Source organism: Balaenoptera borealis (genome assembly GCF_965194805.1).
Source record: "Balaenoptera borealis genome assembly, chromosome: 16".
NCBI lineage: Eukaryota > Metazoa > Chordata > Mammalia > Artiodactyla > Balaenopteridae > Balaenoptera > Balaenoptera borealis.
Window position 1 is genome coordinate 50,644,727 of NC_138872.1, and position 140,685 is coordinate 50,785,411.

Genomic DNA, 140,685 nt, shown 5'->3' on the forward strand with positions numbered 1-140,685 from the left:
CTTTCAGCCCCAGAGCAAGGTGTCCTTGAAGGTAGACGTGGGCCAACCGGGCGCCGCCAGCTCTTATCTCGGGAGGCTTTGTGAACTTGCTCTGGTCCCTCAGGGTTCAAGCGTTGACTTTAGAAAAGAACGAAACCGCCCTGGGCGGGAGGGAGGACTGTCTGGGGCTTTTGAGTCTCACCCAGCAGGTTTACAAACTCAGGGAACAGAAAGCCCTTCCACGATGGGCAGCCAGCAAAGGGAAAGTGTGTCAGTCACAGCGCAAGACAAGATGCGCAGGAACTCCACCCGGAGTCAAGTGGGCACAGCATCTTCTTACGCGTGTCTATGAAAAGACAAACACCCAGCTCTGGGCTCATATAATAAATACAGTGTAAAGGGTCTGACACTCAACGATGAAAACAGATTTTTCTGTCAAAAACGTTTTAATTGTGGATTGGAACACATACAGAAGTCCACAAAATGTGAGCTCAGAAAATGTTCAGAGATGGAATGTCGGTGTCCCCCAATGTGACCACAACCCTCCACTTAGCACCACTTGCCTGTGAGCGTCGTATTGTAAGTGAAGTCACGAGGCATGTATCCAAGTGCAGTAAAGTGTCCCGTCGTGTGAGTGCACGACCCCCGTCCACCTCTTCACTCCTGGTGGGTGTTTGGTCTTTAATGAACAGTGCTGCTGTGACCTGTAGTGCACGCTTCTGTTGTGGACGCCCCAGGCATGGCGCAGCTGGGTCCTGGGTGTGTACAGAGTCAAATTTAATACATATCGCCAATCTATGCTTTTACCAGCATTTCCACTGCTCTGTGCCTTCATCAACACTTGGCATTGAAAGTCTTATTTTAGCCTGCCGTAATGATATTTCAGGGTTTCTTTGTTTTCTTTTCAAGACCAACTTGACTGAGGGACAAGTGGTATTGTGCCGGAGCTGGCTTGTACCGCCGCACGAGACTGACCACGCACACCCCTTCCCAGCTCTGTGCTGAGTGATGTGGTGGGAGTGTTTAGATCATGGAAATTAAAAAATACTACAAATCAGGGCTTTATGCAGAGAGTCAGTCATAATTTATATGAAACAAAATGCACCTATTTTAAGTGTACAGCTTGATGGTTTTTGACAAATGTGTACACTGAGGTACCTACCACACAATTAAGATATAGAACATTTCCAGCCCCCGCAGATATTCCCTTGTTCCACTTCCCAGGCACAGAGAACAGGTCAATGGTTAGCCGGGGCAGAGTTGGGGAGGGATTGACTGGGACTTTTTTCCTCCCTAGAGTCCTATATAAATGGAATCATATGGTGTATATTCTTTTGTTTCTGGATTCGTTAGAGTCCTATAGAAATGGAATCATATGGTGTATATTCTTTTGTTTCTGGATTCGTTAGCTCAGCATGTTTTTGAGGTTCAAATGTGTAGCAATAATTTGATCTGTTTATTGCTAAGAATTATTTGCATGTTTACATGCAAATATTTGCATGTTTACATGCATGTTTACAACACAATGGGTTCATCCACTCGCCTACTGATGGACCCCTGGGCTGCTCCCAGCTCTTTGGTTATTATGAATAAGTCTGCTAAGAACAGTGCTTAAAGGTCTCTGTGTTTTCATACCTAGGAGAGGAATGGCTGGGTCATATGGTAGTACATGTTTAATGTTTTCAAAATGCCAAACTGTTTTTCATGTGATTGTACCTTTTTATAGTCTTTCTTTCTTTGGTTGCGCTAGCTCCTTAGTTGCGGGACGTGGGCTCCTTAATTGCAGCTCGCTGGCTCCTTAGTTGCGGCATGCGAACTCTTAGTTGCGGCATGCATGTGGGATCTAGCTCCCTGACCAGGGATTGAACCCGGCCCCCCTGCATTGGGAGCACGGAGTCTTATCCACTGAGCCACCAGGGAAGTCCCATACCTTTTTATATTCTGATCAGTAGTGTGCATTTCCTCCTCCTCTATTTTCTGAAAGTTTGTATAGAATGACATCATTTCTTCATTAAATGTTGATAGAACTTACCAATCAGGCCATCTCGGTCTGAAGTTTTCTTTGTGAGATTTTAAATTATGAATTCAATTTCTTTAATTGTGATAGGGCTGTTTGGGTTTTCTCTTTCTTTGTGAGTCACTTTTAGTAATGTGTCTATTTCATGGTATTCTTTTCACTTCAACTAGGATGTCAAGTCTATTAGAATAATGTTCACAATATTCTCTTATTGTCCGTTCAGTGTCTATAGGATCTGTAGTGATGTCCCCTTTTTCCTTCTTGATATTGTAATTTGTGTTCTGTCTTCTTTTTGCTTGATCATTGTAGCTAGAAGTTTATCCCTTTTACTGATATTTTCAAAGAACCAAATTGGGTTTCATTGATTTTGTTGTCTAATGTTTTGGCCCTGAAAGGGTTCTAGTTTAATGGAAAGGCCTTTGTTGGGAGTCCCCATGTCATCAGGACAAGGTGCCTCTTCCCTGCAGCCTGCGGTGTACTGTTCTGGCTTTCAGCTTCTCTTCTTGCACTACATTATATATTTTTTATGAGTTCAGAAACAAAATTTGATTATTTTTTTCCCCAGCATTTTTACATGGTTTCAGCCAAAGGGTTTTTGCAGTAGACTAGCTCACTGTGGTGAGATTTTTTAAAGGGACAACTTCTAGGTTAGAAAGAAGACAAGAGGTCATAAGAGAGATGGTGGGCCTCAACCTGGAAGCTAGCACAAGACAAGAAAGAGGGAATTCCTTGGTAGTCCAGTGGTTAGGACTCCGTGCTGTCACTGCTGAGGGCCCAGGTTCGATCCCTGGTCAGGGAACTAAAATCCTGCAAGCCATGTGGTGTGGCCGAATAAAAAACCCCCCCAACCCCCCCAAAAAACCAAAAAGGCAAAGAGCCTCGGGTGGGAAGAAGAGAAACAATACCATCCACTATTTGCACATAAACTACAGGCACAACTCGGAGATGCCATGGGTTTTGGTTCCAGAACATCGCAATAAAGCAAATCACATGATTTTTTGGTTTCCCAGAGCATATAAAAGTTACCTTTACACTATACTGTTGTCTATTAAGTGTGCAATAGCATTATGTCTAAAAGAGTAATGTACATACATACCTTAATTTAAAAATGCTAATCATCATCTGAGCCTTAGTGAGTTGTAGTCTTTTTCTTGGTGGAGAGTTTTGCCTTGATGTTGATATCTGCTAACTGATCAGGGTGGTGGTTACTGATGGTTGAGGTGGCTGTGACAATTTCTTAAAATAAGATAATGAAGTTCGCCACATTGATTGACTCTTCCTTTCATGAATGATTTCTCTGTAGCATGCAATGCTGTTTGATAGCATTGTATCCATAGTAGAACTTCTTTCAAAATTGGAGTCAATCCTCTCAAACCCTGCTGCTGCTTTATCAACTAAGTTCATGTAATATTTAAAATTCTTTGTTGCCATTTCAACAGTCTTCACAGCATCTTCACTGGAGTTGATTCCATCTCAAGAAACCACTTTATTGCTCATCCGTGAGAGGCAACTCCTCATTCATTAAAAGTTTTGTCATAAGATTGAAGCAACTCAGTTACATCTTTAGGCTCCACTTCTAATTCTAGTTCTCTTGCTATTTCTACCACATCTGCAATTACTTCCTCCACTGAAGTCTTGAACCCCTCAAAGTCATCCATGAGGGTTTGAGTCAACTTCTTCCAAACTCCTGTTAATGTTGATAATTTGACCTCTTCCCATGAATCATAAAAGTTCATAATGGCATCCAGGATGGTGAATCCTTTTCAGAAGATTTTCAGTTGACATTGCCCAGATCCATCAGAGAAATCACTATATATGGCAGCTATAGCCTTATGATATGCATTTCTTAAATAATAAGACTTCAAAATCAAAAATTACTCTTTGATCCATGGGCTACAGAATGGATGCTGTGCTAGCAGACAGGGAAATAACATTAATCTCATTGTACACCTCCACCAGAGCTCTTGGGTGACCACGTGCATTGTCAATGAGTAGTGATATTTTGAATCTTTTTTTTTCTGAGCAGTAGGTGTCAACAGTGGGCTTATAATATTCAGTAAGCCATGTTGTAAACAGATGTGTCATCCAGGTTTTGTGGTTCCATTTATTGAGCATAGGAGAGTAGATTTAACATAATTCTTAAGGACTCTAGGATTTTCAGAATGGTAAATAAGCATTGGCTTCAACTTAAAGTCACCAGCTGCATTAGCCCCTAACAAGAGTCAGCTTGTCCTTTGATGCTTTGAAGCCAGGCACTGACTTCTCTCTAGCTGTGAAAGTCCTAGATGGCTTCTTGTTCCAATAGAAGGCTGTCTCGTCTACATTGAATATCTATTGTTTGGTGCAGCCACCTTCATTGATGATCTCAGCTAGATCTTTTGGATAACTTGCTGCAGCTTCTACATGAGCATTTGCTGCTTCACCTTGCACTTTTATTTTATGGAGACGGGTTCTTTCCTTCAGCCTCACGAACCAACCTCTGCCAGCTTCAGGCTTTTCTTCTGCAGCTTCCTTGTCTCTCTCAGCCTTCATAGAATTGAAGAGAGTTAGCCTTGTTCTGAATTAGATTTTGGTTTAAGGGAATGTTGTGGCTAGTTAGATCTTCAATCTAGACTAAAACTTTCTCCATATCAGCAATAAGGCTGTTTCACTTTATCATTCATGTGTTCACTGGAGTGGCACTTTTAATTTTCTTCAAGAACTTTTCCTTTGCATTCACAACTTGGCTGTTTGGTGCAAGAGGGCTAGCTTTTGGATTACCTTGACTTTTGACATGCCTTTCTCACTAAATTTAATCATCTTCAGCTTTTGATTTAAAGTGAGAGACATGCAACTCTTCCTTTCACTTGAACACTTAGAGGCCACTGTAGGGTTATTAATTGGCTTAATTTCAATCTTACTGTGTCTCAGGGAACAGGGAGGCCTGAGGAGAGGGAGACAGATGGGGGGAACAGCTGGTTGGTAGAGCAGTCAGAACACACACATTTATCCATTCAGTTCATGATCTTACATGGGTACAGTTCATGGTGCCCAAAACAATTACAATAGTGACATCAAAGATCACTGATCACATAGCACCATCACAAATGCAATATTTCAAACATTTTCATTATTTTTAAGAGAATTACTAAAATGTGACACAGAGACCTGAAGTTAGAAAATGCTGTTGAAAAATGGCGCCCACAGACTCGATGCGGGGTTGCTTCAATTTGTAAAAAACACTGATTTCTGTGAAGTGCAATAAAATGAGGTCTGCCTGTATTAGAACTAACAAGAAACTTCAGCTTGTTGTGAGCAATGGGCCAGAGACAGTCAAGGCAGTTTTGAGAAGTTGGGGCTGAGACCGTGAGGTACCGGGATCGATGATAAAGCTGTAACAGGTGGACCATGCAGAACACCTAGACAGGTATGACCCCTAGAACAGTGAACCACACTGCCCAGAGGCAGGGTCAGCTGCTCTCCACCCGGTCAGGTCAGTCCTGGTGGATGAGGTGGTCGCACACCTGTGGGGAGAGGGGTCAGGACCCCCAGCTATGTCCCAAGGCCTTGCTAAGAAGCTGATCTGGGTGAGGGTGGGGCAGGCGGCCTCAGCAGAAAGCCCTCCAGACGTAGGTTTAAGAATCACCAACATCACATAGCCACGGCTGCCCTTTCAATTGCTCAGGTTTTCCTCGTCTAATTGGTAGTTCCATGTGTGACTGTCTTTCCAAGACCATCAGTTAAAAGAGTGCCCATGTGTCACATGCTGGCTGTGGAAGCCCACCTTCCATCCCACTGGCTAATCACAGCCTCATGTTTTGGCCTTAAGTGAATCCAGCCCTATGCGCTTAGCAAAAAAGGGATGAAGCACTTTATCTGTCTCACCGCCCCGCCCCCGCCCCCGACTGTTCTCACTAGATCTTGGCAGTGTGAGGTCTCCCAGCCCCCTGGGGCAGGGTCTCAGGACACTCAGAAGGCTTATTTTTAAAAATTGAGAAGAAATTGACATTAACCATTTTACAGTAAACAGTCAGTAGCATTTAATATATCAGTGTTGTGCAATTATCACCTCTATCTAGTTCCAAAATATTTTATCATCTGAAAAGGAAACCCTGTACCATTAGCAGTCACTCCCCATTCTCCCCTCCCCCCAGCCTCTGGCAACCACTAGTCAGCTATTTTTATAGATTTACCTGTTTTAGATATTTCTATAAATGGAATCATATTACAGGTGACCTTTTGTGTCTGGCTTATTTTACTGGGCATACTGTTTTCAAGATTTATCCACACTGTAGTGTGTGCTGATACTTTATTCCTTTTTGTGGCTGAATAGTATCCCCTTGTATGCTTTGTTTATCCATTCACCTGTTGGTGGACATTTGTGTTGTTTCCACCTTTTGGCTATTGTGAATAATGATGCTGTGAACATTGGCATACAAGTATCTGTTTGAGTCCCTGATTTCAGTTCTTTTGGATATATACCTAGAAGTAGAATTGCTGGTTCATATGGTAATTGACCCAATGTTTAACTTTTTGAGGAACTGCTAGACTTTTCCATAGCAGCTGCACCATTTTGTTACCAATTGCAATGTATGAAGTTTCCAATTTTTCTACATCCTTGCCAACACTTGTTTTTTTCCATTAAAAGAAATTATAGCCATCCTCATGGGTGTGAAGTGGTATCTCATTGTGTGCATTTTCATGTGCATTTCTATGATTAAGGATTTTGAGCATCTTTTCATGTGCTTGTTGGCCATTTGTATGTCTTCCTTGGAGAAATGTCCATTCAAATAATTTTGAATTGGGATGTTTGTCTTTTTGTTGCTTAGTTGTAAGAGTTATTTATATATTCTGGATACTAGAATCTTATGAGATACATGACTTGCAAATATTTTCTCTCATTCTGTGTGTCATCTTTTCACTCTATGGCATCTTTGTTTTTATTTTTTTAAATTGAAGTATAGTTGATTTACAATGCTGTGTTTCTGCTGTACAGCAAAGTGATTCATTTATACATATATATGTTCTTTTTTTATATTCTTTTCCATTATGGTTTATCTCAGGATATTGAAAATAGTTCCCTGTGCTATACAGTAGGACTTTATTGTTTATCCATTCTATATGTAATAGTTTGCATCTGCTAACCCCAAACTTGATAGTGTCTTTTATTTATTTATTTTTAAAACATCTTTATTGGAGTATAATTGCTTTACAATGGTGTGTTAGTTTCTGCTTTATAACAAAGTGAATCAGCTATACATATACATATATCCCCAGATCTCTTCCCTCTTGCGTCTCCTTCCCTCCCACCCTCCGTATCCCACCCCTCTAGGTGGTCACAAAGCACCGAGCTGATCTCCCTGTGCTATGAGGCTGCTTCCCACTAGCTATCTATTTTACATTTGGTAGTATATATGTCCATGCCACTCTCTTTGTCCCAGCTTACCCTTCCCCCTCCCTGTGTCCTCAAGTCCATTCTCTAGTAGGTCTGTGTCTTTATTACCGTCCTGCCCCTAGGTTCTTCATAACTTTTTTTTTTTTTAAGATTCCATATATATGTGGTAGCATAAGGTATTTGTTTTTCTCTTTCTGACTTACTTCACTCTGTATGACAGACTCTAGGTCCATCCACCTCACTACAAAAGCTCAATTTTGTTTCTTTTTATGGCTAATATTCCATTGTATATATGTACCACATCTTGATAGTGTCTTTAGATGCATAAAAGTTTTAAATTTGATGAAGTCCAATTTATCTTGGGTTATTGTTGCTCTTGCTTTTGGCATCATACCTCAGAATCCACTGCCAAATCCAAGGTCATGAAGAGTAACCATGTTTTCTTTCAAGAGTTGTAATAATGTTAGCTCTTACATTTAGGTATTTCATCCATTTTGAGTTAATTTTTGAATATGGTGTGAGGTAAGGGCCCAAGCTCACTCTTTAGCATGTAGATCCATTTTTCCCAGCATCAGTTGAAAAGACTATCCTTTTTCCATTGAATGGTCTTGGCACCCTTGTCAAAGGCCATTTGGCCATACACGCAAGGGTTTCTCTCTAGGCTCAGCATTCTATTCTGTTGGTCTGTGTGTCTATCCTTGTGCCATGACCAGTTTTGATTACTTTGTACTATTTTAAAATCAGAAGTGTGAGTCCGTCAGCTTTATTCTTCTTTTTCAAGAGTATTTTCATTATTTAGGGCCTCTTACAATTCCATATGGATTTGAGGATTGGTCTTTATATTTTTATTAAAAAGGCCATTGGAATTTTGACAGAGATTTCATCAACTCTGTAGATACTTTGTTAGTATTGTCATCTTAACAATATTAAGTCATCAAATCCATGGATATGGATGCCTTCCACTGTATTTTTGTTTTCCTTGATTTCTTTCAGCAATGTTTTGTACTTTTCAGTGTACAAGTCATTTACCTCCTCGGTTAAATTTATTCTTGGCTATTTTATTCTTTTGGATGCTATTATAAGTGGTATTGTTTCCTTAGTTTCTTTTTCAGACTGTTCATTGCAGGTATAGAAATACATCTGATTTTTGTGTGTTGATCTTATACCCTGCAACTTTGCTGAATTAGTTTATTAGCTCCCGTAATATTTTTGTGGATTGCTGGAATTTTCTATATATAGGATTACATCATCTGTTAATATAGTTTTACTTCTTCCTCTCCAATTCAAAGCCTTTTAATTATTTTTCTTGACTAATTGCTCTGGCTAGACCTCCAGTACAGTGTTGAACAGCAGTGGTGAAAAGGGGCATCCTTGTCTTGGTCTTGACCATAGAGGGAAAGTTTTCAGTCTTTCACCATTGAGTATGATATTAGCTGTGGAGTTTTCATACATGCCTTTTATTACATTGAGGAAGTTCCCTTCTATTCCTAGTTTTCTGAGTGGTTTTTATCGTGAGAGTGCGTTGGATTTTTTTCACACATGATTTTTCTGCATCGAGATGATCATGTTTTTCTTTCTGCCCCTGTATTCTGTTAATGTGGTGTATTGCATTGATTTTCTTATGTTGAACCACTCTGGCATTCCTAGGATAAATACCACTTGGTCATGGCATATAATCCTCTTAATATGCTGATAGATTTGTTTTGCTAGTATTTTGTTGAGCACTTTTGTATCTCTATTCATGAAGGATACTGGTGTCTTTGTCTGGCCTTGTAACCGGGGTAATACTGGCCTCCACAGGATGAATTAGGAAGTGTTCCCTCCTCTTTTAAAATTTATTAATTAAATTTTGGCTGTGTTGGGTCTTCGTTGCTGTGCATGGGCTTTCTCTAGTTGCGGTGAGCGGGGTCTGCTCTTTGTTGCAGTGCACAGGCTTCTCATTGCAGTGGCTTCTTTTGTTGCGGAGCACAGGCTTCAGTAGTTGTGGCTTCTGGGCTCTGGAGCGCAGGCTCAGTAGTTGTGGCGCATAGGCTTAGTTGCTCTGAGGCATGGGGATCTTCCTGGACCAGGGCTCAAACCTGTGTCCCCTGCATTGGCAGGTGGATTCTTAACTACTGCACCACCAGGGAAGTCCTACCTCCTTTTCTAATTCTTTGGAAAAAGTTTTGGAAGGATTGGTGTTAATTTTTCTTTAATTCTTGGGAGAATTCAGTAACAAAGCCATCTGATGCAGTACTTTTCTCTGCTGGAGGTTTTGATTACTGATTCAATCTCCTTACTTGCTATGGATCTCTTCAAATTTCCTACTTCTTCCTGAGTCACTTCTAGCATTTTGTGTGTCTTTAGGAATTTGTCCACTGTCTAGGTTACCTGATTTGTTGGCTACAATTGTTCATACTATTCTCTTGTAAATCCTTTTTATGTCTGTAATGTTGGTAGTAATGTCCCCACTTTTTTGATTTTAGTTATTTGTATCTTCTTTTTGTCAGTCAAGCTACAGTTCTGTCAATTTTGCTGATTACTTTAGGAGCTTTAAAGGTCAGTTTGCTGACACGTGTGTTCCACCTTACCCAGTGGCTTTGGAACTGAATCCCTGGGGACAAAGGTCCATGGTATCCTCAGGCTGTGGGATACAGGGCAGGGATGGATCCAGGGGACAGGTTGTCATGATGCTAACTGAACTAGGGAACCCCTCAGCAGAGGAATGCAAGTAGCTGTCTCAAAATTGGAGGTATCGTTTCCACCAGAATTTGTTCACTTCTGAAAGGGGCGTTGATCCAGGGTGCTGGAGGCATGGGGGGGTGAGGGGTGCTGGGAGTGGCAAACATGGTGATAAAATTCAAGGTAAAAGACTGCCTCCCAAATCCATTCATTTGAACATTTAAATCCCCACCTCTATTATTTGATGTGTTAATAGGACACCACAGTCTCTAGAATTCACAAAGCCCACAGTGGTCAACAGAGCCTGCGGGTGCAGCCACTTGTGTGTGTTGGGGGTCCTTAGCTGTGTTTCCTAGAAATCAGAAGGAGGGATAGAAAGAAATAAAGTCTGCAACTCGAGGAGATGACAGAAGGCAAACCTGAAAAAGGTGCAAGGAAATAACAAAGTATGTATGTGAAACAGAAAGTGGAAGAGGACAGTTGACTGAAGAAGCCAAAGCTGGAGCTGTGAGAAGACTGACGAGGAGACAAGAGAGAAGCCCTGGATGAACATCAGGAGGGAGAAGGGCCTCACTCCACGGTGGGGCCCAGAGGTTGTGGGGGACGCTGGGGACAATGGAGGAACGCAGCGAAGCACTCCACGACAGCTCAGGTTTTCTGTGTCTTCACGGGCCCGTTCTAATAACTGGTAACACGCTTGAACTCAACACGCATTGATGTGGAGATCTTCCCGCTCCCACAAAGCCACCAGGCTGGGAGTTTGCTGACCCTGTCCCTCCAGAGCTGGTGGCCTAAGAGCGCAAAGCATCAGGCCATGCCCGTGCAGATGCAGAAGCCTAGGGAGAGGAGGGCTTGTGAACCCTGCCCAGGGACGCCCCATGGGAGGGCTCTGATCTGAACTAGGCTGCAAAGAGGGTGGGCTTGGCCTCAGCAGGCACCCAAGATGCACTGATCACCTCTGAGTGAAAACCTCTTGGTGAAGGGGAAGATGCCCAGACCCCCTCTGACAGAGGGAGGCTGGTACACACCCTCCTCGTGGGGACGGGACCTGCGCCCAAGCCCCTCGCCCTGTCCTGGAGCAAGAGGGAGACGGTGGGTCCTCCCTGAGACAGGCCCCTGGCTGAGCCTACAGCTTTGGATGGGCCGACAGCCAGGCTCAGTGGATCACCTGAGCTCAGCCACTGCCCTGTGACTGGAGTCCTGAGTCCCACGTCCCATCCTGGAGCAAGAGGGCTGAGCACAGGGCCCTCCAGTTGGAGAGCTGGTGGGGGTGGGGGGCTGGGCACACTCTGCAGCCTATGGGGTCCCGGCTGGGCCTGGGCGTTGCTGCCGTCACCAGACAGACCCCATTCAGACGTGTGACAGCCATGGGGGCAGAGTGCTCTGCAGGGGAGACACCCTCAGACTGGGTGGGGGTCTCAGCGAGGGCCAGCTTGTCAGGCAGTGGTTTCCAGGGGGCGTCAGCTCAAGAGAGCAGGTGGGAAGAACAGATCTGAAATTCCCAGTCCCTCGGGAAGTCAGGGTGCCCCAGTCATGCCCTGCTCACCCCTCTCCAGGGCAGCCCCTCCCGCGAGCAGGCTGCTCCTCCTGTGGTCTGAGAAGACTCCTGCTGCCCCTTCCCCAGGAGCCTCAGGCTGACTCCTAGTTTTAGAAGGTGAACGTAGAACCCTGGCACAGCGGCCTGAGCCTGACAGAAATTCAGTTTCCAACATGCATCTGAGCCTCTTGTTGAGTAAGGCGGACCCTCACCTGCAAGCACCCCCTGCTGCCAGGTGGACGATTCATGGGGACACAGCTGCCGGGAGGGGTGAGCCAAGGCCCAACCTTGTGTCCCTGCCCTGCACTCGCCGCCCCACCCCCGCCCCCGAAACAGCTGACTGTCCTGAAGCTAGACTGAGGCAGCATCAGGTGGAGCAGACGTAAGTGTTTGGGCCTTTCTCTTTCATCAGGTCAACAGTGTATCCAGCACTGGGGGGCCAGGATGAGCCCCCCGCCAGCCCGTGTGTGACCAGGAGCAGCCTGGAGTCCAGCAGAGGCAGAAGAGGGGGCCCTGAGAGAGGTGAGCACCATGAGCTACCAGTGCAAAGGCCCTGGGGCCCAACAAGGCTGGTGGGCATGCGGGATGGAGAGGATGCAGGGGAGTGGGCGGAGGTGATAGGCAGGGACCCCAGGTTCACGCTTAGTGAGGTGGGGGCCCTGGGAGGGCTCTGAGTGGAGGAGAGGTGCAGTCTGGCTGTCCTTGATGGGAGGGTGTGGTCTCAGGACAGGCTCTGAAGGTGGGGCTGGCACCCTTTCTGGCAGATGGGTGGGCCCTGGGGGACCAGAGCCTCTGGAGGGGTGTGCAGGTCTGGCGGAGTCCTTGGTTTGTTAGAGGGCCATGTGCCCACCCTGACCAGGGATCACCTGGGATATCCCCCGTGACATCCCCCGGGGTGAGAGGATGCTGCCCTGTCCCAGGAGGGGTGGGGCCACTTAGTTCCTGGTCCCCCCTTCGCCCCCCCTGGATGGGCTCAGGGCCTCCTGTGTCACTCCTGCCACCGGCTCCAGCCCCGGCCCTGCCCAGCCCACAGGTCTAAGCACAGCCTCCTATGCATGTCTGGGGGGCTGTCCCAGGAGCCTTGGGGGGCACAGCTGGACCAAGGCTCAGAGAGGAGCCCACACCAAGGAGTGCTGGGGGCCTCCCCTGCCTGAGCCCTGGGTGGCAGCGAGCCCAGAGTGTGGTGGGAAGGGCTGGCGGGGCAGGGACCCACCATGGCTCCTGGCAGGGAGGCCACCTGTGGTTCTGGGGCTGCAGGGCCACCCCGAGCCAAGACACAGCATCTCCTCAGGCCCCCTACCCACCCTGGGCCCCCCAGGGGCACCCCTGGTGCTCCTACCCATTGGCAGGGTCCCAAGGACAGCCCCCCGGTAAGGGCTGCCCATTCCGGCAGGCTGGTGGTAGTTTTACGCGGCTGCCGCAGGCAGACTTGCTGGCTCCAGGCTCCTTGTCTGAGGCCCTGTCTGTCCTGCGACAGACACAGGGCGCCTGTTTGCCTGCGAGCAGGAACACAGTCTCTCTTGTTGGCACCTGGGCTGGCCGGGCCCCCAGGCAGGCGGGGGGGGTGGGGGTGCTCCACACAGATCCACACTTGTGCCCACCTCAGCCTGGCCTCCTAGCCTGAACCACCTCGTTCCCGCCGGGACCCTCCACAGCGCGGCAGGCGCCCCGGATGGTGGGGGGCAGGTGGGTGTCCACTCACCGCTGACATCAGGCCGTAGAGGTTCTGGGCCACAGCCCAGTAGGGTTGCCAAGCAACACACCATTAATCCAGTTCAACCTACAGTGACTGGGCCTCAGAATCGCTGCCCTGGGGACCCCGGCGCCCAGGCTGGGGCTGACTGCTCTGCTGTCCCGTCCTCCCACCCTAGGTCAGGGAGCAGGAGGCTCCAGGTGTGAGACTGGGCAACGTGGTCACAAAGGAGGGGAGGAGGCGCCTCACTCAGGACTGGGGGGGGGTGGCCCACCCAAGGAGGACAGAGGCCCTCTGTCCACATCTTCGGGTGCTGGTCACTGTGGAGAAGAGCACGTGTGGGCGCACATGGGTTCTGAGAGGGAGCCCTGACTACTTCCTCGCACAGGACCCTCCTGGACATGGTGGGGACCCGCTTGGGGGAGCAGAGAGGAGAGGCAGGCTTTCCTCTTGGCTGCACAGGCAGGTGGTCCTGGGATAGACCAGAGCTGGGTGCAACATCGGGATGCTGGTGTCTGGGGGGTGGGCCTGGTGACAAGGGGCGTGATCTGGGTGGAGCAGGGCTGGGGGCTTTCTGGGGATTCCTCTGACGAACCCAGAGCCAAGAGACTTGGGAACCATGGGGACTGACTGTGGGGAGACAGGAAAGCACAGACAACCACCCAGGACCCTGGCAGCCCCTCCTCTCTGGGTTGGCTTCCCTGGATGTCCTTGTGGAGACCCCACCCAGAGCAGCCAGCCCGCAGTCTTCCCACTTTATTTCTTGGGGCACAAGCCCTGGGCCACCTCTATTCGGGTTTGGGGTACGGCCACTCCCGTGACCTGAAGTAGCCCTTCAGGTCCTGGAAGCTGAGCGGGGGGAAGTAGGGGCCGAGCCTCTTCCGGATCCACCACTTGCCCTCAGCAGCGTGCGTGCCCCCGGGGCGGCTGAACTTGTACCTGTAGTGCTCTCCCCGGACCCACCTGCAGAGCGAGGGCAGCACAGTCAGCCTCCGCCCCCAAGACAGCCCTGGAGTCCTCAGAGGGAGAGGCCACCCAGGGGAAGCCAGAGAGCCCCAAGGAGTCCCCGGCACAACCAGGCCCCTGACCAGATGATGGCGGGGTGGGCGGGGCTCTGGAGCCGGGAGGACTGAGCGCTCAGAGCCAATCGGGCTGAGCCCTGCATCCTTTCACCAGGTGAGTGGTACCTGAGGTTCGCAGACCGTTGTGTCTGGGCATGTTTCCAGGAGGTGGGCCCAGCCCCCAGAGCAGACCCCTGCATTTGGGGAGAAGCCCTGAAAGGCAGCTGAGGCTGCAGTTGGCAGGGGTGGGGTGGGGTGGGGTGTGTGTTCCTTTCTGGGAGGGGAATCTTACCTGGGGGGTGCCCTGCCTGCGAAGGGGTTAAGGGCCAGCAGGGATAGGGCCTGGGCGTCGTTGGCCAGGAGCTTGCCCGCCAGGTGGATGATCCACTCGTTGTGCTCGTAGGTCTGGGGGTGAGAAGCGGACAGGGCGCAGATAGCTAGGTGCCTGCACCGCCACCGGGCCCTTGGAGAGCCCCGTGGATGTGTGCTTTCCACCCCCTCCCTCGTGACGGTCACCCGGCCTTCAGGCTGTTGTCCTGGGGGCATCTGACTCCAGTGTGGCTGGTGGCCAGCCTCTCTTGGGCGGGGGCTGCCCTGGGGGCCTATGCTGCAGTTCTTTTGTTTGGGACCACCTCCTTCCTGTTCTTGCAGGGCCCCCGGTCCTCCTTGCTCTCCTGGGCGCCGTCGCCACTGCTGTCTGCGGGGATCTGGATGGAGTGGGGCTGGGCCTGGCTATCCCAGTTCACCTGTCAGCTTTGTCACCTGCCGGGCCAGGGATTTTGGGCAAGTGACCGAGCCCCCCGGAGGCTATCTTCCTGGGCAAGGTGCGATGGCGACAGTGCTGCAGCCTCGCTCTGGCCTGAGCAAAGATTCTGTGGACACTGGCTGCCCCAGCGTTGGCCACGCATGCCTCGGCCCCTCTGGTGGAAGCGCTCTGAGAAGCTGGCTGTGAGGCCCAGCCCTGGGCACCCACAGATCCTTGTGCAAGGGCCGTGCTGGGAGCCTGGGAAGGTTCCCCACGGGCTGTGCCCCAGCACAGGATTCCCGGGCCTTGCCGTGTCAGCGGGGCCTCCCCACCGAGGGCCTCACCTGGAAGGCGGCGAACCACATAAGCCAGTCCAGGCGGTGGTGGTACGGGGAGATGAGGCATGGCCGCCGCCTCAGGTCACCGGGCTTGCACTTGAACTCGTAGTCCTCCCACTTGGCGTCTGGCGCGCTGGCATTGGGGCTGGCGGTGCCCTGCAGGATGACCTCTGTGCGCTCCTTGGTGATGCTGGGCATGGGGGAGACCAGTCAGGGCTGCACCTCCCCACCCTGACCCCACCCCCCAACCTGAGCAGACCAGGACGAGGCTGGGGGGCTGCAGGTCGGGGCTGGCCTCACCTGCATGTCTCCCCCCTGGGGCCATGGTGGCCCTGAGGTACCTGCCGAAGGCCCCATATGTGTTGACGATCCGGAGAGGGTTGAAGGAGCTGTTCATGACCTGCCGGGGGCTCAGCAAGTTGAGGACCACGGGGACGCTGAGCCAGGCGACCAGGACGCCCAGCGCCAGGTTGACTGTGTGCCGTGCCACGCTGCCTGCCGGGAGGGGGGATAGTGGGTGGGCTCCTGCCCCCAGGCCTGGCCTCTGTTCGGCCCCTTGGGCCCACAGAAGCTCCCTCTTAGGCCCCCCAGCTGAGGTCACCGGGCCTCCCTTCCTGAGGACCAGGACACACCGTCCATACCAAGCAGACAAGAGTGACCCTGACCAGGCATGGAGATGCTGCCTTGTCTCCCAGGCCACTGGTGTGGGCACAGGGCTGGGTGCCATCAATTCGAGACCACCCATGCTGCCCGGCCACATCCGCCTTCAGGTGTCACCCACCTCGTGTCCGTGGGGCCCTGGCCCCTCGAGCTTCCTCTTCCTGCATCCTCAGGACTTGGTCCTTGAGGCAGCCGGGCCCCGAGGGAAACAGGAAGCCCAGAGTGGCGTCATCGAAGCAGGCGAGGCTGGGCACGATGGTCAGCCAGTTCAGGAAGCTCAGATTCCCGCTGATGATGAGGACCATCTGGGGGTGGAGAGAGAGATCCCTCCAGCCACCGCATTTCACGTGCTCCACAGTGATGCATGGAGTCCACACCAGAGCCATGGGGGCTGGGGGTCCTGTCCTTCCCAGCAGCCTGTGCTGACCCCCAGGTGCCCGGAAGGCCGTGGCCCAGGCCCCACGCCCCCCCCCAGGCCACTTGCCCGGCCTCCCTCAGACCAACCCCGCAATGTCTACATCCTAAATGATCTCAGAGGCAGACGCTACCCAGTGCCTCTGGTGAGGACCCCACCTGCCGACACTGTGATTCCAGCCTCTAACCCTGCTTGGAGGCCACTGGAGTTACACAACTGGGAGGTGACAAGTTTGTGTTTGTGGCAACTGTCACAGTGACTGTTAATCAACAGGCCCCAGGTAGCCCCAGGACTCCAGCTGACTGCTCAGTGGTCCACCCAGGTGTCGGGGCCAGGACCAGCCCCACGGCATCTGTGGTGTGTGTCCCTCACAGGGGTGGGGGGCGCTTAGGACAGGCATATAAGTTGTTTTAGTGACTTGAAAATGGCACCTTCTGCCTGATTTTGACCCTGTTGTCAAGGATGCGGGCAGGAGTAGGGAGTGGGTGGTCTTCACTTGAGGGGAGGAGAAGCTGCAGGGTTCACATCCCGCCCTCCCCACCAGGCGCCAGGCTCTCCTAGAGCAAAGGTGGAACAGAGCAGCCCCGCTTGCCCCCTAGGCAGACGCCTCTGATTGTGGAGCCCCAGGGACCCCAGTGCCAGCTGCACGCAGAGCTTCCTGTGGGCTGCACAAACGCGGGTGAGGAGATTCCAGGTGACCACAGTGGGAGGGCAGGCTGGAGGTTGCGGAGGGCAAGAGGCAGAGCCGAGGGCTTCTGGGGTGCAGCCCAGGACACCCCCATGCCTTCCTGAGTTGGAAGTCCTAGCAGAACCCGGAGCCAGTCCTCCGTCAGATGTACAACTGCCAGCTGCGGCCTTTTCATTACGCAGTTTTCAAAGAGGTGAAGTTACGTTTTTAGGAAGTCCAAGTTATCAATTTAAAAAAACTTTACAATTCTGCTTTTTGTGTCCCATCTAAGAAATCTTTTCCTCCTCCAAAGATGTAAAGATCTTCTAAAAGTTTTACAGGTCTGGCTATTACGTTTAGGTCTCGGATCCATTTCAAATTAGTTTTTTATGAAAGGTGTGATGTAAGGTTCACACCAGCCGGCTCTGCTCTGGTCCAGGCTCTGCCCCTGGCTGGGGAGGCGGGGGTAAGACTTGGGAGGGAGCAGGGCCTCTGGGATGACCAGGGTGTCGGGTGCTGGGAGGTGAGAGCACACGGGTCCACGGCGGACGTGTCTACAGGGAGACAAACTGCCTCAAGCACGTGCCTCAGAAAAGGGGAAACAAGACACCAGGAGCCACAGGTCAGCAAAGCAGAAGGAAATGGGGACCAGCACCACCAGCAAATAAACCCACAATGAAAATGGTGCAGTCACCACAGTGACAAGAGAAATAAGGAGATTTTCAACTGTCCAACCAAATGGACACATTTCTGCAAAAAATAAGACCTGAACAAGCAGACAGCCCCCGAGTAGCAGAACGGCCATGTCCCTGTCCAGGTCACTCACGCGCATCTGCCGGGGCCCTGTGGGCCTCCCTGCACAGGAGCCGACGGGTCGGAGCCACGTGGGGGCATCGAGGAAGGACGTGAGACCAAAGGCCCAGGCCGGGGGCCCCCATGGCCGGACGAGACTCAGCTGGCACCCAGCTCCTCAATTTCTGATTTGTAGGTCTTGATCCTAGTGACTGGGGAGAATGTGAGGTCACAGATGCCGGCCTCAAAAGGGTCTGGAGAGAGAGGAGCTAGGCTTTCAATAGGTCAGTTTTATGGATCACGATAGGGTCTTACAGTGTGTGACGGGAGATGGTGTGGATTCACAGCTCTTCCTGGATTAATTTGGAAAACCAGTTTTCCTGGTTCTGAGCCCTAAAATAATTATTTCTTATTCTTCACTGTCTAGGATGTTAACAAACCCCTGTGCCCAAAATGCACCCGACCTGGGCTGGTGGTCTCTCCTGCAGCCCTGCCTGGCCTGTCGGGGTCCCTGGGCCTCTGGTCTCGAGCTGCTTTGGGCCAACTGGGCTTCGCCCTGGAGTTTGCTGAAAACTGCTGGCTCCTGACGGTCTGGGTTTGTGGTGCCGCCAGGCCCTCTTCCACTGCGGGGGACAGCGGGGGTCCCGTGGCCTGGGCCCAGCTCCCCCGTGGACAGCACTGGAGGGGCCCGACCTTCAATTCTCATCTCCCAGACCAGCGAGACCTCAGATGCTCCACTAGCTCCTCCACTGCGTCAGCAAGGGGCTTAAGGGGAATGGTCCCTGTGCCCCTCCTGACACCTCCTGACAAATGCGTTTTGCTTTGGGGTGGGCTGGTCAGCTGCATGGGGGTCCCCTTTTCTCCATGGCTCAGCTGTGCAGCTAAGGCCACCAGGAGTGGTGATCAAGGGTGAGAACAGGCCGCTTCCCCGAGGGCCTGCCATCCTGGTGCAGCTGTCAGGGCCACACGGGTGACAAGAGCCCTCTACTGCCTAATTCTCGGATGAGACGGCGGCCAAAGCTGGGAGAAGCACCCGGCGCATGGCAGCCTCCAGCTAGAAGACACCTCCGCACCTAGCCTGGGGGCTCCTGCCTATGTCCCATGGCCCTAGGGAAGGCATGCGGGGAACAGCCCGCCTTGTTCGCCCATCACACCGCCCCTCAGGGCTGGTCCACACTCAAACCCGGCAGGCAACTGATGGGCAGCCGTGTCCTCTGCAGCCACCAGCCCAAGCCATCAGCACTCACCTCTCCACTGACAAACTGCTGGGAGACATGGCCACCATAACGCTGCAAAGCAGGGAAGCCGGGGGCTTCCTGGGGGGCCCACCTGCCCGAGTTCACCCCAGACGGCCTACTCACCAACCTCTCCAGGTGTAGCTGGTGCAGCGTACACCCTCGCTGAGGCACAGCCTCGCTTTGTGGCCACTCGGGGCTCCCGAGGCCCCAGAGGCGTCCAGAGAAACCCAGACAAGACACTGCTAATTTGAAGGACCCCGATCAGTAAACGGCATCTATTCATGTACGCCCTCATGTGTAACACGCATAACGTTAAAACCCTAACAGGTGAAAAGCAGAATGAATGATGCTGAAGTCTGAATCAGTGATTTAGAAGATTGACTTGAGAAATTCTTCCAGAATGTGGTGCAGAAATGGGAGAACCTTTGAGGGCAACAATACAGATTCAGCAGAGTCAACGGCTACACAACTGACCTTCCCAGATGAGAATGATATAAAAATAGACTCGGCACTCTCGAGGTGGAAGGAGGCCTGCGCCTCGGGGGATGAGGGGTGCAGGACTAGTTACCGGAGCAGGACCTGGGCCCACACATGTTCTGGCCATTTCTTGTTTCCAAGGATGAGTCATAAGTAAAACAGTATAAGCATTTAGACTAAAAAATATAAAAAATGAGAAGGAAAGAAAAGTGAGGAAGGTGGCCCAAGGATGTGGGACCCTTGGAGTAGTCACCACTCACCTCCACGAACAAGAGAAGTAGGCGGGCAGCAGCGGGAACATAAAGGACAACCAGAATGGAGCCGCTGGGCCTGGCCCCAACTGAGAGCTGAGCACAAGGCCCGGTGTCACCCTAGGACCCACTGCCCTGACCAAGGACGAGGCCCAGGGACAACCTGCCGGGCGCCCATTTCCTCCTGCGTCTCCCCCTCCCAGGCATGCACTTCCTCTTGCTCCACTGAGCTGAGTTTCCCAAGACCCAACCTGCCCCCACCGCCGCCTCCTTTACCCTGGAGAAACAGGGCTACCCCTCGGGGCCCAGGTCCACGTCCGTCCTGCCTCATCGCTCAGTGGCCTCATGTTGACTTCAAGGCTAAAACTCCACCAGCGACTCCTGCTTCAGGCCAAGAGGGAGGTAGCGGTGCTGGACCCTCAAAACGACTGTCTGAGATGCAGGCCTGGGCACTGAGGGAGGGCAGGGCAGGGGGCAGAGCCTGAAGCCAGGGGAGCTTGAGGGGCTGGCTTGCCACATGCCACATGGGCGCAGCAGCCAGGAGCTGTGGGTCCTGCCTGGGTACCCGCGGCCGCTGAGCTCGCAGGGTGGGGACTCCGTGAGGACAGGGAAAGCACACGACCAAGGCTGTGCCATCGCTGAGCTCACGTGGGTCTAGAGGACCTTCCAGTCCTGCGAACCCGAGCCAGGCCGAGGCCCTGTCCTGTGGAACTAGGCTGGCCCTACAGGGAAGGCACATTCAGACCTGCCCAGGAGGCTCTGAAACTGATTTGCAAGTCAATTAGCTGCTGTCAGGAGAGAATCAACAACACCAGCGTCCAGCACCCAATCAAAAGTTAACAGACTCCAGGTTGGTAGTTACTAGCCTGCAAGGCAAGAGCAGAGACAAAACAGGCTGGGGGCAGAGTCAGAAACCAGAGACGGTCTGAAGCCAGTAGATAAGAATGTGAAAACAGCTACTGTCAAAAATTAAGGGGTTTAAAAGAAAACATAGTCATAAGTAAGAGAAATATGAAAATGCCAAAGAATAACCAGATGATAATTTGAGAGTTTAAAAGGTAATACAGGGACTTCCCTGGTGGTGCAGTGGTTAAGAATCTGCCTGCCAATGCAGGGGACACAGGTTCGATCCCCGGTCTGGGAAGATCCCACATGCCACGGAGCAACTAAGCCTGTGCGCCACAACTACTGAGCCTGCGCTCTAGAGCCCAAGAGCCACAACTACTGAAGCCTGCACACTCTAGGGCCCATATGCCACAACTACTGAGCCCACGTGCTGCAACTACTGAAGCCCGCACACCTAGAGCCCATGCTCCGCAACGAGAAGCCACTGCAATGAGAAGCCCGCGCACCGCAACGAAGACCCAACGCAGCCAAAAAAAAAAAAAAAAAAAAAAAAAAAAAGGTAATACAGTCAGTCCCCTACATATGAACCTTCAAGTTGTGAACTTTCAAAGATGCGAACATGTGTTCACATGTCCAATCACGTAAGTTAGTTCACGTGTCTGGCGTACATTGTCATGTGCGTGCATCCTCTACAAATGGTGTGCTTCTGTGTACTTTACAGTGCTGTATAGAGTACAGTATTACAGTAGCTTTATTTCAAGCCCAGGATGTCTGGAAGCAAGTGTAAAAGTGGTGATGTAGCTTGTACTGCTAAGAAGCACCAAGCGCCAAGAAAGGATGAAAAGAGACAAGAGGAAGAAAAAGTAACTGAAGAACCGAAGAGATTCACGGACGATGCAGAAAATGGCAAGGGGATTTTGTTTATTTGAGGAGGCACTGTTAGTTTTTGAGGCACAGGACCCGAATGTAGAATGGTACATGAAGGTTGCAGCAGCCGTTCAGAATGCAATCCAGTGCTACCGTGTCATCTATGATGAGAAAAAAAGAGCTACTACCCAGACATCACTTATCGTTTTTTCAAGAGGGTAGGTAGAATTGAATCCAGCCAGGAACCAGAACCTGTGCCATCAACGTAAGGCGAGAGTGAAATTGCAGCTTGCCCTCCATCTCCTATTGCTGACGATCCTTCGGCTCTACCACCTCCCACCTCCTCTCCCTCCTCCAGTCAGTAACTCTTCTTGCCTGTTCACTCGATGCCAGCCCCTGTGTGCCGGCTGTTGTACTGTACTACTGTACTTTTCAAGGTACTGTAAGATTAAAATTGTTTTATTTTTTGTTTGTTTTTTAAGTATTATTTGTGTGAAAAGTATTATAAAGCTATTACAGTACAGTATTATATAGCTGATTGTGGTAGTTGGGTACCTAGGCTAACTTTGTTGGACTTACAAATTGGACTTATGAACGTGCTCTTGAAACGGAACTTGTTCGTATGTAGGGGACTTACTGTATACAAAACAGATAATTTACTGGATAGGCTTTTGACAAAACTGACACTGTAAAGGAAAATGTCAGTGAATATGAGCTCAGAACAACAGGAACTTTGCAAAGTGAAGCACAGGGAGAAGCAAAGCTGAGCAGAGCCTGGGCAGCCCCTCAGGGCCTAGGGGACAGCACCCACTGGCCTGACAGACGTGTGATTTAAGCCCCAGGAAGGGAAGGGGGCAGACACAACATGAAGAAAATTCTCCTCATTGAAGAGAACTATAAATGCACAGGTCACAGAAGCCTAAGAAATCTCAAACAGGATAAACTCAAAGAAAGCCACACCTAAGGCACATCAAACCAAATTGTTGAAAAACTGAAAAAGGGAAAAATCGTAGAAGCAGTCAGAGGGGAAAAGTCGCAGACAGAGGAGTGGGGCTAAGGGTCCCGCAGACTCCCCAGCAGAGACGCTGCGGGCAGAGACCATGGACAGCTGAAGGGAAGACATCCACCAGCAGCCTCTGCTAAGAAATGTTAGAAAACCAAATGAAACATCCCTCAGGCAGAAGGAAAATGACCGGGATGCACACGCAGGAGGGCAGGGGGCTGGAAACTGTAAGCCCGTGGGCGATTGTTAAACACAGAAAACCAGCTGTTTAAATGAAGAGTCACACATCGTGGTTGTAGTTGTTGGAATGATGGCTGCAAAGATTTAACAGTGAGTGAGAACACGTAGTTGTGGCTGGGCACACACTCTCGTGGAGGGAAGACCCCACACATGACCAGCAGGGACCCATGGGGGTCCTTTCCTTCCCTTGTTTCTGTTCCAAACCATAGTTACTTTCCATTCAAAATGAGTGCCATCGGGGGCACTCTTGGTGCCTCTGGACCCTTGAGGGCCACACCCCAGGGGTGCAGGTGCAAGGCCTCGGCCAGCATGGCTCCCACAGTGGTGACGCTGCACAGGCTTCCCCTGGCATTGGTTTGGGACCCTGTCGTCCTGCTGGCTGTAGTCCAAGCCCTCCTGCAGGGACAGACGCCCAGGCCACCCCTGGTGGACCACAATCCCGCCTACCCACCCACAGCGAACGGGGCAGCAGACCTGATGGGGCCACTGGGGGCCGAGGAAGAGCCCCAGGGGAGGGGCCCAGCGGCTCAGCACTGTCAGGGCTGGGACCTGCGCAGTCAGCTTGGGGACCTGTGCCTTCCTGAGAGGGCAGCGTCCCCACCTCTGTAAAGGAAAATGGAAAAAGCAGCACCCCGCACCCCCCCCCCCAACCCCGCTGAGTGTGAGCACCGGAGAGAGGCCATCACCCTGTAGCCCTGGGGCCACATGAGCGAGGACACGGCAGAGCCTGAGTCAACCTTCTGAGGTCGGGCGCGATGCTGTCCACTTGGCACAGTGACCTTGGCGGGCGGGGGCTTTGAGTTCTGCTTCCTGAGGAGGCTGTGCTGGTGCGGCCTCAGCCTTTTGCCCAGTGACCCCAGTGACCTTCAGCCCTGGCTGCAGACTCAGGTGCAGGAGCAGCGTGGGGCCAGCCCCAGGGAAGATCATTTCTCCAAACAGCTACAGGAGGGCCAGGCTCACGAGCTGCCCCCACTGCGGGTCAGCGTCTAGCCAGGCTGCCCTTGGCGCTGTCCTCTAGCTCCTGGCTCGGGCTCCCCCACTTTCGAGCTGAGGATGCATCCTCCTGGCACAGCCACCTGAGCGGCCCTGACCCCCTGCATGCGGCAGGAAGAGCTCACGTTGGGATGGGGCTGAGGCCCCTGATGCCTGGTCCACACGCCATGACCTGGAATGTTCTGGCACAACAGGATTCTCAAGGCCCAGCAGTTCTATCCCGGTGAGAACTCAGGAGCCTTTGTCTGAAGGCCACCAAGTGGCTGTGGGGCCCTAATGACCTCTGAGTGATGCCCGGCTTCCCTACACCACCCTGGTCCACTGGGGCCCAAAGACACCCCTCCCCAGTCACTCCACCCTGAGACCAGCTAGGGGGCCCTGACTCAGAGACTAGGGTTCACCAGAGCAGTTTCGGAGATGGAACCCTGTTTCTAATAAAGCAGCAGGAGGCCTGAGGATTCATAATGCCGTCTTCGTGCCCTTGTCTGGCACACACTGGCTGTGACCCCACGGTGGGGGCCGGGTGGGAAGACGAGCTGGGAGGTGGGACCCCGGGCCCAGGAGACACCCCTGAAGCAAGGGGCTTGGTGTCTGGGACTCCCCTGTTGGGCTCTGGACTCCCACGGCCTACCAGAGGACATGTGTGCTTGCAGATGATGTTCTGCAGCCAGGAGCCCTGGGACAGTTATGCTGTGACCCCAGCTCCGGGTGGGTCACTCAGGGGCTGGTGGGGGCAGCTCTCTGCGCCCGAAGCCATAGTGATGTTCCCCACAGTGATGTCCCCTGGTCTGTGGCCGACGTTACAGAGATTAGAAAGAGCAGGACATGGTGGGAGGCTGGGGAGGAGTCTGGGATCTGAGACGCGTCTTTGCACTGACTAGGAGCCACTAGCCTGGTGAGTGCCCGCTCCACGCCAGGATGGGAGGTCCAGCCTGGCCCACAGCGGAAGCCGAGCACTGCCCCTCCAGCGTCTCTCCTTGGCATTAGAGTGGGGGTCTGAAGCGGGGGTGGTGCGCCTCTCCAAGTAGACAACAGGCTGCCTCTGGAGGCCTTGCAGAACCTTCCGGAACAGCTGTGCAAACTGAGCGTGGGAGGAGGTGCGTGTGTGCTCACATCCTCAACCCTCTCCCGGGGAACGAACGGAAACAAACAGAACCAGGGACCCTCGGGGTCGCGGGCGCGGAGACGGGAGCAACGTGCAAATCCAGGGGTGGCCAGCGCTGTGGCCTGCAGAGGGCCACGCGCCCCCATGAGACTGCCCTGCGCGCCCCACGCTGCCTGCGAGGCTGGACACGTGCAGCTGGGCCAGGGGGCCATTTGTCCTCTTTTCTCTGGACAGCTGAGGCCTGGCCCCTGGGGGGCATCAGACCAGGCCTCAGAGAAGAGCCACAGCCCTGGGCCATGTCCCACCTTGTCCTGGGCATGGTGTGGGTGGGGGAGAATGACGCTGGGGACACACCTGGACTGAGGCTCCCAAGGCCTTGGGGGACAGAAGGCGAGTGCATGGCCTGCCTTTGGGAATAACGTCCAGGGCCGCAGGTTGGCGGCAAGGCCATTCAAGGTCCCGTTCTGGCCCTCCCCCGCCCAGTGTCCCTGTGCCACCGCTGTCCACCCGGGCACCAGACCCAGAATCAGGTGGAGACCCAGCCATGTGGCCTGAGCTGCTGGGAGCCATCTTATACCTGAGTCCCCCCCGCTCGCCCCCGGTCTGCACAGTCCCCCATGGTGGAGGCGCCGGTGCCCCAGGCTGGGACACAGACTCAGCTGGGCTGCGTCCAGTTAGCGGGTCCTCGTCCTGAAGCACCACGAGACTCATGCCAAGTGAACAAACAAGGGCATTTTGAGGCTGCTGAGTCAAAGGTCAATGTAAATATCTTCCCAAATCCTATTTTCAAGTAGCTGAACCCTTTCACCTGCACAGTAAATCAAACTTCCTTCAAATGTGTTTTTTAAGTGATATGACAATTTGCTTTTCTTTACTGCTTGCCAAAGGTGGGCTTCAGATTATCTGGAGAGAAAGTGGTAGGTGGTCAGTACAGCCTGAGGGATGTCTGGAGGGTCCCTATAGGCCCAGTAGAGTTTACAGCCCTGAAAGGGTCCCAGTGGTCCCAGGCTTGTAAAAGTGGCTGAAGCAGCAACTAATTAACGCCCCACAGCCTTGAGAGTGATTCTTGGTCACCATGGTGACCACACAGCCTAAGCAGACCTGGATTCCTGCTGAGACTGTGTGCCAGGCAGGTCCTCCGAGTTGCCTCGGGGACTGGACCCATGTTCGCCATCAGCAGAGGAAGGTGGGAGCCTATGGCTGGGCATCCTTTGACAATGGAGGAAGGTCCAGCATGAGGCAGTGTCCACGCTCGTGGACACACACAAGGATGCTTGAGCCTCTGTTTGGAGCCTTGTCCCACACCTCAGGATGATGGAGCCACTGGGCTGAAGTGTGCACGGGGCAGGGACAGTGCAGAGCACTCCTGACCTCCTGGGGGTGTCCCTCACTGGAGACTGTTGGGAGCAAGGGTCACCCGCCAGCCAGGATTTTGCCCTCCAGCCAAGTCCGGATAGTTTACGGATAAACTGTGGTGCATCCAGACAGTGGAATATCATTCAGCAATAAAAAACGCGCTCTCAACCCACGGAAAGACACGAGGAACCTCAAATGCATATTACTAAGGAAAAAAGCCAGTCTGAAAAGGCTATATCCTGGATGATTCCAACTATATGACGTTCTGGAAAAGGCAAAACTATGGAGACAGTGAAAGGATCAGTGGTTGCCAGGGGTTAGGGGCGGGAGAAGGATGAATCCAGGGAGCACAGAGGATTTTTAGGGCAGTGAAATGAGTCTGTATGATACTATGATGGATACATGTCATTTTACATTTGTCCAAACCCATAGAATGCACAACACCAAGAGTGAACCCCAATGTAAGCTGTGGACTTTAGTTAACAATAAAGTATCAATATTGGTTCCTTAGTTCTAATAAATGTATCACACTAACTAATGCAAGATGTTCCTGATGGGGAAACTGTGGGCGGGGGGATATGGGAACTCTATACTCTCTGCTCAGTTTTTCTGTGAATCTAAAATTGTTCTTTAAAAGTCTATTAATTAAAAACAAAACAAAATACAACTTAAAATACTGGCAGCAAAAGCAGGTGAGCAGGTAGGGGGAGACAATCAAAGCATTTCGAGGCCACAGGGCCGTAAGGGCAGTGAGGACAGGGATTAAATTTAGACTTTCAGTTAGTTAAGTGTGTACTTGCCTGAAAGAAACAGAGTGTATAACTTGCTAATTAGGAAAGGGGGAATAATGGAACGAGAAAAACCTCAAAAGAAAGCTAAAAAGGGCAAAAAGAATACACAAAGATGTGGAAATAAAATAAAATACAAATGTACCAGCTGAGATACACGATACTTAAAGAGAATGAGCCTCGTTGGAAAAAGAATCCTGCTCTGTGCTGTCACAGAGGCAACACCGAAGAAAAGGACACAAATCCAGACTCTGCAAAACAGGAGATTACTATGACTTGATCCTTGGCCAACACATTTGAAAACAGATGAAATGGACAAATTCCCAGGAAAATGTCTGCCATTAAAATTGCCTCCAGGGACTTCTCTGGTGGTCCAGTGGGTATGACTCTGCGCTCCCAATGCATGGGGCCTGGGTTCGATCCCTGATCGGGGAACTAGATCCTGCATGCATGCTGCAACTAAGTCTGCAAGCCGCAACTAAGAGTCCGCAAGCCGCAACTAAGAGTCTGCAAGCCGCAACTAAGAAGTCCGCGTGCCACAACTAAGAGTCCGCATGCCGCAACTAAGAGTCTGCAAGCCGCAACTAAGAAGTCCGCATGCCGTGACTTAGAAGCCTGCATGCTGCGACTTAGAAGCCTGCATGCCGCAACTAAAAGATCCCGCATGCTGCAACTAAGACCTGGTACAGCCAACATAAATAAATAAGTAAATATTAAACAAAACAAAACACAACTGCCTCCAGAAAAAAACAGAGACCCTGCCTGTCTGGCAGCCACGAAAGGGTTGTCAGCGGCCACAAAGACCACCCCTCCAGCCCGGGCCAGGCAGTGATGTAGGAGAACCAACTCTGTCTTGTCTACGAGGGTGAGAGTAAAACCTGGAGCAGAATCAGACAAGGCCAGTGTGGATGGAAAACCACAAACTTCACTCACTGACAACATGAAAAACCCAAACAAAATGGTAGCAAGTTATACCCACTAACATGTTACAGTATACACAGCCCGACTGAGTTGATTTATCCTAGGAAGGTAAAATTGCTTCCATTTTAGCAGTGGTAATGTAATTCACGCTAACAAATTAAGGGCAAAAAAGTGATCTTCTCACAACTGGTGGAGAAAAAACCATTTGCTAAACTTCAACACCCATTCATGACTAAAAATACCCCAAACAAAACCTACAGAACTTCCTAGTAAAGAAGAAACAAGAGAACTTGGTAGAAATGGCCACAATAAACAACCAACCAAGCAAGCCACAGGCGGCTCCCCCAGGTGTGGGACGCCCCACTCCTGCTGCTGCCGCACCCATCATCTGGGGCGGCACAGCACATGGGCCCCGGACACCGAGGAACAGAGAGATGGAGGCAAAACTAGCAGAGCAATGAGTATGCTGTAGGTCAAACTTCCATAAACGCGGTGAACAGGACGTGGAAATTTCAGGTTTTCCTTGGGAACTGACAAGCGGCTGCTCACCTGGAACAGGATCTGTAGGGCCCCGTGGAGGATGCACATCTGCCGTCCGAGGAAGACGAAGAAGGGCACCACGAGCTCCAGGAAGTGGTTGCTGAGGGTCTCGAAGCGGTGGAACCACCATGGGGAGTGGTGCAGGAAGTAGGCCACGGGGTTGGGCACCGGCTGCGTCTGTGGGATGAAAGGAGGCCCATGAGCTGCGCCTGGAGGTGGGGACCTGCCCTCCCTGGCCCTGCTCTGTGGTGCCCGCTGGTGGCCTTTTGGGGAAGGGGGGTACATGGGGCCGCCCTGGCCGGGAGAGGCGCGGGGAAGACCGGCGGCGTGGCCCACCCTCCAGCAGCTCACACGTCACCAGGATGGGGAATGGTGGGGCCATGGGTCCCAACCTTCTCTATTAGCCTGGCTTCCTGTAATTCTGACACTGACCCCTTCAAGGGGACCCTGAGGGCCCTGGTAACGCAGGAGCTCAGATGCTGGGGAAGAGTCTGTGGTCAGAGCCCTGAGCAGCATGGGCACCGGCAAGCCCCCTGCGAGGGGACAGAGCACAGGCGCAGAGGCGGGACCATGGGACGCTCACACATGGTGGATTTCCTCTTGGAGGACAGTGGAGGCTGGGGGAGCAGGTCCCGGCCCCACGTGTGTGTTCCTGGGAACGGCCTCCACACGTGTGCGGGGTGGGAGGGCACAGCAGGTCCCTGAGGCCCACGTGTTGACTCAGCCGTGGTGCTGGCCGCCTAGGGCCCAGCTGATGGGCCCTGCGCCTCCAACCACAGGCCCTGTCTTCCCCGCTCACGCGGCCGTCCATGCTCAGAAGGGCCAGCTGTACTGACACTGTGTGGGGTTGGGGTGGCCCCGGTGTGGACAGCCAGCATAGGTGACGAGTACTGTGTGCAGGTGGCCCTCCACGCTGAGCTGGCTGGGGCGGGACACCAGGCCGCGGCAGCCCGAGACCCGGTGGACCCGCAGCACCCACCATAAGGCTAACTGTGCCTCTGCCGTCTGTGGAGAGTGAGTCCGTGAAGGGCGCCGTGTCTGCTGTGAGGACAGGGTCGCTCCTCTCCACTCGCACCCACATGGGTGTGGACACGTGGGCTGTTGTACTTGCTGGGCTGTAACCACCCTGAGCGTCTCCCTGTTATCTGGCTCTAAAGATGCTCAGGGTCACCTGAGCCCCTTCCTGCTCCAGCCCAGGGGCAGCCGCTTCTCCAGGAACCTGGTCCCTCTGGTTGGAGACGGGTGTTAGAAACCTGGTATGGGCATTGCTGTCTCCCTGCCCCACATCCCTGCTGGTCTGGCTCATAAAACTGCGTTTAACTGTGTTCTCACTCTGTCTTGGCTGCAGAGGTTCCCACCTTGTGAATGTGGAGGGCGATCAGACAGAGAGAGGCAGCCCCTTTGGGGAAGGGTGTGCAGGGCTGGGGGGTGGGGGGCTCAGTGGGGGCGGGGCCCTGGGGAGACACGGGGTTGGGGGAGCAGAACTGTCGGGGCCCTTTCCGCTCAAAGGCCTGCGTTTCCTGACGCCAGATTCACCACATGACGGTTAATGCCTGAGTGGAATGAAACCACCACAGTCCTAAAACTGGAGATATTCTGGTGGTTAGCAGCAATTTCACTAACAACACAAAAAGGCAGCATCAAATCAGTTCCAAATGTTTCAGCTTTTTTAAACAACAGAGCGTTTCCTGGATACGGTGTGTACACGCATGTATATGCGAGTGTATGTGGATGTGTGCACGTGAGAGCGAGGCTGCCAGAAGGCGCCGTGGCCCCTGGACAGGTGTGTGCTGTGGACGGGCCACACCGTGCGCAGCACTGGGAACGGTGATTGAGCACAGGAGCAGCCCCTCTGTCACATCTCAGGACCCAGCTCTGGAGGCGGCCCAGCCTCGGGCGGCAGAGGGACATGTGACCCTGCACGCTCTTCAGGGCTGAAGGCCCCACGTTACCTACAGCCACAGGCAGCTGGGGGGAGCGAGGCCTCGAGGGGAGCCCCCCTCACCCGCCCCCGACGTTGCCGCTCATCAACACAGGTTACGCCCACCAGACAGAGGGAACGGGGAGCCAGGGATTCCCTGCACTGCCCCCCCGCCAGAGGCTGGCAGGAGCCCACTGCGTACACTGCATGCCAGCGCCCACCAGCCACTCCAGGTGGGAGGCGAGCCGGCTAGACCTTCCTTCTCTGTTCCCACCCCTTCACAGACCAGCCGAGGTTCCCCACCCACCGGGGGACCTTCTTCGCTCCCCGGGGGCTGAGAGGGCCTGGGTGGCAGCCAGCAGGGAACGCAGACTCAGAGCAGAAGCACTCCCGAAGGATCTCCTGTTCGTCCCCCTGCCCCGCACCGACCCCCAGTGCTGGAGACGCCCAGGTGGGAGAGCCAGGCACCAGTGGGTTGGGACCCCGGTGGCCAGGGATGGGTGGGGTCTCCTGCCCATGAGACCTTTGGCCCTTGTTTTGCCCCTCCTGGGATTTCTGCTGGGCTGAGTCCCCAGACCTCCACCCTGGAACCCAGAAGTGGCTGACACAGGCAAGTGGATGAGGCAGGCATGGGGCAGGGCTCCCTGTCACGGTCACTGGCGTGACGGGGCGGCTGAGGCAGTTGTCGGGGTGCAGCGTTGGCCTCCTCGCTCCGGCTCCCAGCGGGTTCAGGACACAGGCAGGAGAGAAGCGTCTGCAAGGGGCCCTCCCTCCCGCAGGGCCTCTCCAGGAGCCCAAGTGGGATCCCAGTAGGGAAGAGACTGCTGCCCGCTGTCCCGGGGAAGGAAACGAGGAAGAAGACACCCTGCTTGACAGGTGGCGCCCCAGACCCAGCAGGAACGCAGGGCCCCACGTGAGGAAAACAGGTAGTGACAGGCACGCGGGGCAAATGCAGATGAGCTGACACCACGAAGCCAAACACCCTCGGGGTGATTCACAGGGAAACGATCCCAGCCTGCACCTGTGCCCCCACATCGCTGCACGGCCGCGCCGCTCACCTCGTAGTGGAAGTCCATGCAGGTGAGGTCCCGCCAGCACTGGTCCCCCCGGATCTTGATCAGGCCCTGCCGAGGAGACAGAGAGGAATGTGAGCCACCTCCGGATGGACCTGCGGGAGTGGCGGACCTCATGTGATGCCTGAAGCGACATGAAAGGGAAAATCTGAACAAAGTCCAGGAAAGACATGTTTAGGGTTTCTGAGGACTAAAAGTAGCAAACACAGGGAAAAAGAAACGCTTTAAAAAAAAAAAAAATTAATTAATTAATTGATTGATTAATTTATTTATTTTTGGCTGTGTTGGATCTTTGTTGCTGCGCGCGGGCTTTTTCTAGTTGCGGAGAGCAGGGGCTACTCTTCATTGTGGTGCGCGGGCTTCTCATTGCAGCGGCTTCTCTTCTTGCGGAGAACAGGCTCTAGGCGTGCAGGCTTCAGTAGTTGTGGCATGTGGGCTCAGTAGCTGTCGCTTATGGGCTCTAGAGCGCAGGCTCAGTAGCTGTGGTGCACGGGCTTAGTTGCTCTGTGGCATGTGGGATCTTCCTGGACCAGGGCTCGAACCCGTGTCCCCCTGCGTTGGCAGGCGGATTCTTAACCACTGCGCCACCAGGGAAATCCCACTCTTTCCTTTTTATAAAGTCAGTTCCTCCTGTGTTTCTTTAAAACTCAGTTTTTAGACTCTGAGCATCACCATAGTAATGCACCTGTGAGGCTTTAGAAAAGGGCAAATTCGCAAAGCACACGAGCACAACCTGACTTAGATGCCAAGGAAGACGTGGGAGGGACAATGTCCCAACTGCTAAGGTGACGATGATTCAGGAGCTCTGGTGGCCTCGGTGAGAATATCCGCCCACCACAGCATGCGGGAGACCCCATGCTTAGGCCACAGTACAAGGGAGAACCCAGTACTCAGGCCACAGCACATAGGAGACCCCAGTGCTCAGACCACAGCACATGGGAGACCCCGGTGCTCAGGCTCAGGAGGGGCTCCAGGGAACTCCCGTGCTGCCCAGTCTGCTGGGAAAGTGGCTGCGGAGAGAGGGCCTCCGCCGTGCAGCCTGTGGGCGAGCTTGTCTGCAGCCCTGCCAGTCTCCCTGCCGGGCAGCGGCCAGCATGGCCAGTCCACAGTGGCCAGGAGGACAGTCAGCTCACTGCCTGCTGCACTCCCCCGTTCACTTGCCCTTGGGAATCACAGCTCCACGCGATCCCTTCACGGTCAGAAGCAAACTGCTCACCAACGGGAGTAAAACCGTTGCTGGATGCACAGATTCAGCCCTAACGTCTGTCTCACATGACAGCTGGACTGGAAGGTGAGAAACTGTATCGCCAAGAAAGCAGCCTGGATGGCGGCCTGGCTCTCTTGGCTGGTGGTCTCTGCAGCTGCAGCTGCTTGGGGGCAAGTCCCCTCAGCCCATCCTTGCACCTGCCCAGCCTGTCCCGGGCACCCTTCCTCACTGGAGCCAACCCACCATGGACTTCAATCACGTCTGCAAAACAGCCTGGCAGTCACGTCGAACTGGGCTTTGGTTGAATACCTGGGGTGGCAGCGTAGCCAGACTCGCACATAAAACTGACCTTCCCATAGGGGAAGAACTTCGGGGCAGTTGAGGGCTCTGAGCCAGGGGTAGGACAGTGTGAGTCAACATGTCCTCTGACGGCCACGCTGCCAGCAAGGCAGGATGGCTGCCCAGGGTGTAAGACGTGTCCCACCCTGGACTTGCCTGGACCGTGGAGCCCACAGGATGGGCCGAGGGGGCAGCTGACACCTGGCCCGGGCCCCTGTGGGTGGCACAGACGCAGCGACACCCGAAGGAGCAGGGACAAGAAACAACAGGGAAGCTAGAGCCCACGTGGCGGCCATGCCGGCAGCTTCCACAGTGAGACCGAGTGACCGTGTCCTGGCCAAGCACATGGGCCAGGCATGAGCTAGCTGTGCAGCCCAGCAGAGAGTTTACAAATATGTCCCACGGAGGCCACAATTCTCAGCTGTCCTGGGTGCCATCCACACCCGGTGGCTGTTCCGCACCCACCTCTCCGGGGCCTGGCGCCCTGCAGTGGGGCCGACCCCACGTCAGGGGAGCTCGTGTAGCGGACGTGGAGCCGCGCTCCGAGGACCCGCTTGCTCTGTCTACAGACTCACAGAACTAGTCACCTTGAGAAGCGGTTAGTCAAGTCTCTAGAAACTGGGTTTGCTTAGATCACAGAAGTGCCGGAGACAACTTCCAGTGTGAACTCTGCCATACACGGTCGCATCTGTACAGAAACAGCGCTTCAGAAAGCCTATCGTGTCCTGCCGGTGCGGATGAACCGCTGGTTTCTGTGGCAACGTGCCTGCTCGTTCGGCAGGAAAACACAGCCACTGTCACACTTCACTCCCCGTGAGTGCAGGCTCTGCTCCCTACATCCCTTGGAATCCGAGAGGCACTCTTCGGAGATTCAAACCAGGCAAAGAAGAAAAAAAACAAAATAATTAAAATGTCATTCAAATTCTAAGCTGGTATGAGACACTTAAAAATCTGAAACATTCTTTTGGGAGTGGAGGATAATTATATTCCTCCCCATCTATTGATTTCTCTCTACAATGCAGATGTCAGATTTTCCACGGATTTTTTTTTCTTCCAGAGTAAGTGTCAAAGGAACAAAGCCTTCTTTGAGCCTTTTTCAGCCCAAAATTAATTCCAAAAAAATGGCACAGACAGACCAGTAACACACCGAGTGACCTCCAGCTGTCCATACAACCTCTGCTCTCCCTGGGGAAAGGGTGAGTGCCAGGATGCTGGAATATTCTGGGGCGACCGAGGAGACCTCAGGCCTTATGGGCAGCGGGTGGGGCAGGCGCCCGGGGAATGCACAGGGGCTCCTCTCTAAAGCTCACGGGTCCAAGAACATGCTCCTTAAAATCTCCCATTTGGAAATGGGAAAAAGCAAGGCCTTTTGCCACAGAAAGAACATCAATTTCTGTGACGCTGCACAAGTCCCATCACACCTAACTGGGTGGGGGGCTCCCAGGCCTGCAGCCGGGGGAGGGGAGACGGCCCTCGGGTCTGAGCCAGCACAGAGAGCTCCCTCGGCAGTGCCCCCATTTTGCACGTACACTGCACCCCGTTCTCTCACCGTCAGAGTCTCTGTCTCTCTGGAAATCCTTTTCTCCATCTGCAGACACGGGCGATCAGTCCTACACCTGCTCCTTTCCCACAAAGGAGAAGCATCCTCAACCTGGGTTTGCAGGTAGGGGAAGAGGGGCCGTTCCCTCCCTGGAGCAGGCCTGCTGGTCTGGGATGTGCTCACAGCCATGGGGGGTGGGGGTCGGGACGCCTTGGTTCTGCTCAGACCCGGCAGCACTCTGCATCTCCCCTGGGAGCTGAGCTGGACCCACGGGACCCACGTGCTCTGTGAGCAGGTGGACGACCGCAGTGTGTGAGGCTCATGGCTTAGCGCCCAGATCTCACCTGAGTGCGCACAGGCTGGCCTGGGGTCTCTCAGGACTGACCTGTCTCCACATCTGAAGGGGCCCCAGACTACACAGGGTTGCCACCTAGCCCCTTCTCTCCAGGTCTGGGGCAGTGTCTGCACCTTCAGACTCCAGGGTATGATTAGATGGAAATCCACCCTCTGAATTCACCAGTGCAGTGCATCTACGCAGATGGCAGGCACCGCATCAGCTATGGGGGAACCTCTGAGCCGAATGTGCAAGGAGGGAGAGAAATCGTGGATGCTGTTGGTGGGGGGTCTTGTTGTGCCCCCTCCCCAAACCCCGAGAGCTTGTGAAAACTGCCCAGACCTGCAGGGGCCGTGGAGCGGGTGGAGGGGACAGTTTCGGGTCCTCACAGCTATTGCAGGCCTGGGTATGACTGTCCTCCCGCCGAGGCTGGTCAGAGACAAGTGGCCAAGAGATAGCACAAAGAGGGCGCTGAGCCGCTGGGCAGGGGGCAGCCGTGAGGGGTGTGCAGCTGGGCAGAGGTCAGAGCCCGTGGACGGCGCTCCCCAGAGGTTCCCAGGATGCCTCCACCAGCGGCACCATGGGAAGGAGGACAGAGCAGCCCACACTAATGCAATAAAGCAAATTAGAATAACTGCTCTCATTTTGGAGTGGTGATCCCAGGACCCGGCAGGCTTGTCAAGGAAGTGGCAGCGATACCCGCTTGACTTGGTCTTGGGGGTGAGTCACATTCCAATGTTTATTTCATTATGTTAATAAGATTTTACTGTAGGAACTGACTTCCAGAGAGGCCCCGACCTGAAGGCTCTTTCCTACCGAGCTCCTGCTCTTATTTGCTAACGGGTCTGGTGTCTCGTCTCACTCGCTCACCTTTCAGCGCTGCTGCTGCCACCGTGGGGCCGGAGCATCTCTGGGACCCCACACGGCAACACGGAAACTGCTTCAGATGACCTGCTTCACCTACTCAGAGCAGTCCTGGGCCTCCAGGGAAAGCACGCAGACCCAAGTGCAGACTCGCTGGGTTCCAGGAATCCTCCTTCCCCAGCCAGCGAGGGAAGTGGGAGCTGTGGGCCCAGCGCAGACGCTACAGCAGCGACGGCGTTGCTCGGAGGCGGACACAGAGGGCCGTCACCACACCTGGACTCGCTGCCAGCAAGCTCAGGCAGAAATGTGTGCCATCTGGACGGAAAGGGGTGTGGCTCACTCTCGACGGCGGGCTCTAGGGCGAGGCCCAAGGGCTGCGGTGAGCTGTGACCCCCTAATCTCCAAGGTCTGTGGCTTTAATGGGGTTGCATCTCACAGGGATCCTTGCGTGAAAAAGCAAACTCACATGGCCTCTTAAGTCAAAGGGTTGAGCTACAATTCACATGAAACAGAACGCACACAGATGAAATGTCCAGTTCAATGTGTCTGACAATTGTACACAATCAGGAATCCACCCAAAACAGGACACAGGCTTCCATCCCACAGAACATTCTTCATGACCACTTGCCAGGCAATTCCACATGCACTGGCCAGGGGGCCGCCTCTGCCTCCGCCTGCCCCCGGGGTTTCACACTTGTAGGGGCTGGTGGCCCGTGGCCCTGGGCTCAGGCTGGCTGTGCTCCTCCAGGGACTTCGGGTCTGTCTGCATCACTGCCCCGGGGGGTTGGTTCCCTCTCCCAGCTGAGCGCTGTCCCTTGTGTGGATGCACCACAGGCTGCCCATCCGTCGATGGACACTGGGCTGGTGCCCAGGTCTGCGGTCATGACGAGCAGGGCTGCTGTAGACACGTGTGGACAGGTTTCCTTTCCTGGCAGCGGAAGGCGGGCTCACAGGCGGGGCCATGTCTTGCCTTGTAGGAAACTGGCCTATGGCTGCTGAGCAAGGCTGCACCACCGCACCCCCTACGAGCCAAGTGACACTCCCACCAGGAATCCCATGGCCCGCAGACCCTCCGACCTGGGGCGCTGATAGTGCTTTACACCCAGCCCCTCCTGGGTGCAAAATGCCGCCCCACAGTTTTCACGTCCTCATCGCCGTTCCCATCCCTTCGAGGGTGAAGTATGTTCAGGTCCTGCACCCACCTTCCTACTGTGATCTGCAGGTTCCGAATGTTAGATTTCAGCTGGACTTGTACACTGCAGGTGTTTCCCAGGCAGGGCTTGCCTATTCATTTTCGTAATGGTGTATTTTGAAGATGGAGAAATTTAATATCAGTGAAGTATAATTTATCAATATTTTTCTTTAATGGTTAGTGCTTTTTGTGCCCTGTCCAAGAAATCTCTGTCTACCCCAAGGTAACTGTCTATGCTATCTTCAAAAAATTTTATGATTCTACTTTTTAGGTTTGTTAAAAAAAATTATTTTTTCTTGCCCCACTGATTTGGCTTATTGCCTTGGTTGAAAATCAATCAACTGCATCTGTGCGGGTCTGTTTCTGGGAGATATTCTTTTATGTTTTCTTCTAAGGACTTTTTGGTTTTGCTTTTATGTTTAGGTCCATGATTTACTTCATTTTACTTTACCAATTTACTTTGGTACAGATGAAAATTTACCAATTTACCAAAATTTACCAATTTACTTCATTTACATCTATACCAATTTACTTCGGTATAGGTGAAAGAGCACTCAAAGCTCATTTTATTCTTCTATACAGATTTCCAATTATTTTAGCACTATTTGTAAAAAATGACTTTCATTTTCCCATTGACTTGACTTGGTACCTTGGTTGAATATCAGTTGACAGCAGAGGTGTGGGTCTATCTCTGGACTCTCTTCTCTTCCACTGATCTATTTTTCCAGTTTAGATCAATACCATACTTCAGTTGTTTTTTTTTAATACTTATTTGGTTGCACTGGGTCTTAGTTGTGGCAGGTGGGCTCCTTAGTTGTGGCTCACCAGCTCCTTAGTTGCGGCACAAAGGCTCCTTAGTTGTGGCATGTGGGATCTAGTTCCCTGACCAGGGATTGAACCAGGGCCCCCTGCATTGGGAGCACGGAGTTTTATCCACTGGACCACCAGGGAAGTCCCCATACTTCAGTTTTAAATTAAGCTCTAAAATCAGGAAGTATAAGTCCTCCAACTTTGTTCTTTTTCAAATTTCTTTTTATTTCTATGTAAATTTTAGAATCAACATGTCACTTTTCCCAAAAAGCCCGCTGGGAATTTGACAGGAATTACCTTGAGTCTACATATAAATCTGGGTGAAAAAAAGACATCTTTATTTATTTATTTATTTATGGCTGTGTTGGGTCTTTGTTGCTGTGCATGGGCTTTCTCTAGCTGTGGCGAGCGGGGGCTACTCTTCGTTGCTGCGCAGGCTCTAGGCACGTGGGCTTCAGTAGTTGTGGCACGTGGGCTCAGTAGTTGTGGCTCGCGGGCTCTAGAGAGCAGGCTCAGTAGTTGTGGCATGCGGGCTTAGTTGCTCTGCAGCATGTGGGATCTTCCCGGAACAGGGCTCGAACCCGTGTCCCCTGCATTGGCAGGCGGATTCTTAACCACTGTGCCACCAGGGAAGTCCCCTCTAATGACTTTGTAATACTATATGATGTACAGTTTATTTTTCACATTAACCTTGTATCCTGCAACCCTGCTAAATTAATGTATTCACTTTAGTAGTTGCTTTTTAAGATTCCACTGGGTTTTATACATGTACAATCATGTCTGTGAGTAAGTTTCATTTCTTTTTTGGGAATCTTTATGGCTTTTTCTTCTTTTATTGCACTAGGACTTCCAATATAGTGTTGAAGAGCAGCAGCAAAAACAGACAACAGGCCTGTTTCTAATCACACATGAATGCTCTCGTTCTATCACCACTGAGGAAGCCTCATCTAACACGCCCTTGAGTGGGTACTGCATTGTATCGTGTACTTTTTACATCTGTTGAGGAGAAAAAATCGTTCTTCAGTTTTATTCTGTTGTATAGTGAATTGCATTAATTGATTTTCAAATATTAAACCAATCTTGCATTCCTGAGATAACCATGCCTCTTTTATTGCCGAGTTTGATTTGCCAATATTTTGCTAAGGGTTTCTATGTCTTTGTTCGTGAGGGACACTGGTTTCTGTTTTCCTTTTTGTCCTGTCCTCATCAGGTTTTGGTATCACTCTTATGCTGGTCACAGAAAACAATTTGGGAAGTGTCCCTGCCTCTGCTATTTTCCAAGAGTTCGTGTGGGATTGCTATTATTTCCTCTTTAAATGTTTGATTTCACTGGTGTTTCAAATGTTTTATTTCAAATGTTTGATTTCACTGGGCCTACACTTTCTTTCTGGAATGGTTTTTGATTACAGATTCAATTTATTTACCAGATATGGAGCCCTTTCGATTTCCTGTTTCCTTCTGTCTCAGTTTTGGTAAGCTGCACTTGTCAAGGAATTTGTCCATTTCACCTATGTTGTCAAATTTATTGGCCCGAAGCTTTCATAATATTCCAGGTGACCTTACGGCAGGATCTCAGACAAAACTGCCAGTTATGTGAAGACAGTGTTTTCTCATGGTATCCCTCAATCACAGCATGGCTGTGGCTCCTGGTCCTGCTGAATTCTGACCCCGAAATGGTAGGTCCTGTGGGCTTCTATTTTCTCCATCTTAGCTATGGCTTTTTTTTTGTGTTAACAAGACAGGGACGGTCTGCACACAAGGAGCATCGGGGCCCCATGGGGTGTGCAGCAGGTGTGAGCACAGAGCTGTGGGCAGCACAGGTGGTTAGCAACCAAGCCCCTTCTGATTAGCGAGAAGGGACTTGAGGCCGCTGTCTGCAGCCTGCAGGTTACATGGCGGTTGCCCAGGTACGGACAGGAAAGCACATCCTCGTGCCGCCTCTGAGGGCCCAGAGGCTCGTCTTCATGCCCAGATTCTCCAGAACCTCCTTTTATGTTGCATCTCCTCCATTTCACATAAAAATGACCTGCTCCAGGGAATTCCCTGGTGGTCCAGTGGTTAGGACTTGGCGCTTTCACTGCTGAGGGCATGGGTTCAGTCCCTGGTTGGGGAGCTAAAATCCCACAAGCTGCGCGGCGCAGCCAAAAAAAAAAAAAAAATGAAAATGACCTGCTCCAGCCATAGCAAAGATGCAAATCTCAATGAAAACTGCTGATTTTAGCTGCAATTCTGCTCAATGAAAATTTAGAGTATTAAGTTTTCTTTTTTTTAACATCTTTATTGGAGTATAATTGCTTTACTATGGTGTGTTACTTTCTGCTCTATAACAAAGTGAATCAGCTATATATATACATATATCCCCATATCTCCTCCCTCTTGGGTCTCCCTCCCACCCTCCCTATCCCACCTCTCTAGGTGGTCACAAAGTACAGAGCTGATCTCCCTGTGCTATGCGGCTGCTTCCCACTAGCTATCTATTTTACATTTGGTAGTGTATATATGTCCATGCCACTCTCTCACTTCGTCCCAGCTTACCCTTCCCCCTCCCCGTGTCCTCAAGTCCATTCTCTACGTCTGTGTCTTTATTCCTGTCCTGCCCCTAGGTTCTTCAGAACCATTTTTTTTTTCTTTAGATTCCATATATGTGTGTTAGCATATGGTATTTGTTTTTCTCTTTCTGACTTACTTCACTCTGTATGACAGACTCTAGGTCCATCCACCTCACTACAAATAACTCAATTTCATTTCTTTTTATGGCTGAGTAATATTCTGTTGTATATATGTGCCACATCTTCTTTATCCATTCATCTGTGGATGGACGCTTAAGTTGCTTCCATGTCCTGGCTATTGTAAATAGAGCTGCAATGAACATTGTGGTACATGACTCTTTTTGAATTATGGTTTTCTCAGGGTATATGCCCAGTAGTGGGGTTGCTGGGTCGTATGGTAGTTCTATTTTTAGTTTTTTAAGGAACGTCCATACTGTTCTCCATAGTGGCTGTATCAATTTACATTCCCACCAACAGTGCAAGAGGGTTCCCTTTTCTCCACACCCTCTCCAGCATTCATTGTTTGTAGATTTTTTGATGATGGCCATTCTGACTGGCGTGAGGTGATACCTCATTGTAGTTCTGATTTGCATTTCTCTAATGATTAGTGATGTTGAGCATCCTTTCATGTGTTTGTTAGCAATCTGTATATCTCCTTTGGAGAAATGTCTATTTAGGTCTTCTGCCCATTTTTGGATTCGGTTTTTTTTTTTTATATTGAGCTGCGTGAGCTGCTTGTAAATTTTGGAGATTAATCCTTTGTCTGTTGCTTCATTTGCAAATATTTTCTCCCATTCTGAGGGTTGTCTTTTCGTCTTGTTTATGGTTTCCTTTGCTGTGCAAAAGCTTTTAAGTTTCATTAGGTCCCATTTGTTTACTTTTGTTTTTATTTCCATTTCTCTAGGAGGTGGGTCAAAAAGGATCTTGCTGTGATTTATGTCATAAAGTGTTCCACCTATGTTTTCCTCTAAGAGTTTTATAGTGTCTGGCCTTACATGTAGGTCTTTAATCCATTTTGAGTTTATTTTTGTGTATGGTGTTAGGGAGTGTTCTAATTTCATTCTTTTACATGTAGCTGTCCCGTTTTCCCAGCACCACTTATTGAAGAGGCTATCTTTTCTCAACTGTATATTCTTGCCTCCTTTGTCAAAAATATGGTGACCATATGTGCGTGGGTTTATCTCTGGGCTTTCTATCCTGTTCCATTCATCTATATTTCTGTTTTTGTGCCAGTACCATACTGTCTTGATTACTGTAGCTTTGTAGTATAGTCTGAAGTCTGGGAGCCTGATTCCTCCAGCTCCGTTTTTCTTTCTCAAGATTGCTTTGGCTATTTGGGGTCTTTTGTGTTTCCATACAAATTGTGAAAGTTGTTGTTCTGGTTCCGTGAAAAATGCCATTGGTAGTTTGATAGCGATTGCATTGAATCTGTAGATTGCTTTGGGTAGTATAGTCATTTTCACAGTGTTGATTTTTCCAATCCAAGAACGTGGTATATCTCTCCATCTGTTTGTATCATCTTTAATTTCTTTCATCAGTGTCTTACAATTTTCTGCATACAGGTCTTTTGTCTCCTTAGGTAGGTTTATTCCTAGGTATTTTATTCTTTTTGTTGCAATGGTAAATGGGAGTGTTTCCTTAATTTCTCTTTCAGATTTTTCATCATTAGTGTATAGGAATGCAAGCGATTTCTGTGCATTAATTTTGTATCCTGTTACTTTACCATATTCATTGATTAGCTCTAGTAGTTTTCTGGTAGCGTCTTTAGGATTCTCTATGTATAGTATCATGTCGTCTTAGGGAATTAAGTTCTTAACTCAAAATGTGAAGCAATAAAATAAAAACAATTTAGTATCAGGAGAAAAGTAGTAAAAGACATTGGAAGAACTGCAGAGAGAATATACAGGAAAATAAAAGCCACGCTAACAACTTAGTTAATGCAAGGGAAAGCAGCCGTCCAGGAGACAGTTACCCCCACCACCCCCAGACATCCAGCAGCAGGACGGGTCCCCCCCCCCCCCAAGACATCCAGTAGCAGGACAGCCTTCCCTACCCACCTAGACATCCAGCAGCCGGACAGGTTCCCCCACTCCAGACATCCAGCAGCAGGATGGGTTCCTCCCGCTGCCAGACATCTAGCAGCAGGACAGGTTCCTACTTCCCTTGTTTGATGACTCTGAATGTCCAGGCACCGCCTCTTCTCACTGCCACTCTCCCCGTGGGCCCAGGACACCCCTGTGAGGCAGCCCTCACACCAAGCAAGGCTCCTATGGGAAGAGGGAGATGCCAGCCACTGCCACCTGACGGCCACGTGCACACACCCCCGGGGGGCCAGGCTGAAGGGAGGGAGGTGCAGAAAAGAGACAGGTTTCGTTCTTCGACTTCCTGGGGGTCAGACTGACCCAGGTGGTATCCCCTTGGTGTTGTCCAGGTCTGAGAACTCCCAGTAGCACGGATACTGGCTCAGTTCCCAGAATGTCAGTCATCAAGTGAGCACAGTTCTCGGGCCCAGCATGGGCTGGAACCATTGAGGACGCCCGTGTGGAACATCCCCGCCCACTCCCCATGGAGGAAGCACAGGGAGCAGGAGCCAAGGACTCTGGCTTCCATGACAGGTGTTTAACATGCTCTGGCTGAAAACTTTGGCCAGTATGAACTCAGCTACAAAAACAGACTGAGATAAAAGTGAAAACTTTTTTTTTTAAATAGTTGTTTGTTTACTTACTTATTTTTTGGCTTGTTGGGTCTTCATTGCTGTGCGCGGGCTTTCTCTAGTTGCGGCGAGCGGGGGCTACTCTTCATTGCAGTGCAAGGGCTTCTCATTGCGGTGGCTTCTCTTGTTGTGGAGCACGGGCTCTCTAGGCGCGCGGGCTTCAGTAGTTGTGGCTCTGGGGCTCTAGGGTGCAGGCTCACTAGTTGTGGCGCAGGGGCTTAGTTGCTCTGCGGCATGTGGGATCTTCCCAGACCAGGGCTCGAACCCGTGTCCCCTGCATTGGCAGGTGGATTCTTAACCAGTGCGCCACCAGGGAAGTCCAAAATTGAAAACTTTTATCTTTAAAGCATAATTAAAGGGCTTAACCACAGTGACTTGGACACCTACACCAGCTACCATTTCCTGCAGGTGAGAGTCTCCACTCTTTGCTCTGAGGACGGAAAGGGAAGGAGTGCATCTGGGCCTGGTCCGCCCTCTCCTGTGAGGAACTGGCAGCTCCTTGCTGCTTCGGTCTGGCCCCAGGATGCCAACGCACAGAATAGCCGGACAGCTGTGAAGCCCCAGCGTGGGACGGCCTGAATTCCAGTTCCAATCACACCAATGTGGGGTGGCCACCCTGCCCCCTGGCCTGTGTGGTGACAGTTTGGGGCCGTCAAGTCACCTCTGTATCAGCGGGAATGAATAACGAGAACTCACGCCGCACAGGCCAGGCCCGCAGTTGGCTCGGGCAACAGGTAGGAAGCAGCATCTGAGAGCCTGTCTCGAGCTGCAGTGCCTGGCGGGGCTGATGGTCTTTCCAGGGCTTGAAGGCATGTTGTGTCACCTGGTGCTCAGCCCAGGAAAACCCGGCTCGGTGGGGTGTGCACAACTCTGCTCTTTGTGGGCCCGACTGACCACCTCCCGAGGCTCCCCTTACGGTGACCTCTTGTTAGGTTGCAGGAAATGACTTATGTCCTGTCTTGAAGCTGCGGCTGAGGGGCTTGTGTGGATGTGCATGCCCGTGGACCCTCACCCCATCGCCCCGAGGGTTCCTGCACGCCCATCAATCCCCACCCCACATCCCAGATGTGACAGAGCCTCTGGGTCTGCGGCCGCCTGCTGGCTCCGCTGATTCCAGAACCTTCATAAGGACTCATGCGGGACCCCTTCCTGGCTACTGCTCTCAGCCACACGATGACTGTGGGCTCGGCACTGGGTCCCTGTCCGGCTGGGTGGTTTGCCTTTGGGGGATTTGGGCCAGGCTGCCCCCACCCTCCTGCTGGTGGACTGTGGTTGGTTTCCAGTTCTTGGTGCGTGTGGATAATGCTGCCGTGAGTGTTTGTGTAAAAGGCCTCTGTGACCACGTTTCCACTTCTCCTGGGTTACATATTGAGTAGAAACTCTGGGGGACAGGGTGGGCGTGGGGTCAACTCAGTAAGTAAATGCCAAACTGCCTCAAGCGGCTGCACTGTTTTACACGCCCACAGGCATGCAGGGAGTCCCTCTTGCTCGCGCCCCTCAACATTCATATGTTGAGGCCCTGACCCCCAGTGCGGCTGCATCTGGACCAAGGGAGTCACACAGGGTCAAGGAGGTCATGTGGGGGTGGGGCTGACCCAACAGGTGAGGACACAGTGTGAGGGTGGCATCTGAAAGCCAGGGAGAGTCCTCACCGGGAACAGAATCGGCTGCAACACCGACCCCGGACTTCCAGCCTCTAGAACTGTGAGAAAATAAATGTGGTTTAAGCCACCTGGGCTGTGGTATTTTGTTATGGCAACTTGAGTGAGCCCGTATTTGGTTTGGTCAGCCGCTAAGTTCTGTCCTCGTGGGCGGGTGGGACCTCAGCGTCCATCCATGTGTGTTTCATGCAAGTGCTGGGACGGCCACGCGCATGCCTGCCGAGACCTCTCCCTTTTTCAGAGTGAACTGTCCGTTAGTGACATGCATGAGTTCTTCACATACTCCACACGGAGGTTCTGCCAGGTGTGTGTTGTGAGTGCTCCCCGCAACCTGTGGCTTGCCGTTTTCCCATGGTGTCTTTTGAAGAACCCAAGATTTTCATCGTTTTGACGTACAGTTTACCCATTTTTTTCTTTTATGGTTAATGGTTTCTATGCTGTAAGCAATCTTTGCCTCTCCGAGACTGTGAACGTTCTAAGTTATCTGTGAGGAGTGTCTCGGTTTTACGTTTGCGTCCACCTCGAACTGACTGTCATGTGTGGTGTGGTGGGGGGTGGGGTCCGTGTGCCCGTGTGGATACCCAGCACCGGCGGGGGAGACACTTTTCTTTCTCAGCTGAACTGACTTGCTGTCTTGTCCAGAGGTCACTTGACCGTGACTTCAGTGTGGGACTATTTCCAGACTGACCCACCCCGTCGATACGGCTCTTGGCCTCTCACCTCCCCTGGCGCCTCGAGGGCCACATCCTCTGGGAAGGCCTGAACCCACAAGCAGTGTGACGCCGACAACTTTACTCTCATTCAAGACTAGGTCCTGGGCATTTCCATGCACACCTAAGACTTGGTTCGTTATTTTCTAAAAAGAAAACCCTTCTAGGATTATGTTTGGGGCTGCACGAAATCTATCGACCAGTTTGGGGACAACTGACCCTTGGCTGGTAACGAGCCTTCTGACCACAAACGTGGAAGATCTACTTGCCCAAGTCTCCTCTCAGTGACGTTTGGTGGTTTTCAGAGCACAAGTGTCACACTTCTGTGAAAACTTCCTAAGTATTTTATGGTTGTGGATGTTAGGGGTATATTTTAAACTTTAATTTTTTTGACAGTTTTTGCCAGCTCATGGAAATACTGGCTCTGAGTCCTGCACGCTGGTCGACTTCACTCCCTAGTTCTATGGCCCTTGTGATCTTCCACATACGTGATGAACAGAGATAATTTTACTTCCTCTGTTCCAATCTTCAGGGCCTTCACCACTTTTTCTTGCTTTAATGCACAAGCTAAGATCTTCAACACACTGTTGACTAGCCATGAGGAGGTTGGCCACCACTGCCCTGTTCCCAGTCTTAGAGGAAAAATGTTCAGTCTTTCACCATTTAGTATGATGTTAGCTGTAGGTAGTTTGTATAGTTATCTTTTATCAGGTTGAAGAAGTTTCCTTCTATTTCTAGTTTGCTGAGAATTTTTTTTGTTAACTGTGAATAAGTGTTTAACATTGTCTAATGCTTTTTCTACCTAGAATGAGATGAACATATCATTTGATCTCTTTCTTCCTTATATCTGGTAACTTGGTGAATTACATCTATTTATTCATGTCCTACCAGCCTGGCATTCTGGGGAAAATCCCACGTGGACTTAACACCTTTACGTACTCTGGATTCATTTGCTAATAATTCCTTGATAATTTTTGTTTGTGCTCTTGAAGAACAGTATTCTGTAACTTCCCTTTTTTGAAATGTCCTTGTCTTCACTGGCCTCAGGAGAGTGAGCTGGGAAGGGTCCCCTCTCCCGTTTTCTGAATGAGTGTGTGTAGATTTGTTATCACTTCTTCCTTAAATATTTGATAAATCTTATCACTGGAGTCGTCTGGGCCTGGAGTTTTCTGTGGGAGGTACCTTTTGTATTTTTTTTTTTTTATAATTACTGTTTATTTATGTATTTTTTAATTTTTTTTTTTTGGCTGTGTTGTGTCTTCATTTCTGTGCGAGGGCTTTCTCTAGTTGCGGCAAGCGGGGGCCACTCTTCACCGCGGTGCGCGGGCCTCTCACTATCGCGGCCTCTCTTGTTGCGGAGCACAGGCTCCAGACGCGCAGGCTCAGTAGTTGTGGCTCACGGGCCTAGTTGCTCCGCGGCATGTGGGATCTTCCCAGACCAGGGCTCGAACCCGTGTCCCCTGCATTAGCAGGCAGACTCTCAACCACTGCGCCATCAGGGAAGCCCACCTTTTGTATGTTTAATGACTCAGTTTATAAAATGATTCAGCTGCGCTGACCCTCGTGTCAGTGTCAGAAACCTACCTACCTCTATGTCCTCTAACTGCCCACTTCACGTGCATTAAGTTGCCCATACTACTTCTTTTTAACCTTTTATTTTGAAGAAAATCTTAGATTTCAGAAAAGCTGTAAAAATGACAAGGAGACCCTGTACACGTGTCACTACTACTTCAATCCTACTTGGGCTTCACCAGCTTCCCACTAACGTCCTGGCTGACGGCTCCTTAGGCTTTAACTAAGGTATGACTTGGATACTTGAGATGCTGGTCAGAAGCTGTGCAGAACGTCCCGCAGTTGTGGCATGTCTGATGCTTCCTCATGGTTAGAACAGAGGATGCATTTTGGACAGAGTGATGCTTTGTCCTTGGAGCTGCATCCTCTGCACAGATTCCTCCCCTCTGTGCCCTGGCCGCTGCCTCCAGCAGGAAGCCCTCTGGCCATCACTGCCTCCCCACGGCAAGGACCCCGGCCTCCCTGAAGAGCCAGGCAGTCAAGGGCTCAGCTCGAGAGTTTCCCTCTGGACCCCGGCCCACCTGGCTGTCGTTGGGTGTGAAAACAGTTGTGTCACCATGTGTCCAGTTTCCAGCTGCTTCCAGAGAAGGGTAGCCTGGTGCCACCTCTCCAGACACCTGAGGATGGAGTGGCCGCACCGACTGCACCCTGGGCACCTGGGGGGCCTGGGCCATCAGTGGGCAGAGAGGTTTCTTTCCTTCTGCTCGGGCACCCCCACCCACACGACCTGGGGTCCCCTCTGAGGCTGAGCTCTGAAAGGACCAATCTGTCCTCTGGGGCATGTGAAGCATGGCCAGACTACAGAACCACAAGCAGGTCTGAGCGTCCGGGACAGTCGCCAGTTCTGATCGAGCAGCAGACAATCGGGGCCGGGCTCATCCCGGGCAGCGTCTGCTCAGTTCCTACGGACTGGACAACTTGCTGCCATCACTCCTTTTTATCAAGTCAACTCTGTCGTTCTGCTTTCCTACGAAGGGAGGTTAATAATATCCAATGTACAGACGGAATCAAGTAATTACACCTTTTAGTGCACCTGATAATTTTTTATCCAGCTGGTGCTAACAGTCAATCAAAATGCCATAAAAGGTGCTTTACAACATGCTAATGACTCGCCGCCCCTGTGAGGCATCGTGGGAGTTTGTGCAGCCGCGAACCGTGCTCAGAGCAACCTGACAGCTCCGCCACCCAGGGCTCTGCAGCCGAAGCTACCGTCCCAGGAGGGTCCTGATAAAGTCCTTAGAAACAATGCATATGTTTTTATGCTTTTTAAAGACAGCTGAGAGAGAATCTACAACTGAGTCCTAGACGGACAAGGAACAGCAGCCTTGAAGCTAAGAACACCTGTGCGGTGGTGAGACAGCTCACGGTTTCGTGTTTCATCAAAGGGACCTATGAATACCACGCTCATCTTTCTAATTAAATGGAAAAATGAGCTTAGGGAAAGCATCACACTTTGCCGTGGAAGCTGGACCCACATAATCACCCAACACGGTGTTTCCAAGTGTCTGTAGCTGCTCATACCCTGCTGGGTTGGGAACCTTGCCAACCACCCCGGCCTGTCTCCCACCCCCCTGCCACAGAGCTCATCCCTCTGCACCCAGCTGCCTGCAGTGCCCCCAGAGCCTGGCCAGACGGCGCAGACGTGGCAGCTACCTGAACCACCACGGCGTGACGGCCAACAACCTGGGAGTCCAGGAGGGGAGCCTGTGGGAGTGGGAACCCACGGTCCTAGAGGGGACACCCGTCCTGCTTGAGGACCGGCCCGTCCCCCTCGACAGCAGATGCCGTCACTTGCTAGTTCAGTCTGCCCAGCAGACTGTGGCAACAGCCAGGACGTGGGGCGACGGGGGCTTCAAATACAGAGAGCCGCAGAGGGCAAGATGGCGCTGTGCTGCCCGGGGGACGAGGCCCCCCCTCACGTAAGAAGCCCATAAGTAAACCGAACATTTGACAAGGAAGGGGCAGCATGGCACAGTGGAGGACAGCGACTTTGCAGGAGGACCAGCGCTGGCCCCCACCCCCCTGCAGGCTTGTATTTTCCCCCACGAGGAACGACTTAGAGCAAACAGACACTAGACTGTCTGGACGATGTGAAAGAAATGGGTATTTTACATTTTAGTGTAACAAGCAGGGCAGAGGTGGAAGGGAAAGTACACGAAGTCGCCCAGACCTCTGCCTGGTGAACCACCTCACTCCTGATTTTAAGTTTCTGAAAACTCAAAGGTGTAATTAGAACTGAGATGTGCACTTTCCATGGCTACATGGCAGGTGGGCATCAAGGTGCCTGGTCCCAGGGCGCAGCAGGAGGGCGTAAGGGGGAGAGGACGTGGCAGGAAAGCGGGACAGCTGAGCACCACCTCAACCACATGGGGAGGCGTCGGCAGAAGGGGCTCCACCGGCAGAGAGACAGGAGGGCGCGAGGCCGGGGTCACAGACGATGTCGTGTGACCCGCTAACACGTTTCCCGACATTTCAGATGCTCCATACACACCAGGAGGGCTGGGGGGGAAGGGGTGACCAGGGGGCCCTCTCCTGAGTGTCCCAGTGGAACGACTCAAGTCCTGGCTGTTTCCCACAGAAAATGGCCAGGCCAGAGGGGCCAGTGGAGCATCGAGTGCTCAGAAACAGGCCTCGGATATCATGGAAAGTGGTGGAAGGGGCATGGCTGGCCTGGCTGGCGGGAAGGCAGCAAGGCAGCCACTCGTTTTTAGTAGGTTTCCTTCCAAGTATAACAAATAAAAGTTCTACTTACCGCTCCGAGCATGATTCTGAAAATCAGCCACCGATAGCCCCACAGGACGATCCGGGACGTGGGGGTCCCCCTGGGCAATGGAGACAGAGTCCAGAGAGGGCACAGGAAAATCCCCAGGAAGCCCGTCTCCAGAAGCTGGGACTCCCATCCTGAAATGAGGGCAGCAGAACACAAAGGACGAGTGAGCAGCAGTGGACACTTTCCGAGGAAGCAACTGCACCAAACCCGGCTTAACCCAGACGGTCCTTCAAACAGGACAAAGAGCAACCGAGCCACAGCACCCGGCTGAGCCTAGCAGCTCAGGCCGTGGCTCCTGCCCTTCGCAGGGCGCCCACAGACACGGCGCAGCCCCTGAGGAGTCACCAGGGTGGACACGGGCACCGAGCAGGCTGGACGACCCGGACGTGAGTTGCTGAGCACAGAGCAGACTGTGGTCCCATCTGCCCAGGTGAGGGAGGGAGCCAGGGGAGTAGCAAGTACAGGCCCTGAGTGGCTCAGCCCGGCACCGCTGGATGGGGGGCATCAGTCATTCTTCCTGCTGGGGAGCCCATGTGAGAAATGCAGGTATGAGCAGCACACCTGAGTTCTCGCTCCTACCGTGGAGACGGCCCCTCACACTGTGTCCCTGGGACACCCGGAACGTGGAGCTGGTCTCGGGCTGCAACAAAGGAGCCTGCGCTGCACTTTGTGGGCTGCACGACTTCCCTTTCACCCCACGCTGACGAACCTCAAAAACTTTCTGCTGCGTCAGAGACGCTTCAGACAAGGGCAAACACTCTACAATTCCACTAATGTAGGTTCCAGAACAAGCTGCCCCCATGCAGGTGAGAGAAATTAGAACCTGGCTGCCTGGGGGGCTGCGCCCTGGGGGTGGGAGTGCTGGTCATGATGGTGCACTGGCCAAGACTTACCAAAAGCACCTTAAGGTCTGTGCATTTCAATGTTTGTAAACTGCTTTCTCAAAAAAACAGACAAACCTAAATGAATTTTGAACCCCACTCTGAGACACACTGAACGTTAAGATGAGGTGTGAACAGATGTGTGATGATGCCAGTAGAGCCAAGGACCAGCCACGGCAGAATGTAGGTGGTGGGTTTGCAGGTTTTCACTGTACAACTGTTTGAAACTTTCTATGGCTTGAAATTTTTCATAGTAAAATGTGGAGGGAGAAATCCCACTGATTCTCATATGCTCTGGATTTCTGAAACTCAGTTCCACATCGGTTCTTCTCTGGAAGACAAACAGGTGAGTTTGCCCAAAGACAGCAGTGCCAACACCGGGGCGGCACCGACGGGTGGGCCGTCACTGCCTGGGGTCTCTGTGGGCTCACTGCATCGGCTGAGCCACCTGTGCTGGGGGATCTGGGGCCACCAGCGTGCGCCCTGCACCATCTGGAGATGATTCCAGAAGCAGAAAGAAGCCTGGACAGTGTTGGGGAGGAGTGCCCGGGGGAGGGAGCCGAGTGAGGTGGGCGACTGGAGCCCAGAGCGCCACCAGGCTGTGGCCAGGCCACAACCAATGGAGACGGTGGGCCTGTCGGCACAGCTGTCACCGACGGGAGAGGAAGGCAGAGCACAGGGCGCTCTGGCCAAGGCCGAGATGGGGACATCGGTGCCACCCTCCTCTGGGGACCCAGTGTGTGGGATGCCCACGTGGGCTGAGCCGGCCTCCAGGGCACACACCCGGCTTCCCCCAGATGCCTCAAGGGAAGAAAGCAGGAAGCCCTCGTGCTCGTCTGCTCTACGAGGTTCCAGACACTGAGCGTCGCTCATTTTGGGTCCAGGTCTCGTCCTTCTGCTCATGGACATGGATGACCTTTGCTTCACAATGTGCTTCAAACCCCCTTCTTGTCTCAACAGGAAGAAGCGGACTCTGTTCCTTATGTGACACCTCTGGTTTTATCTTGAGAAGTCGTTTTCATTAAGCTTGGACTCCTTCCACATGGGGGCATTTTAAAACGTGTGGTTTTATGACGGCAGAACATGGAGTGATGACACGGCTCTGGGAGGACTTATCTGCAGATGCTTCAGATCTGAGAAGGGACCTCAAAGGCCACTTGTCCCCACCCCCTCCTCAATGCGGCCCCGCGAGCAGGGCAGGCAGACATGGTGTTCCAGGCTGAGCTGGGCAGGCCCCAGAGGAAGCAAGGCTGGAACAGCCCACGTACCCGCCCAGGAGTGGGGACCCGGCCTTGCTCGCGCTCCCTGGAAGCCCCTCAGCAGCTTGCAGACCTCACGTGGGCGGGCAGAGCAGTCCCCAGAGCCCGGGTCTGCCTTCTCTGTCACCTCGCTCTGCACAGACGCGACGAACGGAATTTTAATGTGCAGTTTGAGTGACACCAATCAAAGCGAAATGCAAATGGCAGAGCCCAGAGACCCTCCTAAGTGCCAGGAAGCAGGTGACGGGGACCCGCTATCACCCTAGGGACGTACGTGTCACCTGGCCCTCCTGCCTCCTCCTGAACTCGGAACCTCCCTCATCCTGCCGGGTGCGTGGGGCCACCCCCGCCCCCCATCTCGGCATAGCCATTTTCCAAGCTGAAGCTGAGGCTGCCTGCTCGCTGGCCGCCCCTCCGGCCATTAGCGCTCGCCAGCACCGCTAGGAGGAGAGGGTGGCCTGCACCCACCTGCTCCGCTTCCTTTGCTGGGGTCCCGCCGGCAGTCAGCAGCTGCGCTGCTGGCACAAGGAACACCACTGTTCTCCGCGGCCCCAGAAAGACAAGCCCTCCTCCCAGATGTGCACCCCAGCCTATGCACAGACCCCTCAGGAGGGCAAGGCGACAGCCCCTTCACGGGGGCCTGGAAGGTTTCGCCCACGGCATGGGACATCCCACCAGTGGCTTTGGGGTGACGGTGAGCAAGTGACCAGGGGAGTCTCCGTGGGCTGCACCACCTGCTGCTAGAACTTTCACCTCGGCGGCTACTGGTTGGTTTCCAGGAATGCGGCCCAGCGTCCAGCCACGTTTGGGAGGCGTCCTCGTGAGACTGAGGGTCGGCACCCACCCTCCATGCTGGGTGAGGTGCGGCGGGGGTGGCCTTCCCAAGGAGCCGCTTGCCCACTGTCTCTGGGGACGGCTCCGACAGGGACTTGCAGGGTCGTCCAGCCCTGTCCTGACCAGAGCTCAGGGCCGGCTGCAGTCGGTGGCCTCCAGGTCTGAGAGCAGACACAGCCCCTTGCCTTGCAGGCTCTGGGCAGTCTGGGCGCCTGTGGGCTGGACTGGCTGCAGCCGAGCAGACTCAAGTGGTCCGAGGAAGTGGATGCTCTCCATGCTCCCCTCCTCCCGACCTGTGCTTCCGAATCACCCAGCCCGTGTCTACCGGAGCTGCACACGAGTCTGAGGAAGGCCTACAACATGCTGAATTCGGCCCCTCAGTCTCCCGGCCCGACCTGTGACCCGTGGGTCCCTCACTCCTTCGCCACATGGTGCACTGGCTCCCCAAACAGCTCCGATGTGGATGTGGTGCTGACTTCTGGCTCTGTCCCTGTGGGCCTGTGAAGAGCGAAGACGCTCTTCTATCGAAGACTGGATAATCCACCACTGGACAGCCTGGCATGGGCCTGGTGATGCAGAACACACGGCCACCGCAGAGTGGGCATGGCACTCCAGGATGGACGAGGATGGGGCCGGGCGGCTCCTCGTGGGGGATTCTTTTTTTTTTTTTTTTTTTTTAAAGAACAGACTTGTTTTTTTTTTTTGTTTTTTTTTTTTTTTAATTTTTACACTTCATTTATTTATTTATTTATTTTTGGCTGTGTTGGGTCTTCGTTTCTGTGCGTGGGCTTTCTCAGGTTGCGGCGAGTGGGGGCCACTCCTCATCGCAGTGCGCGGGCCTCTCACCGTCGCGGGCTCTCTCGTTGCGGAGCACAGGCTCCAAACGCACAGGCTCAGTACTTGTGGCTCACGGGCCCAGCCGCTCCGCAGCATGTGGGATCCTCCCAGACCAGGGCTCGAACCCGTGTCCCCTGCATTGGCAGGCAGACTCTCAACCACTGCGCCACCAGGGAAGCCCCTCGTGGGGGATTCTTGCTGACAGTCAAGGGGGCTCAGAGGGGGCTCACCAGGCACTGTGGTCACCCAGAGTCAAGGTCAGGATGGCACAGGCTAAGCCACCAACCAGAAAGGAAATGTGACCTAAAGCAAGGTTTCAGTGGCAGAGGCCACCCGATGGCTCTGAAAGCAACTGAGGCCTCACACCCTCCTCGAAACTATTACAGTTACTTAGGGTAATTAAATGTCGCAGGCATGGATCCTTCAAAGATGACAGCACCATCCATGTTATGAGTAGGAAACCCATTAGCTTCATGGTTAAAAGCGGGAGAAGGGGAAAGCGCTTCCCTCCTGACGGGCTGTCACTCCTGCCTGAGCCGCCCACCCTGGGAGCACTCAGAGCTGTAAGTCACTCCCAGTCTTCACGGGCACAGCAGCCCGTTCTGCAGCTACTGACGGCAAAGAACGGCTGTTTTTACACCTTGGGGACAGTTCTGGGGCCACCCTGTCCCCCCAGGTGCCGATGTTCGCTCTGCCACAGAGCCCCACACCTCCTACAAGTGCAGTCAGAGCCCGCTGTGATGGGCAGGTGGGGTTCAGAGGCCAAAGCACGAGACATAGGGTGATGGGCCAGCTGGGAGAGTGCCTGGTCCACTGTCCTTGGCCCCATCTGGTGGGAGGATGTCACTTTGGCATTGGCGGGGATAGTTCTGGGTCTCGCCCACAGCCCTACTGGGGGCCTCGCGATAGGCACAGTGGCTCCTGGGTGGGGGGTGGCCCAGGCAGAGACCACGGTCGGAAAGGTGGCAGGACAAGGTGGGCAGCCCCGACTCCATTTGCTGTGACACTGGCTGCTGCTCGCCACATGCCCTGGGCCCCCTCGCCGACCTCAGGCAGCAGGAGAGGTGCTCAGACTCTGGGGCTAATAAGCTAGAGGGCCGCCTGGGCCTGTGTCCAGAACACGGGGCCTGGGTCACGGGACACGTCCAGCTGGCGTGGTCCAGGAGCACGGCCTGCGGACCCCGCTCCTCCCTGCGTCTTTGACTCTGGTGACTTCCGTGCTCAACGCCTGCAAAGTACGAGTTTCACAGAAGTGGGCGACCTTGGAATGGCCTGAGCAGCAGGTGGAGAAAAAGCCCCTCTTCTCAGCAGAGCGTCAGAGGCGGGCCAGGGGTCCAGGCCGCCCGGGGCTGAACTCCTGTGTTCTCCTCCACGTTTCTGATCTGCAAAGCCATGCTTGAGAGTTTTTATCACGGCCACTTGGCATGTGTGACGCAGACTCCACTGGAGGAATTTGGCGTTTTGAGGGCAGAGTGCCAGCCAGGTGCAGGCGGAGGAGCTCCTGGGTTGCATGGGCTCTCGCAGGCCAGCTGGAGCCCCGATGCCCACCAGAGCGGAGCCACGGGGTATTGAGCAAAGGGCAGGCCTCGCTGTGTGGTGTCGGGCCTTGGGGAGTGGGGGCTGCACGGCAGCCGGGAAATCAGGGGGGAGGTCCCGCTGACACTGTTCCTGAACCGTCTGCCCGCCCGTCACCCAGAAGGGACTAGGGAGAGCTGCATGCTGCTGGTGACTGCTGCAAACACTGCCATCCAGACCAGCATGCCCTGCCCAATGACTGGCTAACACACTTTCCTCTTTTGTTGGGACACGATATAAAATGAGATCAGGTAAAAAACACAAGGGAGGCTACAACAAAACTTGAAAGAAAACTCTCGCTGGTGTTTAGAAACAGCCGCCCACTGTCCAGCACGTCACGGGGAACATGCGTTATCTGTCTGTTCCCCACCTGGACGGGGCGCCTGATGATTGCGTGCACCTGTCCAGCGAGGTCAAGAGCCCCGCCCAGCCTGCTCACACCTTACATCCACCTCACACCCCCTCCTGCAGTCACCACGGTGCAAGGGGCCTTGCCCAGGTCCACCAACCCCTTCCGGCCATAAGAACCACCTGGCAGAGCTGCCCTTGCCCTAAGGGGACAGACTGGGGCCTGTCCTCAGGGCCCAGGAGGTACTAATGCTGTCCTGCCCCAGAGGTGCAGCCACGCTCCTGCTCACCTCCCTAACCTCAGCCCCACTCGTGCCGGGCCTTGTCTAGAGCCTCCCGTGCCCCCTACCAGGACCCGCTCAGAGCCACGTCTGCCCAGGAATCCTCCAGAACCGGCGTGAGCTGGCAGGTCTCTTGGGACAGGAGCCCCGTCTGTCCGGCTTCCTGGACACTTCTCACATATTTGAGGATTTAAGCCAGAGATCAGATGGTAAATGGAACACGTCTTCTAGCAAGAAGACGTTTTTGAAAGACCTGGTTAAATGCTTCACGCTTTAAGTAAAATCATTTTAAATTGCATGCTCTCAATTAGGAAGCGCTTAGCAAATTGCCAGTCTGTGTTTTACGGATGTCCTTGGGCGCTGCAGAGAACGGGAAGTGACCTGTGTGACCCGCACAGCGACCCTCCTCCCACTGCACTTTGTCACGGTGCTGGTTCATACTCGGTTGCTGTGGCAACCAGACTTCAGAGCCCCAGGTGTCCCCTGCTGCTCAGATCCACACAGGTGTCACCAGCTAGCCTGAAAACAAAATCCATAGTAATGATCTTAGCTGGCTTTACTGGTTTGGGATAAACATGAGAATGCTTCCTGTCAACGGAAATGAGACTTGGCAACAGAGATTTTTCAGGATTAACATATTCCAAATATTTAATATATATCTGGCTGAAGGGCACAATGCCTTACCATTTCTTTGTCTTTGTTTCCTGTGCATGAAAATTAGCTGATGGGACTTCCCTGGTGGTCCAGTGGTAAAGAATCCACCTTACAATGCAGGGGACGTGGGTTCGATCCCTGGTCAGGGAACTAAGATCCCACATGCCACGGGGCAACTAAGCCCGCGCGCTGAGCTTGTGTACCTCAGAGCCTGCATACTGCAAACTACTGAGCTTGTGTACCTCAGAGCCTGCAATGCTGCAAACTACAGAGCCCATGCACCCTGGAGCCTGTGCGCCACAACTAGAGAGAGAAAACCTGCACGCCACGACTAGAGAAGAGGAAAAAAACCCCGCATGCCACAACTAGAGAAGAGAAAACCTGCACGCCACAACTAGAGAGAAGCCCGCGCACCACAACGAAGAGCCTGCACGCTGCAATGAAAGATCCCGCATGCCACAACAAAGATCCTGTGTGCTACAACTAAGACCCAACGCAGCCAAAAATAAATAAATAATAAATAAATCTTAAAAAAAAAAAACAAGAAAAGAAAGTTAGCTGAAGCTCGTCTCAAAGTGCCTTGAGACCCCTCACGAGATGCCGGGCAGTGCTGTCTTGGGGTTGCTCAAGATGAGGGGAGGTTCTGACCTGCCTTCTGCCTGTGCAGCCCAGGCCCACTAGCCATGTGGGGCTGCTGAGCTTGAAACGCGGCTGGCGGTGGTCGGGCAGACCTGCTCTCTGTCAGCCCAGGAGGCACGTGTGTCCACGGGTCCTGCACGGAGCGGCCACGCCCACCCAGCACCACAGCAGGGCGAGCTCCTGTCCCCCACCCCTGTGCCACGTAAGTGGGGTAACCCTCATCCACATAATCCTGGAGGATGACCCACTCACCCACAGCCCTCAAGAGCTTCCCCACACTGGTGGACACGGTTGTCGGCGTCCTCCTCGCTGCCCATGGGCAGGCCCTGTCACCTGAGGGAGGAGAGGCCAGTGTGTCCACGCTCGTCAGAAATAACAGGGAGGGTCAGCTCCTCTGGAAAGGAGGGAATCACATACACTTCTCCACCTGGCAGGCGCCCACGGTAGAGGTCAGGGCAGAGGTCGGGCCATCCCCAAGGCCTCTGCCCCACGTGGACACCGTCTCCGCTGGGGCCATGGCACGGGACACACCAGCCTTCTTCCTGCCCTCCCCATACCTCTACTTGTCCATGCCTCTTGGATGCTCGCTGTCTCTGGCCCTCCGTGAGGTCAGCGTGACGGGCAGCTCCTGGGCCCAGAGGCCGGGATGGCTGAGGGCAAGGCGCCTCACAGACCCTCTCTGTGAGGGCACGTACACCCACGGAATGAGGAGGGGAGGGAGGGCGTCTCGGCCACAGAACCAGGACCCAGTGGGCTCCGCCAGCTGCCACAATCTTGCTCAGGGGTCATTTGCAAGGGAGCCTGGTGGTGGTTCAGGGACTCGGGGAGGGGCAGTGATAGCTTCTGGCATCATGTCCTCGATGCCATTAGAAGAGATTTCCTTTCTTCTAGAAGGATCAGTGTACGGCAGAAGGTCAGGTTTCAGCTAAGTCAGCTGATGCAAGTCATCATGGGAAAACACCATGGGTGACCCACAGAGAGACCCACAGGGAGAGAATGAAGCTGACCAGGGCCCCCCTGACTGCCTCACCTGTTCCTCTGCTCTGCTCAGGGGTCTCCTCCCTTGCTGGCGGCCCAGGCCCGTCAAGTCCCTGCCCCCAGTGCCCATCCCTATGGCCCTTTGGTCAGGTCTCTGCTCAGATACACCTTCCCTGGATGTAACATTTACACCTGGGCCTCAGTCCATCACGGCACTGCCTAGCCTGCAACACTCACCCCACCACACGCTGCTCATCTCAATTATTTCCATTCTCCACTCATTCTGCACCCAGAACACAAGCTCCAAGCAGACAAAGTAAAGCATCCATAGTAACAATTCTCAAGAACATTAATGAAAATATGATCGATCATAAGACATAAACAGATGAGAGAACTTGGAAGAGAAACAGAACTATAAAAAAAGAACAAACGTTCTAGAACTGAAAAATAAAATATCTGAAATTAAAATTTTACTAGATGAGCTTAATAGCAGATTGGATGACAGAGAATAAAAAGGTGGTGAACATGAAGGGAGCTCAATCAAAGTTATTCAATCTGAGGCAGAGACTTAAAAAATTGAATAACAAAAGAACAGACTTTCAGGAACTGGTCGGACAACATCTAAAGCTCTAACATACATGTAATTGGAATCTTAGGAGAGGAGAGAGAAATAGGGCATAAAAAACTTTGAAAAAATACTGGCAAAAATTAGCTAAGTTTGGTGAAAGACATAAATTACAGACTCAAAAACCTCAGGGAATCATAAGCAGGATAATGCCACATGCAGGCACATCATAGTCAAACTGCTGCAAACCAAAGACAAAACCTCCAAAGCAGTCAGAGAAAAGAAAGACATTATGTTCGGAGAACTGACAAGAGGAACAGCAGCCGAGTTCTCGTCAGCAACAATGGAGATGAGAAGACAGTGAACTGAGTGCAGAGTCTTGCACCTGACGGAACTGTCTGTTCCGAGATTAGAGCCAAGAATCCAGAAGCTTTTCAGACAGCAAGAGACTCAAACTGCTTGCATGAGGACAATGTTGAGCATAATCAAAGATTTAAAGGGGAAATAAAGCAGTGTAGGTGTGGAGGGAGGAATCACTACCCCCACCAGGGGATCTATCAGGCTGTCCGTCCAAGCAAGGAGAGACGGAAAGCCATGCATCATCACACACTATGCTCAGAAGGCACTCAGTAAAAACAGGCCGTTCTCTCTAGGACATAAATCAAAGAGGTAAGATTGTGACTTAAGTGCCTTACATTAATAACAATAAACAGAAAAAATACTACCCATCCTTATAAAAAACATTATAGCCTATAAATGAGAAAGCAGGTGAAACTTCTCTATTAACTAAGATATGCTTTCATTTCAGGCATTTTAATTTCACTTGCCAGATACGCAGAATCCTCCAGCTGTCATTCACAAAGCTAACCACGCCCTTCCCCACCGGCCACTGAAACCAAGGATCTCTTGTGTGGAAAGGACAGGGCATGAGGGTTTTGAGGAGAGATATTAACTGAGCAGGTCCTTTGGAAAGTTAGGCGAGGAGCTTGGCATGAAGCAAACCTTCCCTCCTCATGAGGAGCATCAGGTGCAAACAGACAAAAAGTCCTGTAAGTTCTCACATGGACTCAATCTTAGAACAGAATAGATTCAGTCTTTTTCTTAAATGGGAGCGGTGACTAGTTGGGGGCATGAGGGAACTTTCTGGGGTGATGGTAATTTTCTATGTCTTGATGGGAGTCTAGATTACACAGGTGTATGCATTTGTCAAAACCAACAACGTCCACTTATGATCTGCACATTTCATTGTGTGTGAATTCTTCATCAAGGCAAAACCCTGAACGTGCGCTGAGCTCTTGTTAACGACCTGCCCACTGAGTCTTTAGTATTTAGGGGCAGGATACTGACAACTGACATTTACTCTGGATTGCATCAAAATACATGAAGGGTTGGTGGTGGATAGAAAGATGAACACATGAGCTACCACAACAACAACAACAAAAACTAGTAAAATATAAACTGTAGAATCTAGGTGGTCCATAGATGGGTTTTTTTACTATACAATTCAACTTTTTTTGTATGCTTGAAATTTTTCATAAATGATTTTAAGTCTATTCAACACTGCAGTGGAGTTCTTAGACACTGCAAAAATAAGAAAAAGAAATAAAAGTTTAAGGTCTGAAGTAGAAAAAAATATGATTGCCTATATAGAAACAAAAAAACAAAAAAAAATGAGAATCTACAGGAAACGAGCTCAACTACTGAGTGGTGGTAACAGAGTGACCGGAAATGACATTAAAAGGAATTCTCTGCCGGACTTCCCTAGTAGCGCAGTGGTTAAGAATCCGCCTGCCGATGCAGGGGACACGGATTCAATCCCTGGTCCGGGAAGATCCCACATGCCGCAGAGCAGCTAAGCCCATGCACCACAACTACTGAGCCTGCGCTCCAGACACCGTGTGCCTAGAGCCTGTGCTCCGCAACAGGAGAAGCCACTGCAAAAAGAAGCCCATGCACTGCAACAAAGAGTAGCCTCCGTTCGCGGCAACTAGAGAAAGCCCGCATGCAGCAACGACGACCCAACACAGCCAAAAGAAAAAAAAAAGGGAATCCTCTGGGGTGCTTGGGAATCAAGTTCTTCTGAAAATGAAGTAAAGGAAAGGGTGAAGGGTTTATTCTGACATCCCCAGAGAAACTGCATTTAGAGCAACCAAAGAGTTGATGAGGGAAAGTTACTTTGATTAAAAAAAATCCCCAATAACAAATGCAAACAGAACAACAGAATTAGAACATCGCCAGCTTGCAGGCCCTAGCGGATGAGTCCAGGCAATGAATACCGAGGCTGCTAGGGCCCAGCAGTGCAGCTGGTGGAGAACTTTCTAATGACAGATCAGGCTGGGAAGGCCTGACCTCAGCAATCTCACCACTGCAGAGAGAGATGGGAAAGGCAGGCTGTGCCTCCTGATTGGCAGCAACAGAAAGTCCCAGCACCCAAGAAGCATCTTTGCCAGAAGCAAAGCTGACTGGTGCGGCCTGGAGCTCTCCTACCAGCTCACAGTGAGGGCGGGGGGCCTGGCACTCCCAGAGCGAGAAACACCTTGTCCGGGAGCATAAAGGAGGAGCTTCTAGAGAGGTGATAAGGGCACATCAGTGAAATGTGTCAGATCCCTATTTGGACAGAATGTAGAAAGGGCATTATTTAGGAGACAACCAGGAACATTGGAATGCTGACTACATATTTGATAGAACTTGTCCTAAGCTTTCAGGTGTGATGCTGGTATTGTAGTAACATTGTTTTAAAAGACCTCATCTCTCAGAGGTGTACGACGAAGTATTTCTAAAGGCAATAACGCAACGTCTACGGTTTACTTTAAATAGCAGAGTGGAAGGGGTCACCCGCACATGGAAGACAGGTGCGTCTTGGGCACTGAAGCGTCTGAGACGCTTGCCGGGGCTCACAAGGCCACTCTGTTTACTTTCAGATTTGTTTGATGTTTTTCATATTCAAAAATTAAAGAGGGGCTTCCCTGGTGGCGCAGTGGTTGAGAATCTGCCTGCCAATGCAGGGGACACGGGTTCGAGCCCTGGTCTGGGAAGATCCCACATGCCGCGGAGCAACTGGGTCCGTGAGCCACAACTACTGAGCCTGCACGTCTGGAGCCTGTGCTCCTCAACAAGAGAGGCCGCGACAGTGAGAGGCCCGCACGCCGCGATGAAGAGTGGCCCCCACTCGCCGCAACTAGAGAAAGCGCTCACACAGAAACGAAGACCCAACACAGCCAAAAATAATAAATAAATAAATAAAAATTAAAAAAAAAAATTAAAGAAACGTTTAAAACTGATCACTGGCATTCTCTCTGAGTGCAAGCAAATTGCAAAATGTTTTATATATATATATGGGCTGTGTCGGGTCTTTGTTGCTGCATGCGGGCTTCCTCTAGTTTCAGCAAGCAGGGGCTACTCTTTGTAGCGGTGCGTGGGCTCCTCACTGCAGTGGCTTCTCTTGTTGTGGAGCATGGGCTCTAGGCACGTGGGCTTCAGTAGTTGCAGTGTGCAGGCACTAGGGGGCAGGGGCTTCAGTTGTTGTGGCACGTGGGCTCAGTAGTTGTGGCTCGTGGGCTCTAGAGCACAGGCTCAGTAGTTGTGGCGCACGGGCTTAGTTGCTCCACAGCATGCGGGATCTTCCCGGACCAGGGATTGAACCCGAGTCCCCTGCATTGGCAGGCGGACTCTTAACCACTGTGCCACCAGGAAAGTCCCTGAAATGCTATTTTTACACTGCCATTTGTTCTAGAAGCCAAACTTACAGTGAGTATGGGAATAAGTCTTTAAAACTCCCAGCAGAATGAGCACTCACTTTACAGAACAGCTGCAAGTCATCATCTTGGGAGCTGCAGTAGTGAGTCTGATCAAACTATTCAGGTGTAACTCTAAAAACAAAACTTTTTTCCAGAACAAAACAGGAGGTGTGTTTTTCAGAGTGACTGATTTCCCCAAGGAGGCTAAGAGCTAGAGGCTGAAATGGGATTGATGGAGCTTCTTTGAATGTGTTCCCTCCCACTCCGAGGTTGTCCAATTGCAGCCCGAGGTGGGAATAAGGTGGAAGCAGAGCCACGTGCCCTGCACGCAGAACTGCTCATGCCCTGGGCTCTTTCCACACAGAGCGAGGCCTTATGAGGGCCTGAGGGAAGAAAAGTAGGACCCAGGATTCTGTGCAGACAGCCACGTTCTCTAAGAAAACTGTAGGGCTTTGCTCTAGTTCAGTGTTCAGGAAAGAAAGAAGGGTCACCCACCCAAGGCCTCCTGTTCCCAAACCAGAGAGCTGGCCACGCCCCATCCACAGCGCACCTGCTGGCTACCTGCAAATCCCCTGACATTTCCCAGCTGTTATTTTCATTGGAATTATGACAAAATTGCTGATATTGGCACAATCCAAAAGGGGAAAAAAGGAAGAGAGCTGTCCGGTTACTGAAGATGAGCCAAATGTTCAATGGTGTCAACTGTCCCAAATCTGGGTCCTGGACCAAGTGGTGGTGGCGGGGGCAAGGTTTCACCAGTGAAAACCGCGTAACAGTGTTTAAGCCGAAAGGCTGACGCTTACCTCACTGTCCTGCGTAAACGGACCAGGGTGAGACCCACTCACTCCATCCTGGAACAGCGCTTTTCACCAAATTAAAGCCTGGGACGCGCTGACGTAGTAAGACCTTCACGTAAGCCTCTCAACTAAACCACACACGCACGCTTGGAACGCAGGAAGAAGGGGCCCGGACCACGGAGAGTCCAGAAGGTCCGAGGCCTGGAGAGGTCCGCTGCGTGACGAGAATCGGGTTTTGTTTCCTGTGTCACTGCTTTCATCCCTCAAGCCTCCTGCCTTTCTTGAGGCAGATCAAACAGCTCTTCCTCAGATGAAAGGAGATTTCTTGCCATCAAAAAATACAAAACCCAAGACACAGCACAAAGGCGACGGGTAGAAGGATATTGAACTAGCCAGGCCCCGATGAAGCGCCAAGTGCCTGGCGAGGGCCCAGTGACAGCCCTGCCCCACGTTCTGCAGACCCACCCAAGCACTCGGCACAGCAGATGAAGAGGTCAGGTCAGAAGCTCTTTGCACCCACACTCCTCCTCCTGCTCAGCCTCCACACCCGCAGCTGGGTGTCCTTGAAGCTCAGACCTCGAGACCGTCACGTCCCACCCTGCCTGCTCGACACCACCTCACAGATGGGCCCTCCTTTAAGGACTGTCTCCATGACCATCTGTGGGATCCAGGCATCCCCGGCCAGTGCCTCCTGCTGGGCAGCGGTGCAGAGAGCAGGTCAACCTCGGGCCTGGCCAGAGACAGGTCCCTACTTGGTGGCTTGACCCCCTGCTACACCCCCAGCCCCAAAGACCTCCACCCTCCCAAATCGCAACAGGCTGGGTCCCTGCCCCCAACCCAGACGGGGCCTGAACCTTGCCTGCAACCCACATCTGCCTAGCTGAGACCTCATCCCAGGGAAGGAATCGCCTTCCCACAAGGCAAGTCCCACGGCCTCAGTAAGCCCAGGGCTTTTAGAAGCCTGTTGTGAACACAGGCTCCACGTGCCCTGGCCCATCTCACGTCCCTTCACCTTTGATTTCCTTTATTAAAACTAACTTATTAAAACTAACGTATTTATCCTTAATTGAAAGCAAAAATGTTTAGTGAAGATAATCGGAACCAGAGAGAAGAAGGAAGTGACCTGCTCACCCAGAGGTAAATCTGGTTAACCCCTTAGTCATGGATTTCAAAACAGATCTGCTAGATTTTTTTAGAGGCAAAATGGAATACAGGACACACTGCTTAACACGTCATAAACACGGCTTCACTCGTTAAACAGCACTGTGGTCACTGAATTCTATCATGCAGTAACCCAGAGCAGAGATGCACATTACTTAACCAGCTCCCCACCTGAGCCTCTGACACACCTCCGTTTCCATCCCCAACACAGTAAGGAGCCCTGTCCCAGCCTTCCCGCACCTTCCCAGTCCTGCAGTAGGAACCCTGAGGGGAGCAGGCCGCCGGCAGGCGCGTGACTGCGCTCCAGGGAGGTCGCAGCAATTCACCTGCCCCGTGGTACCCAGCCCCCAACACCCAACCTGTCCAGTCTTGAGAAAACACCAGACAAGCCCATTTTGTCTGCAGTCCAGCTGTGGTGGCCAGTGCTGGGTCAGGAAGATATCTATGGGGGGCTGGGCGAAGCGCCCCCTGGGCTCTGAACCGACTTGGAAGCTACGTCGAGATCTTTTTCAAGGTGCTGTTGACACATTTCACCAGGACAAGCTGCCTGAAGAGGACAGACTCAGGGACTCTGCCTCAGACCACCCGGGACCAGCGCGTGGCCGTGGCCGCCGCCCATCCTGCCGCTGCCTGGGCCCGGGCCGAGGAGAGCAGAGCCAGGCAGCCCATGGCCCTCGCTGTGCGGTTGCCGTTGCTGGGGGGGGGAACTGACTGCGGAGGTTCTGCTCAGCGCTCTCCCGGGTCCGCGCCAAGGCCCAGAGCGTGGGCTGATGGCAGAGGAGGCCCCACGAGCCTCACTACCCGCGATCGCCCAGACACCAGGGCGCACACGCACTTGTTTCACAGACAATCAAAGGAAACAAGGACTCGGGTTTCTCAATGTGCGTGTGCACCACCAGCATGGTCTCCTGAGTGGGTGCCCGGAGCAGGCATGAGGCTTCCCTCCAGGGGGCTGACCGCCTGCCCGCCCCCGTGCCAGGTCAGGGGACCCGGAGTCCCCATCCCACACACAGGCTCCGAGCCGTGATCAAGTTCCTCTCGGGACCAGGTCTGTACACTGTGGGGAGGGGCACCAGTGCACAAGGAAGATCCACGTCAGGAGTGGCAGGGATTTGGGCCGGGGAAGGACAAGGCCGGGGCGGCAGCTGGAGGAGCCCCCGGGGATGTGCAGGATGCCGGCGGCAGGGGAGCATGCGGCTCCAGGGGCCATGTCCCATAGCAGGAACAGCCCGTACGGAGGCCCATAAGGGTCAGTGGATATCACACGAATTCTACCCCTGAATCCTGTTTGTATGTCAGTCTTCTAAATGCTCAAACGACAGGCATTGAGGCTGCAAACGAATGGAAAACCCTGTCAAACGGACATCAATCTGAGATTAGCCAACATGTCCGTAGTAAGTACAGGATCCTGCTTTAAAAGAGGTATAACATTCTTGGTAAGAGGAGGACACAGCCATCAAGAAGAGATTTGTCTGATGCACTTGGGAGCCATTAATGGTACTAAAGCTGCATCGGTGTCTGTCTCCATTCAATGAACCCACACGGACAAGAGCTGCTATTGTAACAGCAACAAAGCATGGTTTCCTCGTTTAAAATTTCTGTTTTAAAATATCAAAGCATTTACAAAAGAAACTGGCACACAGCTGCTGCTCCAGAGCTAACCTAACAATGCCTCTCCCTGTTACTGTGCTGCCAAAGGTCAGGCTTGCCGACGCTGTGTTCCTCCCGCACCCGACAATGGGGCGTTGCAGCCAGGAAGCTCCAGGGACACACACCAGACTCTGGAGGTTCCAGGCCAGCCAGTGGCTGTGATGGTGTCCAGTGAGACCAAGAGCTCTTCTCTGGCTCCTCAGTGCTTTTCAGGATTCAGGACACACAGGTGTTTACCTGGCAAGGAAGCAGCACTGGGGCAAGATGAATAAAATCAGCCTGTTCACCTTGCCTCAGACAGGTGACTATTAATGCTGGAGAAGTAAAGAGAAGGACCCATCTCGCCAGATGCTTTTAGCTGTTTTATATAAATGTGATCAAGAAAAGGGCTTAAAAATGATCCTCCCTGAGAATACTGCTCCAGAACACAACGGGGAGGAAGGCAGTGGAGACATGGATGCATCTATGGCCTTACCCCCAGCACAACAAGCCACCTACCCTGTGAACCATAAGGATCCCAGAGATGGGGAGAGGGACCAGTCAGTCAGTGGTACCTAATCTGGCAGAGTTAACCTGCCCACCATCTCCAAATCCAAGGCCTCAAAAGCATGCACTCCAGGTGGTAACAGCACCCAAAGAGAAATCTCTATGGAGGGGAAGAAGGCACTGATAGATTATCTAATGTGTCTGATTCAGTAAAAAAAAAAAAAAACAGTTATCGGGAGGGGTCAAGCAGTTGTGCTGTTGAATTTGGAACAAACTGCTGAATGAAACATGATCAGAGATGAAAAACAAAGCAAACCAAAAAAAGAAGAGGCAACTAAGGAATTCCCTGGCGGTCCAGTGGTTAGGATTCCATGCTTTCACTGCCCGGGTTTAATCCCTGGTCGGGGAACTGAGATCCCGTAAGCCGTGTGGCATGGCCAAAAAAAAAAAAAGCAAGGAAAAAATGTTTAAAAAAAAACAAAAACGAAGAGGCAACTATTAACTCCAGGAAAAACAAAGAGTTATTAGGGAATTCCCTGGTGGTCCAGTGGTTACGGCTCTGTGCTTCCACTGCAGGGGGCCCAGGTTTGATCCCTGGTTGGGGAACTAAGATCCCGTAAGCTGCATGGCTCCCCCAAAAACAGGTATTAGAGGGACTTCCCTGCTGGCGCAGTGGTTAAGAATCCACCTGCCAGTGCAGGCGACATGGGTTCGAGCCCTGGTCCAGGAAGATCCCACATGTTGTGGAGCAACTAAGCCCGTGCACCACAACCACTGAGCCTGCGCTCTAGAGCCTGCGAGCCACAACTACTGAGCCCACGTGCCACAACTACTGAAGCCCGTGTGCCTACAGCCTGTGCTCTGCAACTAGAGAAAAGTCTGCATGCAGCAACGAAGACCCAATGCAGCCAAAAAAAAAAAAAGTTATTAGAAAAAAATCATTATACGTCACTATCAGCTCAGCAATCAATAATATTACATAGTTGCAATAATGTAAAGACTGAATATTAATTTAATAAAAATTACATTTGTGACAGCTGAACTGAGATAGAGGAAGAGCATTGGAAGTGTGAGAGAGCAATAACAGGAAGTACACGGATAATGTCTAGAGGTGATACAGTAAGAATAATCTATATAAACATGTTAGTCAGAACTGCTTGAGGAGATGAAGGAGTTACCCTGAGAACAGGATGGGGTGAGCGCAGGTAAAAGAAGGGAAGCTGTTTTTGTTAGAAGCTGTGTAATACAACTTGAATTTCTAATCTACTCTCATGTCTAACTTAAAAAAAATAATAATTAAAAGAACAATCGGGCTTCCCTGCTGGCACAGTGGTTAAGAATCCGCCTGCCAATGCAGGGGACACGGGTTCGAGCCCTGGTCCAGGAAGATCCCACATGCTGCAGAACAACTAAGCCCGTGTGCCACAACTACTGAGCCTGTGCTCTAGAGCCCGTGAGCCACAACTACTGAAGCCCGCGCGCCTAGAGCCCGTGCTCTGCAACAAGAGAAGCCACCACGGTGAGAAGCCTACGAACTGCAACAGAGAGTAGCCCCCGCTCGCCGCAACTAGAGAAAGCCAGTACACAGCAATGAAGACCCAATGCAGCCAAAAATAAATAAATAAAATAAATTAAAAAAAAAAAAAAAGAACAATCTTTAGGCCATGTTATCTGGCCGTAGTGTAATAAAATCAGAAATTGACCAACAAAAGATAACCTATAAAACCTTAAGCATTTGACACTCTTCTCTAAACGGCACTTGGGACAAAGAGGCATCAGCATCTGAAGGTTATAAAACTACACTACCTGCCACTGTCGGGGACACTGGGGTCAGCTGCCAGGGTGGCCAGGGACACATTCAGAGGGGAGTGATCACCCCTCTCCATACTTTCATTTGCAGGTAAGAAGAATGGACAATTAATGAGTTAATCAACTCAAGATCTTAGAAAATATTAAACCCCTTCCTCCCAGAAGGAGGAAGCAACCTGTAAAAAGTAAAATTTAATGAGCCAGAACACATTTTTAAAAAATCTGATAAATAAAGCCAGTTCTTTGAAAGGACCCATATGGCTACTGTGATGTGGGGGGAGGGAGGAGCCAAACACGCACTTGGCATCACAGGAGAGTCGAGGCAGCACCATGGCTGGGGGAGTGGTGAGGCCAGGGCATGAGCAGGAGGGCGGCTGGCCAGCAGGCAGACCCTGGGCTGCAGGACTAACAGCAAGTCTCTGGAAAATGGGTGGTAATGAACCTGCCTTCAATGGCCAGGGTGCTGGCACCCAGGAGCCTCCACAGTCAACTGCGATGCTGTCATTATTAATTATACTGTGAACTGAAAAGGCAATGCTAGTCCAACATCTACACAATTTAATAAAAATAAAAGGTTATTTAGAAGATTCCAGACAAAACACCCCCAAAAGGATTCAGGACTGGAAATATGAATCACAGCCACAAAATGCTTCTTTGGTATTCTAGAATTCTGCACATTCTGTTTTAGAAGCAGAAACGGGTAACTAGATGGGAAAAATTTAGAACAAGCAAAGTGTTAATAATCATGTGAACAAGAAAAAAGTCTTTAAAATATATTTTCTTTTAGGTTCCACTAAGTAATTTTCACTGGATATTACCAAGTGAAAAAAAGAGAAGGGCAGAAATGCATATACCACGGCACGCCTGGTCTGTGCTTGTGTGCAGATCCGAGCGGGCTCCAGGGTAAGGAAGGCATGATCAGGTAGGTGGTTACCGTGGGGATGGCACCTTCAGTCTCCCCCGGCTCCAGCCCCTCACCTGCTGCTCCTTCCCCTCCAGCAATGGACAGTGACCTCTGGGCAGCACGTCTCCTGCACTGCATTCCCCATGACCGGGAGGGGGATGGAGAGGAAAGAGCAAGGCCACACCGGCCCACACCAAGGAGGAGACTCAGACCAAAGGGGGCAGGCGGGCGCCGGGAGCCCCCAGCGGGGAGGGTCACCAGGGGCCACTCACAGTGAGAATACTAATGGCGCCTGTTTCTCTCACTTTGGAAATGACCACCTCTGCTGGGTCACATGGCGGCCCTGAGAGTCACCTGACCCAGGCTCTCTGTCCTTTCTAAGAAGAACACAAGACATGAGATCAAGACCGACACTGCCTAGCAGAGCTCACATTCCAGGGGGCAGGTTGGAGGGTCGGGAAGGGGTCAGCAGGGACAGGCTCCCCGGAAGGGTCTGCAGCCTGGTGAGCTCACAGGACGGGGCGGCTGCGGCTGCCCCTGATGACGGGAATAATTTAATCACAAGAAACTGCTTTATTGGACATGGGGCTGGGGGGAGAACTAGATGAACCATGAATTAAAGTGGAGGATATGAGAACCAGGCAAAGCTTGGAGCCGGGGCCGGTGAGGGTCTGGAAATGGTTTGGTGGCCCTGCTGTGGCCAAGGCAGCTCTGAGCCATGAGGCTGGCTAATCGCTTCCTGCAGGCAGACTCCACTCCAGCACCAATGGGTTTTAATAAAAACTTCCAATTGGGCCAGTAACCCCTTCATTAAGCTGTTTTCAAAGCATGAATTTAAGAGAGGTAAAGGTCACAGGGAGCATTTAATTTGCAACAGCTGGCAGGAGGTGCGGCTGTGACAGGGGACGTGGGGTCTGGGGGTCCAGGCCGCGTAAACATCTGACCTGCCCTCGACCTGCCTGGAAACAGACTTAACACACAGGAGTGAGGGTGGCCCACTCGGCCAGAGCACGGCACCAAGGTATGGCGGCAGGTGACAGACCTAAACACAGCCTGTCTGCTCACGTCCCGCCCGCAGCCCAGGCTCTCCACGCCCCGCACAGGAGGCGTGGCCCCACTGCACAGCAGCTCAGCTGCCAGACACCTACCTGCCCAGGATGCTGCTCGCCTGCCCCGCCTCCCCGGCCTCACCCGCACGGGCCACCGCAGCCTAGGCGTGTTTATTTTAAACGCTGCGACCCACTCCGTGCACCTGCCGAGAGGACCTGGTGTGCTCCCGGCTCACATGGCACAATCCGAGTGGTCAGCCCTCACCGTCTCTGTTGTGGTCCTGTTCCCTGACCCTGCAGTTTGAGGCGGGACCCCAACACTTGCCCAGTCCCAAGGAAGACTGTGCACTAGCTGACACTTAGTTTTCACGTTAGGCTAAATCAAAAATTCATCCACTGAGCTTCTCAATAAAACCAAGGATCCCTAAATGTCCAATTCTTAGCCTGACGGGCCTGCAGTAAAACAGTGAACACTTATCCTCAAAAGGAACATCCTGGGCATGGAGCCTTTCGGAATCCTTCCTTAAAATTCCCTCTTCCCCCTCCCTCCCAACCAGAGTTGAGAAATAGGGAAATATGTCCCTTAAGAGAAAACTCCTAAGGAGTGAATCAAACGTACTTATGTTGTGCCTGTCGGGACAGCAAGGCTCCTGACAGATGAATCTCAGTGCTGAAAAGTGGAGACAGGGATGGAGGTGCCTGGAGGTCACCTGCCGGGAGGTCATCCCCTCGAGGTCACCTGCCAGGAGGTCACCACCTGGAGGTCACCTGCCAGGAGGTCATCACCCGAAGGTCCTCACCTGGAGGTCACCTGGAGGCACCATCTGCACATACTGAGGTCCCTCAAGATAAAATCAAGTCAAAGAAGTTACAAAACACTCCCAAGGCCTCAGGAGCCATGAAAGAAGGAGTGAGGCCTCAGGAAAGCACCAGCATCCCCATGTCTGTCTGTCTGTCTGTCTGCCTGGGCGTGAGGACCCTGGGAGATGGCCAAGAGCCGGAGCCGAGGAGACCCCGACCTGGGCTTGGCCAGCGTGCGTCACCCGTCCTCCAGTGGGTTGCCCTGTCCCTCTGGCGCTCTTGCCTGCCCAGGCCTGGGAGGGGCCTGCCTCTGAGCGTGGACTCTGCAGAAGCACTTGGAGGGAATCACAGGTCGGCCCGGAGAAAACGACTGAGGTGACCCTTCACTCACCCTGACCTGAGCACATGCGGGCAGAGGGGAATCCCTTCCTGGAGCCTACCTCCCTATGGCCCCGCCTAGAGCCCCACAGGACTCAGCCTTGGGCCAAGAGCAGCCTCGTCCTGGGGGAGAAGACCAGAAAGCCCTTCCCGGAAGCCGCAGCTAAGCCGGGCCTGCCAGATTCCTGCATGGTTTTCAAATACACAGGGACCAGCATGAAGTTTGAAAAAGGCTCCCAGCCCCAACCTCGCAAATATCAAAAAGCACACTTCCTGCAGGGGAGCAGGAAACAGGCCACACTTACAGGGCACAGAATTTTAGACCTATTTTTTAAAGTAAAAGTTGCAACACTAGTGGCCTCCAAAGTGCACAGCAGAGTGCATGGTGGTGGGCACCACGGTCTTCTGTGTTCACACGGCCTCTCCTCACCCAGAGTCCCCTCCGAACAGAACTGAAAACAAATGCTATGCGCTGCTTTGCCTCTTGTTGATGTAATAACTGTGAGACAGTCAAGGAATCCCGCCTCCAGCCCCTGGTCTAGGCCACAAGCTCCAAGTCACCCATCATACTTGTCACAGGAGACCCTGCACAGCTGGTAAGGGAATGACCTTTAAGGAATGAAGCGCGAAGACAGTGACCTCTGATACAGGGGGCATGCGCCTCAGAAGCCAGGCGGAGACAGTGAGGGGGGCAGCCCTGGACCCCGACTGCCTACCGTGCATGGAGGGAGAGGTCAGCGTGGGAGCAGGAGGGGTGGGAGGGCACTGGGCTCCCATCCCACCCAACGTGGATCTTGGTGCCCCGGGGAGCCCCTGCTTCTGCTCCCTGAGCCCAGGAGGACGCTTAAGACGCGTCAACCGACAAACCCGCTATGTCCCCAGGGCCGCCCAGAGGCCTCGGGGTTGAGACCAGCCGCACGCTCAGCCCACCTGACCACTCCCGGCCACGTGCCCAGAGCCCTGCGCCTCTGCCGGCTCGGGAGCCTCTGGGGTGGCGCTGCCCACAGAGCACGGGTGGGACCTGAACTCTCCCTGCAGAGAACCAAGCAAAACCCAAGCCTGTGGGGCACCCAGGAAACTTGCGCTGCGTGGGGTGTCCCCGGGGACGCCTGGGAGTGGAGAGCAGGCCTGCAGGACACTGCAGTCCTCATGCCACAAGCCCCTCCGTCACCAGAAGGGTACAACCAATGACAATGTCCTGGGACACCCCGCTGGGTGCCCATCACCAGTATGAAAACAGATGTCAGCACATGAGGGCATGACAGATGGAGGCATGACAGTGGCATTAGTCCCCCATCTGGTGGAAGGCCGTGGTTGAGGATGCAGGTCAAGGGCAAATGGGTTATCAGAAAGAGACGGTGCAACCACAGAGAACGAGAGACGCCAGCACGAGAAGCCAGGACACGTGCAAAGATACATACCCTAGATTACCTCTAACATGGTAGGCTATCCTAAGTGTCTGCCACTTACCAAATGAATACCTGAAAGACAGAAGGGGAAGAATGTATTAATTTAGAACGGCTTTACCAAAAACTTCTAATTTAAGCATCATTTTACCCCACTAAAGAAAGATTAACACACTGTCTCCAAACAGAACGGGGACAAGTTACAGAGGTCACATTACTGAGGTACAAGGAAAAAGTGAGGGGAGACATGCACTCAGGTGACAGAGTAGAGGGGAAGCTGAGGGGATACCTGCCCTCAGGTGACTGAGTGGAGGAGACCTGTACTTGGGTGTCTGAGTGGAGGTGAAGGTTAGGGGAAAAGCCACCTCAGGTGTAAGAGTAGAGGTGAAGCTAAGGGGTGACCTGTCCTGAGGAGTCTGAGTGGAGATGAAGCTGAGGGGAGACCTGGTCTCAGATGTTTGAGTGACATGAAGGTGCAGGGAGACCTGCCCTCAGGTGTCTGAGTGAAGGTGAAGGTGAGGGGAGACCTGACCTTAGGTTTCTGAGTGGAGATGAAGGTGAGAAGAGACCTGTCCTGAGGTATCTGAGTGGATATGAAGGTGAGCGGAGACCTGCCATCAGGTGACCCAGTGGAGAGAAAGCTAAGGGGAGATACACCCTCAGGTTTCCAGTCTGAGGTGAAGGTGATGGAGACCTTCCCTCTAAGGTCTAAATGGAGGTAAAGGTGAGGGGAGACCCTCCCACAGGTGTCTGAGTGGATGTGAAAATGAGGGTAGACCTGTGCAGAGGTGTACGAGTGGAGGTGAAGCTGAGGGAAGACCTGTCCTCAGGTCCCTGAGTGGAGGTAAAGCTGAGGGGAGACCTGCATTCAGGTGTATGAGTGGAGATAAATGTCAGGGGAGACCTGTCCTAGGTCTCTTAGTAAAGATGAGGTGAGGGGAGACCTGCACTCAGGTGTCTGAGTGGAAGTGAAGCTAAAGTGGAGACCTGTCCTGAGGTGTCTGTGTAGAGGTGAAGAAGAGGGGAGATATGCACTGAGGTTTCTGAGTGGAGGTGAAGCTGAGGGGGCACCTGCTCTCAGGCATCTGAATGGAGATAAAAATGAGGGGAGACCAGCCATCAGCTCTCTGAGTGGAGGTGAAGCTGAAGGGAGTCCTGCCCTCAAGTGTCTGAGTAAAGATGAAGTTGAGGGGAGATATGCTCTGAGGTGTCTGAGTGGAGGTGAAGCTGAGGGGAGACCTGTCCTAGTTTACTGAACTTGGGGTGCATGCCTTAGGTACCCAGGTAACTGTCATTGACAGGAGTGTTTCCTATTTGCCCCACTGTACAATCACACTATAGGGCCACGCCCACAACAGGGTATCAATAAACTTGTTTGGAAAAGTAAATGTAATACTGTTCACCCTTGAACAATTTGGCATTTAGGCGGGCTATTACTTCTGCAGTGGAGTTTTTTTTTAGATCGGCCCTCTCACTGCAGGTTGAGTGGTTTTCTCATAGGTTTTAGTGAGAAACCTGGGTAGAAGTGGACTCAACGCAATTCTGACCCATGTATTCAGAGGTCAACTGTACTTGGTTTTACTGCAGTAAATAATTTCCTTCAAACATCATGAAAATGTCCTACCCTAGAATCTTTAATTTCAAAGGACATCCCATTATCACGAGCACAGGTTATTAGAAAAGCAACCCTAAATGGAGGATGTGTCAGACATGCCTTCCCTGTGGAACCTGAGGGAGTTGGGGGTCTTCGCCCACAAGGGCTTCCAGGACGCACTCCCGGGAAGCACAAACATGTGTATGGACCCCGGGTCATGGAAAGGAACCCCACAATGTAACACAAGTGGCCCTGGCTGGGATCGCAGTGGCTCCAGAACACATTCCTCACACCTGTGAATCCTCTGCCCGTCACTCTGCCCAAGTTAACACAACACCCACCAGGAGGACCCCAGAATACAAAGGACACAACTGTCTCTAACTGACTCTGCAAGTGATCATGAGGAGTGAAAGGAGCAAGGCAGCAGTCCCAGCTACGCTGTGGATGAGCCATGCAGCGCCTCCTCGGTGACGGCAGCTGCACACGGAGGCCGCGTGGGGTGACTCCATCCGTGTGAAGCAGCCGGAGCAGGCATGTCGGCACAGACAGGAAGCAAGAGCGGGTGCCAGGGGGTGAGGACGCAGGCCCAGGCTGATGAAATGTTTTAGAGGCAGATGGTGATTGTTCTTGCACGTGTTAAATGATTACATTTTATGGTTTGTAAATAAAGATGTTAAAAAAAAAAAAGTTGTCTGATTAAGGAGGTGTGAGTGAAACGATACAAAGTCTGAGATTTGCTGGAAGCCCCCAGTGAGGGGAGGGAAGGGCAGGGTGTGGGGGCGCGAGGAGGGCCCCCTGACTGCCTGTTTCCCACACGAAGCAATTTCCCACCTGAGAAGGCAGGACACAGACCCTGCAGGCCAGGCAATAAAGAACACAGTGAGGCCAGGGCCCTTCCTCACTGAGTAAGGGCGTTTTAACAATCCCACCCAGAGAGATGCTGGCTTCCTACAGGGAAAGCTGCACGGAGGAGCGAGGACAGAACGAGCATAGAACATGGGCCTGAGTGCTCTGTGTTACTCCCTCTGCTTCTGAGCAGGATTCTGAGTTTCCATAATAAAAACCTATGAACAGCCAGTGCACACACTGGCTAATGCGAGAAATAAGTTTACCCAGTAAATTATCCCAATAAATAACCTTGGTGAGCAGAGAAAAGGGAAGGGGCTGACTTTTAAAACCTCACAAACAATGGACGTTTTACATTTTCATCAGAACCAACTGGAAGAGACTGAAAGCTAACAGGACAGAGGTGGCCTGGCCCAGCTCCCGCCCACAGCCTGGCCACCAGAACCGTGTCCCCGTGGACACCGGCGACGGGCTTGTGGCATCACTGCTGTCACATTTGCTGAGGGCATTTGGAAATGCGTTCTCTCGTAACTTCACCTGTTTTGAATTTTAAATTTCAAGGCTGCTTGATATGAGATTTTAAAATATAGGCAGTTATATCTAATTACATGAAAAGTTAAAAAGTATTCATTAGACTTTTACAGCTTTTATTATATTTTTAACAGCTGGAACTTATTTTAGAAGCGATGGCCGTCCACGGAACTACTTTGGGGGATGGTCTATTGTTTTGTTCTTTAAAGAAACTCAAGTCCTCCCTGGTCTAAGAGTTCCAGATTTTGCTCCCAAATGGTCTGTATTAACGCCTTACCTCCAACTGTCTGTTAGTGACAGGCCCTCCCCCGCTCAGAGGTGGCCCACAGGCCACCGACCACTCATCTCCACGAGAAGGAAGCCAGAGAACCAAGAAGGGAGGGGTGTGTGTGTCGGGCCTCCTCGCGCCCATGTCTGCAGCCCTCGGCCTTGAGCCACCCCAGCGACCTCTATGCGAGGCTCCTGTTTTACAGAAATCCTCTGATTAGAAAACTAAAGCAGTTCCAAGCGATTTTTCACTTTGTAAGAAGGCATCATGGATAAATATTCTTATTTTTTAAATTTTTAAAAAAGATTTATTTATTTAATTTATTTATTTTTGGCCGTGTTGGGTCTTTGTTGCTGTGCACGGGCTTTTCTCCAGTTGCAGTGAGCGGGGGCTACTCTTCGTTGCGGTGCACGGGCTTCTCTTGTTGCAGAGCACGGGCTCTAGGTGCCCAGGCTTCAGGAGTTGTGGCTCGCGGGCTCTGGAGCGCAGGCTCAGTAGTTGTGGTGCACGGGCTTAGCTGTTCCATGGCATGTGGGATCTTCCCGGACCAGGGCTCGAACCCGTGTCCCCTGCAGTGGCAGGCAGATTCTTAACCACTGTGCCACCAGGGAAGCCCTGGATAAATATTTTAGATTGCTCTCCCCTGGCTGTGGAGGGGCAGCTGTGAATCTGTAGAATTCTCCCACTTTCTTGCCTGGCACAGAGTACTTCTCGAAGGCCCACTCGGGAAGCAGGTGTATGGGAATTCATGATAAAGCATGTTCTTCCAAGCTGTGCCCATGAGTGCCACGTGGAGACGGCTGAACAGAAGCAGGGCAGGACAGAAAGGCCAGAGGGGGTGAAGCGGTGGCCCGACCGATGCAGCCAATGGGTGACTGCCCCCCGCCCCGAGTCCAGGAACACGGTCTGTCCTGGGACCCGCCACGTCTTGGCACCGTCTGAGAGAGCAGAGAAGGCCCGTGTCAGTGTCCGATGACCGTGGGCAGCGGTGAGCCACTACTTCGACAAGGACATGGGGTTTCCCCAGGGGACAGGGCCCTGCCGCACGGCCACACGGCGGAAACGGCACCATGCTGCTGCCCGGACCTCGCATAACCGTAGCAGGAATTCATTTCTACACATCAAATCTATCTACACCCTTAAAAGCACCTGGGGCTACGGGCAGGGGCAGCCGTGGACATCAACTGCGTTTAAGGCCAAAATAAAGTTTTCATCCTCAACAGTCCGAAGGCGGCCGCTATGCAGGGGTCCCCCCCACACCTCTGCAGCCCTCGGGCATCTGCTGCCGGCACTCTTTGAACTTGATACTCTGTCCCTTCTGCCAGAGGAAAGTGCCAAGGCGGCTTCCTCTGCAGGAAGGGACCTCCGGAGCCCCCAACCTCGCTCCAAGTTTCTAGAGATAATCCTTTCTTCTTTGTGGGGGCCGGGAAGGTGGGAAGAGGAAAGGACGGCCACACGGCCATCCTTAAGAGCAACAAAGAAGCCCTTTAGGATTCCTGCCAAAGCAAAGCACGGATAACAGAACCAGAAATCCAACTTTTGGGGAAAGTTGATAGTAACTGAAGAAACTGAAGAAGGGACTACTCGGGCTTCCGATGTCATTTGAGCAGGACAGCATTGGGCCGGTCCGTCTTCCGTGAGGTCACTCACATTTCACGCAACAACAGTCACTGAGCTCTGGCTCTGTCTCTCTTCAGTGTCACTGACCCCAAGATGTTTCAACGCCTAGAGCAAGAGGACGGGCACCCAGGGCACCAATAAACATGCTCCAGCCCACGGCGACTTGGCCAATGACTAAGTAAACACGGGGATGCCAGAGAGACCTGTGGGGAAGAGCCCATGTCACCGTGTGTGTGCCCCCCTCAAGGAGGGGCTGACACCACCACCCCCTCCGTATGTGGACTGTGCTGTGATGACCTCCAATGAGGACAAGGTGGAGACTTGGGACAGTGGAGATGCCTGATAGGCATGACCCCGGCCAGAGGTCAGGGCAACGTTAGCAGACAGGTCATGCTGAGGGCAGAGACTCCTGATCCGATGTGTCGACAACAGCACTTTACCTCTGGTCTTCCTCTCAAACCCATCACCACGTCAACAATGAGAAAAACATCAAACAAATCCCGCCGGAGGGACATTCTACAAAACCCCTGACCAGTCCTCCTCAACAGCGTCCAGGCGTCCAGAACAGGGGCGTCTGAGCCACAGTTCCAGCCCAGGGGGGCCCAAGGAGATGCGGCAACCAGATGTCTGTGGGGCCTGGATGGGGTCCCGGGATGGGAAGAACTGAGAAGAGGTGAATGAACAACAGTGTCAACACTGGCTTGTTAAGTGTGACAAATGCACCGTCTAATGTAGAGGATAATAACGGGAAACTGGGAGTGGGGCACACAGGAACTCCGCACTGCTTCTGCAGTAATTCAGTAGGTCTCAAACTCTTCTAAAAACGAAGTCTGTGAAATTAAGAAAAGTCGAGGTAGCTGGGCAGCAACAACATCTGCACCTGTCAGGAGAGCTGCCTCCAACCCCGCAAACAGAACGCATAGAACAGCCGTCACCTCGAGACCAGCCCAGCTCCCCTCCTGTGAGTGCAACACCCGGGGGCTCTGGCAACGGCCAAAGGAGGTGAACTCAAGTTCTGGCCAGAACAGGACAGACTCGCCCTGCACCTGATGTGCCTGGCCCAAAGCTCCTTGTTGCAGACCCAGCGCCTGGCCAACCCCCACCCTGTCCTGCCCGCCAGAGCTGCGCCCTCTGCCAGCAAGGCCTCCTCTATGAAACCCGGACATGGAACCAAGCGTGTCACGGAGCTGGCCTTGGCTGTCTGCCCTTCGGGGACGACTATGACTCCTGCTGTCACCCAGTCCCCAGGCACCATTAAATCAGAACCTACTCCCGCCACGCTTGATCGAGACTCTGGGGGGCAGTGTGTGATCCTAAAGCCATGCGGCGCGGCCACACCTGTGTCCTTGGAAACTCTGGGCCCCCTGGGCCGGCCCTGCACCTCTCCTGAGGGACCTGCTGGCCTGGTGGGCTTCTTACTGCCCGCTCTCGGTGGCAGCACTGTCCTCAGGGAGGCCCCCAAATGTCCAGCCCCCGGGCGCCAAGCCTCTGCCTCGCTTCCTGTCTTGAAGAACCGTCTGGCGTCGTCTCCTTCCCATGTCCGGAAGACACGACAGGTGTCAGGAAGGTGCGCCCCTGCTGCCTGCTGCACCCTCTCTCAGAGCCTCTCAACCAACCCAGACAGAACAGAACCACAGCCTAAGGAAACGCCACGACGGCAGTGCATCCGCTCCTCCTTCTCCTCCCTCCGGCCAGCGAAGTCCAAGGACTCCCTCACCCACCCCATAGCTCCGACCCGCCTGGCCCGCTTTGTGAGTCTGTGGCACCTTGACCCTACGGGGTCCCCTCCTTCGGGCCGTGGGAGTCGTTCCCATTCCCTGAAAGGAGCCTGACAGCAGCCCTGGTCTAGAGGCAACAGTGCCCAGCTTCCAAGGCCTGAAAACCCAAAACCATGCCTGCCCTGCTCTTCAAGACGAGGTGGGGCAGGTGGGGAGGGCGGTTGTGGTCCTCCCCTTAGATCTGCCCACATGTGAAAGTACCGCCTTCTAACTGCCGGGCCTGGAACAGCAGAAACCCAGAGGAAGCTGGCACATGTGTCCCTGACAAACCACAGGGCGTGTGAGGGGCAGAGCTGACAGCCACCATGGACTCAGGGCCACACTGGTGCTGGCAGCAGAGGAAGGTTCCGGAGATACCTTGCAGGTGAAATCAGGAGGATGTGGAGGTTGATGAAACACGGGGGAAGCAGGAAGAGTCACGAACAAGTCCCAGGTCTCCCCATGGTCCCACCTGGGGGACAGGCCGAGTGTGGACGTGCTGATTTGTGGAGCTGGGGACACAGCTAAGGCAACAACACAGCCCGGGTGTCTATGGGGTCAGGGTTGGGTCTCAGCATGGCCATGGCTGGCCCCAAGCCTACCCATGCACTGCGCCGCCTCCAGGGTGCAGCTCCAGGAGAGGACCCCAGAGAGCCGGACCCTCACCCAGGGGCAGACCACCCCAGCTGGCCCTGTCTCGGTTCCCTTGTTCCTGCTGCAAGGTGGGAACACTATGATCCTGCTCTCCCTCCTGCCACCACTAGACAAGCAGTTGATAACACCAGTCTTTTCTGGCTCCTCTGAAAGCATCGCTTCCCAAGTCTGAGGACCTGGGTCATCACCCTACAAAGCACCAACTGCATGACTAACGCCACTCTCCCCAAAACGAAGATCTTTGACCACTGCTGCCATGAAGTGGATTCATCAGGTTCCTGCTAGCCTCACCGCGCATGTACTAGGACCATGTCAGGAGGGCGGGAGAAGGGCGGGCACGGTCCCAGGATCCCAGGACAAGCAGGCTGTCTGGAAGGCTGCCTGACTCCGCCCAAGACATCGACGTGGGGCCCCACCAGCTTCGCTTGGCAGCAACGCTGCATCCCAGGTCTGCTGAGAACGTTCATTTCCAACGCTGGGGCTTCATCACAGATGTCAGTTGGGGTCAGCAGGAGCAGAGGGGACACCCACTTAAGAGAAGGGAGTGAGCAAGGCTTCAAGTGAAGCAGCAGCCATAGTGCACACAAGCCAGGCTGGGCAGGCGCCGAGCCACCACCACGGGACCCCAGGGCAGGGGCCTCGGTGCCGGCCAAGATGTGCCCCGTGCACCTGCCTGGTGCCTCCTCGCCCCATGGGGGCTTCCTGTCCCCACTGCAGGCCACTAAGCTGGATGACACTTGAAAGACATCCAATCAACAGTGTCCATTATCTGAGGATCTCACCCCAAAGAGATATCCTTTTCCCTCAACTTAGAATAAATGGGACGTGAAAAAACAGAGTGGGTCTAACTCTCATGCTGGGGCATCAAGAAAAGGAAAGCCCAATTTCCACTTAAGGGGGCCTCACTCTCCCAGTAAGTTTCCAGCATCACTCTGACAACCTGGAAACTATCATCCATCAGGGAGCCCCGAGTCAAGGTGACCTGAGACACCTTCCAGATCGAGCGGCCTGCCCAGCCTCGCCTGGGGCCCCACACGTGGGCCACAGCAAGCAGCCTGCAGTTCAGCTGAGAACACAGACGTTTGGCATCAAGAACGCGGTAAATAATCCACTGGTCTCCACTGACAGGTTTTTTTTTGTTTGTTTTACATTTTTCACCTAAAACATCTCCTGTCATTTTTTAAAAAAATAAATTTATTTATTTTATTTATTTTATCTTTGGCTGTGTTGGGTCTGTGTTGCTGCGGATGGGCTTTCTCTAGTTGCAGTGAGTTGGGGCTACTCTTCATTGCAGTGCACGGGCTTCTCATTGCAGTGGCTTCTCTTGTAGTGGAGCACAGGCTCTAGGTACGCGGGCTTCAGTAGTTGTGGCTCATGGGCTCTAGAGTGCGGGCTCAGTAGTTGTGGCGCATGGGCTTAACTGCTCCGCGGCATGTGGGATCTTCTCAGACCAGGGCTCAAACCTATGTCCCCTGCATTGGCAGGTGGATTCTTAACCACTGCGCCACCAGGGAAGCCCTCATGTGTCATTTCTGAGAAAACAGTTTTATTTTATTTTCCTTGAGTGAGCTTAAATTAATTCAAATCACATTTTTAAACACATCCAAGTGGAAGGGAGCAGAACATCTTTTCCACTGAAAAAATACAAGACTATTTTTGGCCATGTGTACTCAGACCAGTTTTCAAAAATCTTCCTGACCAACACATTCTAGATGTGACTAGAAATTACTGTTTAAAATTGACAGTGGAGGAGCTTCCCTGGTGGCGTGGTGGTTAAGATTCTGCATGCCAATGCAGGGGACACGGGTTCGAGCCCTGGTCTGGGAAGATCCCACATGCTGCTGAGCAACTAAGCCTGTGTACCACAACTATTGAGCCTGCGCTCTAGAGCACACGAGCACAACTACTGAAGCCCGCATGCCTAGAGTTCGTGCTCCGAAACAAGAGAAGCCACTTCAGTGAGAAGCCCATGCACCACAACGATGAGTAGCCCACACTCGCCGCAACTAAAGAAAGCTCATGCACAGCAACAAATACCCAACACAGCCAAAAATAAAATAAACAAATTTATTAAAAAACAAAACAAAACAAAACTGACAGTGGAGGGACTTCCCTAGTGGCGCGGTGGTTAAGAATCTGTCTGCTGACACATGGTACACAGGTTCAGTCCCTGGTCTGGGAAGATTCCACATGCCGCAGAGCAACTAAGCCCATGCGCCATAACTACTGAGCCTGCGCTCTAGAGCCCGTGAGCCACAACTACAGAGCCCGTGTGCCACAACTACTGAAGCCCGTGCACCCTAGAGCCCACGTGCCGCAACTACTGAACCCACGTGCTGCAACTACTGAAGCCCGCATGCCTAAAGCCCATGCTCTGCAACAAGAGAAGCCACTGCAATGAGAAGCCTGCGCACTGCAACGAAGAGTAGCCCCTGCTCGCCACCACTAGAGAAAGCCCACAAGCAGCAACGAAGACCCAACGCAACCAAAAATAAATAAAAAGAAAAACCCAAACTGACAGTGGATACGATTTTCCCGGTTGCTGGGCGAGGTTCAGTATGTCCCGAGCCCCGTGTTACAGACAGGTGCGTCCTCTGAGCAGGACACTGGAGCCGGGCATTGTGCTCCCAATCTCTGTAACTTCAGCTGTTAAAACGGGACAAACATACCCAGAATTCTCCCTCCTCTGACATGCGCTAAATCACACGTGCCAAGAAACAGCAGCCTTTTAGACATCACAGACAACCCCAGCTAGAGTCCTCTTGTGCTGTAAACATCCACTGACCAGAGAGACTAGAGGTGGGCAGTGAATGCCTGTGGCCGCCGAGGCGGTCAGACAGCCCGTGGTGGCAGCACCCGTGAATCCCAGGTGGGGAGGAGCAGACAGGAATGAAGGACGCTTCCCGAGCCTCACAGCTGCCTGATGGGCACGAGGCACATTCCACCTACCGGGAGCCAGCCCCTATTTCCACCCTCACTGCTTGGGCCTTCAGAAAAGAAAATGCCATAAATCAGATGTAAATATCATTTGTCTAGGAACCCACACAGTTTCTTTATGGAACTGGACACAGGATGCACCACCACAGTACGATGTTGCCACCCACTTGGTGACCCCTGCAAAACCTGGTAACCGACGCCCATGGCTGTTTCTTCTGATCCACGCAGCTCACACCACAATACCAGGGCACTGAAGTTTCCCAAAGTCTCTGAATAAATTCTGGCTCTGACTACCAGGGTGCTGGCTGGTCAACAGTTCAACATCAACATGAAGGCCCCAGGAGCAGGGAGGGGGCCAGGGTGACTGAGACGTCAGCCTTCTTTTCCGTAGACTGGACAGGGAGAGGTGCCTTCAGCTCACACACTGAGTGTCACTCACACTTGCTCGGGGACCAGGGCCAGACGACAGGAGCTGGGAGGGGACCTCTGATCGCTCATGAGCTGAGTGAGTGACACTGAAGGAGTCTGGTGTCTGGGTTAAAACCCATTCATGTCATGGTCCAGGACCTAGCCAGCCCCTTTGACCTGGGCCAGCAGCCAAGAATGTCAGGCCACCGAATGAACCTTTCCTCCCAGAAAACAAAGGCTCCGGTGGGAACATGGCAGGAGGAGCCCCAGAGGTGCTTAACCTCCTGCTCCTCTACACAGACACCACCCCTCCTCCACTTCCTGCTCATCCACGCAGACACCACCCCCTTGTCTACTTCCTCCATGTCTACACAGACACCCGCCCCGACCCCAGAGCTTTCTCTCAAGGCTTCACCTTCTCTTACAGAGTCCTCTGTGCTTCCTCTAGTAGGTGATTCTTCCCCAGGGCCAGAGCCCAGAACTTGAAGAAGAGTGGCACCCCCTCCTCCACTGTCAAACATGGCACAGTACTTCACGGCCCTCAATTTTCCTCCAACCCTATCCAAGCCACACGCTGCACTGATGCCCCCGTCCGTGTTTCCATGTGACTCTCCCTCCATGGAGCCCAACGCTGCCTCTGACCTGTCCGGCACTGGAGCCTATTCCCCCCAGCAGGGCTGGCCTGAACTGTGACCGCTGGCACCAGTTCCTCTCGAACAAGGAAGGAGCAGGTGGGAGCAGGAGCAGAGGAGTAAGCCTCCAAATCAAGCCCCACCACCAGAGTGCTCCCAGCAGCCCACCCAGCAGCTTCCACCTCCATCTCATGGCCCCCCAGCACAAGAGGCTGGCAATGCTATCTCAGGTGTGGCCATGACACTCCCAACAGAATCGCAATTACACCCAAATAAGGAAGCTCCTGGATTTTGGTTGAATGCGACCAGCAGTGTCTACCACAGCCTAATTAAAAGGGTGATATTTTCCAAATTAACATAAGAAGGAAGCTCACTTGCTTGCTCCTGTTGCCAGGAGGCCTCGTTGGGCTCTGAGGGGTAACACCCCTAGAACCCTGAGTTACCACGCGCCTGCATTATAGGTGCCCCGTCCTTCCCTCTTACCAGATCTGCCCCACGTTGACCAGGGATGTGTAGAGGACCCAGAGAGCAGCCATGAGAACCATATTGGCACAGCCGGAGACCAGGATGAAAGAGGAGATGCCCAGCCCGAGGAGAGCCAGCGCATCCAGGTTGAAGTCCATGTGAGACCAGTCCAGCAGCCAGAGGACGGTGGGGGCATAGCTCACGGTCTCCCAGCTGACTTGCCCACGGAAGTGCTGCTGCACACTCCTCAGGTACACTCTGCAGGGCAGCAGTCCCCTGTCTCCAATCAGCTGCTTGTTCTGATGGAAGGCCACCAAGAATGCCACAACTGGAAGGAAAAGAAGACAAAAGGAACATGAACAGGAATACAGCCCTCTGTAGATACTTTTCAGACGTGCAGGGCCTCGGCTAGGCAAGAAGATGAGGCAGAGTCTAACCAGTGGTTTGGAATCAAAGCGTGGACTCAAGGGGTCTGAGCATTTCACAAAATCTTGGGGGAGATATTAGAAGATCCAACCTGGAGACGTCACAGTGTATGTGTATATGTACACATAGCTATGTGTGTTGTATCTACTTATACACAATGTATACGTGTATATAAAATAGACACACATTTATATAAAATATGTGCCTGATTACATAAAATGGTTAACTATCCCAGAATGAACTTTGCTTAAAGAAAATTTACAGTAAAACACTCATGTTAGAAAAATAGAAAGGCCTCAAATCTAAACTTCTACTTTAAGAAATCAGAAAAAAGAGTAAATTATATATAAAACAAGCATCAGAAAAGACTTTTTTTAAAAAAATTATTTATTTATTTATAGCTGTGTTGGGTCTTTGTTTCTGTGCGAGGGCTTTCTCTAGTTGCGGCGAGCGAGGGCCACTCTTCATTGCGGTGCGCGGGCCTCTCACTATCGCGGCCTCTCTTGTTGCGGAGCACAGGCTCCAGACGCGCAGGCTCAGTAGTTGTGGGTCACGGGCCCAGCTGCTCCGCGGCATGTGGGATCTTCCCAGACCAGGGCTCGAACCCGTGTCCCCTGCATTGGCAGGCAGATTCTCAACCACTGCGCCACCAGGGAAGCCCAGAAAAGACATTTTTAAAAAGAGGTGAAATCAGTGAAATTGAGAACAGGGAAAAAAAATAGAGAAAATCAATAAAACCAAAAGTTGGTTCTTCGATAAAATCAATATAATTGTTAGAACTCTAGTCAGACTAACCAAGCAAAGGAAAGAAGACACCAATATCAGGGATCAAAAAAAGAACACTGCTACAGATCCCACAGGTGTAAAAAGATAATACAGAAATACTATACATCTCTCTAAGATCTTAAGTTTGACAACTTAGATGAAATAGGCGAATTAGTTGAAAGACGCAAACTACCAAAACTCACAAAAGAAGAAATAAAGATAATACATCACAACCAGCTAACTTCATCTCAGAAATGCAAGGCTGGTTCAACCCTCAAAAAACTATCCATGGGGACTTCCCTGGTGGTCCAATGGCTAACTGCGCTCCCAATGCAGGGGGCCTGGGTTCTGTCCCTGGTCGGGGAACTAGATCCCACATGCTGCAACTAAGAGTTCACACGCCTCAACTAAAGATCCTGCATACCGCAACTAAAAGATCCCGCATGCCACAACTAAAAGATTCTGCATGCCGCAACTAAATATCCCACACGCAGCAAGGAACATCCCAAGTGCCACAACTAAGCCCCAGGAAGCCAAATAAATAAATAAATAAATAATTTTAAAAAAAGAACAATCAATGTGATCACCATACTAACAAACTAAATCAGAAAACCATAAGATAGTATCAACAGACCCACAAAAAAGTACATGAAATAATTCATCCATTCATGGTAAAAAAAAACTTCCAGCAAATTAGGAATAGAAGGGTACTTCATCAGTCTATAAAACGTAACTATGAAAAACCTACAGCCAAGATCGTACTTAAAGATTAATGACTGAATATTTTCCCCTGAATATTTGGAACAAAGCAAGACTATCTCTTCTCTTATTACTCATATTCAACACTGTACAGGAAATCCTAGTTAGTGCAATAAGGCAAGTATAAGAAATAAAGGTATATAGGTTAGAAAGGACGAAATGAAACTATCTCTATTAATAGACTGCCTATGTAGAAAATCCCAAAGAATCGACAAAAAAGAAAGAAGAAAAAAAAAAAGCCCTCATAGCACTAATAAGTGAGTTTAAGAAGGTCACAGAATACAAGACCAATATACAAAAGTCAATTATATTCCTATATATCAGCAATGAACAACTGTAAGCTGAATGTTTAAATATTACAATAGCCACCAAAAAAAGTGCCTAGATAAAAAACTAACAAGATATACGCAGAATCCGTACGTGGGAAACTACAAAACATGATGAGAGAAATCAAAGAAGATCGAAATAAATGGAAAGATTCATTGTGTTCATGAATTGGAAGAAGAGTCAGCATTATTAAGATGTCAGTTCTCCCCAGTTTGATCTATAGATTCAATGCAATCTAAATCAAAACATCCAGTAAGCTTTTCCATAGATATTGACAAGCTGATTCTAAAATGTATATGTAAGAGCAAAGGAACTAGGATAGCCAAAATAATTCCGATAACGAACAAAGTTAGAGGACTCATTTTACCCAATTTCAAGACTTACTACAAAGCTACAGTAATCAGGACAGTGTGGTATTAGCAAAAGTACAGACACATAAATCAATGGGAGACTAGAGAGCCCAGAAGTAGACCTACACAAAGACAGTCAACTGATTTCTGACAAGGGTGCAAAGACAATTACAGAGAAAGACAGTATTTTCAACAAGCGGTGCTGGGAACAACTAGACGTCATATGCAAAAAAATGAACCTTGACACATAACTCACACTTTGTACAAAAATTTATTCAAAAAGGACCAGAGACCTAAATGTAAAACATAAAAGTATGGAACTTCTAAAATAAAATATAGAAGAAAATCTATGTGACTTGGGTTTGGCAATGAGTTTTTAGATACAACACCCAAAGCATGATCCATGAAAGAAAAAACTGATAAATTCTACTTTATCAAATGAAAAACTTTTGCTCTGTAAAAGACATTTTTAAGAGAATGAAAAGACAAGCCATAGACTGGGAAAAATACCTGCAAATCACATATCTGATAAAGGACTTGAATCCAGAATAAAGTACCATTAAAACTCAACAACAAGAAAACAAACAACCCAGTTTTTTAAAGGGCAAAAGATCTGAACAGATACTGAAAGTCATCTGCTTCATACAAAGAAGATACACAGATGGCAAATAAGCACACAAAAGATGCTTAATATCATTTGTTAGTGGGGAAATGCCAATTAAAACCGCAATGCAGGGGCTTCCCTGGTGGTCCTGTGGTTAAGAATCTGCCTGCCAATGCAGGGGACATGGGTTCGTGCCCTGGTCCGGGAAGATCCCACATGCCGCAGAGCAACTAAGCCCGGGAGCCACAACTACTGAGCCTGCGCTCTAGAGCCCGCGAGCCACAACTACTGAAGCCCACGTGCCTGGAGCCTGTGGTGCTCTGCAACAAGAGAAGCCACCGCAATGAGAAGCCTGTGTACCCCAACGAAGAGTAGCCCCCGCTCACCGCAACTAGAGAAAGCCCAGGTGCAGCAACAAAGACCCAACGTAGTCAAAAATAAATAAATAAATAAAAAATTTTTTAAACTTTAAAAAAAACAACGCAATGCAGTATCACCACACACCTATCATAACAGCCAAAATCCAAAACACTGAAAATACCGAATGCTCCAGAGGATTCAGAAAAAGAGGAACTCTCATTCATTGCTGGTGGGATGCAAACTGGTACGGTCACTCTGGAGGACAGTTTGGCAGTTTCTTATAAAGTTAAACATAGATTTACCATATGACCCAGCAATTACACTCTTACGTGTTCACCCAAGTGAACTGAAAACTTACATTTACACAAAAGCCTGCATGCAAATGTTTACAGGAGCTTTGTTCATAATTGCTAAAACTGGAAACAGCATAGATGTCCCTCAGAGCCTGAATGGATAAAAACTGTGGTGCGTTCATAAAATGGTATGATATTCAGAGAGAATATCAACGGAATGTTGATTCACTCAACAGCATGGAAAGACCTCAAGTACATTTTACTAAGTAAAGGAACCCAGACCCAAAGGCTACACACTGTAGGATTCCATTCATCTGACACACTGGAAAAGACAAAACCATGGGGCAGAACACAGACCAGAGCATGCCAGGGGCTGCAGGGGGAAGCCGATTACGTGCACAGGGGAATTTTCAAGAGATGTAACTATTCTGGTACAGTACTAGAGTGATGGATAACTATGCATTTGTCAAAACCCATAATTGTACATCATAAAAAATGAACTTTAATGTATATAAACTATCAAAACAACCCAGCCAGGAGGTCAGGGGATGCCAGGATGGAATGCAGACTGTGACAAATGAATCAAACTCATCACAAATGTATAACTCGTTCACACTGAATGCAAGGAAAGAGGGAGGGCTGGCCTAAGAAACTTTGGAAATTGTTCTGAGTAAAAACTAAGGACAAAGACAAAAGTAACTGTATAGAAACACCGGAGTCTAATTGGGGGTAGGCGAACAATTCTAAGACTGCTTCGCATGTGCATTGGGGTTTAGCAAATAAACCATGGGGGATGGTGGGGCAAGATTTCTCACTAGTGGAGAAGGAGGTTCCAGATAAGCAAGAAGGGAAGGCCAACACACACCCCACGTATTGGATGAGAATCGGAGATGCCAATGAGAATTCATGTTTACCCTAATATACATTCAAATGGATATGCAGAGAAATGACCATATGTGAGTGAGCACACCCACATATGTAACACAGCTCTGTTTGCTAAGAGTCTGGAAGCAGTGACACCCCAGTAGCAATGGGCACTCTCAGCACAGCACCCAGATCTGGGTTCCTAACACCACTCTCCAATAAAAGGAACGAGGGCTCCTGGAGAAATGGCTGGTTTTAGGGCTGGGAAATGAAAGGAGCCTGCAGCATCCTGTAGTACCACAAAGTAAGGAAGCTCTCGAAAAATAAAGAATGGAGGCATGTCACAGGGATACGGGAGACAACTGGGAAGAACCACCACTGACCAGAGCCAGACAATTTGATACCACGAGTAACACTGCTGGACCACAACCCACAGTGTAAACAAATATGACAATTGCCAAATAAATTCCTTACAGAGGAGATCCAAATAACATGTGGAGATGCCCCCTCGGGGGGTCCCTGGAGCATGGACTGGACCCCATGACTGGGTTCCAGAGGACAGAGAACAGACGGAAAAAGGAGAACCTGACAGAGGAGACACCTGGCAGACACACCTCAACCAGGTGATCCAGGTCAGTATCACCTGTGATGTGAAGGGCACCTCTCCTCTGTGGGATTCTCCCCAAACCCAGAACCTGTCCAGTCACGAGAAGACACCAGACAAGCCCAATTTGAGGGACATTCTACCAAACACATGACCAGACTTGCTCAAAACTGTCAAGGTCATGAAGAGCCAGGGAAGTCCAGAGACTGCTGCAGACCAGAGGGGACAGAGGAGCCATGACGGCTATCGCAGCGCGGGGACACCGGATGGGAAGGGGTGCTGGTGGAAAACCAATAAGGTCTGGAGCTTGGTTAATAGTTTTGTTTTGTTTTTAAAGGCAAATGTTTCTTGAATACTACGTGCGGCTCACTGCAACTGCAGGAAGAAAATTGAGACCTGATCCCCCCATGACAGCAGATGTCCAGGATGTCATGAATAAAGACAGAGCACCGGACACCAGAGGGTCAGCAGGGAGGGCTCCCCTGGTCTTCTCCTCACACCCCTCCTGCTGCCTCCATCACTGGGCAAAAGCTGCCCAAGTCCACATGCCACCGACTTTCCTGGTAACGTGGAGGCCACCCCCACAGTGGTGCCCACCCAGCCCTGTCTGTGTGTGTGTGCACATCCACACACACGCACCCAGGTGGAGCCTGTCTCTCCCGACTCAGACTACATGGGGACCTAATTAGCAATGGCTGAACAGCTGGACATCTTCCCTCCCCACAACCACAGTCCAATGCCATGAAAAAAAAAAACGAGATTTGGTCTCACTAGTTAAAAAGTAAATCTACCAACAACACGTTAAAAGGATCATACACCCTGATCAAGTGGGATTCATCTCAGGGATGCAAGGATTCTTCAATATATGCAAATCAATCAATGTGATACACCATATTAACAAATTGAAGAATAAAAACCATATGATCATCTCAACAGATGTAGAAAGAACTTTTGACAAAGTTCAACACCCATTTACGATATTTTCAATTTTTAATTTAAAAAAATTTAAAGTTTTAAATTGTGGTAAAATACACAAAGCATAAAACATACCATCTTAACTAAAAAAAAAAAAAAAAAAAAAAGTAAATCTAAGGCAAGCATCATAGGAAACTTCCTACCTTACAGGAAAAAATGAAAATAGAATGGATTTAAATTTCAGAAGAAAAAAACCTATTCATTTTCACGCCTGTTATAGAAATGGCTAAATAAAGAAAAACATTTTCAAAAAATCATAGGATCTCAAAGCTAAACCAAACAACCAACCTTAGAAAGGCTCAGTCAGCCCCCACCCCGCTCTAGGAAAGAGTCAGCCCTCTGCCCAGCTCTAGGAAGGAAGGCGACACCCCCCCACAGCTCTAGGAAAGGAGGAGACAGCCCCTGCCCAGCTCTAGGAAAGAAGGAGACACCCCCTCCCCCCCAGCTCTAGGAAGGAAGGAGACAGGGCCCAGGCATGACACTCTCAGCTGCTCCCTGGTGGGGTAACCCACAGACTGACCTAGGAGAGGTTACCAGGTCACCTAATATGCATTATCAAGGATGTCTGCAAATATTTTCTTTAAAAAATCAAAAAGAAAAAATTTAGTTTTCTCTCCCCTTCAGATAAAGTGCTATAAAATTAAAACAGAATCATCTCCGAAATGTCACTCTCCGATGGGTGGTTTTATGGGCTGTGGCTAAATTCTGGGCCTTAGAAAAATAACCTCCAGTACTTTTTCTTTAAAGGCGTGTGCTGTAGAGAGCTCAGAGGTAGGGCAGGTTTGTTCCTTAAACAAACTGGAAGCGTTTTACAGAGAAGCTTGTGAAACCAAGCAGAGCATTTCATTAGCAATCGAGGGGCCTGGAGGGAAGAACTAACTTCCCATGAATCTTGGAAGCGCTGAAAGCTCAGAACAACAGAAAATGAAGCAAGATTCGAGTGCTCTTTTGGTTCCATTTTCTTCCTCAAAATTTCCAAAGAACACCTAAGAGTTCAGCAAATGCAGGTGTGTGTGGTTCTGCTGGGCTGCGCCAGTGCTGGGCCTGGGCGCTGACTGGCCTCAAGGCTAAGCTACCAGACCCCAGGTGAGACCTCTTGACCGTGAGTGAGACAAGCTGCCGCTGTTAGAGGGTGCAGTTTAGGTTCACCTCAGACGCTCCAACAGTGACTGGCAGCTGGGAGGAAAGACCTAATAAACTCCACTACACGTAACGTAAACAAGGAAAGACACAAGCATGACACTGCACAGCAAATCTGAACCAAAAGGATAGTACCGTAAACTGGCAAAGCCAGGAATCAGAGTTGGGCTGAAACTAGCTGTGAGATCTTTTTGAAGTAGGATTTTAAAAGATATATTATCCTGGGGACTCCAAGGTACCGTATGAAACTGGGGAGATAAATAATTTTGCTGATGTGTCAAAAAGTCCTCCATTCGCTCCAGTGCTCGCAGTTCCTTCTGGAGAGCACCATGGCAGTCACCTACACACGGTTACTCAGACGGTCCTGGCCATCACGGCAGTGGGTCCCATATGAGGGCACAATTCCTGGGGCCTGGGAGGAGCTCACCTTCTCCATCAGATCCTTGTTTAGCTTCAGGCTCTGGTCTGAGCTGGGAGCCTCAGTGTGTTGGTGGTCCCCAACAGGGTACATCTGGGACCCACTGGGGTGTCTGGACAGACACGGGCCTGGAGTCAGCAGACTAGGCAGGGCCAGAGAAGCTTGTCCAAAACTAGGGCAGGAGTCTTAAGTCTGAGTGAGCTCACCTGGGCCCTGAGAAGGAACGAGGAAGGGAGCTCAGAGCCACGCCATCACATGACAAGGACCCGGGCCAGGATGTCAAGGCAGCAGACTCGAAAAGCTCCCAGAGAGGAAAAAAGGTCCCTGTGGTATTGTCATATCATAAGAAATATTTATTTGGTCTTCGTCCAGGTTCCTGGCACAAAGCTCCTAAAACCCCGGGGATTTCCTGAGTGATGGGGTGAGAGGAGCATCTGTTATTCATAATAAGCCCCTTTCAACCTTACCTGGGTTTATACCAATGAGGTGATTCTTGGAGGATGGGGGCTGGTTGCCAGAGGAAATTTCAGCCCCACTCCTGACCTCTGACCTCCCGGGACGGGGAGGGGCTGGAGACGCAGCTGATCTCCAACAGCCAGGGATTTAATCAGTCCTGCCTGTGTAATGGAGCCTCCGCACAAACCCCAAATGGAGGGGTTCAGGGAGGTGCTGGGAGGGTGGCTCCCGGGGAGGGCGTGAGGGTCTACACCCCTTCCCACACCTTCCCTGGGCATCTCTCCCATCTGGCTGTTCCCGAGTCATGTCCTTTATGATAAACCAGTAACATAAGCAAAGTGTTCCCCTGAGTTCTGTGAGCCGTTCTGGCAAGTTATGGAACCTGAGGAGGGGGTCGTGGGAACCCCAATTTACATATGGTTGGTCAGAAGCACAGGTGACGGCCTGGACTTCTCATTGGCGTCTGCGGGGGGTGGGGCGGGTGTCTCGTGGGACTGAGCCCTCAGCCTGTGGGGACGCCGGGCAGTTAGGGTCAGAACGAACTGACTTGCAGGACACTCAGGTGGTGTCTGGACAATCAGACGATTACTCGGTGTCAGAAAAAACCCACATCTGGTGTCAGAAGCATGTGAGCAGAAGAAATAAAAGTGTTTCCCTTTAGTCACCTGCAAAAGAGCGGGAGTCAGACTATGTAAAGACCCCTTGACACCACAAAGTTCTGAGGAAAACTGCTCTGAGAGCCACAGACCCAGGCAAGTGGACAATTTCTATGTATGCAAGGAAGGACACAGAAAGTTCACCTTCTCTGTATCCTTTCTTGGAAAGTTGTTTTGGGATATGCTCCAGTAAAGAGAGAGAATAAACCCCAAAACAAGACACGAGATCTGAGGAATTACAACTCAGAGAGAACAAGGGGCCTCTCGGGTGGGCAGTCTCTGACCTGAGTGTCACACCCAGGGCCTGGGGTGCTGAGCCGGGGAGGGGGGAGGACACAGTTGGAAAAGTATCCTGTGGTGGCACAGAGCAATGATAAAGACTGCAAAACGTCAAGGAAATTTTATGGAGCAGGAGCTGCTCCTAGAAGACAGAGGACAGAGGTATTAAACACCGTCCCTGGCTGCAAGGAGCTCCCAGGGAGTCGCACAGACAGGTAGACTAATGACACTAAGAACTCTGTTAGATGTGCAGAGAGTGAAGGAAGCATAGGCTAGGGGTCCATTATTCAGCCTCGTGGTGGGGTCAGCAGTCCATGAGGGCAACTGTAACACTCAACATCAAGTGAAAGCTGTGGACAGCCTGTGGCATTGTGGGAAATTCCTGGGACTTAAGGGACTCTGAGGTAGCTCACAGTCCCCAGGAGATCTGGAACCCTCCAGAAAGAAATCAGTACAGGGCGACTGCCTACTTGCCGGAGCCATCTCAGCCAGGGACCCTCGTCCCTGAAGATGGTAAACTGGTTCCTTCGTGCGGCTGAAAAACACTGACTCTACCCCAAATAGCGAGAAAAGATGGGGGGGCAGGGAATGCATTTGCCAAAGCAAATAATTCTGTGCTCAGCACCGGCCTTAAAATATCTTCTTGACCCACTGGTTCAAAACGGTTTCTTTCTTAACCGAACTGAGAACCCCTGTGGAGATCAAAGGCAGCCCCGCACACTGGAAAGCCGAGCTGAGTTTTTTATAAGCTGTGCTCTCTGCGAGTGAAGCCACCGGGGTTTTTCACTGTCATGGCGCCAGTTTAAGGGTCTGTTAAAGTCTCGCAGATTAACTTTGTCTTGACTCCATCTTTTGCTAAATGACAGCTCAAACGTTTAGAATGACTAATCCCGTGGAGAATAAAGCAATACTGGCAATAAGTATTTTCTATAGTAACTTAGAGCGCACGAGAGTCGTAAGTGAATCCCCCAGCGCCGCACACCAAGCCTCACGGCGCGCTGGGCCCTGGTCCCCGCGGCGCCCCGCTCGGTGTTTGATGACGGTCGCTGTGCAAAGCGCGGCATTTCCACCCCCTTGGAACGCATGTTCTGAAGACGCAGAAATGACGCCGGGACGGCCGGTGCCCGCGACGTGCAATCCCGGCCGGCCCTCCGGGTACCAGCGCCCTCCGGAACCCTCTAGAAGGGGGACTGCCCACTGGCCCCAGGCCATCTCAGCCGGGGGCTGTGCCCCATCCCCACTGGCCCCCGCACTGCCACGTTTGTCTGAGAAGCCCAGTTTGGCTTCAGGCACCGCTGCTCGGCTCAGGGCGTTTGCGCCCCTCCAGGCGTGGGGACCGGGGTGGAGGGAGTGTGCACTCCGCGCGCGCGCGGAGGGGGGGCGTCCGGGTGTCCAGCGGTGTTCTGGGGGGCGGCCTGGGGCGAGGGGAGGGAGAGAGGGAGGCTGGGGCAGACCGCGCGGTTCTCCGCCTGGTCAAACCTGGCTCGCACAGAACTCCGCAGGTGAGGCCGCACCTGCTGTTCAGGCCTCAAAGCTGCGGAGCCGCGGGGAGGGCGGCGGGGCCGCAGCTCGTGGAACCTGCAGGCGGCAAAGCGGAGTCACCGCCTCACGAGCTCCTGGTCAGTGCGGGGTCGGCGTGGGGGCCCCCCAGACCTCCAGGACGGAGGGGCGCGCAGGGCCAAGGCTCGACCGCGAACCCGCTTGGGGGTGGGCCTGAGGGTGGGGGGCAGGGCGCGAGCGGAGGGGCCACACTGGGGCGCCTGGCCCCGCGGACTCACAGTAAACGAAAGCGAGGGCCTTCAGGAGCACGATCCTGGTCAGCCAGAAGGTGCCCGCGCGGAGGCGGGCTGGGCAGCCCGCGGGGTCGCGCCCCGGCCCTGGCGGAGATTCAGGCGCCAGGCCCGCGGCCCCAGCCTTCCGCCTCCTCAAGGGCTCCTCCGGCGCCGCCATCGCCGGGCCGTCGGAGCGCATGCGCGAGGAGCGCCGCGCGCTGAAATGCCCCCGCCCACGCCGAGAGACCCCGCCCACACTTGGAGGTCCGACCAACTCCGGCCAGCCACGCCCATGCGCGGGGAGCGAGGACCCGTCCTGATACCGCGCGCGCTCCCCGCAGGTCGCTCGGGGCGCTGCAGCCGTGAGAGTAAGGGGGTGGGTTCGTGGAGAACGGCGCGACGCCCCACCTGGAGCGGGCTTGACCCACTCACTCATTCATTCACTCGCTCATTCATTCATTGAATTAGCCAAAGTTGCAGAGGCCCCCAGTGCACTCCCCTACCTAGGCGCCTACCCTCCTGGACCCTCACACTGGAGAGGGACGGGTGGCACTTCAGAAGCAGAAATGCAATGTGAAAGAGATTATTGGAAAGCACGTATCAGACCACAGGCCTTCTCCGCGTCCAGGGTGGCTGAGATGTGGGCAGCCAAGGACCCTGGAGGGTACTGCGCTCCTGCTGCACACCCTGGCTGTGTGTGGACTCGCATTCCTGCAGAGGAAAGGCCAGAGCAGCAGCTTCACCCCAGGGCTCCAGGCTGCCACTGCCTGAATGGGGTGTGTGGACCAGTACCTCACAGGTGTCCCCTCCCAACTCCCCATCTCTGCTGTCTGAGGAGGGTGCTGGGGTGATGATCACACAGCTAGTGAGGGACAGTGCAGGCAGCGGCTGGGCCCTAAAATTCAGACCCTCCAGCTTTCTTCCCCTTTACCCCCCACCAACCCCACAACATCTCTGCACAGGACAGCAAAGTCCCCTTAGATGGTCAGCGCTCCTATTGGCCCTCAAGACTGGACCTCCAGCTGCAGGGGAGAGTGGTGGGCTGAGGATTCAGAGTAGGGAAGAGCTTACTGACCAATGACCCAAGCATAACCCCAGTGAGGATACAAGCAACTCTACATTCTGAGGATGCAGGAGAGGTGTCTCTAAGCAGGTGGAATGATAAGCATTCCTCAGAGGAAGGAAGAGCTGTGTGAGAGAGTGGAACTTAGGGGTTACTGGGTAAACTGTGGGGCACTTGGAAGGAAATGATTGAGGTAGGTGTGGTTTTTTTCTTATTCATTTGTTAGAGCTCTTTACATATTAAAGATCCTCTTTTTTTTTAATATTGCTTGGGATTTTATCTACTTTAAAATATCTTTCCATTTCAAAGTGGAAGTAGATCAACATTCTCATTTTATAGTTTAAAAGAAAAAAACGTAAAAGTCCATGAGGTATAGTTTTCATTTTAACTATACCATTTTCATTTGTGTTGGCCACTGAGAATTCAAAGGTAAATATGAAATAGTTTTGATCCTGAAAGAATTCACAGTCTAGCAGGGGAGAGACAACCACTGAGTCATACAATGTGAAATGCACCACACACAAGCCCAGACAAGTGCGTGGTGAATTTTGTTAAGAAAGATCTTCTTCTTGTCTGTATATTGCAAATGTTCTGGGTTTTTTGTTTGTTTGTTTGTTTTTACGTCTTGTTCCTAGTCTTTGGTATGTAAATTATCAATAGTTATGTGGTCAAATGATCAGTTTTTCTGGCATGTTTAATTATATCTTCACCTGTAGTGTGAGCCCCATGAGGGCAGAGGTTGCCTCTGGGCATAGGCTCTCCCAAATTAGGCTTGACCAGGAACTTCTGGAACCACCCCCCTCCAGCCCCCAGCTGCCGCCCCACCCTCCCATTGTTGGGGTAATAGCATTTACATGTATCTTATAGTGTGATTTTTTTTAAAAGCTCCCTTTTCTTGTCCATGAAAAACCCTCCCTCGGACCCCATCTCTAAGACCTATAAGAGATTTTCAACGGAGGGTGCAAGCATCTTCTGTAGGCTGGAGAGCCCCTAGCAGGAAGTGTGTGCCCGAGGGCTCAAGCCTTGGGGAGACCTGGCCGTACCCTGCTTCTGGGTCCTTCCACAGGAACCCACAACCCACACCTACCCCCCATACCTGTTGTTGTCCGGGTGCCACGTTCGGGATGAGCCCACACAGCCACTTGGGAAGAGTGGGGAGAGTCCAGGGCCCCCAGCCCAAGCCTGCCTGAGCTTCCCTGGGTCCCCGCCTGGATGTGGGAGCTGCACAGGGGATGGAGGCAAGGAAGGATGGCTCTGCTGTCAGGTGTGACCCCGGGTGCTGCTTTTCAGGTGGGGACAGTTTTCACAAAGGGCCCTTTGTCCTCAGCTTCCCCTGGCTGGGGCTGCATTGTTCACCCCTGAGAAGGGCACAATGGGACATTGTGCAGAGCAGAAAGGGGCCCCTTGTCCAGCCTCCAACTCGATGGGCTCTGGGCTCCCTCCCTGGGTTAGCACAGGGTGGGCGAGGCCATCAGAGGGTCCACCGGGAGCTCATGTTCTCATGTCTCCTCCAGGGTCCTCCTTTGAGCTGACTGCAGAGGTCCAGTCCATCTGAGGGTCTAGAACCTTCACGGGAATGAACCCCATCGAGCAGGGCTTGGCCATGGAAAGGCTGGCCAGTGGCTCAGTTCGTGCCTGTTTCAGCCTGAATTTAATCAAAAGTGCACTGGTGTATTGTTCAGTCATAAAAAAGAGTCATATTGATACATTCTACAACATAGATGAACCTTGAAAACATATTCAGTGAGTGAAGCCAGACAGACACACAAAGCCACATATTGTACAATTCCATTTATATGAAACATCCAGAATAAGCAAATCCACAGAGACAGAAATTAGATCAGTGGTTCCCAGGGGCTGGGGGAGGGGGATGAGGAGTGACTGCTAACAGGGACAGGGTTTCCTTGTGGGGTGATGAAGATATTGTAGAACTAAATAGAGGTGATGCTTGCACAACATGGTGAATGTACTAAATGCTACTGAATTGTACACCTAAAAATACTTAATTTTATGCTATGTGAATTTCACCAAAATTAAAAAAAAAAAAATCTGCTCTGGTCCTTGTTTCAGAATCACCTAAAAAGGCATTGCTTTTACCTGTTGGAATAAGTCATGTCGTTTATACTTACAACTTCATTTAAACTTGTATCTTCATCTATGCTAGAGAGCAACTAACAGTTTTATTTATTTTTTTTATTTTTTAATTTTTAAAAATTTATTTATTTTATTTATTTATTTTTGGCTGCATTGGGTCTTCATTGCTGCATGTGGGCTTTCTCTAGTTGCGGCGAGCGGGGGCCACTCTTCATTGCGGTGCGCGGGCTTCTCATTGTGGTGTCTTCTCTTGTTGCAGAGCACGTGCTCTAGGCTCACCGGCTTCAGTAGTTGTGGCACATGGGCTCAGTAGTTATGGCTTGTGGGCTCTAGAGCGCAGGCTCAGTAGTTGTGGCGCACGGGCTTAGCTGCTCCACGGCATGTGGGATCTTCCCAGGCCAGGGCTCGAACCCGTGTCCCCTGCATTGGCAGGCGGATTCCCAACCACCGCACCACCAGGGAAGCCCAACTAACAGTTTTAAAATAATATTTAGACATGGGTACATCTTGTGCCCCACGAAGATGCCCCACTCTAAAACAAACCTCTTCTGCAAACCCCAAGCCGGAGGGCTGGGGCCTGGTGCTGGGTCGGGGCACCGAGATGCTTTCCTCTCGCCCCACCGCTCAGTGCCTGCATGCTGGGGTCTCTACGAAGCAGCTGTTCACCAACACCAGGAGCCTGGGGAAGGCTCCTGAACCTACATGTTCAAGCAAAAAACTATATGAAAACAAGCCAAGACACGGGAGAGGCCAGAGGTGCTGAGAGGAGGCCTGACCCCTCCGGGCTGGTTTCAAGAGACCTGGAGCTGAGCCCCACCTGGACAGAGCCAGAAAGGGCCAAGAAGGGGAGGGGAGGGGAGAAAGGGGTCTCCCCTGAGAGGAGCTATCAGCTCAAGATGGGCTAGTGTCCCAGGAACCCCTAGGTGGGCCCGCCTGCAGCTCCCCCAGCACGGCCCTGGAGCCGAGGCGCACAAGCTCACAGCTGGCGGCACTCCCAGCAGCTGCGGGACGGCTTCAGAGGAAGGAGCCCCGTGTCAGCACCTCGTCCAGCTGTCCCCGGGCACACGGGCCTGGCAGCCCCCACCGCATCAGGGTGATTGTCCCTGACGTGCCTTTGCAGCTGTCTCTGGCACCCACAGGAACCCAGCTTGGGCCCAAATCTAATCGTGCACCCTTCATTTACCCCAATTTTTCATGTCTTGACATCTGTTGATGGGGAGGGCAGGACCTGCTGGTGCTAACATCTGTCACTTTCTTCTGGAGGGGTGGTCAGTTTGGGCCGGCCCCACCCTGACTGTCCAGCGGCCAAAACCCCCTGGTGAGGCTGGCAGGTGTGGGAGGGGGTGGGTGAGCAGGTGCTGGCCATTTGCTGGTTGTTCTGGAACCATGACTCATGGACGGCTGTTCTGCTTGGCTCGCCCGTCTCCTGTCCCTGCACCTCGGTTCCGGGCCACGAGCACTCCTACCCCTGCTCCCCAGAAGGAGATGTGACCCTGTGTGGACCTGCAAGCTGGTGAGCCATGACTGCCAGGCAGAGTGGAAAGCAAATGATCCCAGTGCAGTGACATTCTCTGGTTGTAGAGCCCTATGGGGGAAAAGAGTGTACAGTTATGTTTTTCTCATGGAAGCATATTCTGAACTGGAAGAAGTCTTGAAAACTGCTGAGGTCACAATCAGGAGGCCTGTAGGTGAATTCGGCCCACAGAACTGTATCATTTACCAATCACCACGATAATGCCACGTAAGAAACAGCCTCAAAGCCACAAGTTGTTGTGTCGCTGGGCAGTGCTTCCCATCCAGCCTGGCTCAGGTATGCCTCTGCAGTCAGCTGAGGTCTGGGTAGCAGCAGGGCCCTGGCTGGCCATTAGGGCCTCTCTCCGGCCACCCACAGGCCGCATCACTCCTTACAGCCTCGCCCTCAACAGCTTCCACATTCCCCTCCCTGCCTGGCTCCTGAAGGCACCTGCATCCAAGACCCCTGATTTGGTCCAAACCTGGGGGGTGCTGAGGGCTGGGCTGGGGGAGCTTGTGCCCAATGCCATCCATCACCAGGTCTTACCTTCTTAAGACTCACCCGTGATTAAAGCAGACGATTCATTTCTGGAAAGAGAGGGCAGCATTGCTGTTACGGGTTCTCCTGTAGGACACCCAGTGGGCCTGACAGTGGGAGATGTGCTCAGAACTCTGCCAGCTTCGCATGATGGTGAGGTCACTGAGAAAATGCAGGACACATCAGGTGTTGTCTACGGCACACCCAGAATCCTATGGACATCAACTCACGCAGGTCTGGTGGGGCCCCCGGGACAGACAAGTACTCCAGACCCTCTGCTGCCCAGAGTAACCCCGTAACTTGCCCAAAGCTAGAGGCCACAGAGAACGGCATCAGAACCCGTGACCTGGAGACGCCCTCCTTTCTAGAACTCCAGCACCTTCTCGGGGGAGCCCCACAACTCCCTCCTGCCCCTTTCCACAGCCCAAGGGCAGGGGGCAGGGGCAGGGACCACCGTGCAGCCCCAGTTCACAAACCAGCTGGGAAACCTCCTTCCACACTTTATTGGAACGCTTTGCCGGCATAAGCTTCTACAGGGCAGAGGCCCTGTGAACGTCACCCACTGTCCCAGCACCAACACAGGTCTGGCCTGGAAGCCCCAAAAGTGTTTTCAGAATGAGCTACAGAATACAGAACGCTTACTTCCCCCAACCCGATCTAGTCTAATGGACCTGCACAGCGGCCATGGGGGGCTCTCCATCTCATCGTGGTCACAGGGAATGTTGAAAGCTGCCAGAAATTGCTTCTAACCGCTCGGGTTAATTCATTACTGTACTTCCAGATAACGCGCAGGGGTCACATGATCAAGAGCTTTCAGAGCTGGCTCATCCAGGCCACTCCGGCACCCACCTCCACACAGCCAGCTCAGGGCCCCTCTGTCCAAGGGAATGGAGAGGGAGAAGCAGGCCCCCAGCCATCAGGAGGCTCTAATATACCTGCCCCCGGGGTGCCAGCTACCTCCTCTGATGACCTGCCAGGCTCCTGCTTGCACCTGGCCAAGGAGCCCGTTCCTTCTCAAACCAACACCAGGTGACTGGGTGGGAATCACCAGTTTGAGTGGCAAAGTTGGCCCATATCTTGAAGTCCTCAGGTCCTGGGGCTCGGGAGCAGGTGGCTGACTGTCCTGTTCTACACACGCCATGTCCCAAGAGGAAGGAGACGTTGGGGTTTGCAGCCGAGGAGGCTGGGTTTGCTCTTGCCAGCGGCTGCCCCTCCAGCTCCCCGTGCCAGGCCCAGAGGGACCAAGGGACCCACGAAGAGAAGACCAGGAGTTTCCTGCACCTCTGCCCCAGCCCATCGCCCCCAGAGGCAAAGCTTTGCCACACCCATGTCTGAGCTCCTGCAGGCTGGCTCTCACCTCACTGCAGAAGAACCCCAATGTGCCCTCCTGAGAGCATCTTAATTAAACCTCCTACTCTGTGTTCAGAAAAACAAGTACCTGGGAGACCTGGGTGGAAATCTTTTGACAGTGTGTGTTTTAACTTGCCTTTGACACTAGTGGGTCTCTAGAAACTTCCACTGTGGTAGAGGCAGCCAGGTCCCTGCCGGCCGGAGCCCCTTATTCGGAAAGGGATTTTCTCTGTGACGTGTCTACTTCCAGCCATGTTGGCCCGTCCCAGTCACACTTTGAGGGGTTCAACTTGGACAAGAGGCCTCGTTTAATCTGAAAGCCAAGATTGGAAGGACAAGCATAGCTCTTGGCAGCCTGTTTGGGCTCAGAAAGCTGATTTTCTGAAGTGAGAATCAGCTTCAACGTCCTGGGTCCCCTCCTGCAGGGGGGCTGAGAAAGTCTCTCCCGGCCCCATCGCTGGGGTCCAGGGAGCGAAGGCCCAGAATGAGAGTGGGGTCTGGGAGTTCAGGAGACTGAAGAAGACCCAACATGAGGGTGGAGTCCAGGGCCCAGGGGAGTGAGGGCCCAGCATGGGGCTGGGGGTCCAGGGACCCAGGAGTCTGGTAGCACGCAGAGCCCTTCTGCAGGGACAAGGAATGGAATTTACTGGCTGACGGGGGAGCCAGAGGAAGGCACACCCCGATGCCGAAATGCTAACGCCTCAGCACTCAGTTGCTCTGTGGAAGACGCTGCTGGTGCCTGGCCTGGACCCCTTGGTGCTCCCTGTACCCCCAGGACCCTGCCTGGAGACATTTTTGGCTGCAGAATCACCCTCTTCCCGCAGTCAAAGAGACCTAATGGCTGCTGGTGGAGTCAGCTCCAAGCCCACTGGCAGGAGAGAGATGGATGGGCACAGCCGGAGGCTCGGGGACCACTACCAGGAGGGGGTGAGTGGAGGCCAGAGCAGAGACCACAGCTGTTCCGACACATCTGTGCACACACATCTCACTGGGCAGACAATGTGCTTTGGGGTCCTTGGGTTAAGCACTGCCCCCTCCCCAGAGAAGAACAGCCACAGCAGGGGGTCCCACCGGCAGTCAGCAGTCACCCCCAGGCAGTATGGGTTTACTTATCAGGAGGCCTTAGAGCTGATGAAAAGGTGCAGAGGGACAGCCTTGAGCAGGTTCTCCCTACCTGGAGGCGGGGAGGCATCCTGAGGAGGTGTCCACTGGAAGCGGTGACAGGGCTCAGGAGCAAGCTGCATGGGACCAGCACCTGCCACGGGTTGGCCCCCAACACCCTGGCCCTGCGGGCAGAGAGGGGAGGAATCCGGGCGTGATCTTCCAGTGTCCTCTGCACAGGACAAGGAACAGCTACGGCCAGCTCCCGACGGGATATTAGCCCAACCAAGGAGCCGGCTTCCACCCAAACCAGAGCTTCCACACCAGCTGGCAACTATGTTGGGGAGGGGAGTTTCAGCAAAAGGTTTGGCCCAGAGCCCCGAGAGTCTGTTACCGGGGGATGCTGGACCCCTGGCACCCTTGGGAGCCCCCTCTCTTCTCTCTCTGGAGACCTGGTGGGCCAGGACGAGGCTGCCTTTATGGGGCCTCTGCTCAGAGCTGTCCCTTCATCTTTGGCCTGGAAGTTTGGTTCTGCAGACCGGCCAGTAATTAAAAGTACCAATTAATCCCCGAGGTTGAGCCGGGGTTCCCAGGATGTGATGCCAACTGCCTCAGGCTGGCTTGCCAAGAGGCCCAGGCCAGGGCTGCGGACACACAGGGGACACATCGGCCAGGGGCTCATGGGCCCACATGACCTGCTCCCAAGGCGTTTCTCTTAAAGACTGTACCAACTACAGACATGGCCGCCCTGACTGTCTGAGAGAAGAGCCAGGCAGAGGACGGGCAGAGGATGGGCAGGTGTCCTTCTCCGTGGTGATCTGGCCCTCAGCAGCCCCTTCACACGGACTTCCCGAGCCGGCCTAGAAGCCAACAAGTGGATGGGCTGGGGGGTGTCTCTGCACCTGGAAGAGGTTTCCCTGGAGCTCTCCAGCCCTCCACTGGCCAGGTCTCATAGGCACGGGGGGTGCCTGGCAGCCCACACCTCCTTCTTTGCAGGTCCCCTTGGAGCCTCTGCCAGGGGTGTGGGTCTAGAAACCTTGCCTACATCAGCTTTCCCACGTCCCAGGCTGATAGTCCCGGGGAAGGTACCTGGTCCAAACTTGGCCAATCAGATCATCTCCCTGAAACTGCAGAGCCCACAGATGAAGGTAGAGGCATGTGGACTGGGGTGGGTGGGGACAGAAAGGAAGAGCTCAGAGAAGAGGGGAGCCAGGGGTGGACTGAGAGCCGCCCCTCAGCCTCACTCTGTTCTCAGATAACCTGTGCTCTTTGCTGCCACAGAGCCTTTGCACATGCTCCCCCCCCGCCCCCGGCCATGCTCTTTCCTCTCTCTTCGATTGGTCAGAAGTGTCAGGCCCCAACTTGTCACCTCCTCAAAGCCGCCTTCCTGGACCACCCCACCACCACCACCCCCTGCTGCCCATGGTGAATGTCTCAGCCCCTTGGTGTGTTCACTTTTGGCCCCCTCCTCAAACGCCAGCATCTTCTAGGCTAGGATGGTGTAGTGTGGTTCTGTGCTGTGTTGCCCAGAAAAGCCCCGGCACACAGTGGGCACTTCATCAGTACTGGTAAACACAGGAACTAACTGTGGCCACCACCTCCTCTGAAGGCTACGTCCTGGTGTCCACTCAGGGGCTGCCTAGCAGATGAGGATATGAATCGAGGTCAGCACTAATGGGTGGGGCCGGATAGCACATGGCAAATTTTACAGCCTTCAAGACCACGAGGGAGCTTTGGGGCACTTCTGGGTGCCACCCTCCGTGTCAGCAGCCAGCCTGAGCCAAGCCCTGGCAGGGATCTGCCTGCCCATCCCCTGGGAATGGTGGCCTGCACATATATGACAGAAGCTGCCCACCAGGACGCCATCAGTCCCTGGGGTGGTCACTGCAGCCCGGTAGAGCTGAAGGTGGGGCCTAGGACCGCACATGTCACACACTGTGACCTGGATCTGGCACTGGACTCTCCTAGCTCAGCCTCTTTTCCTCCAAGGGTCCCAGCGATTACCTGACTGTGTCCTAGGGGACATAGCTGTGTGGTGCCCCACCATGGGTCAGTGGGGAGCGGGGAGAGGCTGCCCTGCCCAGTGTACCCAATGCAACCTGTGCTCCATTTTCCCTGGCAAAGCAGAGCTCTTCATGGAAACGCAGACCTGGTGCCCAACGGCACGCCCAGTGCAGGGAGGGGTGGGATCTGATCCCCAGGACAGGGTTGGAGTCAGGACAGTTTGGGCCAGGTCTGTCATCCTTGCCTCCTTCCCCCCACTTTAATCCTGAATTTATTTGCATGGGTCCCTATGGGCCAGGAAGTCCGGTGGATGCCCCTAGGGAAGCCCTCACTTGGGCCTCCCTGGTGTCCTCCGACTGCAGGGTGGGACTCCAAGAGGAGGGCAGGACCTCCGAAGAGAAGCCACCGCAGACCAGCGGGAAGGATGTTCCTGGCAAGTGACCTTGCAAAGGCAGGCAGATGACAGGAGGGGAGGCAAGGGAACAGGCCACTCTGGAGGCCAGCTCTCCCGCTGGTATCAGGGCGTCCTCCCAGCACACTGTTTCGCCTTACAGCAAGGCTCCTCATGGTGCTTTCCTGGAAGATTGGAGGTTGGGTTCCCTGACCTGGGCCAGGGGGGTAGCCCTTCCATCACCCGAAGGTGGTGGGGAACAGGGCAGCCTGGGCGCTGGCCCCTGCCTCTTAGGCCCTGTGCCAGCTGTTCCAGATGCAAGGCTGCGGGGGTCCCGGGCATCCCCGGCATCCCCCAGAACCCACTCGACGTCTGGCAGAAACTGGCTCCAAGGCCTAACCAAGGAGTTCACAGCCCAGGCGATGGCGCACTCAGTTGCAAACTGGCTGGAGCCCTGTCTCACGTGTGGGGGCGGGGTGAGGGCAGGAGGCTCTCCCTGCGAGGTCAGAGCCTTGGTGGCAGCCCCTGGGTTGGTAAAAGCACGTAGGGGAGACTCTTCAGCTTTGGTGTTTTCTGCTAACAGACCCGCCCCTTCTACTCCTTAGGCTGCCCTGGCCACTCGCCCGGGAATCCATGACTCGGCAGGAGGTGCGTGGTTGGGGAACTGGGCGCCCTAGACTAGGGTCACCCGGGTCACAAGGTCGGAGACGCGCGTGTTCCGAGTTGGCTGTCTTGGGTGGTGGGGGAGTCTGGCGAAGTTCTGGGCGGCCGGGCCGTCGCCTCTCGGCGGGTTTGGCGAAAGAATCCGAGCCGCCCTCCGGGACCGCCGGGCCCACGGCCAACTCGCGGGGGCGGCCTCGGGCGGGGACTCGGAGCCGCGGCCCGGCGCTTGCCTCCGGGGAAATGTCCCCTCTCCGACCCCGCCGCCCCCAACAGGGCGGCACACCCCGCCCCCTTCTCTCCTTGGCTGGCGCGCCCACCTCCTCCACTCCAGGCGCCCGGAGCGGCCTCCGCCTCCGCCAGACCACCCAGGACCGCCCCGCCGGACGGCCTCGGTGCCCCCAACCCCCGGGTCACGCCCGGAAGGCCCTGGGCCCCCGCGTCCGGCCACGCCATCCGCCGGGCCGCCCTAGGGACTCAACATTTAGGGTCAGCCCAGGCCCCGCCCAGCGCTCCCGCCCCCTTCGGCTGCCGCGGCTCCTGCGGCAGCGCCCCCGCCGCACTTTGCACGCCCGGACGGGATCAGGGTCCTGGGATCGCCCAGCTCCGAGCCGTGGCCCCTGGGCGCGCCGTTACCTGGACGTGCGCGGCGTGCAGACTGGCGCGCGGGAGGCTCCTGCACGTCGCGCCGGCCCTGCGGGCGGGGAGCCGACCCCCCGCCCTGGGCCGCAGGCTGGCAGCAGTTGACCCCGGCGCCTCTGGGCTGTGGGCAAGACATCGGGGCTCAACGCAAGCTGTGGGGGAGGCTCTTGAGGACCCGCCTCCTTGCGCAGCGGGAGGCCGAGGCTGGGTAATGGGACCGGGGCCCGGACGCACAGGAGCAGCTATGAGCCAGCAGAGGGAGCGCAGCGGAGAACCCCAGCAGGCAAAGGGCACCCCGGAGCGCCCACCTCTACCCGTCTCTGCCCCGTTTTTCCTTCCCGCCCCTCCTGGAAGGGGGGCCCGCGGCGTGCTACACAGCCCGGGATCCGGTCCTCGGCTGCCGGGCGCGCCGGCCCCACGTGGTGCGGCGCCAGGCGGGATGGGAGGGGGCGCAGGGGGAACTGCGGCGCTTTCTTTAAGGTGGGGGGAGGGGGCGGGGGGCGGCCAAGCTCCGCCCCCGGTGGCAGTGGGTTGCGCGCCGGCCAATGGGGAGCCGGGCGGGGGGAGGAGCCTTGTGGCCGCCGCTTAAAGAAACTTGTTGCGGTGTAGCCCAGCGGGGACTGAGCTCCGGCGGCGGCGGCGGCGGCGGCGGCGGCGGCAGCAAGAGGGCTGGGGTTGGGAGGCTGCGGGACGCGGGTCGGGCCACCGCGCGACAACTTCGGGTCCCAGAGAGGCTGCAGCGCAGCCGGGCATCGGACTCGGTGCACCTCCCTGGTGCGCGCTTCTCCGCGCGCGGCCCCGATGCTGGACATGAGCGAGATCCGCGCCCAGCCGCCCTGCAGCCCATCTGGCACTGCTAGCTCCATGTCGCACGTGGAAGACTCGGACTCGGACGCGCCGCCGTCGCCTGCCGGTTCCGAGGGTCTGGGCCGTGCGGCGGGCGCGGGGGGCGGCGGCCGGGGCGACGCAGCCGAGGCGGCGGACGAGCGCTTTCCCGCCTGCATCCGCGACGCCGTGTCGCAGGTGCTCAAGGGCTACGACTGGAGCCTGGTGCCCATGCCGGTGCGAGGCGGCGGCGGCGGTGCGCTCAAGGCCAAGCCGCACGTGAAGCGGCCCATGAACGCCTTCATGGTGTGGGCGCAAGCAGCGCGCCGCAAGCTGGCGGATCAGTACCCGCACCTGCACAACGCCGAACTCAGCAAGACGCTGGGCAAGCTGTGGCGGTGAGTGCACTGTCCCCAGGCCGGGGCGGGGAGCGGGTCCTGGGGTGCGTGGAGCTGGGCGGTGGCGCAGCGCCCGGCCTCGGCCCTGCTCCCAGTGGCTGTTCCCAGGGCGAGTCGTAGTGGAAAAACCCGATCTGGCCAGACGGATGGGACGCGGGGTACAGGACGGCCTGGGCACGCAGAGGGCAGCAGGAGCAGTGTGCAGCCCCTAGCACATTCCCTGAGCCCAGAAACAGCCTTCTCTAGGCAGTGAATGGCAGGCCGAGTTGGGGACGCCAGCTGTGAGTGGCCGCAGAGCCTGGAGGCTTGTCCCTCCCAGAGGAAAGTGGCCTCTTTCTGGAAGCAGGACACAACTCTCTGGAGGTGCCCTCTCCTTGGAAAGGACTCCCCGACCACCCTGTGGAGGGAGTCCAGAAGGCAGATGGAATGGTGTGTGTTTGCCCCACCGGCACCTTCGGCACCTTCCCCACAGCTTCTCCCAATGCTCTGCCACCTCTGCACCCTCACCAGGGAAGGAGGGGGATGGAGGGGGTGTTGAGCACTGGTGTGCACTTTGGTGTGATGAGGCTGGCCATTTTGCAGAAAGTAGGACGGCAAGCAGTGGGCAGCAGTGACAGGGTTGCTGCTTGGGACAGCCCATCCCCACCAAACGCTCTCTGCTGGGGTTTAAAGTGAATGGCTCTGGGTCCAGGGCGCTGGTCTCCTTTCCTGCTCCTCACCTCATGAGTGGGCACTCAAAGCTTGTGTTTATGTCTTCTGTGCTCCGGCCTCTGTCCAGTCGGGGTGCTATGGACCCATGGCAGCCCCGTGCCTCTGTATCCCTAGACCCTGTCCTGCAGGCAGACATGAGCTTCTGGAAGGGTATGGGGGGCCGGTGTGTGTTCTGTGCCTCAGCGAGGACCACTGGGTTTTGCCAGTGTTTCTGGAAGTCTGGGAAGCCCAGCTGCCCACAGAGTCCCGGCTTGGTTCCCGGAAGCCTCCCTTTGTCCACAGTGTATTCTCAGCTGGGTCCTAGCCTCTTCACCCACCTGCCTTAGAAAGTCCCAAAGGGAGGGGACAGGTTCAGGGAGGGGGGAAGTCAGAGGAGGAAGATGGAAGCCGGAAGGTTTGGGTCTTATTCTGGCTTGTTCCTCTGACCTCACCTAATGCCCTCACCCCCGGCTTGATCCCTCCTGTCCTCAGAGAAGGGGAGCACCTGCCTGGTGCCCACCAGGTCGCGGGCATGCCCTCGGGCTTCCCTGGTCCTCCCCAGTGCCTCACCTGATGCGCGGGCCAACCCCTGGGGTGGTGCCGGCCCCCTCGTCATCCTGCTCCTGCCCTTTGCCCTGCAGCTTGCTGAGTGAGAGTGAGAAGCGCCCCTTCGTGGAGGAGGCAGAGAGGCTGCGGGTCCAGCACAAGAAGGACCACCCAGATTACAAGTACCAGCCGCGCCGGAGGAAGAGCGTGAAGACTGGCCAGAGCGACTCAGACTCAGGCGCCGAGCTGGGCCACCACCCGGGCGGTGCCGTCTACAAGACTGACGCCGGCCTCGGTGACGCACACCACCACGGTGACCACACAGGTGGGCTCCTGGGGGTGGGAGCAGGGGCTCACTCTCGGGGCAGGCGCCTTCAAGAGAACCAAACCTTCCCCGGGTACCCGGGAAAAGGCCCCATAGCCCCAAAAGGCAGCTGTTTCTGATGCCCACGGGGGACTGCTTAGTCCCCTCTGAGACTGAGGGCCTGATAGCTTGCCCTGGTCCAGCGCCCTGTGACCTGGGTGTTTTCTGTCCTTCCCGAAGGCGTTTCTGCTCCGCTGGCCTTTTTGCTGCTTCTGACCTAGGATTCACTCATGCCACCGGCCTGGTGGTTAGCAGCCCAGTTTCAGGATTAGACTGACCCGGGTGGAATCCCGGCCAGCTGAGCAGTCTTAGTCACGCTGGCTACAGCCACGGGCCTGGGGAGATAGGTTTTGTGTGGACTGTGTTGTTGCCGTGGGCGAGGGGCTGGGCACTTCCTCTCCTCCCCACCCCTCCAGCTTGCTCTTCACCATGGGGCCTCCCTGGCCCCAGGTCTTCCCCTAGAACAGCGCTTAACGGAATTTCCTCGGCCGAGGAGTGAGGTCTAGTTCTGGCTTTGCTGGAATTTCTGGGAAATGTACAGGAACAAAAAGCCGTTGATTCCTACCTGCGGCAGTTAGCGGGGCTGGTTTTCCTCCTGTGTGCACGTCACCAGCCTGGCTGCCCCCTACAGAAGGGGCATTCATCCCTGAAATGTGCTCTGTCCCCAGGGCAGACCCATGGGCCGCCCACCCCCCCCACCACCCCCAAGACTGACCTGCACCACGGGGGCAAGCAGGAGCTGAAGCTGGAAGGCCGCCGCCTGGTGGACAGCGGGCGCCAGAACATCGACTTCAGCAACGTGGACATCTCTGAGCTGAGCAGTGAGGTCATCGGAAACATGGACACCTTTGACGTCCACGAGTTCGACCAGTACCTGCCCCTCAACGGCCACTCAGCCCTGCCCACAGAGACGGGCCAGCCCGCGGCCGCCAGCTCCTACGGAGGCACCTCCTACTCACACTCCGGGGCGGGTGGCATCGGGGCGTCCCCCGTGTGGGCCCACAAGGGAGCCCCGTCGGCCTCTGCGTCGCCCACTGAGGCAGGGCCCCCGAGGCCGCACATCAAGACGGAGCAGCTGAGCCCCGGCCACTACAGCGACCAGTCGCACGGCTCTCCGGGGCACACCGACTACAGCTCCTACAGCGCTCAGGCCAGTGTCACCACGGCCGCCTCCGCCGCGGCCGCCAGCTCCTTCACCAGCTCACAGTGCGACTACACCGACCTGCAGGCCCCCAACTACTACGGCCCTTACCCCGGCTACCCATCTGGCCTCTACCAGTACCCCTACTTCCACTCGCCCCGCCGACCCTACGCCTCGCCCCTGCTCGGTGGCCTCTCCGTGCCGCCTGCCCACAGCCCCCCCAGTAACTGGGAGCAGCCTGTGTACACCACCCTGACCAGACCCTGAGGGTGCAGCCGCGTGGACGGGCTGCGGCCGAGGACAACCTTGATCTCGGCAAAGATAGACCTCCGAGGGCTTCCAGAAGGTGTGTGACGTGGGGAGGAGCCGCGGCTCCGTCAAGTGCCTGCTGAGGTCCACGGGAAGCCAGGCTTTGTAAACGAGTCCCCTCTGCTTCCAGACTTCCAAACTCCCGTCCATGGACAAAGCCCTCCTTCCCTTCTCTCTCTCTTTTTGCGGGGACTGCGACTCTGACGGACAGTCACTGGGTCCCTCTTCTGAGCAGACGCCAGCGTCTGGGTTTTGCATCTCAGTGTCTGCAAAGCAGCAGCCACAGCACAAAGGACAAAAGGAGGGAAGAAGTGTGGGGTCCCCAGGCCACCCGTGTTCCGAGGTCCTGGCCAGCCTCGGCGCTGAGAACTCCCCAGGACCAATGGATGACGTTCCTGAGGCCGGTAATCACCCGTCACCCACAGCCTGGCGGGGATGTGTCCGCGGGAGCACCTCTCGGGACCAGCCCTTTAGACCTGAGGTGTTCCTTGTAGTTAGGGTTCTTCCGAGCAAGGTTTGGCTGTGATTAACACTTCTCTCTTTTTATTTTATTTTTTAAATTTTTATTTTTGAAGCTTCAATGTGTTTGATTTGTTTTGAAAGCTGTTAAAATGTATTTATGTTCTGTATTATTTTATCTTTAATTAATGAAGTAATCTGTGCAGAGAGCAGAATTTAAGACAAAACGGAAGCCGCAGAGCTGAGGGTGAAGGCCGGGGGTGGAGGCAGATGGGGTGGGGCCCTTGCTCCAGGCATTTGGGAGCCTGGCTGTTTGGGAGGCATCAGGCAGAGCCCCAGCTCCAGGCCCCCTGGAGGTGGCCGGAACCCCGAGGCAGGAGAAGGGATTTGTCTTGTGGTGTCTCTGATCAGCTTGGGGTGCCCCTGGCACCCGGCATTAAGAAGGTTTAGAAGGCAGGGTCGCTGAATTTCATTCCTGCTCACAACCGTGCCAAGTGGTGGAGGCGGGAATTTCCTGGGACGTGGTGGCTCCAGAAATGCATTAATCTCGGGTCTTAGGAACCAGGCGCCACCTACAAGCTGTGAAACTAAAACCTCCACTAAGCGCTTTTAGATTCTTAGTTTTAGAAGAATAATACCTGATTTCCCTGTCCTGCTTCCTCTGTGTGCTGAGCGATGATAACCGCCTACTTCATGGAAAATTGTGCCTTTAAAACTTTGTAAATTTAAGTACATCTGAGATGTTGCTTCTTTTTACTTTTTCTACTTTTTCCTACCATTTTCTAGAAAAAAATTTTTTGTTTTGCATATCTCTTCCTGGGGGTGGGGGCAGGGAACTACAGCAAACTCATTTTTATGCAATCTATTTTTCGGTGTCAAGTTTGGACTTTCGCTGTCACTTACCTGCTGTGTTTCGCTACTTTCTGACCAAGCAATGCTAACTTTTGTACAGATCAATTTGATAAAATTAAAAAATGCTTTTTATCTACGTGGGCTGCATTTTGTGTGTTGCTTTCCATAAGCGTGGGGGCTGTGGGTCTCCGAGACCATGGGGATCCTGTTTTGAAGGGGCTTGGCCAAGGCAGGAGTGGGCTCTGTGAGGGTTAACCCCAGGCTCCCCGGGGGGAGGGGCCGGCTGGCCAGACCACCCTCCCTCTTGGGTGCTGCATCTGAATTTGAAAAGGATAGATCTCAGAAGCCTCCAGGAAGCCGGGGATGCATCTTCCTCCTGGTGTGTGTTGCGGGGCGGGGGAACCTCCCCAGTGGGCAAAATGGGTCCAGATGGGCCAGATTTGGGCCGTGCTTTCCTCCCAGGCGAATCCCAGAGCTGGTTTCTGGGTGGCTGACGACATTTTTCGGGCACTGGCTCAGAGCCAGGCTGGGAGCTGGATAAAAGCCGCCCTGCAGGCCCCGGGGCAGGACTGTCTGGTTGGCAGAAAGGGTTTCTAGGAAGAAACGGTTGTGGGAGCGACAGCAAGCGAGGGGCAGCCTCACTTCCCGGCTGGGCCTCCCCAGCACACGGGCCTAGGGGCACCCACCTCTGAGCTGTGCAGATGCATCTGGGGGTGAGAGGAAGATTATGCTTCTCAAGAGAACCCAGATACGCAAGGCAGCTGCCTATGCAATTTTAATGGGGTGGCCTGGGTATGGGGCCACGCACCCATCCCCTCGCCTGCCCAGCCGCTCGCGTGGCTGCAATCCAGGGCGCGTCCCTCACCCCGCACTGGGGAGCCACATCCAGGGCCTGCCAAGAGCAGCGTTTGGGAAGAGCTGCCCAGATTTATGAGGGTTCGTGAGACCAGTGTGTGCCAAGCTTCCCCAGTGAGGCGGGTCTGGGGTGGGGGGATGTAGACATCCAGGCTCACGGAGGCCCGCGGCCTTCACAGCCGGCCGCCTGCGAGGAGCCAACCCAGCCTGCCCTGCATCCAGCGAAGGGCTGTCCGGGTCCATATGGCCCTCTAAGCCCTTGCATTGACACCCCAAACCAAGGAAAGCCTCCAGCGTCCAGCTTGCTGACGGAGCAAGGCCTCCCCTTTGCTGTTCTGGGATCGCTCAGGCCTTGCCAGGTTCCCGAGGGCTGGAGGCTCTGCCAGCTTTGTTTGGAGTTGGAGGGGCTCCTGCGTATTAACTCCCCAGGTCCCGGTCTTTTCCCGCTGACCCACCCTGTGTGACAGCCCCCATGGCCCCGGGTTCTGGGCAAGGTTCCCATGGGTTTCCTACATCTGAGCTCGTGACGCTCCAGGGAGAGGAAGGACAGCCACATGGTCCTGGTGCAACCACACCCTGCCTGGCCGAGGGCATGGAGACCCAGTGCCCTGCACCTTGTCCCTGCCCCTCCAGGGCCCCCTCCCCTCTTTGGGGCCTGGGCTGGTGGCTTCCCCGCTGGGAGCATTCTCAGGCAGGCATCGCAGGCCGAGCCCACAGCCAAGGACCCTAGAAGTGGTGGGGACTGTCTCCCCAAATGCTGGGTCCCTCAGTGACACTCTGAGAAGGCAGCTGGGACGGCCCCCCGGGGGGTCAGGGCTGCTGAGAGGGTTCCCTGGGCTACCCTGATCCTCAGGCTGGTGAAAGATTTTTGAGGAGAGCCCAGCTGACAAGGTTACTCCCAAGGTCGGCCTCGCCCCGCCTCGCCCCAAGTCTAAGAGAGCGTCTGCTCAAGCTGGTCCGGAGTCCTGTTCTCATTTAGACTGTTCCATTGGCCCATCCCAGGGCCAGGCTGGCAGGAAAAGTTCCTCATTTTTCATTTCCTCATGCAGAACAGAGAGCGTTGCCTCTGATCTCAGATGAACAGAGTGCCCTGTTCAGGGAGAAAGGGGAAATGGCATTTATGATCTAGCCCTGCTCTGATGGGTTGGAAAGGCCCCTTCTGGTTCACAATCACTCTTCCTGGGATGATATTGGCTTTCAGAAGTGGATTTTCTGTTTGAATGGGAGTTCATAGCCAGTGTAGCTGTCAGCTTCGGGGAAGGCCCGTGTCCTCTGAGCAGCTGCCTGGGAGAGGCCCAAAGGCCCTCTCACCCGGCTGATCCCGAGGGTCAGATTCAGGACCCACCCAGCCTGCTGCAACTTTGGGCCACATTTAGGGGGACAGCACTCAGGATGGGCATCACAGACTTAGAGTCCTGGCCTGGTATGGAACCCATTCATTCCTCCCCAGTGTGTAGCTGGGGTCTCCAGCCCAGCCCAGGACAGAGGGTCTCTGTGGACGCCATCTCTGGCTGACCAGGTTTGAAGGGGCTGTGGTCCATGGCATCAGGTGGGGCTTGGGGGATGTGTTTCCAGGTAGTGACTCGATGGCCACCAGACACTAGGCAAGCCCTCACACCCTGTGTGGACGGCCTACTTGGACACATTCCAAAAGGCTTCGTGGAAAACCTGTGCTGACCAGGACCTAGTCTGGAGGCCACAAAGCCCGTGATGCTAAATCCCCCAGTCTCACCCCAGAGACAGTATAGACCCCAAGACAGGGGAGATGGGCTGCTCCGCCAGGCACTGGGGGTAAGGAATCATTCTCGAGGAAGGAGACTTGTAGCCGCACTCTGCCCCCAAACTTGGGCCCCCTGGCCCGGGCACTACTCCTCCAGGAGGGAGCAGATGTACAGATGTCCCCAAGGATGGGGCTGCAGGAGGCTTCCAAGGGGAAAAGTCAGGGAGGGAAGGAGCAAAAGAGGGAGATGCACATGGGGCTCCAGCCCCCCCTTCATGTGAGGAACGTCCTGGAGCAGAGAGTGGGGCCAAGGACTGGCCCTGAGAGCCCAGCACTGCGCACCCCTGGCTGCGTGCCTGGGCAACCAGGCTGTGAGGGGTGTCCTGTCTTCTGCTTCTTCGGGCTGGCTTTGGGGTACCTGGCCTCCCTCTGGGAGGGAGGAAAGATGGAAAAGACCCCCTGACATATTGGGGGGACTCAGTGAGATTAGGATCTGCCCGCGATGGAGCATTTGCACAGATGCCTGAGAGAACTCTTGGTGCTATTATTACCACCTTCAATCACATGATGCTGCTTCTTGCTCATCTGCAGAATAAGGTGGATTTGCCGGTAAGAAAATTAAGTAAAAGTGAAATGGGCAGAGAATGTGCATTCAAAGGCCAGGGGCCTGGGATGCCCCCTTCCCAGCCTCCGCCTCTGGGACCCCTCCCGCTTCACCGAGGTGTCCTCCAAGCTTCCCTGCAGTAAGGCAGACTGGGCCGGTGGATAGAAGCTCTGTCACTTGCCCGTCAACCCCTCTGTGCCTCAGTTTCCCCCCACGACCATGGGGTGATGATGGTCTCACCGAGGTGCCTTGAGGATTTACTTGGTGAGCCTGAGACCAGCACTTGGACACACGGGACGGGAACCTTCCTGCCCCATCCTGCTGGCAGACTTGTCCCCGGACCCCTGGGGTCTTCCCTCCCCTCATCTCCCCCAGCCTCATAGTGACTTCCTCAGCTCAGCCCCAGAATGGCCAGCGGTGGAGGCCTGCACAGCCTTCCTGCCTCCCCTGCCCAGGCTGGGCTGTCCCCAGCAGGGTCCTGTGCACAGCGGATACCTCGCTCCCGCCCCCCCAAGCTCTCCATAGCCCCTGCCGTCCGTCCCCAGGGGGCTGGGGCCAGAATGCAGGGCTCGGTCTGCTGAGGCTGCTGCTGGGCCTTTCCAAGAGGTCCCTAACCGGGTCAGGTCAGCCCTGCTCGCCGGCTCCCTGTGCCAGGGTGCCACCTGCAGGACCCCGCAAAGGGTTAAGGTGCTGGAGGCCTGGCGGGAGTGCAGGCGGCCAAGCAGAGCAGCCGGGCTGGTGCAGGGCCAAGAGCGCCAGCGAAGGCGCTGCATTTTAATGAATCATTATTGCCGGGGAGGCCTTTGTCTTGCTTTATCCGGTGCACAATAAAAGAATTAATTAGACAGAAAATGGCAGGGCAAGGAACTGACAAGTCATTAAGGGCTGCTGAATGACCGATGAGATGCACGCCGGGGTGAATTTCGGCTCCGGAATGATAATGGCCGGACGGGTGCTTTGTATGCGCTACCAGCCGGCCTCTGGGCAGCATTGTGGGCGCTGCTGTTGTGGCGGGCAGGACGGGCCAGCGCCGGCCTGACTCTCCAGGGGCCAAGCGGGCAGTGGGAATCGGCTGACAAAATCGATGTATTAATTTTTGTGTGCAGACACAGTGTAAATATTTGGATACAGAGGGGACTTTGGCGGGTGGGCATCCTGGCCCCTGGACTCTACTTCCTGGGCTCAGGGGACAGAGGCCGGCAGTGGGGGTGCTCCCTGCATTGTGAGAAGCAGAAGGCAGGGACGGGGAGGGGGGGTGAGGAGAGAGACTGAGAGGAGAGGAAAGAGGAGACAGGTGAGGTGAGGAGGGGAGAAAAAAAGAGAGAAGAGGGGAAGAGGAGTGGGGGAGGGCAGAGGGAACCTGGAAGACCCAGAAGAAACTCTTCCGAGAGCCAGGCTCCGCCATCCTTTGCTGCTGCTGTCATGGTTATTTAGACGTCACCAGGAAAAAAAGTGCCACCCACAGATCTAGCTCTTCCACCCAGAAAAATTGAGCCTGTGACTTAGGAGTGCATCGCGGGGGAGGATCAGCCGGCTCCTCCCTGCGACCCCCTGGGGGGCTGGATTTGGAAACTGCCTGGAGGAGCCGGTGCCTGGCTCCCTGGTTTCCTGCTCCTTCACGGCATGTCTTGTGCCCCCTGGGTGTCATCTCGGGGGTGGAAGGGAGGGGGCTGAAATGCCAGACAAGTTGGGAGAGGGGTCCCCCTGCCGTGGGGCGATGGGGATGTGGGAGAATAAGCAGGGTGTGTGACCAGGCAGTCAATGCCCCTTCCCGGGCTGGATGTTAAGGGACAGGTGACACCACCACTGGGACACTTGGACCAGCTCCAGATCCCGGCTGATGGAGGATGAGGGGCTGCTCTGTCCAGAGGACAGCCCCTCGTGCAGGCAGAGGGCAAGTACTGGGCGTCCCTGGGTGGGGGAAGCTCCATCAAGCCAGGGCTGCATGGCGCAGAGGCCACATCCATTTCCAGATAACAAGTGTCCCATCGGTGGCAGGGCGTCTGGACACCACTGGGAAACATTGTTGATGCTTCTGTACCCTGTACCCCCGATGGTTGTGTGTGCGTCCCCTCTCACACACAAGTATGGGACTAAGGCGGGCCTGGACACTCTGGGCATCACCCCCAAAGGGGGGGCCTCCCCTTCCTTCTCCCCAGTTTCCTGGGGTCACATGGGTCTTCTGAGGAGCTTGTTCACTAAAGGGAGAGGGAGGGGTGGGATGAAGGTGGCCAGAGGGCCTGGATGACCGACCCTAGCTCTAGAAACCTGAGTCTTCTACATTTTTCCAAACAGGAAGGGGGTTATCAAGGCAGGGTCACGGTGCCTGGCGTCTGGTAGGCCTCTCTGGCTTCTGAGGTCCCTCGGTAAGATGGGAAGGATGGTGTGTACCTCCCCAGGAACGGTGTTCAGAAGCATGGGAGATGAGTCCTTAGCACAGGATTTGGTTAGGAGCAGCCACTAAATACACATCACCCAAAGTTGTCATTGAGCTGGAGTTAAGACTCACACCTCAGCAAGGAGTCGGCCTGCTTGCTGGACACGGCCAACATGCTCCCCATCCATCCCTCCATCCATCCAATGACCATCAGACACCAAGTACCGGGCTTTAAAGGAGAAGGAGACTAACCTAGCCCTGCCCCCCTCTCAGTGCAGCAAGAAAGGGTCACACAGGACAAGTGAAGGGGACTGTAGGAACCTACACAGGGGCCAGCCTCCTCTGCGGGTTGTCATGGAGGCGTCTCCCTGAGATGTTTCCACCGAGTCTTTTTTTTTTAATATTTATTTATTTATTTGGTTACGCCGGGTCTTAGTTGCGGCAGGTGGGCTCCTTAGTTGCAGCTCGCAGGCTCCTTAGTTGAGGCACATGGACTCCTCAGTTGTGGCATGCAAACTCCTAGTTGCTGCATGCTTGTGGGACCTAGTTCCTTGACCAGGATCGAACCTGGGCCCCCTGCATTGGGAGCTCGGAGTCCTAACTACTGCACCACCCGGTAAATCCCCTCCACAGGGTCTTGCCTCTGAGCAGGGATCTGTGACCTCAGCCTTGCCTAGTACAGATCCTGGTAAATGGCATCATCCTTCGCTCCTTCACTCAGCCTCAGGAGCCCATCTGGGCAGCCCTGGCTGGCTCTTTTCTCACTGGACCTGAGTGGGCAGCAGCACTGAGAAGACACAGGGGCAGACCTGAGCCATGCCCAAGGCAGGCAGAGTGTCTGGGCCAGGACCCAGGTGCAGGCCCCCACAACTCTGGGTCCATACTCACCCCAATTTCTCCAGACATTTCCAGCTTTGGCACTGACTGTCATGTATCCTGGGAGGCCCTCTGTCCCTGGAGAACCAGGACGGTGGTCACCCAATAAACAGGTGTGGGAGGTCCCACACTGCCCACGCCTCTCTGTGGAAAACACACACTTTGGGTTGTGGGTGGGGGCAGTGTTGGGGCGGCAACCCCATCCCAGCATGGGCAGTGTGCCCCTGGGTGGCCTTACGAGCTCAACAGGGTCAGGACTGTGGCTGTGCTTGAGCCTCATCCATGACATAGGCTGTTCTGGACACAGACCAGATGCTCAGGGAGTATTTGCTGACTGTGAATCCGTGAATGAACAGAGGAAGATGAGGTGAGTCTCAGTTCTTCCAAAGCCTCAAGCCGGACGAAGGCCCAGTGGTCACAGAAGGGCAGGGCAGCAGCATGGCAGGATGCCCGGGGACTCACTGTTTTCTCTTTCAATATGTCTCAGATAGTGACAATATTTGTACAGGAGTGGCAGGGAGTGAAAAGGGGTGGCTGACAGGGCACAAAGGAGGCCTTGGGAGCCCCGGGCACTCTGGTTGGCAGTCTGGTGGTCCATGCACGGTGAGTTGTTGTGAGGGGGGTGCTAAGCACACAACATGGGGAGGGCTGGTCTGCTCTGAGCTATTTAATCTAGAACCGTGAGTAACATTGATGATAGAGACCTTGAATTATCAAGAAACAGCTGAAGCGTGTGCGAACTCCCTTCTCCAGAAGGGGTGGCATCTGCCAGAAAGGCCAAAATTAAGAGGAGGGAAAACACCAAGTGCTGGAAAGGATGTGGGGAACCAGGGCCTCATCTCTCCAGATGGCTTTAGTCCTGTCTGCAGGTGACACATAGGTGCCCTGCAACCCCACAGTCCCGCTCCTGGGGTGTGCACACCCAGCCAAAAGCTCTTGTGCTCACAAGACTAGAAGGTTCTCTGTAGGCTGCAAACTGGGAGCCTCCCAAGTGCCCTTTGAGTAAGTAAGTGAATTATGATCTTTACACACATTGGGGTCCAGCACGGCTGGGAGAAGGAGCCAGGCATCGCGGAGCCTCCCAAGGCATGGATCACCATGAGATTCCATTCACCCGGGAGATTCCATTCACATCCAGGATAAGGGCTTTTGTGTTTTGTTTTGTTGTTGTTTTTTTAAGGTAGGGCAGTGAGAAAAACATGTAGGAGGATTTCTTCCAAAATCAACCCAAAGTTCTGCTGATCACTCTATGGAAGGTGGGGTCTCTGGAACTTTTCTCCCCAGAGTCAGGGGACCCATGTCCGCACGTTTCCACATTGTGGAATGTTCCACTCTATTCAGCAGACAGAAAGAAAATATCCTGAAACAGGTAAGTGATGGTGAAGACAACGATGGTAAAAGGGAGTCCAGAGCGCCTTTCTCCTGCTGAGGGTGAGGAGGGCAAGGCGGGCGGGAGCCCCTCACAGCTGCCCAGGTTCCCGGAGAGGAACGTCTTGGGGGGTGGGGAGCGTGGTCCTGTTAAAAGAGGAAACCTACATGCTCTGTGAGGACCTGGGGAGGCATCTATTCGTAAGGGGTTGGGGGGGCAGGCGGGTGTGCAGAAGAGAGTAGGGGTCATGAGGACAGCGGCGACTGTACAGTGTGAGCTGGGCACTGGGCTGGCCTGTGCTCAGCCAGTGTGATCTCAGCAAAGGCCTGAAGGATCTGTGATTCTCCCGTGGTCACTCTGCTGGCCGGGGCCCCAGGCCAAGCCCTGGGCAGAAGAGCAAATTGGGGCAAGGCCCCAGTGGCAGGACGCGCCAGGATCTGCTGCCCTAAAGAGGGACACCCTACACCTGTCTGCCCTCTGAGCAGTGTGGGCTTCCTCGCTGGGAAGGGAAAGGGCCTTCACTCTGTCAGCTGGATGGAAGGGGCTTGTGGGCTCAGACGCTCCTCCTGGGTTCTGCCTCGGCGGGTCATGCTGGAGGTGCCCCTGCCCCATCAGCCCCCAAGCTGGCCTGCCAGGGGACCCGAATGCTCTGGCATCACCCACAGAGGGAAGCATTCTTGGGTGTCCTAGTTAGAGGACGATCTAAGGCTGAGAGAAGGTCTGGACCCCTCTGGACACCCCAGGAGGGCGGCCAGCACATTTGGATGTTCAGGCTGGCCCTGAGGCCAGGGAGGCCCCGCAGGCACCCTTGGGAGCTGGCTTGAGTGGTGGGTGGGGGTCGGGTGCACACTGGGGGCTGCTGGACGCGGAGCCTGGCTGGCCCAGCCCTGCCTCCGTGACCGCCAGGCCCAGAGGGAGCGGCAGGGACAGAAGGCAACCTGAGCAGGAAGCGCTGGCTGGAGTGTTTCCTTCCATGAAACACCAGCCCCAGCCCCACCCACCCGCCGCCGGGCAGATGGATGTCACAGGCCAGGCTGAGCGGGGGTTTTCATCGCCTCGGGAATGCCCGCAGTGTGGATGGAGCAGGCGCTGTCGTGGAGGAAGACAGAGCTGGAGCTTTGGGGAGGTGGGTGTCCTGCTCCCAGCTGGCAGGAAAGTCGTTTTCTTGCAAAGCAGGGATGCAGCCAGCTCGGTGCCTTTGGAAAGGAGACAAACTACATCTTGATTGTGATGGGTTGATGGGGTCGCGAGCCCTCGCCCCCGCCTGCCTCCCGCTCCGCACACCCGGGTGTGAGATTGGCGGGGCTGACTCCCCTCACGCGGGCTCCCTGTCACCTGTTCCTCCCATTTGCGAGCTAATTCCGCAGGGTCTGTGGGCGGCAGCGGGCGCGGCAGATCCGGAGTGTGGGCGAGGCTGTTACAAAACAGCCCCAGCGCAGGCTCATTTGCATGAAGCCCCGGAGAGGCCCCACCCAAATCCTCCTTGATACTGAGCCCCTGGAGCTCCAGTCTGCAAAATGCCCTCCCACCCCCGCCACCCAGATGGGTGCTGGGACCCCAGCAAGAGGCCGCTTCATGGTCCCTGCTGGTTCCCCTGGGCTGGGCATATCGGGAAGGCTCAGACTCGGTTTACCCATCTGGGAAATGGGCACCCAAGTCCACCTGCCTGGGCACCTCAGAGCGGCGAGGGAACCAATGGGGAAAGAGAGGAGCAGCTTCCCCCATGGGCAGCCAGGAGGTCAGCTTGAGTGAGCAGAGGCTTGAGCCCCACGGAGCCTGAGCAATGGACTAAATTGGGAGATTCCTATGCAGCCATGGGGTGGATAAGCCAGAGCCATGAGTGCTGGGGCCAGGCTGCGAGGCTGGGTGGTCCCTGGGGAGGAGGCCCACGAAACGGAGACACGTGTGCCCAGCTGCCCCAGAGACCTTGCCCTTGGGTCCTCGGGGGTGCACACAGACTCCGGGAGCTCTGGAGCAGGCAGGGGGCAGCCTGGGGGAGGTGTGTGGGTGGGGGCTCCCAACAGCGGTAGGAAACAATTAACCAGGTATAGCGCCTGGCTCCTGGGTGGGTGTCAAGCGGGGATGCAAATAGCCTGGCCTGGTGAGTACTCCAAGGAGCCACCCCTGGGTGGGGGCTGCAGGGGAGGTGGAGGAGATGGGCAGGGAGGGAGGGTTCAACGAGGGGAGCCGGGCTGCCTTGCCAGAATGTCCCTGCACCAGACTTAAAGAGAGAGAGATGGGGGAAGAAGGAGAGGCCGGAACGGGCATTGCCGCTTCCCAGGAGACTTGATGGGAACTGAGTGGGTTACCTGTTTGCTTCCACTGTCGGGAGGAAGGGGAAGGTGCACCAGCCAGACTGTCCTACAAGTTGCTGCCATAAGGGGACATCTCCCCTCCTGGGAGAAGTGGGGAGTGGTGCCCTCAGCCCTAAACGTGCCTGCCCTGCCTCTCCCTTGCTGGCCCCATCACCCTCGGCCCAGATGCCTCCTCCTCCGAGAAGCCTTCTGCACTACCCCACACAGTGAGCCTATCTGATTATTTCCCCAGTAGCCCAGGTCACCGTCAGCTGTCATCGCGACAGGTGGGACTCCTGCCCACACACCATGAGCCCCGAGAAGGCAGCGGCGGGCCCACTGTGGTCACTGCTGACCCCAGCGCCTCATGTCAGGCACATGAGCTGACCATCAGGGGTGGACAGGGGCTCCGGAGGCAGAGTCTGGGTGGGTGGGGGGCGCTCGGGTACCTCCCAGTCCCATCCCCCGGCTGAGCCCTGGAACTTGCCGACCCCCTTCATGATACCGCTCAGACTCCCTGCCCGGCGGGGGTCTCCCCGCTCTGCCGATGGGGAACTGGGGTCTCCGTGTTACAAGGCATCAGAGACTGGTAAGGCCTCTTGAGTTGCTCTCTAGCTGATGTGGGGTACAGGGAAGTGAGTAGAACCCCAGGGACCCCTGGGAGCAGGAGGGCCTTTTCCCCATGACCTCAGCCCCAGGAGGCCAACGGGTTTCCCCCAAAGTGCTCCTGTGGACTTCCAAGAGTCTGGCCTGGGAGAGGAAGCAGGAGCCCTCCACAGACCCTCTCCATGGACTCTGGGTGGCCGGACCCTCCCTGCTGCCTACGGGCTTGGGATCCTCCAGCCAGAGGTGGACACAACCAACACCTCTGACCTCAGACAAGAATGGGCATGGGCGCTTGGGAGGACCTCGCCTCTGTCCACGTGCCCAGCTCATGTGGTTGCCCTGGCAACCTTCTTGCGCAGAGGAGCTCACTACCTAGCTGGACAGTCCCAGGTAGGAGGAAGCAGCTGTGAACCCAGGCTTGGTCGGGATGTCCTGGAAGCCCCATGGGGTCAGCTCTTTCCCTGCCCAAGTTTCTTAGTGACCTTGAGAAGTGACCAGTCAGAGCTCAGATGCTGGCTTTGTCTGAGGTGAGGCCGGAGGGAGCAGCACCCTAGGACAGGAGCCCCAGGCCCCGGGGAGAGGCCACCTGTCCGCAAGCTCCTGCTCAGTGACGCGCTGTGTCTGGCTGAGAATCGGAGAGACTCGTGCTTGGGCCACGTGGGCTGAGTTTGGGGGCCTGGCTGCCCCAGAAAATCAAAACCACATTTTCTCTCCTGGAGCTTCCCAGAGTGTTTTCAACCAGACTCGGAAAACTCATTTGGACAGATGCCGTTTCCACCCAGGAGGATTGGATTTTCCTCGGAATGCCAGCAGGAAAGTCAGCTGGAAGCTGAGCTCAGGAGAGTGGAGAGGGAAGGTCTGGACCCTGGGCGGGCTGGGGGGCTTGGCCTCCCGCTCTGCCCATGGCCATGCAGCCTGAGATATGCTTCTTAGCCTGTCTGGGCACTGCTCCTCACGTGGGGGCTCTGCGGTGATCAGGTGACAGAACACAGGTGGCCCCTTTACACCAGCCTCAGAGCCTGCTTCTGGAATGATGGGGGCTGCCCTTTGGTGGGGACGGCAGACGTGAGTGACCTCTGTGAACAGGGAATTAGTGTCTCTGCACAGAGGGGCAGCTGGTACGGCCCTGGGGCCCTGATATGCCACACCGGGGCTGATTAAAATGAGTGAAATCCAGGCACTTCCCTGGTGGTCCAGTGGTTAAGACTCTGCACTTCCACTGCAGGGGGCACAGGTTCGATCCCTGGTCAGGAAAAACTAAGATCCCGTATGTCGTGCGGTGCGGCCAAAAAAAAAAAAAAAGCTCACTTAAAAAAAAAATTAGTGAAATCCAACCTGTCCTCGGAGAGCCTGTCCCCAGGATAAACTGCTGCAAAGCCGACACCTGATGTGTGGTGGCCGGCTATGTGGGCTGGGACCAAATGTGGAGGCTTGGCAGTGCTTGCTCCCGTGGTCCTGGGACAACGGGTGACAAGGGCCAGGCCAAGGGATAAACAAGTGTGGTCCATCCACATTCGGAGTATCACTCAGCCATGAAAAGAAATGAAGCACGGACACTTGCTACAACACGGATGCACCTTGAAAACATGATGCTTAGTGAGAGAAGCCAGACACAGAAGGCCACATAGTGTGTAACTCCATGTATGCAAAACGTCCAGAACAGGCAAATCCACAGAGACAGAAAATGGATCAGTGGTCACCAGGAGCTGGGGGAGGGGCATGGGGAGTGACTGATGGGGCCGGGGTTTCCTTCTGGGTGGTAGAAAAGTTCTGGAACTCCATAGAAGTGGTGGCTGCACCGCATTGAGAATGTACATTTAAAATGGTTAATTTTATGTTATGTGAATCTCAACTCAATAAATTAAAATAGAAAGATTCATGGCAGCCAAGATGACCCAGGTTTGGGGGTGACTCATCCAGACCATTTGTATTGTGGTCATTTAAAGACAAATCCGAACTTTTCCAAAAACTGAAAGACCAAAGTGAGGTCGCTCGGGCCGGGGAGGGCGGAGGCACACTGGCTGAGCAGGGGCCTCACCGGCCAGGTGGCTGGGTTTCCTCCTAGGCAGGAGGGGACTGAAGCTCAGGTGCCATGCCATGCAAGCAGTGGATTCAGGCTTGGCCCTCCCAGGTCAGGGAGTGGCTTTGAGTTTGGAGAAATGAAAGTCCTTGTCAGGGCTGGGCCCAGCAGGAGGCGCGGGGGGCCTGGGCCAGGCCGGGGGTGTGGGCCCAGGAGCCCGGACAGCCTTTGGCCTTCCTGGGAGAAGCCGGCATGGAGAAGACACTGCAGAGGTGCAGGAGGGGATGTGGTCCCCCTGGGGGTGTGGACGGGGCCTGCCCAGAGCCGAGGACTGTGGCTCAGAGTGAGGAGCTGGTGCTCCTCGTCCGGGCCCCACAGGTTGCGTGCACACATACCCTGTACTCGTCCACGCGGTCCCGTGGGGCCCAGGGGCTCACCCTCCTCCCCAAGTCACCCACCACTCTCTGAGGAAGGGGTGGGCCCCAAGGAGATTTTCCAGGCTTCATGGAAAGTGCTGCCCATGGCTGGAGTCAGGGGTGGGCCCCTCACACCGCCCAGCTGGGCTAGAACCCCAGACATGCCCCAGAAGGGGCTGGAGTGGCCGCTGGTCACCCAGGGTCCCACTTACCCCCCTCCCCAGACAGCACACGAGGCAAACTCCCCACTGAAAATCCACCTACATACTGTCCCCTCTCATTATTTGTTAGCTATCAGGCCCCATTAACGGTCAGGCAGAAGGCTGGTGCATCTCCATGAGGAGCGGGAAGGCCTTGGTCCCCCAGGAAGTGCTGGCCCCAGGCAGTGGCCCCTGGTGCCCCCAGAGGCCGTGGCATCTCAGGAGGCCGTGCTCCTCCGTGGCCAGGCCCCACCTTTGCTGGGGCGGGCGTGTGGGGGCCGGGCCCGTGTGTCAGGGGTACGCACAGGCAGCAACCTTCCTGGGGGAGGTGGGGAGGAGAAACTTTCCAGGGCACCAGTCGCTCAGGCCCATCTGGGTGCTGCCTCTGGCAGGAGCTGTGTGCCCTCTGCCCACCTTTGCACCTGGATGTGATTTCCCAATCTGTGGTGTCGTTGGTGGTAATGACAGTGGCCATGGAAAGGAAACCTTCTCCTCCAGCGCCAGTCAAAGCGCTGACACACGTGACCTCCAGGTGGGGACTCTGGTTGTACCCACTTTATAGATGGGGATACTGAGGCTCAGGGAGGTGCTGCGCCTAGCGTAGGTGTGGCTTCAGGACTCCTGGGGGCTGTTCAGAGTGAGCTACAAGTCATCTCCAGCCTCTCCACCAATGCTGTGGTCCTGCATGTCCCCTGGGGTTCCCATGGCAGAGGCCTGGGATCCCTGGACAGCGAGTGTGTCCCCATATCCACACCCCACCCCTGGGCCTGGGAATGGGGGGATCACGGTGCCCCTGTCTGTGGGGCTGAAGGGGGATGATGCACCTACAAAGCTCTGAGCGTCTGGGCAGTGATTTTTATTTTCACCATCACCCCAGGGCGATTGTCAGAGACTGAAGCTCTCATGCGCAGAATGTGTCCCTCAAGTTCCTGTGTTGAAGCCCCAGCCCCCAGTTCCTCAGGATGTGACTGTATTTGGAGAGGGGGTCTTTACAGACGTGGTGAAGGTAAAATGGGGTTGTTAGGATGGGCCCTAATCAACGTGCCTGGTGTCCTTAGGAGATCAGGACACAGACGCGCACAGGGGAGACCATGGAGGACACAGGGAGAAGGCGGTCGTGTGCACGCCGAGGACACAGGCCTCCAGAGGACTCAGCCCTGCCCACACCCTGATCTCCACGTCCAGCACCGGGACTGGGAGGAGACACATTCCTGCTATTGAGTCCCCCTGTCAGTGGGGCTCTGTTCTGACCACCTGAGCAGACAAAAGCCACTGAAATACTTGCAGGTCAAGTGCAGTGTGACTTAGGCAGCTGTGTCCACATCCTGGGAGAGGTTCCAGAAGCTTCTGTGATCTTGTCTACCCATCAGGGTTCCACGCTACCTGTGCAAGTCCCCCTTTGCAGGAAGCACAGCCTGGACACACACAGTGCCCAGTCTCGCACTGGCCCTCCCCCAAACCAAACCTTGGCATCAGTGCTCTGAGGAGAAGCCGCCCTGGAATGTTCCGCCCTGGCTCCACGCCTGCCGGGCCTCGTGGCAGGCACAACGGTGAGGTTCACACTCCTGGTAAGTTTGATACCAAGTTTTCAAGGTTTCTTTCCCCTCCAGAAGCCATTAACGAACTTTTCATGAAAAAAAAAAAAACCCTGTTATTTTTCCCAATGTAAATGTGGGGCCCAGGGTGGTTTCCAACTTTCCACAAACATTTCAGGGGCCCGGGGAGCACGGCAGGCATGACTGACTCTGCAAGCCCCCTGCGGGCCACCGGGCCCCCCACTCCCACCGGGCTGGGTCAATATTGATGCAGAGCAGAGGTGGCACCCGCCGCGCCTCCAGGGTGGAGGGAGCCTGCAGGGTGACTGTGGGGATGCTGCCTGAGGCCCCAGGGCCTGAGCTGGACAGAGTCCTCAGGCTGGGCAGAGAAGGGGACTGTGGGCAGAGATGGGGCTGAGGGGAGAGATGGGGGCTGTGAGCTGGGAGGGGGCTGCAGCACCTGCATGGGCACCCCCCATTTCACATAGGTCGATTCCTTTTCTTTGCAAAACCAAGTGGGGGAGAATTTTCCTAACTTATTTCAATTAAGACTCAGATGATGAAACTTCAATTTCAGGAGGGCGTTCGGGCAGTGAAAGTGTCCCCATTTCCCTGAGTGCCCTGCTGATCCCAGACCCTGTAGCAGCCCCTGGGGGCTGATGGCCATGGAGGGACAGTCTCTCCATGGGATGGTCATCGGGCCTTAATCGCGCTTTGGGGCCGAAAAGTCAGAGTCTCACAAAACCCAGGGCCATGAGGTGATGAGCTGGGCCTCTCTTGGTGAGGGGCTGTGTCTCCAGTGTGGTCGTGTGTGTCGGATCAAGTTCCCACCTTCCTGGTCTGCCCATCACCTCCTTCCAAATCCTTGCCATTGGCAGGAAGAAGCAGCTCTGCCCTGCGGCTGCAGACCCAGGCCCATGGAGCACGCTGTGTGTGAGCAAGCAGGGAGATGGGGCGTTCCTGGAGATGCCCAGCCCACTCTCTGGGGTTCCCCAGCCTCTCCTTGCTTACGACCAGAGCCGGGGGGCTCACCCTCTGTGAAGGCCACCCGCATGTGCTGCTCGAGGGGCAGCAAAGCTTCTTGGGACCCTCCTTCTTCCTTCATCCCTTCCTCCTGGGAGTGTTACAAAACTCCCCGCTCCCCATGGCCTGTCCCACCATGTCAGGGCAGACCAGGGCTGGGGGCAGTATCTTCATGGTCCTGTCCAGCAGCAGGCAGCCTGGCTAGAGAGCGAAGTTGGCCGTGAATGGATGAATGAATGAACGAATGAACTTATGATTAAATGGTTTGCTGCAGAGACCCGTGAGGCTTCAGAACCTTTTCTGAGAGAGGAGCCAGCCGGGGAGTGAGCCCACCCCTGCAGCAGCTCCTATTGGCGGGTTTTCTCCAGCCTCCCAAGTGGACTTGCCAAGCGTCATAAAAATACCTCAGTGCTCTAGGCCGCCCAGTGTCACACTTATTGTTGGGGGAGGGGGGTGATAGGTTAAACAAATTCCACCTCAGAATTTACTGTGCCTGCTCGTTTTTTGCCTCAGAGCAGGGACCGTATTTCATGCAGAAATACCTCCCTAAGTGTCCAAGGGGGAGGGGCCCAGCTCACAGAAGGCAGCTTCCAGATTTTTATATGAACAAAGGTAGCTGTATAAACTCTCCAAAAACAAGTCCTTTACAGAAAGCCGTTTGTGAAACTTGCTTTCCAGTAACCGGTACATAGTGGGTAGAATGGGAACTGCAGCATGAAACGGGCAGAAGCAATTTCATTTTCTGGGTTCTGTGCATATTTGAATTTTTGGAAAACATGGTGGGGACGAAGGGGAGGTGGCAGTGGGGGGGTCCATGTTCAGCTCTGCCCCGTGTGCTGAACCCCCTTGTCGGGAACAGGGATGCTGGTGCTCACAGCACATGATGTATGGGGCTTCTGTTAGGTTTGGGGTCGCTCTGCAGGGAGCAGGCACATGCGTTGTGAAGGGCTTGGCATGTAGAGTGGCATTTTGGATTCAGGACAAGAACCCCCTCCCTGCACCCAGCCAGGTGCCCGTGAGGGCTGGGGTCTTGGTACCACCAGTGTGAACTCACCCTGGCTCCAGTGGGCGTAGACTCAGACAGTCTTTGGTCTCATCCCCTGTGGCATGGCATTGGGGCCAGTCTCAGCGTCTGACCCTCCCACTGTGGCCACAGCCCGGGAGCTGGTCACTCCTGCCGCCATCCACAGGGAAACCGTCACCCACGGTTGTCCCGGCCCCTTGGACCTCAGCGGTGGGCCCTTAGCTCAATCACCTGGCAATGTGGGGGCTTTGAGACCTGGCCCAGAGCAGGATGGTGTGGTGTGGGGTGGGGGGTGGTGTGGACCCCAAGGGAGTGTGAGGATGGCGGTGGAACTCTGATTTCCCCCTTCCAGGTGGGGAAGTGGCTCAGTGCCCAGGGGGCAGAAGGCTGGCTTGGGACCTGGAAGAAGAGGCCCAGTGGCTGCAGCACAGTGGTCTCCCTGCAGTGGAGGTTGGGAGAGCAGAATCCTTGGGGGCCACCCTGCCCTGAGATGGCTGGTGGCCTGATGGTGGGCATGAGTCACCACGGCATGCAGGGCCAGGGCGCCTGGGCAGGGAGGGCCCAGTGGGCGGGGGCCATGCCCCTGTCTGGCCAGACGGGTCGTGTCTTCACCAGGCGCCTGAAATAGCCCTAGAGGCGTCCAGCAGGGGAGGAGAGCGCGGATGCCCAGCAGGATGAATGTGCCCGGAGCTTCGGGCGGCTCTGCCAGGCCAGGTAACCAGAGCCTGGCCTGGGACACCCCTCTGGCCCTGTGCAAACAGCAGGGGGTGGCTGGCCGGCCCCACTCCTCCCCATGAGGCTCCACGTCTTCCTCCCACCCCTGCGGGCTCTGCCAGGCCCTGGCAGGGAACCTGGCCAGCTTCTGCCGGACTTCCTGTAACTCCCTACTGCCCCCTTCCCCGGGGCCCTGGGATCCTTGAGGCCCTGCAGCTCCCCAAAGGCCCAAGGGTCTCCCAGGCCCCCCGACTTGGGCCTGCAGACTCTCGGCAGGGACCTCCAGCCTGGCTCCCGCAGACCCCATCACCCAGGGCTCCCGTGTCCACCCACGGCTGGGACCTCATGGCTGGCGTCCTGCCCTTGCCCCCGACCCAGCCCGCCCGAGGGAAGGCAGGACCTCGTTGCTCACAGACTGTCCTTCAGGGTGGGACCATGGGGCCGGTGGGCTCTTGATCCCCATGGGAGAAGGGGCAGAGATGAGGTGCCTGTGTCAGTGTCCTGGGCATGGGAACCACCCCCCACAAACTGGGCGGCTTAGAAGAGCAGCAAACACTGTCTGTAGGTTCTGGAGGCCAGAGCTTGAGGTCAGAGCCCCTCACCCCAGTGTGACTCCCTCCTCCCTCTGTCTGTCCTCTCTGCTTAGAAGGGCACGTGTCAGACCATTAACTCTCACCCTAATCCAGGACCACCTCTTCTGACTTAATTACATCTGTGAAGACTCTATTTCCAAATAAGGTCTCATTCTGAGGTTCCGACGGATGTGAATTTTTGGGATGCTACCCCAGATGCCCAGAGAGGTGGGGGAGCCCCCAGATCCAGGCCAACTCCTGTGGTGGGGGCTGCTCTGGGGGGCACAGGGGCCTGTGGATGGGAGGGAACCCCCAGGCGCTGAGGGGAATGAGCTGGTTGGAGGTGGGTGCCCAAGGAGCTGCCAGACAGGGAAAGAGGCGTCCAGGGACCTGCCTCCTGGGGGACTGGGGGGTCTGGGAGGCGGGGCAGCTGGTGGGTCCCAATAGACCACGCAGAAAGGCAACCCCAGAGCCCATTCTGAGGTGTGATTTGGCCTGTGATTTTAATAGAGGAAGGGGGGTAGTTGAGAACAGAGCCTCCCTGGGGATGAGGGTGGGAGGTCACAGGTCCTGTCGGGGATGGGAGGCTGGCGGGCGGCACAGAGGCATTCTGGGGCCGAGGCTGAACACAGAGGCTGGTCTGTGGGCTGAACGCACAGTAGGTGTTCAGACAATGTCCACGGAAAGGGCTTTGCAGAAACAGGACTGAAATGCCATCTTGATGCTGGCAGAGGGAGACTCAAGGCCGCTGTCTGAGCCTCCGTCCTCCTAGCACACCCTGCAGGTTATGTGCCTACTGCTGGGACATTAAGGACCCGGCCTGGGGGGCACCCACAGAGGGACAGGCGGGCACAGCATTCACCAAGCTGGTCTCCTCGTCCATCAGGAGGGAGGAACGTGGGGGCTGCACAGGTGGGGGCCCTGGCCTGGCTGCAGGGCACCTGGCTGGCCCGCCTGTTCCAGGCCCGACCGGGCTGCCTTGGCCAGCAGCTGCTTCAGGCACAGCTGTTGGCCGGCAAGGCCTGGCCCGAGTCATGCTTCTTTAGGCAACCTCCGCCCCATCCTGCGCCCCATCCTGTGCCCAGGTCCAGCCTCCCTGGGGTGGGGTGGGCGGGGGCATCCGGCATCTCGAGTGTGAGGCCATAAATAAGGCCGGGTGCAGAGGGACCTCGGAGGACTTCCTGCTGTAAATTTGAGGTGCTGAGTGCTGGACCGTGGTATTAACCCCGAATTTAAAACCTGCCTGTTAACAAGCAGGGCAGCCTGAGCCACGACACGGAAACCAGAGGGCCTTCGGCAGTGCCGCGGCTGGACGGGGCTCCAGGCATGTGGGGGCGAGTGTGCAGCCGCGGTGGTTGCCATGACACTGCTAGGCCGAGGCTGCTTCTGCTCGGGGTGACCAGCTATGCGTCCATGTGGCCCATCCACGGGCAGGAGACCCTCACCTCCACAGGAGGAGAAACGCAGAAAGGTGAGGCAGGTGTTCTCCGCGTGAGCGTCTTGCAGCCAGCATTTCCCCTCAGTGATCTCCGGGTATCGAGGGAGATGGCCTGAGCCCAGCGTGTCCGGAGACAAGGGTTCCAGGAGGACATGATTCCAGGAATGCTGGGGAGCAATCAGGTTAGCGCCATGGGCACCGGGCTCTGTCCCGTGGGCAGGACTGGGCATGGCCCGGAGTTGCCCTACCCTGGCAGACGTTAAGAAGACATGGGGAGAGGACGGCTGTGTTAGGACGGAGGCAGAGGCTGGGGCACGTGGTCAGGAGCCCAGGACGGCCCGGGGCCACCAGGAGCTGGACGAGGCAGGAAGGATCCTCCCCTGGAGCCTCAGGAAGAATTCAACCCTGTTGACACATTGATTTTCGACCTGGCCTCCAGAGCTGTGAGAGATTACGTTCCTGTTGTTTTAACCCATTTGTGGTCCTGGGTTCCTGGACCCTTGTCTGCACTGGTTTCCTGCAGCCTCCTGGTTGCCGGCAATCTGTGGTGTTCCTGGCTAGTGGCCGCATCCCTTTGGTCTCTCCGTCCATCACCGGCTACCTGACTGTCCCACATGGTAGAGGAGGCTTCCGCAGGGGTTGACTCTGTCCTGATTCTGACGGACCACAACCCCCTGGGGAGGAGAGAGAAGCTGGTGAATGGAGAGAGCAGGAGTGTGGTGCCCGGCGGGCCCGGGGAGCTGGAAGAAACCATCTCCATGATTGACCAGCCGGGTGTCCATGAGGCCAGGGACACGGCTCCTTCCCCCTCCGGCCAGTGGCCTCACCCTCCTCCCCCCGTGGGTCAGGAAACCCCAGGGCTTGTCCTGCCCCTGCCCCTGGCCCAGTCTCAGCGGGGATCACAACTCCTGGGCCTCAGGGATGACGCACTTCTCTCTGCTTAAAGATACTCAACTGGTGGGTAGCGTGGAGCTGGGTGCATAGTAGGTGCTGAAAGACACGTGTTAACCCAATTTATCTCCCCGATACCTGTTCAGACGTGCGTGCACTCAAGGAGGTTGTTGTCAACACTGTTTGCCTTGCTGGACCCATGGCCACCTGTGCCGCTAGTGACCTACTTTTCTTCAAAATAAATCCACTTGAGCTTCAAGCCTGTTTGAAAAGAGGTTTCCTGAGGCAGGTCTGTGATGCTGGTGGAGTTCTCTTTCCGGTCCACACACACTGGAAGAAGCACAGACCTGCCGGCAAGAAGGATTCTCACCCAAGGCACATGAATCCTCAGTGTGGGGCCCATTGGGGGGCGATGGGGGAGCCACACCCTTCAGCTCACTGACACCCAGGAGCCCCACACAGGAAGGCGGGGCTGGGGCTGGGGGAGGGGGAGGTCCAGGGCAGCCCTGCCCAGAGCACGGTGGGGGCCACGCTGGGAGGGACAGAGGAGCTGGCTAAATCGGGTGGAAAATCAGTCTTCAGGGCTCCCCGGTGGTCACCGTGTCCCCAGGAAGGCGTGGATTACCCCGGCTCTGCCAGGCAGTGTCTGTCTGTATTTCCCAAGGTGATTCAATAGCCGAACAGCTGCTCTGGAATCCATACTTTTGGGAAGGCAGCCCAGGGTCACTGCAGAGCGCTGGGAGGGGCTGCCCTGGGTCCTGGGACGCCTGCGCTCAGGCCACCGTTCTGGTCCTGGCTGTTCGGCCTTGGGGTGTCCCACCGATGCTGCCCAGTCTTGGGAACAGGCTGCGCTGGGTCCCACCTCCCTGCCTTTGTCCGCGCCATTGTCCTGCCCGACAGTCCCTCCCCACAGTCACAGAGTGGGGGTTGGGGGGTGGGGGGGTGGGCATCTGAGGTGGGAAGGGCTGAGGGACCTGCTCAGCTCCACCCCAGGCCCAGGGCCCGGCTCCAACAGTGTCCAGGGAGGACAGATGGCCGTGGCCCACAGGGATCCTGGGGCTGGACTGGGCTCTTCATGGCTCCCAAAGCTCACAGGAGCACCCCACAAGGTAGATGCACACGTACAGACGTGCACACATGTGCACACACTGCCGTGCTCGTACACACACAGGGACGTGCACGCGGACATGTGTGGTGCTCATACACATGCAGGTTTCAGGCACAGGTTCATACATGTCCTCTTTGCCCCCTCATCTGCCTGTGAAGCAGGTGCCGGGGTCTTCCTGCTCGAAAGCCCCACCTCCCCTGGACCCCTAGTGGCTCCTTGTGGGCTGTTCCAACCTCCACTGGCTCCAGTGCAGTCCCGGCTGTGCTGGGGACACAGAGCTGCAGGAGGAGCTGGCCGGGTGCTTGGGGAGTGGAGGCTGGTGGGGCCGAGCCTGGCCCAGGGCAGCGGTCTAGCTCTAACTGGAGTCCTAGTGGCCGGGGGCAGGGGGAGCTGCTGCTGGCCAGGAGCCCCTTACTCCACCTGCATCTGACAGGTGTTTAGGGAGACTCTACTGTGTGCTGGGCTCTGAGCAGCTGTGCCAAGAGGCGGGGCCCTGGGTCTGGGGTGAAGCTCTGTCTCTGAGCACCTGTGAGGTCCTAGGCGCCGTGACCCCGGAGGACCCTGGGGTGAGCAAGATGGGCAAGGGCTGCAGGGATGGCCAGTGGCTGGCTTGAGGGACCCCATCCACACTGCAGGGCCCCCAAGGGAGCTCCTTCTCACTTGATGAGGTGTGGGCTCTGGAGACCCACCCGGGCTGCACTTCTTGGAGGGGGATGCAGTGGCCCAAGGGCGGAGATGGGCCAGGGGCTTGGGGTTCCTCCAGGCCTGACAGTTCTCATGGGCTACCATTCCCAGCTCTGGGAGAGGTGGGGGCTGAGGTCCAGACGCCCCACCCCAGTGGCAGCCTGAGCTCCAGTGGGTGTCTATTCCCCTCCTGGCCCCTCCCCAGGTCTGTCCACAGAATAGGATGGGTGAGCTGTCCCTTTAGGGTGGGGGTCTGGGTGTGGGCTTCAGAGCTGGTGGCCCCTGGCCCTCTGAGCCTCAGTCTCCCCGTCTGAGCAGTGGGGTGGCACAGAGCACTGTACATGCTGTCCAAGTTTAGGGACAGTGTTTGGGGGTGGCACAACCCCACCAGTCTCAGCGACGGAGACGGCGCTCTGGACAGCTGGCGGCCGCTCCCACTGGGAGGCTGCTCTCGGCCAGGGCTCTGGGCTGTGTGTATTGGGGCTGGGCCCACTCTCTGTGGCTGCGTCTGCTCAGAGCAGCTGGACAGGCCGGCCGCTTGGGCCGGGGTTGGCAGAGGACAGAGGCCTCCAGGGCCTGGGGTGGGACGGGGGGCACATAGCCCTGTCAGGGTCCCTCAGGCCTCCCATGAGCTCCAGGTCCCCCAAGGCTGCCCCAGGCCTTAGGCCACGAGGACAGGCACATTCAGAGCTCTGGTTGCCCATCAAAGTGAGCTGTCCTTCATCGAGGTGGAGCTCACAGGGCGGGGCCTTTCGTGGCATCAGATGTGCAGCGTCTGTCACAGGTGTGGCCGTACTGTGTTCCTTCTCGTCCTTCTGGGGAACTCTCTGTGGCACTAGACCAGCATTCAGTCAAAAGCCTCTGTGGCTGGTTAGCTGGATCCACCTGGTGGCACAGGGCTCTGGGCCTCGTTCCTGGAACCCCCTGTTCCGGGGTGGGTAGGGACAGGGGCGTACTGGTGTCCTGTGGCTACTGTAACAAATCACACAAACTCAGTGCCTTAAGACAGTGACATTTTATTCTCTCACAGTCTGGTGGTCAGGAGTCCCACGCGGGCTGAAATCACGGTGTCTGCTGGGCCGGCTCCTCAGAGGCTCCAGGGCAGAATCGTCTCCTGCATTTTCCAGCTTCTGGAGGCGCCACGTCCCTGGCTCAGCCCCCTCCTCCATGTTCACTCACATCTCCTTGGCCTCCTCGTCCACTTCTGAAGACCCCTGGGATGACACTGGGCCCACCCAGATAACCCAGGGTAATCCCATCTCAGGTCAGCTGGTGGGCAAATTCGTAACACGGCCCCGGGCCCCACGTGGCAGGACCCCAGGGACCCCACTCTCTGTGCTCTCTGTTCCCAGTGCTGCCCATCGGGCCTTGGAACCCCTCGGAACCACCACCCCTTCCCCCAACCAGGCCCTGCAGAGCTGCCCCCACACCCAGAACCTGCACCCAGGCCAACAGTGTTGTCGGGTGCGGTCCACTCCCCAGCACACACATTTCAGCCTCACACGAGTCGTGTTGATGGTGGAATTCTGTTGGGGATGTTAAGGGTTGAATTGTGACCCTCTAAAATTCCTGTGTTGAAGTGCTGACCCCCAGTAGTTCCAAGGGGGACCTCATTTGGAAACAGAGTCATTGCAACTATAGTTAGTGAAGGTAAGATGTGGTCATTCCCGAGTGGGGTGGACCCTAACCCAATGGGACTGGAATCCTTCAGAGAAGGTGTGGACACAGCGCACTCAGAGAGAGTGCCTGTGAAGACTGGCAACTCGTTGCCCGGAGCCCAGGAACCGCCAGCAGCTGGATAGAGGCCGGGACAGATCCTGCAGTGCCCCCGGGGGAGCCCCCTGCACTCCTGTCCGCCCCAGGGGCCCTTTTTGGAACTCTGACATCAGAGGCAGGGCCCGACCACCTGTCTAAACTCCAGGCAGGGTCACTGCAGGGCCGGGCGCCCCCTCTTCCCGGGGTCCAGTACAGGGAAGTGAGGCGCAGGCAGCGACATGGTTCTCTTTGGCAAAGGGCCTCAGGATTTGCGGGGGTTGAGACTCCCAGCCCCCGAGCTGAACTCTGCAGGAGACCTGAGCCTGGCACATCGCTCCCAGGACTGCAACGCCGGGCATTTGAGAATCGGGCAGAGCCCAGTGCGGAGGGTCCCAGGAAAGAGCAAGCCAGGCACAGGCTGCAGGGACCCCCGGGCCTCCCCCTCTGTTGGGGCCCCAGCCAGGTCTTCTGAGGGGCCGCTGGCCGTGGGAACTGTGGTCTTGTGGCGCCCGCTCCCCCCCTCAATGTCGCCCCAGGGAAAAGTGGTAAAGAGGAAGACACCACCGAGACCACAAGCCTGGAACCCCCAGGGCCTGGGGCCTTGGAGAGACAGGCATGTCTGGAGCGTTGCTCAAATCCACGGGCGTGCGTGCTTCTGTGTGCACATCCGGGGGGGCCAGGCCGACAACCTCGGGAAGCAGGGTCTCCCTGCCCAGGGACCAAGACACTCCCAGATGCCCTCAGGAATGGGCCCTTTCATAAAATCCTCAAGGCTTCAAACATTCTTTAAACTTTAGTCATGGTGGTGGCCAGGATCCGCCTCTCTGGCCAGCATCCTTCTGTGATGAGCCCTGGATGTGCTCCCCGGGGCTGCCCCCAATCCTGCCCTCTGTCTGCAAGGGACACCTGGCTGGTCCTGGTGTGTGTTACCCTGTGGGGGTGAACCCCCCCACACCCCGTCTTCAAGAACAGGTTACAGAACCTCCTTTGGAAAGGCCATGTGTGGCCGCTCTTGCTGGTGGTGACTGCTCACATCTCTGTGGACACAAACGGGCAGGTGGGGAGGCAGTGGGGAGTGAAGAGTGCCTGGGTGCCTATCTGGTCTCTGTCATTTGCCAGTTGGTGACCTTGGCCTTACCTCGGTGCTCTCATCTGTAAAGCCAGCCTCCTGCCTGTTTCTGCTGGGGATGAACTTGGCTGACAGGTGAGAAGTTCCTGGAATGTGATCACGGAGGCAAAGGGCATCATTGTGAGTGCATTTCCATCTTTGCTCTGCCTACTGGGAAGCTCCAAGCAGAGAGTGTGACCCACCTCAACTGCCTTGGGGGCTCTGGGCACCTTCTGGACTTCTTGGTTTCTTTTGGTACTTCTTCTTCCTTTCTTCACTCATTATTCATTTTTTTATAATCACTTTTCTTAGATTACTTAACCTGCAGTAATATTTGCCATTTCATTATTATTTTTTGAAATATTTATTTATTTGTTTGTTTGGCTGCTCCGGGTCTTAGTTGTGGCCGGTGGGCTCCTTAGTTGCGGCAAGCAGGCTTCTTAGCTGTGGCATGTGAACTCTAGTTGTGTCATGCATGTGGGATCTAGTTTCCTGACCAGGGATCAAACCTGGGCCCCCTGCATCAGGAGTGCAGAGTCTTATCCGCTGCACCACCAGGGAAGTCCCAAGATTTGCCATTTTAAAGTGTAGGATTCAATTGTTCTTAGGATACTCACTACAGATACTGGAGTTGGGCAACCAGGATCACAATCCGTTTCGGAACCCCCTAAAGGAAACCCCATACCCCTCGGCCATCCCTCCCTCAGCCCCCATCCCTAGACAACCACTAATCTACTTTCTGCCCCAGTGGATTTGCCTGTTCTGGACATTTCATAAAGGGACAATCGTACAGTGTGTGTCTTTCTGTATCTGGCTTATTTTACTGAGCGTGATGTTTTTGAGGTTCATCCGTGTTGTAGTGTGCGTCAGTACTTCCTTTTTATGGCTGAATCGTATTCCGTTGTGTGGATAGACCACATTATGCTCATCCATTCCTCTGTTGGACATTTGGGTTGTTTCCACTTTTGGCTGCTGTGAATCATGCTATGAACATTTGTGCACAAGTTCTTGTGTGGACATATGTTTTCAATTACCTCAGGTGACTACCTGGAAGTGGAATTGCTGGATCTCATGGTAATCCTGTGTTTAACCTTTGGAGGAAGTGCTGTACTATTTTCCCTGGTGGCTGCACCATTTCCATTCCCACCAGCAGTGCACAAGCTTCCACGACCACATCCTCCCCAACACTCGTCATTTTCTGGGGTTTGTTTGTTTTGTTTTTTGATCCTGGCCATCCTTGTGGGTGTGAGGTGGTATCTCATAGTGGTTTTAGTTTGCATTTCCCAGATGAGTGATGATGTTGAGCATCTTTTCATGTACTAACTGGCCATTTGTGTATCTCTTTTGGAGAAATGTCTATGCAAATCCTTTACCCAGGACTTCCCCGGTGGTGCAGTGGTTAAGAATCCACCTGCCAATGCAGGGGACATGGGTTCGAGCCCTGGTCCAGGAGGATCCCACATGCCGCAGAGCAACTAAGCCTGTGCGCCACAATTACTGAGCCTGCGCTCTAGAGCCCGTGAGCCACAACTACTGAGTCCGCGTGCCACAACTACTGAAGCCCACACTCCTAGAGCCCGTGCTCTGCAGCAAGAGAAGCCACCGCAATGAGAAGCCCACACACTGCAACAAAGAGTAGCCCTCACTCGCCGCAACTAGAGAAAGCCTGCATGCAGCAGTGAAGACCCAACGCAGCCATTAAAAAAAAAAAAATCCTTTACCCATTTTTTAAAGTAGGTGATCTGTCTTCTTATTGCTGAGTTGTTCGAGCTTTCTCTATATTCTAGACACTACTCCTTTATCAGATACATGACTTGCAAACATCTCCCGATCTGTAGGTTGTCTTTTCCTTTTCCTGATGGTGCCTTTGCAGCACAAAAGTTTTTAATTTGGTGAAGTCATTTATCTATTTTTTTCTTCTGTAGCCTGCAGTATCTTTCTTGGTTTTTTATCCGAAGGTAATGGACACATTTTGCAAGGTGCTCAAGTGCTTCGTGGGTCCTTCCCTGAGGGTGGTGGGGACGGCGGGCTTGGCGTTGGGTACACATTGTGGTTGTTGGCGGAGCCCGGGGAGGCTGAGGCAATCAGGTAAGGCTTCCTGGTGGAAGAGGCTGGTCCTTCATGCTACAGTGTTGGGACCCAGCCTCTTCAGCCTGGTAGGGCTCCCTGGTGCGGAAGTGGGACACCAAACCCTCCTCCACGTGTGGGGCTGTCTTCCTCTCCTCCACCTGCCTGCCTTCCGAGCCCCACCTTTCTGAGCCCAGCCCTCGAACGGTGAGCAGAGGACTCGGAGCTGGAAGCACACAGGGTAATTAATTCTGACTTACAGAAGCTGTATTAAATTGGATAGAAACTGGCGAAAATAGGATTAGGAGGGAAGCTGAGCCAAGAGCAAACAGAAGGAAAACTCCCAGGGCCGGGCAGCCCAGCAGCGCTCTCAGAGGCAGGAGGTGGGAGATGGCCTGGACATTTCTGGGCGATCGCGTCATGTCCGAGGCTCGGCCTCCCCGCGCCGCCCCACCGGAGGGCTGCCAGTCCCGGCCCGGGGAGATGGGAACGCGGCTGCTCCCCTCCCGGCGACCGGCTTATCTGTGCTGAGCTCACTCAAGTCCGAGGATTAATTTGGAAACAATTAAAATTCTGTGCAAAACAAGCCACAGGCTGGGCTGCCAGGGGGCTGGCACGCACGGCACGGGGCCCTTTCGCCACCAACGCAGAAATCTAATTAGTGTGGGATTAAGTCGGCCACAAATCAGCAAGCAGGGGACCGCTCTCGGAAGGCAGCTGAAACCCAGCAAGGCACGCCGGGCCCAGGGCCGGCGACAGACAGGGCAACGGCCCGACTGGGCTGGCGTCTCCAGCCCCTGGCCGTGCAGACGGCTGTGCCCACAGGCACTGCCTGGCCCCTCGGTTCTCCCGCTGCCCAGCCCACAACCCTTGGCCATTAGC

General features: G+C 54.3%; 3 protein-coding genes and 1 long non-coding RNA gene across 4 annotated transcripts; 2 read left to right on the forward strand and 2 right to left on the reverse strand.

The window, feature by feature from the left end:
• Positions 1-4,925: 4,925 nt before the first annotated feature.
• LOC309613110 lies at positions 4,926-38,941 on the forward strand. The gene is made up of 2 exons (XR_014235531.1): positions 4,926-12,090; positions 35,856-38,941. It is a non-coding gene; the product is annotated as an uncharacterized lncRNA (long non-coding RNA).
• LMF1 (lipase maturation factor 1) lies at positions 14,005-95,822 on the reverse strand. Its single transcript, XM_082359594.1, has 11 exons — positions 95,615-95,822; positions 84,579-84,888; positions 72,913-72,923; positions 49,802-49,950; positions 31,544-31,609; positions 28,574-28,741; positions 16,187-16,370; positions 15,747-15,900; positions 15,412-15,595; positions 14,615-14,727; positions 14,005-14,224 (listed from the first exon to the last, which is right to left on the reverse strand). Exons 1-11 carry the CDS (start codon positions 95,805-95,807, stop codon positions 14,050-14,052), a joined length of 1,707 nt encoding a protein of 568 aa, XP_082215720.1. The 5' UTR covers positions 95,808-95,822; the 3' UTR covers positions 14,005-14,049.
• Positions 95,823-98,447: 2,625 nt separating this feature from the next.
• LOC309613200 (uncharacterized protein) lies at positions 98,448-107,427 on the reverse strand. The gene is made up of 4 exons (XM_082359744.1): positions 107,272-107,427; positions 103,340-103,451; positions 100,840-100,977; positions 98,448-100,350 (listed from the first exon to the last, which is right to left on the reverse strand). The coding sequence occupies exons 2-4, from the start codon at positions 103,407-103,409 to the stop codon at positions 100,157-100,159; spliced, it is 402 nt and encodes a 133-aa protein (XP_082215870.1). The 5' UTR covers positions 103,410-103,451; positions 107,272-107,427; the 3' UTR covers positions 98,448-100,156.
• Positions 107,428-107,583: 156 nt separating this feature from the next.
• Positions 107,584-112,683, forward strand: SOX8 (SRY-box transcription factor 8). The gene is made up of 3 exons (XM_082359934.1): positions 107,584-108,186; positions 109,518-109,747; positions 110,455-112,683. Exons 1-3 carry the CDS (start codon positions 107,765-107,767, stop codon positions 111,192-111,194), a joined length of 1,392 nt encoding a protein of 463 aa, XP_082216060.1. The 5' UTR covers positions 107,584-107,764; the 3' UTR covers positions 111,195-112,683.
• The last annotated feature ends 28,002 nt before the right edge of the window (positions 112,684-140,685 follow it).

Coding starts and splice junctions, on each gene's coding strand:
- LMF1 (XM_082359594.1), bottom strand. CDS start 95,807: ATGCGCTCCGACGGCCCGGCGATGGCGGCGCCGGAGGAGCCCTTGAGG. Junction 16,371..28,573: donor CCCTACAGATCCTGTTCCAG/GTGAGCAGCCGC, acceptor CTCCACCCCCAG/ATGGTCCTCATCATCAGCGG. Junction 14,728..15,411: donor TGTGGTTCGCCGCCTTCCAG/GTGAGGCCCTCG, acceptor TCTCACCCCCAG/ACCTACGAGCACAACGAGTG.
- LOC309613200 (XM_082359744.1), bottom strand. CDS start 103,409: ATGCAGCTTGCTCCTGAGCCCTGTCACCGCTTCCAGTGGACACCTCCT. Junction 100,978..103,339: donor GGATGCCTCCCCGCCTCCAG/GTAGGGAGAACC, acceptor GCATTTTCTCAG/TGACCTCACCATCATGCGAA. Junction 100,351..100,839: donor ATCGTCTGCTTTAATCACGG/GTGAGTCTTAAG, acceptor TTTCCCCCATAG/GGCTCTACAACCAGAGAATG.
- SOX8 (XM_082359934.1), top strand. CDS start 107,765: ATGCTGGACATGAGCGAGATCCGCGCCCAGCCGCCCTGCAGCCCATCT. Junction 108,187..109,517: donor ACGCTGGGCAAGCTGTGGCG/GTGAGTGCACTG, acceptor TTTGCCCTGCAG/CTTGCTGAGTGAGAGTGAGA. Junction 109,748..110,454: donor CCACCACGGTGACCACACAG/GTGGGCTCCTGG, acceptor CTCTGTCCCCAG/GGCAGACCCATGGGCCGCCC.